The sequence below is a fragment of the Nicotiana tomentosiformis genome, chromosome 5 (genome assembly GCF_000390325.3).
Source record: "Nicotiana tomentosiformis chromosome 5, ASM39032v3, whole genome shotgun sequence".
NCBI classification, from domain to species: domain Eukaryota; kingdom Viridiplantae; phylum Streptophyta; class Magnoliopsida; order Solanales; family Solanaceae; genus Nicotiana; species Nicotiana tomentosiformis.
This window is the reverse complement of record NC_090816.1, coordinates 3,476,949-3,621,127: the sequence shown is the minus strand read 5'-3', so window position 1 is coordinate 3,621,127 and position 144,179 is coordinate 3,476,949. Positions and strand designations below refer to the sequence as shown.

The 144,179-nt window shown below is 39.4% G+C and overlaps 7 protein-coding genes, 1 long non-coding RNA gene and 1 pseudogene across 10 annotated transcripts; 5 read left to right on the top strand and 4 right to left on the bottom strand.

Annotated features, from left to right (window-relative positions):
- Positions 1 to 25,783: 25,783 nt before the first annotated feature.
- LOC138891751 (uncharacterized) lies at positions 25,784 to 38,128 on the top strand. The gene is made up of 3 exons (XR_011408073.1): positions 25,784 to 25,932; positions 26,032 to 26,113; positions 38,027 to 38,128. It is a non-coding gene; the product is annotated as an uncharacterized lncRNA (long non-coding RNA).
- A 1,327-nt stretch (positions 38,129 to 39,455) lies between these two features.
- LOC104113160 (putative casein kinase II subunit beta-4) lies at positions 39,456 to 46,110 on the top strand. 2 transcript variants are annotated; one of them, XM_009623267.4, is made up of 5 exons: positions 39,456 to 39,970; positions 41,422 to 41,640; positions 44,771 to 44,865; positions 45,016 to 45,181; positions 45,525 to 46,110. In XM_009623267.4, exons 1-5 carry the CDS (start codon positions 39,754 to 39,756, stop codon positions 45,653 to 45,655), a joined length of 828 nt encoding a protein of 275 aa, XP_009621562.1. In that variant the 5' UTR covers positions 39,456 to 39,753; the 3' UTR covers positions 45,656 to 46,110. The 2 variants fall into 2 exon arrangements, with proteins under 2 accessions (XP_009621562.1, XP_009621561.1); XM_009623266.4 differs by having other exon boundaries at positions 44,756 to 44,865.
- A 48-nt stretch (positions 46,111 to 46,158) lies between these two features.
- LOC104113161 (amino acid transporter AVT1I-like) lies at positions 46,159 to 49,578 on the bottom strand. Its single transcript, XM_033660518.2, has 3 exons — positions 49,301 to 49,578; positions 48,117 to 48,724; positions 46,159 to 47,176 (listed from the first exon to the last, which is right to left on the bottom strand). The coding sequence occupies exons 1-3, from the start codon at positions 49,416 to 49,418 to the stop codon at positions 46,652 to 46,654; spliced, it is 1,251 nt and encodes a 416-aa protein (XP_033516409.1). The 5' UTR covers positions 49,419 to 49,578; the 3' UTR covers positions 46,159 to 46,651.
- Positions 49,579 to 57,099: 7,521 nt separating this feature from the next.
- Positions 57,100 to 58,043, top strand: LOC138891740 (uncharacterized). Its single transcript, XM_070175491.1, has 3 exons — positions 57,100 to 57,246; positions 57,327 to 57,763; positions 57,857 to 58,043. The coding sequence occupies exons 1-3, from the start codon at positions 57,100 to 57,102 to the stop codon at positions 58,041 to 58,043; spliced, it is 771 nt and encodes a 256-aa protein (XP_070031592.1).
- A 6,553-nt stretch (positions 58,044 to 64,596) lies between these two features.
- LOC138891738 (uncharacterized) lies at positions 64,597 to 65,211 on the bottom strand. The gene is made up of 2 exons (XM_070175490.1): positions 65,020 to 65,211; positions 64,597 to 64,899 (listed from the first exon to the last, which is right to left on the bottom strand). The coding sequence occupies exons 1-2, from the start codon at positions 65,209 to 65,211 to the stop codon at positions 64,597 to 64,599; spliced, it is 495 nt and encodes a 164-aa protein (XP_070031591.1).
- A 192-nt stretch (positions 65,212 to 65,403) lies between these two features.
- LOC138891737 (uncharacterized) lies at positions 65,404 to 65,721 on the bottom strand. Its single transcript, XM_070175489.1, has one exon. It carries the CDS (start codon positions 65,719 to 65,721, stop codon positions 65,404 to 65,406), a length of 318 nt encoding a protein of 105 aa, XP_070031590.1.
- Positions 65,722 to 72,410: 6,689 nt separating this feature from the next.
- Positions 72,411 to 75,971, top strand: LOC104113159 (cytochrome P450 714B1-like). Its single transcript, XM_009623264.4, has 3 exons — positions 72,411 to 73,314; positions 74,198 to 74,421; positions 74,862 to 75,971. The coding sequence occupies exons 1-3, from the start codon at positions 73,227 to 73,229 to the stop codon at positions 74,919 to 74,921; spliced, it is 372 nt and encodes a 123-aa protein (XP_009621559.1). The 5' UTR covers positions 72,411 to 73,226; the 3' UTR covers positions 74,922 to 75,971.
- On the top strand, positions 75,685 to 137,370 carry LOC138891736 (cytochrome P450 714A1-like; annotated as a pseudogene).
- Positions 137,371 to 138,887: 1,517 nt separating this feature from the next.
- Positions 138,888 to 143,194, bottom strand: LOC104103442 (uncharacterized). Of its 2 annotated transcripts, none has more exons than XM_009611346.4 (6): positions 143,088 to 143,194; positions 141,983 to 142,095; positions 141,773 to 141,885; positions 141,565 to 141,704; positions 140,948 to 141,029; positions 138,888 to 139,400 (listed from the first exon to the last, which is right to left on the bottom strand). In XM_009611346.4, exons 2-6 carry the CDS (start codon positions 142,020 to 142,022, stop codon positions 139,287 to 139,289), a joined length of 489 nt encoding a protein of 162 aa, XP_009609641.1. In that variant the 5' UTR covers positions 142,023 to 142,095; positions 143,088 to 143,194; the 3' UTR covers positions 138,888 to 139,286. The 2 variants fall into 2 exon arrangements, with proteins under 2 accessions (XP_009609641.1, XP_033513916.1); XM_033658025.2 differs by lacking the exon at positions 143,088 to 143,194 and adding an exon at positions 142,292 to 143,066.
- Positions 143,195 to 144,179: the final 985 nt, after the last annotated feature.

Genomic DNA, 144,179 nt, shown 5'->3' with positions numbered 1-144,179 from the left:
GATCCAGAGTGTTATGTACACTGCCGAGAGACGTGCGGCGCGGTCCATAGATGCATCTATATTGCCGAGACGTTCGGCCCGCTCTACAAGAAAGGAGGACATTCTATTATGTACCTCCGGAATGAGAGTATATTTATTATAAGATTAATTCGAGAGGATGAACAATTTTTTTAATAATTAATTAATTTAAACAGAAAATTAAGTATATATGAGATTTTCATCTTTTACTAACTTTTCCTAAAATTTCACAATATAGTTCAAATAATTTAATTAAATAAAGGATACAATTTACGCACATAATCCATGCTTTGAGTCCTAAACTATCCAAACTTTAGCATAGATAGTAGCTACGTATGGACTCTCGTCACCTCGTGCGTATGTAGCCCCCACAATTAGCAACAATTATTAATTCAATCACCTATGGGTTAATTTCCCCCTCACGAGATTAGACAAGAGACTTACCTCAACTTGCTCCAATTTAATCTACTAGTAGGACTTTTCCTCGATTATCCAACTCTGTATGGCTCGAATCTAGCCAAAATAATTCGATACAATCACTAAAAATTATAGGAATCAATTTCATAAGAAAATACTATATTTTTCAATAAAAATCTAAAATTAACTAAAAAATCGTCCGTGGGGACCACGTCTCGGAATCCGGTGAAAGTTACGAAATATGAACGCCCACTCAACCACGAGTCTACCCATACCAAAATTACTAAATTTCGATAACAATTCGGCCCTCAAATCCTCAAATCTATCCAAGAGGGGTTTTCAAACTTTTCCAACTTAATTCACCAATTAAATGATAAAAACAGTGATGGACTCGAGTAATTTAACCAATATTTGAGTTAAGAACACTTACCCCATTGTTTTCTCTGAAAATCTCTCAAAAATCGCCTCAATCCGAGCTCTAAATCAGTAAAAATGGAATTTTCAGAACTCAAACTCTCTGCCTAGTGATTTCTTCTACGCGATCGCGAACTTCCTCACGCGATTGCGTAGCACAAATTTTTACTGCCCAAAATTAACTCTACGTGATTGCAAAAAATGCCACGCGATCGCATAGAGCAAATGCGTGGCACAACTTCCTCTCAAGTTTTCCCTACGCGATCGCAAACAATGCCACGCGATCGCTATGCACAGACTGGCCCAACCTATGCGATCGCGAAGAACAAAATCAACTCTGCCCAAATTATACTACGCAATCGCAGACGAACTTACGCATCACGTATAAGGAAATCAGAAGAAAAATACTAGCAGCTATCAGCAATTTCCCAAAGGCCAAAAATAATTTGTTAGCCGTCTGAAACTCACTCGAGCCCCTCGGGACCTCAACCAAATATACCAATAAGTCCTAAAATATCATACGAACTTAGTCGAAACCTCAAATCACATCAAACGACGTTAAAACCACGAATCATACTCCAATTCAAGCTTAATGAAACTTAAAATTTCCAACTTCTACATTCGATGTCGAAACCTATCAAATCAATTCCGATTGACCTCAAATTTTGCACACAAGTCATAAATGACATAACGGAGCTATAAAAAATTTTGGAATTGGATTCCGGCCCCGGTATCAAAAAGTCAACTCCCCGGTCAAACTTTCAAACTTAAATTCTTGTTTTAGCCATTTCAAGCCTAATTTAACTACGGACTTCCAAATAAAATTTCGAACACGTTCCTAAGTCCAAAATCACCATACGGAGCTATTGGAATCATCAAATCCCGGTTCCGGGGTCATTTTCTTAAAATGTTGACCGAAGTCAAACTTATCATTTTAAGGCCAACTTAAGGAACCAAGTGTTCCGATTTCAACCCGAACACTTTCAAATCCCGAACCAATCATCCCCGCAAGTCATAAATTAATAAAATTATATACAGGGAGTTTTATTTAGGAAACATGGTTATAAAAGTCAAAATGATCGGTTGGGTCATTACACATAGCCACCTTATGCCAAGAGTGGTCCAGGGCATACCCTTCGCCGAAATCTTGTATTGCGTATATAAGTAAAATACTACTTTATATGGTTATTTACTATATTTTGAACACCCTTAACACTGTTGAGTGAGGTAGTCCAGCAGTTCAGGGAATTCAAAGTGTTGTTCCGGTTCAAAGTTCTACCCATTTTATTTGTCAAAACTAAAAAGAGATCGCCATGTGTGATCTATTTTTTTTTTTGGTAACTAAAGATTTTATTAATTACCAGAATATTTACAATAAGGAACCATAGCTAGACTATATCAGAGTCTGCTATCTAGTCTAAGAACATAAAGAACTATTTAACTACTAAAGCTAAACTAAATACTAAGCTGCTGAACCAGTTTTTTAATTCTAGTAGATGCCCGAAAATTACAAACATTTGCAATCTCCCTCACCAATTGACTATGACTCTTTGCTATTCTTTCAAATCTTCTCTGATTTCTCTCCATCCACATTGTATCTAGTCTAAGAATACAAAGAACTACTTAACTACTAGAGCTAAACTAAATACTAAGCTGCTGAACCAGTTTTTTATTTCTAGTAGATATCCGGATATTACAAACATATGCAATCTCCCTCACCAATTGACTATGACTCTTTGCTACTCTTTCAAATCTTCTCTGAATTCTCTCCATCCACGTTGTATGCACCCATTAAGTATAATCCAACTTAAAGATTTGAGCTCTTTGTGTAATGAACCAACCGGTTATTTTAACTTTTAGAAACCCGTTCCCTAAAATAAAACTCCCCGAATATGCTTTTATTAATTTATAACTCGCGGGGATGGTTGGTTCGGGATTTGAAAGTGTGTGGGTTGAAATCGGAATACTTGGTTTCTTAAGTTAGCTTTAAATGGACAAGTTCGACTTCGGTCAATATTTTAAAAAAAGACCCCAGAATAGGGATTTGACGGTTCCAATAGGTTCGTATGATAATTTTGGACTTGGGCGTATGTCTGAATCGGGTTTTGGATAACCCAGGAGCGTTTTGACGCTTGATAATAAAAATCAACTATTTGAAGGTTTAAAAATTTTTAAATTTGGTTTGGGTTAGGTTTTTGAGTAATTGAAGTCCGTTTGGAATTTCGAGTTTGGGAATAGTTCCATATAGTAATTTAGACTTGCACGCAAAATTTTGTGTCATTCCGAGTAGTCTAAGTATATTTCGGCGCATTGGAAGTAAATTGAACAACTTGAAATTCTTAAGTTTGAATCAATTTGGTTTAGGTATGATTCTTAGATTTGATGTTGTTTTACGCGTTTCGAGAGTTCGAGCAAGTCCGTTTTATGACTTCAAACCTGTTGATATGTTCGGACGGGGTCCGGGGGCTCCGAGTGTTAACCGGACGAGACTCGGATCAATTTTAGAATTTTGAAGAAGAGCTGAAGCCTTCTGCTTCTGGTACGTTCGCACCTACACTTGGACAGCCGCAGGTGCGACTCTCGCAGATGCGAGGTTTATGCGCAGAAGCGAAAAATGGAAGGGGAGGTCTGCCATCGCAGGTACGGAATCTCGGGCGCACCTGCAAACGCGCAGGTGCGAGCATTTTTTCGTAGATGCGAGGCTTGACAGGCGAGGGAAAACTCGCACCTGCGAGGCTTTTCCGCAGGTGCGGTACCTCTTCCGCAGGTGAGAAAATCACTGTTGGGCAGAATGGTTAAAAGTCGGGGCTCAGATATTTTGAGCCTATTTTTCCTCCATTTCCGGGTGATTTCAAAGCTTTTGAGAAGGGGTTTCAACTAGCAATTGAAAGGTAAGTTAATTCCATACCCCTTGAGTTAAATACATAGATTATAGGTAGATTATAACTAGTAAATCTTAGAAATCAAAGATTTAGATGAAAAACCTAGATTTTAATAAAAGTGAAATTTTAACCACGAAAATAGTTATGGAATTGGGTAGAAATTATATATTTAAGTTCTTGAGATTATGGGTAACGTTTTTATCCGAAATTTCCAGAATCCGAGCACGTGGGGCCGGGATAAATTTTAAAAAATTTATCATTTTGGATAAGGTAATTTATTTAATTGAAAAATTTTGAATCATTTAGCATATATTAATTATTTTGTATAATATTCGGATAGTTTTGGATTTTCGACGTCGAATCGAGAATTCAACGCGACGTGATAATCGAAAAATAGACTTTGAGACGAGGTAAGTCTCTTGTCTAATCTTGTGAGGGGAAAATTACCACATGAGAATTAAATTGAATAATTGTTGCTAATTGCGGGGGCTACGTACGCACGACGTGACGAGAGTCCGTGCGTAGCTATTATTAATGCTAAAGTCCGGGTAGTTTAGAACTCAAAGCATTAATTACTTGTGTAAATTGTATTCTTTGTTTAATTAATATTAATTGATATATATGAATATATTGTGAATTGTTAGATAAAGATATTAAGGAATAGAAATCTCATATGCTTGATTTTCTGTTTAATTTAATTAATTATTAAAAAAATTATTCTTCCTCCCGAATTTATCTTATAATAAATATACTTTCCTTCCGGAGGTACATAAGAAAATGTCCTCCTTTCTTGTGGAGCGGGCCGAACACCTCGGCAGGATAGATGCATCTATGGATCATGCCGCACGTCCCTCGGCAGTGTACACGACACTCTGGATCTTGCCGTAAGTCCTCAGCAGCAATCGTACTTAATAATAATAATTACACGATACTTTAATAGTTATTTCAGCTTGCGAAGCTAATTGATAAATTGGAGAATCCTTAAAATTTAATGAATTATTATTCCTGCTTGTTAAGAAATTAATTGTTATTCCTGTAAATGAGATTAATTGATAAATTAGAAATTATTTGAATTGAAGGAATTTAATTAATATATTGAGAATTGTTGCATTTGAAGGAATTTGATTATTTTCGCTGGTTAAATAAATTATTGTAAATTCTGTGAATCATGCTGATTTAGATATTCTAGTTGTATTTCAGTTATTATTATTGACCCATAGTGAGTGTCAAAGTCGGCCATCTCGTCTCTACCACTTCGAGATTAGGCTTGATACTTACTGGGTACACGTTGTTTACGTACTCATACTACACTTGCTGTACTTTTTTTTGTGCAGGACCTAAGGCAAGTACTAGTGGGGGACCTATCATTTTACACCCATATTATCCAGGGGCATAGTGGTGAGCTACCTTTCTGAGCCGTTCTGTAGCTACTAGTGTCTCTCCTTGTATTTTTCATTCTGTCTATTTTTATTTCAGACAGTATTTGAGGTTTTGTATAATCTACTAGATGCTCATACACTTGTGACACCAGGTTTTGGCACACACATTGGTAGAATTTGGTGTTTTATTATTTTTTTTTGGTTTTAAATTTTGTCAATATATGCTTAATTTATTAAGTTGGCTTGTCTAGCTGTAGTGTTGGGCACCATCACGACCTATAGGTGAAATTGGGTCATGACACTTTGTGATTTACCCTTTGATGTTTTAATGATCCATTAGTTCCCATTGTGATGTTCTGAAGAGAGGAACCTGCATCCATTTCAACACTCATTTCCAGACTTTGTTAGAGAAAGGACACTCCATGAATACATGATTTATTGTTTCGTTGTGACTGTTATATAGATTGCATATAGGATCAACATTTATCCCCATGAGGCAAGTCTATCAACAGTCATTAGTTTCCCATGCATCTGCAGCCACACTGTTAATTGAGCTTTTGGTCTAGCATCATTTCCAAATCTCAATGTCTTCTAAGTTATTCTCTCATTATCACCAATAAGCTTAAGGTAAATCTGCTTGATTAAGCTACCTGTTTTGATATTTTCAATCAGTGCCAATGTGTCTCTTGCTTCAAATATTTTCATCACCATCCATCCTGCCTGTTGAGGTATATGTATTTGACTAAATTGATGGTTCTTGATGTAGTAGGCATGTAACCACCTAATCCACAATCTATCTGTCTTATGCTCAATATCCCAACTTGTCTTAGCTACTGCAGCTTTATTTCGTAGTCTTATATTTAGCAAGCCTAGGCCACCCATTGACTTTGGAGTACAAACCTTATCCCAAGCAATTAGAGTTTTCCTTGTGATTGTGTTTGTGCCAGACCATAAGTAGCTTCAACAATAGGCCTCAATTGTACTTGGTACTTTTGAAGGAATAACAAACAGTTGAGACCAATATGCTTGAATACCAAAGAGGACTGTTTGGATTAACTGAGATCTCCCTGCATATGAGAGTTTATTTGCAGTCCAAGATGAGATTTTGTCTACCATTTTGTTTATCAATGGTTGCCATTGAAGTAAAGAGATCTTTTTAGTGGACAGGGGGATTCCCAGATATTTGAAGGGGAGCTCTCCTTTTGGAAATCCTAACAGTTGTAGGATTTGATCTTGAATGATCTGAGTGACTCCTCCAAAATAAATGGAGCTCTTCTCTTTGTTATCTTGAAGTTCTGAAGCAGAAGAGAAGCCCAAAAAACACATATTCATTATGGAAACAGACTCAACATCTCCTCTAAAGAATAGCTCTATTTATCTTGCCACTCTCAAAGAATCTTCTTACTGCCCTTGTAATCTCTAGCCCCACTATACTCCATGCCTTTTTAAAGAAGTAGGCATTATACCCATCCACCCCTGGAGATTTATCATTTCCAATTGAACTCGGTCCATCAGCTATTTCTTGGTCAGTAACTGGAGCACACAAGAGGATTTACTTTTCATGACTTAGCTTGGGTCACTTGATCATTGTAACTTTGTTGACTGCCTTTAGTGAGGGACTAGAGGTCCCCATTAACCCTTTGTAGAATGATACAATTTCATCTCTGAGCTCCTTAGGATAGGTCAGCAACTTAGCACCTGACATGGAATTGAGTTCCATGATTTGCTTCCTTTGGATTCTTTCCTTCATGACTGCAGCAAAATACTTAGAATTTGAATCCCCTAAATGTATCCATTGGGCTCTAGACTTTTGCCTTAGAATACTCTCCTCAAGCGGGTTCTATTTTTCAAGATTCATCAAAACTTCTTTCTCTTTAATCACAAGACTGTCATCATATCTGGCAACTATTGCAGCTTGAATACATTGTAGTTCTTCTCTTGCCTTTTCAATCTTCACTGATGTTGCTTTAAACTCTTTTTGATTTAGCTGTCTGAAGACTGGCCTCAGTGTCTTTAGTTTGTTCCATACATTCTGCATAGGATCTCTATCAAGCTGCTTCTTCCAGTGGACATCAATTAGCTCCAAGAATTGTGCATGCTCACTCCATATGTTGAAGAATTTGAATGAAGCTCTGATGTGATGTTTCACACTCTACGATGTCAATAGCATCGGGGCATGGTCTGAAATGTTAGGGGGTCATATTCTAAGACAATATGGCCCCACAACATCATCCAGTCATAGTTACTAAATGCTCTATCAATTTTGCTACTAACTCTCTCTGATCCTTGTTGCTTATTTGACCATGTGAAATATTCACCTTTCCATTGTAATTCATTTAGTAGAGTGGCATTGATACAGTCTGAAAAATCCTTCACTTCACTGAAATTCACAAGATGGCAGCTCTTTCTATCAGTAGTCGACAATATTGTATTAAAGTCCCCACACACTAGCCATGGGCAGTTAGTATTACACGAGATGTTTTGAAGAGTATTCCATAGAGATCTCCTTTCCTCCACAGTATTGAATCCATAGACAATAGTCAGAACACATTGAAAGTTAGAAGAGAAATCTCTAACTTCACAATGTACTAATTGATCTTCCACTTTCAGTATAGTTATATTGTAGTCTCCTTGATCCCACATTAGCCATATTCTTCCATTGATAGAAGAGAAATAGTTATTAATAATACCCCAATTGGGAGCAATAGTCTTAGATATTTTTGGACATCTATGTTGCTTAACTCTGGTTTCTAGCAGCCCCAGTATTTTGATATTTCTTGACCTTATATATTTCTTTAACTCTCTTTGTTTACACACTTTATTTACACCTCTAATATTCCATATAAGCCAAGTTATTGAGAAGTTGTATTACCTCCCAAATCAGGAGGTTTTTCTTGTCTAGTTCTCTGGTCTTCTATTTGCAAAGGCAATGCTTTTCCAGTCTTAGATTTGCTAGCCATAGTAGCACTCAACTGTGGAAAGTTAATCAAGTTCAATTTCGGGCTTGGCACTTGCTCCTTTCCTTTAGAGGCATTCCTTACTGTTCCATCTGGAGTTGCTACTTGATTTTGTGAGACAGCTTCTTGTTGTTGATATTTTTTTTAATTAATAGATACTCTAGGCTGAGCTACCTCAAGATGATCTGGCTGCTGTTTGTCCACATTTTGGCTAGTTGATGGTGCCTCTTTTGGACTTCCATTCCTGAACCACCTTCTTATGTTCACCTCTTCTCCTGTTCTGTATTTGCCTCTCCATCAAGTGTTGTTCAGGTATCTTCTTAGAGCATATGTGTCCTATAGTTAAGCATTGAGGACAGAATTGGGGCTTCCATTCAAATACCACCTCCTGCTGAAATTTTTGTCCATTTGGCTCCATAACTGTAATTGTGTCGGGTAGTGGTTTAGACACATTCACTTCAATTAGCATTCTGGCATATGAGATCCTTGTTTTCTTAGATGTATATTTATCCGCAAACAAAGGTTTCCCTAATGCGCTAGCAATTCTTCCCAAGGAAACACATCCCCAGCAACTCATAAGTAATTTGGGGAACTTAAATTACAGTGGTATCTCAGTCATGCACTCTTGGCTAAAATCAAAAAGCAAGGGTCCATGGTTTCAGAATAATTGGTCGATTTCGAATAGTATAAGGGCCAGAGAATAGAATCTCATTCATATATTTAACATCATGAAATCGAGCCACATAATAACCTTCCTCATGAAGAAATAGATCCGGTGTAGCTATGGTATTCCACATCTGGGATATATACCTATGCATGAGGGAGTACCCTGGTGTTTCTCCCATCACATAGACAATAAGGGCATTCTTCCACTTTTCCATTTCCTTCTCTACTTTAATTTTTTCTAGTTGGACTATAGTTTCTCCATTAACAATTTGAGAGGGAAAATAGGTTAAGGTCATACAATTTTTCGCAGCTCTATTTCCAACAAACAACGAGTTCCACTTAGGTTTATTCACAACTGCCTCTTGCTCTGTAGGAATCTCCTTATTTGCCTCTTTAATTTCTTGGTCGCTCTGTGTTGGGACTTTCACACCCTGTGTTTGAGTAGGTGACTTAGCCACTGGATCCTCAGCTATCTTCAGTTGCGTTCCACCCTCCGCCTGAGATCTCACTTGTAGTGGTGTTTTGTCCTCCTCTACCGGCTCCACTTCCTGCCGCTTCTCAGCTGTTGAGCTCGATGAAGGTTCTAATGCGGGTAACTGTTCCATTGGAATTTTGGTAGCTGATTGTTTGGATGTTGAAGCATTCACTTTGGATTGAACATGCACTGCACTCCCAAAAGCAATTTGTATCTCTTTCTTAGGTCTTCCTCTTCCCCGGCCTCGTCCCCTTCCCATGGACCTCCAGGGCGCACGTTAGACTAACCAGCGCCTAGAGAGAAGCAGGAGCGAAGAGAGAGAATGGCTAGGTAAAGTATTTTATCATTATTATTATTTTAGCTAAATATTGCATAGTTTGATCTAAAACTTTTGGTACACCATTCATCGACAAAAAAAATTATTATTAACTTGTTTAAAGTTTGAACACCTTTGATGAAATTCCTGGTTATGCCTCTACCAATAAGGACGACGCAAATCAGAATTTAATTAGGCCTCAATATGAATACCGAACTCCGAGCGAAAAACCAAAAACAATTAAAAAAGGAATTTTTACCGTCCTATATACTATTTGAAACTTTATTACCCTCCCTACTCAAGTTTTAATTTAATTATATAGGCATATACAATTTACCAATTATATACATTTTAGGAATTAAATGAGTATCCCTTTATATTATGAATTGAATAAGGAATCAATTATTTCTCATCCTTATTCTCTCTCTCCCTCCTGCGCTCTCTCTCTCTCTCTTCATCTCTCTCTCTCTCTCCTGCGCTCTCTCTCTCTCTCTCTCAATCTCTCATTCTCTATTCTTTCTCCAATTTGTCTTCCTTTGATGTTCTCTATTTTTTATCCTTTCATATTGTATATATTTTTAATGGAATTCATCAATAGATTTCAATCGTTTTACTATAGAGTTTTAACTTAACAATTTTTTTTTATGTTGCACAATTGGTGTTTAAATTTAAATTGTCAATCAATAAATTTTGAAGGTGTTTGACTCTCTACCATTGATAGCCATTAAAAAGCTTTGAAGCTTTGAATTCGAATTTGGGTTTTTAAAAACCATTATTTGTTTGGATTGGGTATTGTTGTAAATAATTAAAAATATTATTTGGAGTTTATATCTCAATTTTGAGGGTGATTGGTGAAGATTAGACTTGATTTTGGCTGAATTTCATATTGAAACTCGAAAAAGAAGAAGAAGAACACATGACATACAATATACTTACGAAATTGTAGTAAAGTTGTAGTATAATTGTATGTAAATTATATTCTGTTGTAGTTATATATTTTTTTATTTGAATGTTATATGAAAGTTAAAAAAATAGTTGTATGGAGTTATATATTAATTTGAATGTTGTATAAAAGTTAAAAAATAGTTGCATAATGTATGAATTGTTATATAAAATTTGTATTTAAGTTATCAATACTATCTTTTTACATAAAGTTGTTGATATGTATCAAAATTGTATTAAGAGAGAAGGTTTTGATTGGAATTTTAGAGAGGAAGAAGCAAACCACATACAAAATATATACAAATCAGATACAAAATATACAAAAGACATATTGTATGAAATTTGTATTTAAGTTGTATGATGTTGTAGGTGTATTTTAACTGGTAAAAATAATGTATGAAAGTTGTAGATAAGTTGTAGATAAGCTATAAATAAGTGTATACTATATAATTAGTTATATGAAATTTAGTTTTAGTATGTATGAAAGTAGTAGATAAGTTATAAATAAGTTGTATAAATTTTATTTTTATTTTATATGCTTTTGTAGATGTATCAAATTTGTACGAAATTTATTTTTAATTTATATGTTATTGTACCATACATTACGATCATCATGTTATTGAAGGTAAAATAAAAGATTTTAAGTTACTATAAATTCAAAAATAAAAAGGCATCACTCTTTGAAGTACTGAAAATAGTGTCAGATAAAAAGAAAGATATTGATAATACAATTCTCTTTAGAATTTGGATTAATAGTATTTGGCTACTGACAGAATGAATGTCAATGCTAGAGAGACTGAAAGAAAGGGAAAAGTCCAAACGAAATTATATGAGGGCGACAGACAGAGAGTGTAGTAAAACATGTGAATAGCGCGCACTTTTGTGACCGGAGCAAGTTTCATATGTTTTTGGACGAGTTTCTGTTTAGCTTAAAATAGGTAATCAACAATTGGAAGGAATCCTATTGAAAGAGAAGTGGAGAGAAAAAAAAAGGAAAAGGGTATAACTTAATCCCCTAATTTAAGACACTAATAATGAACTATATATAAATTGTAAGCAAGCTTTATTTAGGGTGGGTAATTTTCAAAACTAGAACAATTTTGATAATAAAATTTCATATAGTGTATAGGAAAGAAAAAATCCCTTAAAAAGATACATACTACTGGCGCAACGAGTCCGGTACCAAAATAATGAGTTTTTGGACTCAAGACACAAAAATAGGCGGGAAAAAAAAAGTTAGTGATCAAAATACATATAGCGCCCTTTAAAAGGGCCTCAAATCCAGGATATCTTGGTACTACTGGGCCTCAAATATCGAGCCCGGAACCCATATGTGAATATTTAATAATTAAATCTTGTATAATTATAAAAATTAATTATTTAATTTACAAACAAACATATAAAATAATAAAACTAATATGTAAAATAATAAACTAACATATTAAAGTAAAATAATGTAATTAATCTTGTTTAATTTACAGTAGATGACATGGAGGTTCCGCCTTTTCATCCCGAACCTGCCAGCCTGGAGCTACTGTTGTTACAGGGCGATCATAGGCCGTCCCACATATGGGAGGGACAGTTACTGGCCCAGACTTTCCGCGCCAGGAGAGTAGACGATATGTGGGGCTTTCTCAGGGACCGCGCTCTCCATCCACGTATAGTCAGACGCCTCCAGGATACGGGCTTTTATAGGATTGTGGAGATCGGCCGGCTGCAGCTCGATTAGTCGTTGATCACGGCCCTGATAGAGCGGTGGCGACCGGAGATGCACACATTCTATTTGCCCATTGGCGAAGCCACCATCACGTTGCAGGACGTGGAGGTCATGTATGGGCTGCCCGTTGATGGACACCCCGTTGCTATGCCGCATGCCATGAGAGAGCAGACAGGTTTGCAGTACCTGGACATACTGCAACGGCTCACCGGTTTACAGCCACCGGAGGAGACTGCACTGGTTGGGGCCAGTCGTCTGCAGTTGACGACTGTCCGACAACATTTGGAGGCATTGCACCCTGACATCACAGACGATACACCGGAGCTTCATATTCACCGGTACACGAGGTTGCTGCTACTCCTTATGTTTGGAGGGGTTTTGTTCCCGAACTCTTCGGGGAACCTAGTAAGCTTGAGATTTCTTCATCATCTTGAGCGGCTAAATGATTTACCCCAGTACAACTGGGGTGTTGCTGTTCTCGGCTACTTGTACATACAGATGTGCCGGGCGAGCATGGGCACCCAGCGTGACGTTGCTAGATTGTTGCCGCTGCTACAGGTGAAAACATATTCGAATCTCTATTCATTATAACATACCCAGTAAAAATATACCTTAAATTTTACGTCCACTTTGTATGTTAGCGTGACGTTGCTGGATTGTTGTCGCTACTACAGGTGAAAACATATTCGAATCTCTATTCATTATAACATACCCAGTAAAAATATACCTTAAATTTTATGTTCACTTTGTATGTTAGGTTTGGGCCTGGGAGCGGTTCCTGCAGTTGCAACCACCTCTACCACCATTAGCTCCGGGTGCTCCACCTCAGTTTCTCCTTCTAGCTAGGAGGTGGGTTGATAGGCGGGGATATGGCTGAGAGTAGGAGGCTCGACATAATCTCCCCTTGTGCAGGGATTTATTAGATTTGCTGGAGGACGCACAGGTAAATGTATACCTAAGTTTACTTGGCCTGGCTTCATATGTATTACGTATACTCACGTTTTTTGTTGTTACTTAATAGTTCATTTGGAGGCCATACAACGATGAGCTAATAGCTGGTTTGCCCGATTATTGCTCGGTCAACCAAATTATGTGGAGCTCTTCCGTCCCGTTAATGTTCCTTGATATTGTGGAGCATCATGCCACCGAGCGAGTACTTCGCCAGTTTGGCCGCCCGCAGCTTGTACTGCCACCGCCCGCCTGGTATATCACACATTACCAGCGGGATAATCGTTCCATGATGGACAAGACATATATGGCATGGCTAGAGGCGCAGATCGATACTTGGGACCAGCGACATAACCTGATTCCGCCCCCCTCCACCTGACCTGACCGAACGGAGACTGAGCATGATTATATGGGCTGGTATCGTAGCGTTACCCGACTTTTCGTCGGGAATCCCATTTATCGCGCTGGCGGTCGGTACGTTCCATACGCTGGGAGGCACGAGGCACTGGTATGTTATTTGGTATACTTACTTATAACGTTAACCTAGCGTTCCGTAATTTATATTTTATATCTTGTGCAGGCTATTGGTGTCACGACCCGAAATGTCCACCTTCGGGCCGTGATGGCGCCTAACATTTCACTTGCTAGGCAAGCCAACGTTAGATTAATATTAACTAATTTTTAAATAATTTTTAAATTTTTAATAATTAAAAAAAATGCGGAAGCAAAGTTTGAAATATAGTAAAATAATTCATAAATGCAACGGTGTCTAAATACTATCCCAGAATTGGTGTCACAAGTACACGAGCTTCTAGAATAAATATAAATAAAGGTCTGAATAAAATAAAGTTGTCTCGAAATAAACACACAGCTAAAGTAAAAATAGACGAGGACTTCAGAACTGCGGACGTCATGCAGTTACACCTCAAGTCTCCTTTGGTAGCTGAAATCCGAGCAAGTCTACGGTACGCCGCTAGGACCAACTCCAAAATATGCACAAAAAGTACAGAATGTAGTATCAGTACAACCGACCCCATGTACTGGTAAGTGCTGAGCCTAACATTGACGAAGTAGTGACGAGGCTAAGGCGGGTCACTTACATTAACCTGTATGCAATATTAGTAACAACAACAATAATAGAAATAATTCAGGTAACTCATTTATAATAATTGAAGCCAACTTAGCAGTCATAACCAATTATCATTTCCATCAATTATGTTGTAGCGTGCAACCCGCTCTCACCATATATTCACATTCAATTATATTGCAGCGTGCAACTCGCTCTCAAAATATATTCACATTCAATTCTGTTGCAGCGTGCAACCCGCTCTCATAATATATTCACATTCAATTCTATTGCAGCGTGCAACCCGCTCTCACAATATATTCACATTCAATTCTGTTGCAGCATGCAACCCGCTCTCACACTATATTTATTTTAATTAAGTCTGTTGCGGCGTGCAACCCGATCCTCCAATATATATATGTGTGTATGTCGACTTTTAAATAAGTGTGTTGTGGCGTGCAACCCGATCCTCCAATATGGACTTTTAATAAGTCTGTTGCGGCGTGCAACCCGATCCTCCAATATGGACTTTTAATAAGTCTGTTGCGGTGTGCAACCCGCTCTCACAGTATATTCACATTTAATTCTGTTGCAGCGTGCAACCCACTCCTCCAACATATTCATTTACCAATTCTTATAGAAGAAATTTTTCCAATAAATGTAACAATTAATATAAAATTATAAGACAACAAGCATACAATAATTATGATTTAATCATGAAACAAACAATGACAAATAGCAAATTATTATGGGAATCAGGGAGAAAATAGGCAGTTTAATATTTAATATGCTAAATGTCAAATAACAATTAAAACACGTAATTCAAATAGCATGTAACAATTAATGCAGGAATTCAAGAATTAATATTTGACAAAGAATAGGAGAGAAATAATTATTATAATAATTAATTTATGATTTACAATAATTTATGATTTTTCAAGTAAGTAGGCAAACAATTAATTTGACGACGTATGGACACTCGTCACCTCGCCTATACGTCATTCACATGCAATTCACATAACAAATAATTTAAGGGTTCTATTCCCTCAAGTCAAGGTTAACCACGCCACTTACCTCGCTTTGCAAATTCCAATCAATTACTCGACCACAACTTTTCCTTTTAAATTTGTCTCCAAAAGCTTCAAATCTATTCACAAACAATTCAATATATTCAATACGAATCATAGGAATTAATTCCATATGAATTTACTAAATTTCAGGATAAAGTCCGAAATTCATTAAAATATTCGGCAGTGGGACCCACGTCTCAAATCCCGGAAAAACTCACGAAATCCGATTAGGTTTTGAAGACTTGGAAAATGAATCAAAAATCCCGTCCAAAAGTTATTTTGTTCAGCTGCAGGTGTCGCAATTGCGACCTGAGCTTCGCAAATGCGAAGAAACACTCGCAATTGCGATGCCCTTCACAATCCCGCTGCCTTCGCAAATGCGAAGATTATGTCACATTTGCGACAATTGGCCCGTCGCAATTGCGAAGATAAACTCGCAATTGCAAGAACTGCTGGCCTAGGCTTTCTTCGCAATTGCGATAAAAATCTCGCAATTGCCATACCTTCTTGGTTCGCATTTGCGATGCCTGATCTTGCAATTGCGAGATCATAGGCCTGCAACAGGTTCAGTTATACCAGCAAAATTTTCTAAGTTCAAAACATCCCATGGCCTATCCGAAACTCACCTGATCCCCTCGGGACCTTATCCAAATATCGCAACAAGTCCCGTAATATCATACGGACTTACTCGGAGTCTCAAATCCCATCAAATAATATCGAAATTGCAATTCACACCTCGATTCGGACTTTGAATTTTTAAACTTTTCAATTTGTAAACCTCGTGCCAAAACATATTAAATGAATCCGGAATGACTTCAAATTTGGCACACAAGGCATAAATGAAATAACGGAGCTGTTCAAATTTCCAGAATCGAATTCCGGCTCCGATATTAAAAAGTCAACCCCGTGGTCAAACTTGAAATCTTTAGCCTTTAAATTGCTAGTTCCGTTAAATGGTCATAATTTGAGCTAGGGACCTCCAAATTAAATTTCGGGCATACGCCCAAGTCCCAAATCACGATACTGAGCTACCAGAACTATCAAAACACTGATCCGGGTCCATTTGCTAAAAATATTGTCCAAAGTCAACTCAGTTGAGTTTTAAAGCTCTATTTCACATTTTAATCTATTTTTTACATAAAAACTTTTCGGAAAATTGTACGGACTGCGCACGCAAGTCGGTGAATTATAAGTTGTGCTTTTCGAGGTCTTAGAACACAGAATTACTTATTAAATTTAAAGATGATATTTTGGGTCATCACAATTGGCCTACATCTATTCCACCAGTTGGGACTGCAGATGCAGCAGCATACCAGCGAGGGAGCATCCGCTTTGCAGGAGTATGGCCGGCAGGTTACTGATCTGGCTTCCCGGACGTTAAGGCGATCCCTGGATGATGAGTGATTAGGATACGAGGCTGAGTATGTGGCGCCAGAGCAGTACCATCGTGGGCCACCAGTGGGACCAGAACGTGGTCGACGTGGCAGGCGTGCCCCACGAGGTAGGGGTATCCCACGAGGTCGTGGGGGTCGGCGAGGAGGTGGTCCCTAGTGAGAGGGCGTTTAGGCACCTGTTGAGGATGTTGGAGTTGATCAGTCGGATGACTTCCATGAGCCAGACCACTCTCACAGCAGCATGCCGCCATTCAGCCTTCAACTTCAACTCACTCCAGGGACTTCGCAGGTGACCCAGTCATCTCCATTGTTGATCACGGGCACGGGCATTACGTGAGAGGATTGGGATCAGTATTTTACTGATCTTCCAGGCCCATCGACCGTTGCTGATGATCGGCCGACACGAGATATGGATAATAGGCATTGGCTGAGTTATGGCTCATCATCAAGGGATGCTGGGGATCTTTCACAGGCGTAGGTATGTATTACTATTACATTTAAATTTGTTTTTATCTCATTGATTAGCCATAAATATCTTTATATTTTTTTTATTAAGGCTTCATCCTCGCCCGTCACAGATGCCGCTTTGTGCGATATTGACCTAGCTGCGCCGGATGATTATATTCAGGAGCCCGACGAGACCATGGTAAGACAATTTAAATTTTTGTGACTTAACACGTACATTACAAATATATATTTTCATATACTGAAATATCTTATTATTCTGTCGAGCCTGCCAACCCTACTGACGATCATGCTGCAGCGCATCCTCCGATAAAGAGGCTACGTGATGAGGATGATCCTGATAGCGTAGACGGTCAGGATGGGATGCGCCTCAGGCCAACGGCTGCATTAAAGCATACAGGATGTGGGATGCATTGATTCTTTTTGTATTTTATGTACATATGATATTCAGTAAATAATTGCAATAATTTTTATTGTTTATATTATATGCGTATTATATTTTTATTTCTCCAGTTCTTCGTTATTTTAATACTACAACACAAACACAAACATAGCAACTTAACATAATTTAAATTCAGTACAACTAATAAAAATACATGACACGGAAAACATGAAGATAAAATACTACACTCAACGCATACATGTGTTTGTTGAGTCACTACCGCCTATTATTCTCTGCTCTTACCACTTAAATTTCTCTTCCATTTTATTTTTTTCTTCTTCCGCCTCTTTTAGTTTCTCCTGTAATGCCGCAATTTCTCGTTGCATTTCAGAGATCTGGCGTTGGTATTAATTGTTCATATTCCAAATATATTGCAAACATGATTTATAGTATTCCTGGTTAATGGGTTCATCATACCATTCCTCAAACATACAATGATTTTCGTCATTGCGTTCAAACCTGTATAGACACATCCAGTATCTGTGCCCAACATTACCATCGGACCAACATGCCTTCATAATCGCACGTTTGCCACAATAGCACCTTGGTTTGTCATTGCGTCCAGTCATTTGTTAATGCAAGAAAAATAAAAAATGTATGGAAAGTTTTGCTATTTGTTTTGGTTAAGCGTAGATAATAACTAAAGTACGCTAGTTATTTATAGGCAAGACAACCCACATAACGTAGTGTTTAACCGCGCTATGCTTCGCGTGTTAAAGATTCTTTCGGGTACAATACAGCTTTTCCAGAAGATAGCTTTTGCAGGCGAGCAGCTTTTTCAGGTCAACAAGACAACACACATAACGTAGTATTTAACTGCGCTATGCTTCATGTGTTAAAGATTTATTCGGGTACAATACAACTTTTCCAGAATATAGCTTTTACAGGTGAGCAACTTTTTCAGGTCAACAAGACAACACATATAACGTAGTATTTAACCGCGCTATGCTTCGCGTGTTAAAGATTCTTTCGAGTACAATACACCTTTTCCAGAAGATAGCTTTTGCAAGCGAACAGCTTTTTCAGGTCGACAAGATAATTATTTTTAAAAACAAAATGGGTTTATGTTAGATTGTTGTACTGAAGTATTAATGTTAAATATTAATAAGATTTAACAGCAATGGAAACATAATTTTATTTCATACATTCTGCAAGATAACCAAGTACATATACTTATTACAGCCATATTACGGAAACAAAACACTACGTGTATCCTTGATAGTTGGGCACATTAGATGAACTTCCACCAGGAGCTGGATTACCACCGCCACCCAAACCAGCTGAAGGACATTTACGATGGTCGTGTCATGTTTGCGAGCATATGCCACATTTGCGCGCATAAACGGTATCACCAACATCTATTTGGTTCCGTATACACGTTCTTTTTTGCACTTGTCACTGACGAAAAAACTCATTGTTACACACCATTTTAAATGTTTCCGACGGCTAATAATGCTCAGCACCCACTGGCTGCAACTGCACACTATAGGTGTTTAAGTATGAAGCAACACTATATTCTTTATCAACGCAGTTGGTTAGCCCTAAACCTGTATGTTGAAAGCACTTGATGGCATGTGAGCACGACATGTGGTAGATGGACCATTTCTCACAAGAGCATAACCTTATGGATTTATTTACGGTATGTGTATTATTCCCCCGATTGTGATGGATAGCAGTGCGAACTTCAAAAATATTTTGCTCGTTGCAATACTGCAAAAATGAATGCCAATGTGCTCGCTTCCTGTATTTCTCAAATCTTTTCATTGGTATTGGCATATATTCAACACCCCTTTCCATCAATGACGATGCACATGTAGCCCTTTCGACAAACCTCTCCGCCATCAGCTTGAATGACATCCGCACCATGGCAGTGACAGGCAATCCTCGTGCAGACTTCAATAACCCGTTGAAAGACTCTGACACATTTGTAGTCAGAATTCCCCATCTTATACCACCATCCACATGCAAAGTTCACTTGTCAAGCTCATGTCGCATCAACCAACGATAGGCTCCCTCGTTTTTCTGCTTGATAGATTCCATGCGCCTCCTGAATTTACACTCTTGGTGATCTGTTGCAGTCATCCATATTAAATCATGCAAATCCTTGTCCGGATATGCCTTTTGGAAATTGTCCTTCAGATGCCTTACAAAGTAACAGTGGTAGGCATACAGTTCCTGCCATGCACGCAAATTCTGTGCAGAACTTAAAATACCACCATGCCAATCAAATATTAGACAAATACATGAACGCTGTTTGATAACGTGCTCTTTCAGGTGGTTCAAAAATAGTGTCCACGTCTCTTGGCTTTCATTGGCACAAATAGCAAATGCTAAGGGAAATATACTTCCATTAGCATCTACTGCAATGACGATCAATAACTTAATATCATACTTTCCATAGACATAAGTGTCGTCTATGGATATTACCAGTCGGCAATGCACAAAACCATCAATCGCTGGTTTAAATGCCAGAACACGTATCTGAATATATATTCTGGTATTCCCGAACTCTGCTCAAGCTTCCATTCAACAACAGTCCCGGGGTTAAAGTGTTGCAATGCGGCCATGTACCTAGTAGAGATGCAAATGACTTATCCGAGTTACCATAAATAATTTCAAATGCATGTTTGCGCCCGAGAAATGCCTTTCTTTTGGTAATGGTGCACCCATATTCCTGGTGGACGGATGTAGTACACTCTTTGATCTTGTACCTTATGGACGCTTCAATGTGTGGAATCAAGATAAGAGAAATCAAGTGAACATCCAAGTTGAAGTGATTCCCACTGAATGTGTCTATTTCACAATTGTGGTTGCCAATGTATTTACCCACAACCTACATATTTGTTTTCTTCTTCTTCGCATGCAGCATCCAATTACAACCCGTAAACCATCTACGGCAAACAACTTTGTATACATCCGGAGTTGACTCTCATACCGTCATCTCATGATACTCTTTTACGCTATACATTTTCACCGCCCTGCTTAGGCGCGCTTTATCAGGAAAAAACATGCCTTTTGACAGCACCGTTGGTCTAGACTCATCACATATTGCTGTCTGAATTTCATTAGTATCCCTTGTGAGGTCATCCACATCCGATATACTTGGCAAATGATCAAGGTAGGGAATCTCCCTTGAATGAAACAACACGTGGGACTCGTACACTCTTGGTCTAACGGGGGGGAGGGGGTATAGCATGCTCCCTCGTCAAATCAGATCCAGCATTCTCTTCCTCCTCATCATCACCCCTCATCAGGGAAGGGTGTATCATCTCCGGACTCATCTACATTGTTGTCATAATCGATGTTCTCTTCCTGACTCTGTGCATCTGCCATATCCCGATTAAATATGTCATCTTCGGGCAATTGAGTCAGGACAAGATGTTCAAGTTGCTCGTTTTCACTGCACAACCAACAAAATAATGAGTTACTCAAATTGATAAATACCTTACATATAGCTATATCACTTCACTTGCAAATCGTAATGTGTTGACAGATGTCATCCTGTTGGTGATGACTCCCGGATGGACCACCATGATCCAACACACCAGAACTATGCATATTTCAATTGGACATTTGTTCATAACTTGTAAAATTCATATCTGGCCGGTACCCCCAGTGGAATATATGAGTGTTAATACAAATTCAATACAGCAAAAATAAACATCATAACACAAAGGAAAATTGAAGTTTACCACTCGTCTTATGGATCTTGTAAAGTATGAGAGAAATTATTTCCTCACTCCTCATTCGCCAGTGGAGATAAGTTTAGATCAGGCCAAACTCTTTCAGCCGGAACCTACTCGACTAAAACTACTCCAAAATAACCACCCTATGACTGAGGGATATCCCTGCTTTGCGCAACCTCATTATTGCGAACGTCTTCAGACTTGACGTACATTTTCAACATTTTTATCAAAAGAAACTCCCGGTATTCATCCGGAGTCCTCAAAAAATCACTCAGAGTTTCATTATCTTCGATGTTAAACTCAGCATAACACGTAACCCCTTGTGGAGTGACAGAATACGGATATCTTCTGGTTACTTTAAGGTTCACTGAACGTTTGCTCACACTCTTATTTTTTTTACATAACAACGATACAAATCTATCGTACTCCATTGTAAATGGCAACTTAACATGACACTGTGAAGAAAAACTATAGCGTACTGAGTTATTCTCCGCCACAACCTCACCCCCTATTATAATGAAACCCTAATTCTTCGCTCTTCAGACATTATGACAAAATGCAAAACAACTTAACGAAGAAAAATTTAACAAGACTTGATAATTTTTCTGAATGGATTTTTACAAAATCCTTAACGTCTTTAAATAAGGTAATGCCCAATCCGGGGGGTCCAATATTTTGAGGTATAGCGCCTTAATAAGGGCGCTATACCCATTTGAATTATTGTTATGTCAGTTAAGCGCAGAATAATTATTGGTGGGCCCACAAAATATGTATAGCGCCTTAATAACGGCGCTATACTTTCCGTCTTTTCATATTCAATTATAGCGCCCTTTTAAAGGGCGCTATACCTTAACAGGCAAACGGCTGTTAAGGTATAGCGGCCTGTAAAAGGACTATATGTATTTTGGTCACTAACTTTTTTTTCCACCTATTTCTGTGTCTTGAGTCCAAAAACTCATTATTTTGGTTCCGGACTCCTGGCCCAACTGGACATTGGAACAAACTCAATTATTATTTCTCAACAAAAGTCATCTAGGTGACTCTTTTTATTAGTTACACAAAATATGAAAGATGAAATAAGAAAAGACAAAGAAAACATTGGAACAACATGATACACTAAAACATAATAGGAATTTGTTGCAGAGTTGGCTGTCATTGGACATTAACTAGCAACACACGTCATAGCGAAGATAAAACGAGAACCTACAATAACAACAATCCCAACATCATGCAAAGAAGCGCATGCACATTTATGCATCCTAATGAAATATGTAGAAAGCAAATATATATATATATATATATATATATATATATATATATATATATATATATATATATATATATAAACAAATACAATAATATAAAAGTATAATATTGTAAAGTTAAACAGAGATAAATACTAACTTGAAGCTGCGATTATAAGAATAGGACTGACGAAACTAAGTTTAAGTAATGCCATGCTTTGAATTGATATTTGACGCTTTATGTATGAGCATTTTATTGCTCTTCGAATGTAGATATTTATAGACCCCGATAATTAGTTACCCCTCTAATATATAATATAGTTCTTATTTATTTATTAATAATATCTTTTGACTTGTTATACTATGTTAAGTCTTGCTCATAGTCTTCCTTTTAATAATAAAAAAATAATCTATAACTTAAAGTCCCATTTACTCTCCACAACTCCCAAAAAAGAATAATGCATTAATTATTTAGAATCAGATCTATACTTTGGCCAAGAGGTATTCTTTGTGAAATATGCTTCCTAATTTTCCCTATTAGAAGTAATGTATCGACTTAATTTCAGATCCATTTTTTTCGTAAGATGCATATGATCAGAAAGAGGAAAAAATTGTATTTTTTTTGAAATATTAAGATTTAAATTTGAAATTTCAAATTGTAGTTTTCGAAATATTCGTCGTTAATATTCATAGTTTAATCGATTGAGAATTGAGATGTGCGTTATTGCGCATTAGTGGTTTTATCTGCATATATAATACTAATGGGCGAGGCTAACTATTTTAAAAAAAGCATCTACTGAAAATAATATGAAAATTGATTTTAAGAAATCACATTGTCATTATAGCTTTTCTGAGCCTAGAAAACCAAAAATATTAATTAGCCCATCCATTTTGACTGAATTCCTAATTTATCTTTTCTCATTACAAAAAAAATAGTTGAAAATTTGAAATGTACATAAGTTATCGTTTCAGATATAAGTAAAGAAAAAATTATCTATAGAGTATGGATAAGCCCAATTTAATACTTTTACGATAGTATATATTTGAAAGTTACATTTAAAAAAAAATAATTGTAACATTACCCCAATTCATTAGGAAATGTACAGTTCTTCTTTCATAATTGTACTCATTTTGGTGATAGGGATTTAATTTGCCCATTAAGATTTACCGCTGAAAATTCAAATCTTTTTTATTCATGTTAGGAACTTTAGAAATGATTTTTTTAAAAAAAAAGTGGAACACAACTTAATTTCTTCTTGGAATATGACTAGTTCATCTTTAAAAAGTAATCTTTTAAAGAAATTTTTCTTACCTTTTTCTTATTTATCTTAGAAATTGAATGAACACAATTAATTTTCTTCTAAAAAGGGTACTACTTTCCTCTGAATTTTAGGGATATTTTCTTACCTTTTCTTTTACGACAAAAATTTATGTTTTCCCCCTCTTTTTCTCTGATTTTTATCACCAGCCAGGGAAGGGAAAGCAAATCAGCATGTAGTTGGAGAAATATCCAGAATCTCTCTATTGTTTTATTACGGCCGGAGTTAAAGGAGAAAGCTAACTAACTTGCATAAGTAGCCATTATCTCTCTCTCAATTGCAGATAGAGACAATCTAATATCAATCTCACTAAACAGTCAAAGGTATTATTTTAGTAGATTAAATATAAGTAAAAACTTAGTATGTATGTTCTAGGTCGATAGTACTAAATTAGGTTAAACTAGTAGCTAATAAGTTATATCCTGCGGCGGAGTCATCTAGGTTCAAGACTTCAAGGGACACCCATTTGCTAGACAATTACACTGTTTAGATATGTAACATTATTTTTTATGTGTATATACTATGTATTGAATCCCCTTCGCTTATTTATGTATTTAATTCTTTAAATTTTGATATCCCTTAATAAAAATTATGGCTCTGCTACTGGCAATATTTGCTACTAGTTTGATGGCCTCAAGGGCGGCTCAATAAAATTAGTGGCCTAAAGCCAAATTTTAATAAAAAGCCTTATATTTTGTATATTAAAAGTTATATATGTATACAAATACACATTAAAAAAAAAGTTAGAGTTGCCAATTTTTTTGTAGTTGTTGTTTATAATATAATATTTTTAATGACATAAAGACTTTAACTATATATAGTAATATTATAATTTATATTAGTAAGGGGTAATTTAAATAAATAAGATGTTATGCTTGTTTTACAATATAATTTCTTTGATATTATTGTAAAAAATTGTATTACTAATATGAAGATTTAGACAGTTTAATTCAAAGTTTTAAAATATTTTTACTCTTAAGTAATATACAGTCTATTTTTCTTTCTTTCTTTTTTTACAGAATTTTTACACTTTTTTATTTCTCTGCAAATTTTAATATTATCTAAACAAAAATAAAATCATAAAATCCACATTTAAAACTTTGTTGGGTCTCAAAATGTCGAGGGCCTAAATCAAGGCTCTACTAGCTTTCCTTTTCGGCCATCCGTCCACCTCTGGCATTTCAATCAAATTTGATAGTATCTTAATTAAAATAAGACAGCAATGATAAGAATAATAAAGGCAATTAATGTGTCATAAGGTCACCAAATGTAAATGAAGCTAGTCGAATAACATGTGTAATAATCTCATTGTAACCGGTGGCTTAAAATCAAATATATTAAAGACCCGTAAACTTCTCTCATAAAATGATATAATTGAACTCTTCCCTATAGAAAAATATAGTATTAAATGAAAATCATAAAAGGATGAATCCACTATTCATCGAGTTTTGAACCTTGCGACACTTGCCTCGGGGATTTCTTAGTTAAAAAAAGAAGAGACACAAATAAACTTGCTTTCTGATGTATGGATTAATCAAATGTGACAAAAGAAAAAGAAGCTAATTTAGAGAATTTGAGTTGAAAGTAAAAAGTAAAATCGTGAGAAACATGAAAAAAAGACTACACATAGAGGAAGAAAAATAGAATTGATGAGAGCTAAATATATTAGTATTTAATTTAGTGAGAGAAATAAAATTTACCATAGTAACTCACTCAATCCTAACTCTACCAAAATTTAAAAAATTTTAAACTGTAAAATCTTCTATTAATTATTACACATATTATATAATAATATAAGTAGTACTTTATATTTTTAGGGCCTTGAATATTTGGACGCCTAAGGCTTACCTTAGGGCCGCCCTTATATGGCCCTTAAACTTGGAACGAAGTTGGTTAGTTGAACACAAAATTATGTCGATCAAATATTACTTTTTAATTATATATAACATATGTTGACACATTTAGCAAAATTCCTAACGTCAACGCTGGGTCCAAGAGTCAACTTTCAACAATTTCAAGATTGTGTTTTCTTCGAATTGATTCAGTTTTTTCAAGAATGGTTTATTGCGATTATTGCATAAAATTCAGTCGACCAGACTATTGGGATGACAAAGTGTAAGCTTTAATTTCTCATGCAAAGTTTTTATTTATTTATTTCTGCATTCTAGTCCTTATGATTCATTCTAAATGCTTTTTTTCTTCTTCTTTTCATAGATGTTGTAGGAACTGTGGGAAAATCCTATATGAAGATAATTTTACAACTGAACCAACTTTTGTCAAAATTATGGCACGACAGGTTTGTCTAATTTGATGCAAATTGGTTCAATATATTTTATTTGTTAGAAGATGTTTTTAATTAACCTTGAATCTTATTGTTATTATTTGTTACAATAGTTTGTTCACAGAGATTATTGCTTTAGCTAAATTCACAGAAGTTTAAGGTCCGAGAAAACCTCTGATGATTTTGGAGTTATGATTCATTCGAAACACAGGAATTACGAACCACATATTCAACATATCCTTACCAAAGGCGCAACCATGATTTGAAGCTTATGACTTTGAGGTTCTAGTCCAGTTACTAGGTTCAAAATTAATAATTTGTAGTTAGAGACTTACGGATTTCTTCTTAGCAGAAGCGGATCTGCAGTACTCACAACTTGTGTCACCGGTCATTGGGAAACCTCACGAAGCGTATGAATTCCCTTTGTCCACAACCTACTACCCCTCTCTAGGATGCAGAGAATCTAAACCTAGCCATTGTTTGTTTCAATATTAGGACAAAAACCTATTTTCTCTGCATCCATAATGTTATAAGTATGGTTTTGAAGGAAGATTTATTAATGGGCTTATGGTTCATCTGGTACCCCTTGTAGGTATACCCGGCTCAATAATATTACATATTCAATGGATTTTTAAAGATAAATATGAGATTTTGACCAAAACTATTTGGTTCGGCCGAAACCGTAATCGAAACGCTAGCTCCGCCCTTGAGCCTAACTATATATAAAAAAAGATTAGAAATAATTATGGCCGGAGAAGCATAGCCTAATTTTGCAGCCGCAGAATAATCTCTTTTAAGAATAAGTGATGGTTGGAAAATTTTAAAAGGCCAATTCTTTGTGCTTTCCAATTAGCTTTTGGATGAAGGGAGGAAGGAAATTTCTGGTTCGTCAGTAAGTTGTAGATCTAAATAATGGCTGATTTTATTCTGTTTTTGACTCTTCGTTTTATCAAGGGAAAATGTCCAAATTTGGGCTTGAATTATGCGAAATCGTGTAACTTTTCACTCCATTAATAGTTAAGGTCAAAGGCACTCAGTTGTTATAAAATGAGCTCAAATATCCCTTATTCATAGACGGTTGACACCTGTTCATCGGAAAGTTATACTGTGAAGCGTGGTAAAAAAAATAATTACATATATATACTATATATTGATTCCCCTGAACTTCTTCATAGGTTTACTTTATATTTTTTTAGAACTCGAATCTGAGCTCTTAAGCCTTACAAATCTTATTTTTACCCTCCTCGATTTGCGTGCGCAGTCCGAGCAGGTTTCCGAAAAGCTTTTATGTTGAAAACTAATAAAAATAAGAATTTTTGTCTTAAATGTTGATATTTGTTGACTTCGGTCAATATTTTTGGTAAACGGGCCCGGATCCGTACTTTGACGGGCCCGGATCCGTACTTTGACAGTCCAGGTAGGTCCGTATCGAATTATGGGACCTGGGCGTATGCCCGTAATTGAATTCAGAGATCCCTAGCTTGAGTTATGAATTTTTGATGAAAATTAAAAGTCTGGAAATTATTTGTTTTTAAGAATTGATTGATATTTGGCATTGTTAGTATCGGGTCCGTATTTTAGTTCTGGAGCTCGGTACAGGTTCATTATGATATTTAAGACTTGTCTGTGAAATTTGGTGAGAAACAGAGCTGATTTGACGTGATTTGGACTTCCATTTGAGAAGATATGAATTTTAAAGTGTTCTTGAGAATTTCATTTGATTTGGTGCTAAAGTCATAGTTCTAGGTGTTATTTTGGCGATTTGATCGCGCGAGCAAGTTTGTATGATATTTTTAGACTTGTGTGCATGTTTGGTTTGGAGCCCCGAAGGTTCGGGTGAGGTTCGGATAGGCCACAGGATGTTTTGAACTTAGAAACTTTTGCTGGTATAACTGAACCTGTTGCAGGCCTCTGATCTCGCCATAAATGCGAACATAACAGGGTCCGCAATTGCGAGGCTTTCATCGCAATTGCGATCAGAAGCCTAGGCCAGCAGTTCTCGCTTTTGCGAGGTTACCTTCGCAATTGCGAAGGGAGTCTCGGAAGGGCAGGTTCGCATATGCAAACATCTACTCGCATTTGCGAGGTCTAGGGGTCGTAAATGCGACACTTTCCTCGCATTTGCGAAGGCAGCGGGATTGTGAAGGGCATCGCAATTATGATTGTTCCTTCGCATTTGTGAAGCTCTGGTCGCAATTGCGACACCTGCAACTGAGTAAAAAGGGACTTAGACGGGATTTTTCATTCATTCTTCAAATTTTCAAAACCTAAACTTCAAGGGGCAATTTTCCAAAGACCAATTCTACCCCAAATCATAGGTAAGTGATTCCTAACTCTTTTCTTTCAATCTTTTACATTTTATAACAAGATTTCAACCTAGAATCTAGAATTTTTATGGTGGAATTAGGATTTTTGGGTAGAACTTAGGAATTTCGAAATTTGAATATTTAGACCTCAATTTAAGGTCGGATTCCAAAATTAATTATATATTCGGGCTCGGGGGTAAATGGGTAAAAGAATTTTGGTCCGAACCTTGGATTTTGACCAAGCGGGCCCGGGGTTGATTTTTCAATTTTTTAGAGAAAAATTTGGGGAATTTAATTTATGCAATATAATTAATTTCTTAAGCAATATTTGATATTATTGAGTCATTTTTTAATAGATAAGAGTGGTTTGGAGGTGAATTACAAAGAAAAAGCTGTGATTGAGAATTAAGTGGCCTTCGAAGCGAGGTAAGTGTTGTGTCTAACCCTGACTTGAGGGAATCAAGAACCTTAGATTACTTGCTAAGTAAAATTCATGTGAGCGGCGTATATGTGAGGTGACGAGTACTTATGCGCCGCCAATTTACCTGTTTTCCATGTTTCTCAGTTTTTCTTATATTGTCTCATTCCTATGCCTAATTGCTATGTGTTATACTAGTGTTGTTCAATTTATCGTTCTTATCATGTATACGGATTTTTTGGTGATAATTGAGTTTTTATTTCAAAGTTGAGATTGATGTTACGGAACCAAATGTTGAAGTAAGGTTTGTACTTGTTATTCTATCTCCCTGTTGTTATTTATGCATTGTATTATGGTAAGGGAGAGTGTTAATGCACGAAGGGTGATGCCGTGTATTTTTTCTTACTGTATTCACTATTCCTGTTGATTCCTAGTATATTAACTGCTCCGATGATCATTTTGTTGTAGTTCTTTATCTTGCATTCCCCTCATTATGTTCCCCTCCCGGCATTTTCTGTTTAGTTCTTCATTTCTGTGATTTGTATATACACTGTTAAATTGTACAGATTGATTTGTAGGTGCCTTGCCTTAGCCTCGTCACTACTTCGTCGAGGTTAGGCTCGACACTTACCATTACATGGGGTCGGTTATACTGATACTGCATTCGCACTTTCTGTGCAGATTTTGATATCGGCTCGGGTTGATCGAGATTTTTGCTATTGGTCCACTGTCCGTAGACTCAAGGTAGATCTGTCGGCGTTCACAGACCTTGAAGTCCCCGTCTGTCTTTTCTGTTCTACTGTTTCTTTCATTCATACAGTTGTATTTCTTTTAGACTATTACTTGTAGTAAATTCTAGAATGCTCGTGAATTGTGACTCCAGATCCGGGTGGTAGTAATTAATGCAGTTTTATGATATTCCGCACTTATTATATTTTATCTTAGTTAATTATTATTTATTACTGAATGGAAATAAGGAATTGGTTTAATGATTCTCTAACGTTGGCTTGCCTAGTAAGTGAAATGTTAGGCACCATCACGGTCCCGTTGGTGGAAAATTTCGGGCCATGACAGTTGATATCAGAGCACTAGGTTGCCTAGGTCTCACGATTCACGAGCAAACTTAGTAGAGTCTGGAGGATCGGTACGGAGACGTATGTGCTTATCTTCAAGAGGCTATAAAGTTTAGGAACAAGTTTCACTTCTATTCTTCTCTGTCGTGCGATTTTGCTCTCTCAATACTTATTGAACTCTTCTACTCTTATTCTCTCGCAGATGGCGAGAACACGTACCGCTTCCTCAGCTGAGCAGCAGCCAGAGCCTCCAGTGGCAGCTCTTACGCGGGGCAGAGGTTGAGGCCGAGGCAGGGCTCAGCCTAGGGCCCGAGCAGCATCCCCAGCAGTGGAGCCTCAGATAGAGCTTGACGAGGAGGTTCCAGCCCAGACTATTCCTGCCAGACCAGCTCAGGTTCCGGAGGGGTTCATTGCCACCCTAGTACTTCAGGATGCTTTGGTCCGTTTGGTGGGCCTTATGGAGGGTGTGGGCCAGACTTGCGTATTTCCCATGGCACCAGCAGTCTCTCAGGTTGGAGGAGGAGCCTAGACTCCCACCACTCCCGTTCCGGAGCATATAGCTCCCCAGTATCAGGCTCCAGCAGCTCAGCCGGTCGGATTAGTTCAGCCGGTTATTGCGGCACAAGTCGGAGATGGGCCATCTATGTCTTCTGAGGCTTTATGGAGATTGGACAAGTTTACCAAGCTCTTTCCTGTTCACTTCAGTGGTGCTCCTTCAGAGGATCCCCAGGAGTATCTTGACAGTTGTCACGAAGTTCTACGAAACATGGGTAGAGTGGAGACCAATGGGGTCAATTTTGCTGCATTTCCGATGACTGGTTCCGCCAAAAAATGGTGGAGAGATTACTTGTTGACCAGATCAACTCGGTCGCCTGCTCTTACTTGGGACTAGTTCTCTCAGCTCTTCATAGAGAAGTTTCTGCCTATCACATTGAGTGAGGAGCTTCGCCATCAGTTTGAGCGTCTCCAGCAGGGCAGTATGACTGTTACTCAGTATGAGACCCGTTTTGTGGATTTGGCACGTCATGCCATTCTTCTGCTTCCCACCGAGAGAGAGAGAGAGGGTGAGGATGTTTATTGATGGACTTTCTCAACCTATCAGATTGCAGATGGCTAAGGAGACTGGGAGTGAGATTTCTTTTCAGGCGGCTGCTAATGTCGCCAGATGAGTCAAAATGGTTCTTACTCAGGGAGGTCAGGGGTCTGAAAAGAGACCTCATCATTCCGGTGAGTTTAGCGGTGCCTCATCTAGAGGCAGGAGTACTTTTGGTAGAGGCCATCCTCCCAGGCCGTTTCATTCAGCGCTTCAGACATCCCACGGTGCCTCAGGTGGTCGTGGCCCTCAGATGCATTATTCCGACCAGCTAGCCTACATTGCACCACCAGCTCCTATTAGTGCACCTCCACTCCAGAGTTATCAGGGTGGTTATTCGGGTCGACATGGTTAGTTTCAAGGTCAGCAGTCACAGCAACCAAGGTTATGTTATACTTGTGGTGATCCGAGGCACATTGCTAGAGTTTGCCCTCGAGCAACGGGCAGCTCACAGCATCAGAGTTCTCGTGCCATGGTTCTGGCACCAGTTACTACACCACCTGCTCAGCCAGCCAGAGGCAGGGGTCAGACAGCCAGAGGTAGAGGCCAGACTGTTAGAGGTGGAGGCCAGACTGTTAGAGGTGGAGACTAGCCAGTTAGAGGACGTCCCAGGGACGTAGTTCAGGGTGATGGGGCCCAACCCCGGTGTTATGCTTTCCCAACCAGGCCTGAGACTAAGTCATCTGACGCTGTTATCATAGGTACTGTTTCAGTTTGCAGTAGAGATACTTCAGTTCTATTTGATCCGGGATCTACTTACTCTTATGTGTCATCCTATTTTGCTTCCTATTTGGTTGTTCCCCATGATTCTTTGAGTACTCGTGTGTATGTGTCCACACCAGTGTGAGATGCTATTATTGTAGATCGTGTTTATCGTTCGTGTGTGGTCAACATTGGGAGTCTTGAGACTCGTGTAGATCCTCTACTTCTTGACATGGTTGATTTTGATGTCATATTGGGTATGGATTGGCCGTCACCTTATCATGCTATATTAGATTGTCACGCCAAGACGGTGACCTTAGCCTTGCAGGGGTTGAATCGAGAGGGAATCTTGGCCATTCTGCCAGCAGGGTTATCTCTTATGTGAAGGCTCAACATATGGTCGAGAAGGGGTGCCTAGCTTATTTGGCTTATGTCCGCGATTCTAGTGTGGAGGTTCCTTCCATAGATTCGGTACCGGTTGTTCGTGAGTTTCTAAAGGTGTTTCCTGCAGACCTCTCGGGGATGCCACCCGACAAGGATATTGATTTCTTCATTGATTTGGCTCCGGGCACTCAGCCTATTTTCATTCCGCCATATCGCATGGCCCCGCCAGAGTTGAAAGAATTGAAGGAGCAATTGCAAGATTTGCTTGATAAGGGCTTCATTAGACCTAGTGTCTCGCCCTGGGGTGTACCTGTGTTGTTTGTGAAGAAGAAAGATAGATCGATGAGGATGTGTATAGATTATCGGTAGTTGAACAAAGTCACCATCAAGAACATGTATCCATTGCCGAGGATTGATGATTTATTTGATTAGCTTCATAGTGCCAAGGTGTTTTCAAAGATTGGTTTGAGATCTGGCTACCATCAGTTAAGGATTAGGGCATCCGATGTTCCTAAGATAGCTTTTCAGACTCGGTATGGGCATTATGAGTTTCTAGTGATGTCATTTGGGCTGACAAATGCCCCAGCAGTATTCATGGATTTGATGAACCGGGTGTTCAAACCCTACTTGGATTCCTTTGTGGTTGTGTTTATTGATGATATCTTGATCTACTCCCACAGTCGAGAGGAGCATGAGCAGCACCTTCGGATCATTCTTCAGACTCTGAAAGACAGCCAGTTATATGTTAAATTCTCAAAATGCGAGTTTTGGTTGAATTCAGTTGCTTTCTTGGGTCACGTTGTATCAGCAGAGGGTATTCAGGTGGATCCTAAGAAGATTGAGGCAGTTCAAAACTGGCCTAGACCCACATCTGCTACAGAGATTCATAATTTCCTAGGTTTGGCGGGCTATTACCGTCGATTTATGGAGGGATTTTCATCCATAGCAGCCCCGTTGACCAGATTGACCCAGAAGGGTGCCCCGTTCAGGTGGTCAGATGAGTGTGAAGCGAGCTTTCAGAAGCTCAAAACAGCTTTGACTACGACATCGGTATTGGTGTTACCCATAGGTTCAGGATCTTATACATTATATTGTGACGCATCTCGTATTGGTCTGGGTGCGGTATTGATACAGGGTGGTAAGGTTATTGCATATGCTTCGCCACAGCTGAAGGTTCACGAAAAGAATTACCCTCTTCATGATCTAGAGCTGGCAGCCATTGTTCACACGCTGAAGATTTGGAGGCACTATCTTTACGGCGTGCTATGTGAGGTATTCATTGATCATCGGAGCTTGCAGTATTTGTTCAAGCAGAAGGAACTCAATTTGAGGCAGAGGAGGTGGCTGGAGCTATTGAAAGACTATAGTATCACCATATTGTATCATCTCGGGAAGGCCAATGTGGTGGCCGATGCTTTGAGTAGAAAGTCAGTTAGTATGGGTAGCTTTGCATATATTCCAGTTGGTGAGAGACCGCTTGCATTGGATGTTCAGGCCTTGGCCAACCAGTTCGTGAGGTTAGATGTTTCCGAGCCCAACCGTGTTCTAGCTTGTATAATTGCCTGGTCTTCTTTGTTTGAGCGCATCAGAGATCGGCAGGATGACGATCCTCATTTACTTGTCCTTAGAGACACAGTGCGACACGGTGGTGCCAAGCAGATTACTATTGGAAATGACGGAGTTTTGAGGATGCAGGATCGTATTTGTGTGCCTAATGTGGATGGACTTCGTGAGTTGATCCTTGAGGAGTCCCACAGTTCCCGGTATTCTATTCATCCGGGCACCGCCAAGATGTATCAGGACTTGAGGCAACATTATTGGTGGAGGCAAATGAAGAAGGACATAGTTGCCTATGTAGCTCGGTGCCTAAATTGCCAGCAGGTAAAGTGTGAGCATCAGAGACCTAGTGGTTTACTTCAGAGGTTAGATATTCCTGAGTGGAAGTGGGAGCGTATCACTATGGATTTTGTTGTTGGACTCCCACGGACTCAGAGGAAGTTCGATGCAGTTTGGGTTATTGTGGACAGGTTGACTAAGTCAGCGTATTTCATTCATGTGGCAGTTACCTATTCCTCGGAGCGGTTGGCAGAGATTTACATTTGTGAGATCGTCCGTCTTCACGGTGTGCCCGTGTCTATCATTTCTGATCGAGGTACACAGTTTACCTCACACTTTTGGAGGGCAGTACATCATGAGTTAGGTACGCGGGTTGAGTTGAGCATATCATTCCATCCTCAGACGGACGGACAGTTCGAGCGTACTTTTCAGATCTTGGAGGATATGCTCCGCGCCTGTGTTATTGACTTTGGAGATTCTTGGGATGAGTTTTTGCCATTAGCGGAGTTTGCCTACAATAACAGCTACCAGTCGAGCATTCAGATAGCTCCCTATGAGGCATTATATGGTAGACGGTGTAGGTCGCCAGTTGGGTGGTTTGAGCCGGGGGAGGCTCGGTTACTGGGTACAGATTTAGTTCAGGAGGCCTTGGACAAGGTCAAGATTATACAGGATCGACTTCGCACAGCTCAGTCCAGGCAAAAGAGTTATGCAAACCGTAGAGTTCGTGATGTTGCATTCATGGTCGGAGAGAGAGTGTTACTTCGGGTATCACCCATGAAGGGTGTAATGAGGTCCAGAAAGAAGGGCAAGTTGAGCCCTAGGTATATCGGACCTTTTGAGATTCTGGAGAGAGTGGGAGGGGTGGCTTACAGGCTTGCGTTGCCACCTAGTTTAGCAGCTGTTCATCCGATATTCCATGTGTCCATGTTTCGAAAATATCACGGCGATCCGTCCCATGTGTTAGATTTCAGCTCTGTCCAGTTGGACATGGATTTGACTTACGAGGAGGAGCCGGTGGCAATTTTAGCTCGGCAAGTTCGCCAGTTGAGATCAAAGAGTTACCCTTCAGTTCGAGTGCAGTGGAGAGGTCAGCCTATTTGAGGCAGCTACTTGGGAGTCCGAGTCCGACGGAGTAGATATCCCCACATTTTCACCAGCCTAGGTACTTTTCTATGTCCGTTCGAGGACGAACGATTATTTTAGAAGTGGAGAATGTGATGACCCAAAAGGTCATCTTATGTTTTAGAACTCGAATTAGAGCTCTTAAGCCTTACAAATCTCATTTTTACCCTCCTCAATTTACGTGCACAGTCCGGGCAGGTTTCCGGAAAGCTTTTATGTTGAAAATTAATGAAAATAAGAATTTTTGCCTTAAAAGTTGATTTTTGTTGACTTCGATCAATATTTTTGGTAAACGGGTCCGGATCCATGCTTTAACGGTCTCTAGGTCCGTATCGAATTATGGGACCTGGGCGTATGCCCAGAATTAAATTCGGAGGTCCATAGCTTGAGTTATGAATTTTTGATGAGAATTAAAAGTCTGAAAATTATTTATTTTTAAGAATTGATTGATATTTGGCATTATTAGTATCGGGTCCGTATTTTAGTTCCGGAGCCCGGTACAGGTTCATTATGATATTTAAGACTTGTCTATGAAATTTGGTGAGAAACGGAGTTGATTTGACGTGATTTAGACGTTCAGTTGAGAAGATATAAATTTTAAAGTGTTCTTGAGAATTTCATTTGATTTGGTGCTAAAGTCATAGTTCTAGGTATTATTTTGGCGATTTGATCGCGCGAGCAAGTTTGTATGATGTTTTTAAACTTGTGTGTATGTTTGGTTTGGAGCCCCGAGGGCTCGGGTGAGTTTCGAATAGGCCACATGATGTTTTGAACTTAGAAAATTTTATTGGTATAACTGAACCTGTTGCAGGCCTCTGATCTCACAATTGCGAGATCAGGCATCGCAAATGCGAACATAACAGGGTCCGCAATTGCGAGGCTTTCATCGCAATTGCGATCAGAAGCCTGGGCCAGCAGTTCTCGCATTTGCGAGGTTACCTTCGCAATTGCGAAGAGAGTCTCGGAAGGGCAGGTTCGCAAATACGAATATCTACTCGCATTTGCGAGGTCCAGTGGTCGCAAATACGACACTTTTCTCGCATTTGCGAAGGCAGCGGGATTGTAAAGGGTATCGCAATTGCGATTGTTCCTTCGCATTTGTGAAGCTCAGGTCGCAATTGCGACACCTGCAGCTGAGTAAAAAGGGACTTAGACGGAATTTTTCATTCATTCTTCAAATTTTCAAGACCTAAACCTCAAGGGGCAATTTTCCAAAGACCAATTCTTCCCCAAATTATTGGTAAGTGATTCCTAACTCATTTCTTTCAATCTTTTACATCTTATAACAAGATTTCAACCTAGAATCTAGAATTTTTATGGTGGAATTAGGATTTTTGGGCAGAACTTAGGAATTTCAAAATTTGAGTATTTAGACCTTAATTTGAGGCCGGATTCCAAAACTAATTATATATTCGGGCTCGGGGGTGAATGGGTAAACATATTTTGGTCCGAACCTCGAATTTTGACTAAGCGGGCTCGGGGTTGATTTTTTAACTTTTTGGAGGAAAATTTGGGGAATTTAATTTATGCAATATAATTGATTTCTTAAGCAATATTTGATATTATTGAGTCATTTTTGAATAGATAAGAGTGGTTTGGAGGTGAATTACAAAGGAAAAGATGTGATTGAGAATTAAGTGGCCTTCGAAGCGAGGTAAATGTTGTGTCTAACCCTGACTTAAGGGAATTAGGAACCTTAGATTACTTGCTAAGTGAAATTCATGTGAGCGGCGTATATGTGAGGTGACGAGTACTTATGCGCCGCCAATTTACCTGTTTTCCATGTTTGTCAGTTTTTCTTATATTGTCTCATTCCTATGCCTAATTGCTATGTGTTATACTAGTGTTGTTCAATTGATCGTTCTTATCATGTTTACAGATTTTCTGGTGATAATTGAGTTTTTATTTCAAAGTTGAGATTGATGTTACGGAACCAAATGTTGAAGTAAGGTTTGTACTTGTTATTCTATCTCCCTGTTGTTATTTATGCATTGCATTATGGTAAGGGAGAGTATTAATGCACGAAGGGTGATGCCATGCAATATTGTGAGTGTTAATGCACGAAGAGTGATGCCGTGCCATATTGTGAGTGTTAATGCACGAAGGGTGATGCCGTGTCATGATATGAGAGTTAATGCACGAAGGGTGATGTCATACCGTTTCTATTAATTTTATGGTGAGATTGAGAGTAAAAGCACGAAGGGTGATGCCGTGCATTTTTCCTTATTGTATTCACTATTCATGTTGATTCCTAGTATATTGACTGCTCCGGTGATCATTCTGTTGTAGTTCTTTATCTTGCATTCCCCTCAGTATGTTCCCCTCCCAACATTTCCTGTTTAGTTCTTCTTTTTTGTGATTTGTATATACACTATTAAATTGTACAAGTTGATTTGTAGAAGCCTTTCCTTAGCTTCATCACTATTTCGTCGAGGTTAGGCTCGACACTTACCAGTACATGGGGTCGGTTGTACTGATACTGCACTCTGCACTTTTTGTGCAGATTTTAATACCGGCTCGGGTTGATCGAGATTTTTGCTATTGATCCACTGTCCGGAGACTCAAGGTAGATCTGTCGGCGTTCACAGACCTTGAAGTCCCCGTCTATCTTTTCTGTTCTACTGTTTTTTTCATTCAGACAGTTGTATTTCTTTCAAACTATTACTTGTAGTAAATTCTAGAATGCTCGTGAATTGTGACTCCAGATCCGGGTGGTAGTAATTAATACAGTTTTATGATATTCCGCACTTATTATATTTTATCTTAGTTAATTATTGTTAATTACTGAATGGAAATAAGGAATCGGTTTAATGATTCTCTAACGTTGGCTTGCCTAGCAAGTGAAATGTTAGGCGCCATCACGGTCCCGTCGGTGAGAAATTTCGGATCGTGACACCTTACTTGGCTCCGCCACTGTTTGCAGACGTGTCATATTTCGGAAAAATAGCCGAGGCACATAACTAACTCATGGCATTTGTGCTATTATTTCAGAAGAAACAACTGGAAAGGGCGCTAAAATTGCTCCATCCTGTGCAGAAGAAACAACTAAAATGGCCTGCAGAATTGAAAATATCGGCTCCTAAGGTATGGAAATTAAAACATTTTGCTCAACTGAGTATGATTACTTAGCAGTTAAGGAATAAATATACAGAGATAATAAATTCATGAAAATACTCTAGCTTCTTCTTATTGATATTATCCTTTGTTCTTTCTAGTTTTGCATGTTATTTTGCATGATATTTCATCCTTCTTTGCATTGATTATTATATTTAGGCCAAAAGGTTACCATATGCATCGGGGCGTTCGCAAGATTTCTTATAAGCGGTATCGATATTACATAAGAGTGTATAACAAAAAAACATCAATTATCACATTTCTAAATGAGTAATAGTGTTAGTGCATTATTTTTGTGGAGTCCTAAGTTAAAAGCGATCATGAGTTCAACTCTACTTAAGTAACAACACCCCTTTCCCTTTCCCCTGCATAAGTACCAATGCCCCTTCCCCTTTCACCTCTAGTAATTCCGGCACTTTTTGTTGTAGCCTCCCTTCTTATTTGGTTCAAAATGTACGAAGACATGTGACTCGTAATGTTATCCTAAGATACTAATAAAATGAAAGTATAAAATGTTCACTGCTAATATAGTAATATTGAGAAAAAAATGCAGATCATTTTGGAGTTTTGATTTTTTTTTTTCTCTTTTTTGTTTTTGGCCAAAAGACGGTGAATAAGTATACGAGAGTCTTGAAGCAACGGTAAAGTTGTATTACTGTGACTTATAGGTCACGAGTTCGAGCCGTGGAATCGGTCACTGATACTTGCATCAAGGTAGACTGCCTACATCAAGGGTGTGGTCCTTTCCCGAATCCTACGTAAACGTGGAATACTTTGTATATCGGGATGTCCTTTAAAGAACGTGGAAAAGTGTTTGGAGCAAATATTTTTAGAACAAGTAGTTATTCTCTTTTTTTTTGGTTTTTCACCCGGTGTTCGGTACCCGCATTGAAGCTCGACTATATTCGGATTCGCGCCGTGTAAGCCTCATTCGGGGAGAAGCGCTCCCTACCAAGTATTTTTCCGTACCTAGGGCTCGAACTCGATACCTCTGGTTAAGGGAAGAGCTGTGACATCCAGTGCACCACATCCTTTGGTGCTAACAAGCAGTTGTTTTCAATTCAAAGTCTTTTGTGTTTTTTTAAACTAAAACCTTTTAAGTAGTTTAATTTCATCTAGTTTTGGGTCGTGACAATTTATAATCCCCTCTTCTTTTCATTCTATTTAGTATCAGAACTGCATGCAACCAATATTAAAAAATATTAATCATATCAAATTGTAATTTATTTTTACTCTAGTAAATAATTAAAGAGGTAAATAATGGAGTATAATTAAATGTCAAAGGAAAATAATTAACTTTTAAGAAAAACAAGAACAAGGATGACAAAAGAAAAGATCTAACAATAACAAAACCAACTTCTCTGTGTCCTCTCACATTTCCCCCTTTCTCTATTGTAGCCGAAACCCTAATTATCTTCGTTTACCCGATTCTCTCTCTTTACACACACACACACACACACACACACACACACAGTTCCTTGCTCTTCTCTCAAAATCGAGGATTTCTCAGCTTCAAAATCTCTCCAATTTTCATTTTCAGGCTACTATATGCACATATAAATATAGTAGCAATAAATTGATATATACGTATAGTTGTAGAAGAAATGTATAGAGATCGAGGAGGAGGAGGACCGTTGGATCGGAAACGAATCAATGATGCGTTGGATAAGCACTTAGAGAAGTTATCACCGTCTACATCTAGGTCTTTGAAGGATAAAGCTGTTCCGTCTACCTCCGCCGCCGCCGGTGGTGGTGGTGGTGGTGGTGGTGGAAAATCGCATTTTGATCATCGCAACACCAGCAAAAACAAGTGCTCTGATGGTTAGTATCTTTTATTAATCATCTTCCATTTTAGAAAGTATTGGATTTTGCCTTTATTAGGGTAAAAATGTAGTCTTTAGTGGTTAATTAGAAGATCCACAAGCTGTTTTGCTTTAACATGTTTTAATTAATAGATACGTGATTGTGGAAGTAATTGCTGGATATGAACTTTTAAGGCTTTAGGTGTGATATTATAATACTATGGTTTTTAACCACATTCTCCGTCCCATTTTATGTGACAATATTTGAGGGGGCATGGGTTTAAGACATATAGAAGACTTTTGAAATTAGTCGTTAAGGCCATAGACATTTGAGTGGGTATAAATCATGTCACGAAAGGTAGAATTGGAAGTTTAAAGCTAAAGTCTCCGATAAGAGATAGGTGTTATTCTTTTCAGGACAAGCGAAAAAGGAGTCACATAAAATGGGACAAAAGTTTTTCTTTTTTAGTTGGGAATAATGGTTTCCAACTGTTTTTTGTCATGTTCAGAAGCTTGAAAGATATACTGTTGCCATTTTTGGTGTTTGCTGTAAATTGTTTTTTTAATCCATTTTCTTTTGTATTTATGGGGGAAATTAGTTTAACAACTGATCAACACACACTATATATGTTGAGGGGCGTCTTTGGCTCGTTTTTGTTGTTCTTGTACTAAAGTTGCTTTCATTTTCGTTTCTCTGTAATGATGCACCCGTTTGGAAGTAGTGGAAATATTCCTTTAATCCAAAAAGCAGCATGGAATGAATTCAGATATAGTTTTATCTAGTCACATAGCATGAACATTGAAAAAATTAGTGTGTTCCGAATATATATTTATTTTGCTTGTGGTTCTCTCTGGATGTTTCCAAACTGTATTTCAGATATTCCTAGATTCTCAGCACGGCGATAGAAAGATTATCCCTGTGGTTTCATATGTAATTTTTCTGGTTGTCACAGTCAATTCTTGCTAGGGGTTTGCAAAGTTGATTTTTTTTTAATTAAAAAAATCGTCTGTTGTGTGATGTGCAACCATAAGTGCAGGCTAGACTTTTGTGGTCTTTTTATTCTAGTACTGGTGAATACAACTTCTATGTCATGCCATTGTAATCTAGTATGGAATGAGTTTTGAGGTTAAGATTGAATATTCCTATGGTATATTGCCATAACTTATTAACAGTATTTGCCATTTTTTCTGAATTATTTATCTGTAACTCAGCCTTTTATGTTTTAATTTAAAAGAAAAACTTCAGCTGTTTAAGTAGAGTTGTTTGTCTTTTACTTATGGTTGGTTCTTGATGTTGAGTTGTGGAAAGCTTGTAGCAACATCTTTCTGAATAAAATAGCTGTTTATGTCTTCTCGAGGTGCGTTACCTTTTTGGGTATAGCTTGGCATACTATGCTGGCCTACCTAACTCACTATTTTCCTTGCATTTCAAATGACGCGAGTACATTCTCATGTTTATGTATTTTGTAGAGGAATCTGAAACGGACAGTGAAGAGTCTGATGTTAGTGGTTCTGATGGGGATGATACTTCATGGATTTCTTGGTTTTGTAACCTGCGTGGTAATGAGTTCTTCTGTGAAGTTGATGATGATTACATTCAAGATGATTTTAACCTCTGTGGATTGAGCAGTCAAGTTCCCTACTATGACTATGCGCTTGACCTCATCCTTGATGTTGAATCCTCCCATGGTATGTATTCTTTCTCTTGTTTAGATTACTTCATATTTTATGATGAATTTCTGAAGATTGATTTTGGACTTACTTTTCAGTTGAAGGATGCAATTTTCTTGTCTTCTGAAACTATAGGGTTCGCTGTTTTATTTCCTATGGACTATTTTGACAAATTGGTATCTTTAGTGAAGTAAACATGTGGAGAACTGGTCAACTTTACTTGATATATTTTAGGTTGTTTGGAATAACTTCTTATAAAGGCTGGGAGAAACTAGTGAAAGTTTCCTTATAAAAAAAAAGAAAAAAGAAAAAAGAAAAAAGAAACTACTGAAAGTTAATTTTGAGTCGCATTCTACCAGGTTATCCAACTGGTCTAGGCTTATCCATCTTATAATGACATGTATAAATGCCCATTTGTAGATATTTGGGTGAATTTTATTGTTAGGATCATCTTATATCCGTTTGTCCAATAGTAAGTTTTTGGAGGAATGTATCCTGTCATTGTCCGTGTTTGATGTGACATTCATGCCGAATAGCAGCAATTCTAAATGAAGCCATTGAATCATCTAATCGATAGATATAAATAACGGTGCCCCTATGGCTCATTCTGTCTTGTATTCTATTGGCCATCTCATTGAAAATTATAAAAATCAACCACCCATGCTTGCCCAGGAAGAAAAGATGGAAGGGGGGAATGTTCTGTTTACGTTGTTTAACTACCGGTAGAAGCAACAACAACCCAGTAGAATCCCACTAGTGGGGTCTGGGAGGGTAGAGTGTACGCAGACCTTACCCCTACCCCGAAGGGAAGTGCTGGTAGAAGCAGTTTCTTTAAAAACAAAAATCTCAAAATAATGACAAGGTTCATGGGGCTTGAAGCAAAAAACTTGAAGTTGAGCGCATGCTTCTTTGGAATGAAGCGCACAGTTCACGGCATTAAAAGAATACCAAACATATGCGGAATTTACTCAATTTAGTACTACAGTGATCAAACTGCAATTGAAATAACTATTTTCCGTATTCAGTGTACAATAAATATCGATATTAATCCAACTCCTCAAAATTGAGATTCAACAAACCCATCGCTTTTGGTTAGGATCACCTTGCACGTCTTTGTTTGAAGCGTTCACTTATATGAAATACATGACTTCACCCATAAAGTGATAACCCTTCGTGTCACATTGACGAAACGATGGTTTTTAATAACACGGGATAAAAAGAGCTCTTTCTTTTCAATCAAGGAATAGGGCACACCTTTATGAAGCACATGATTTCACCCATTAAGTGATAACCCTCGCTTCACATCACTTAATTGCTTTAAGAGACAAAATTATGGCTTTTGATGACATTGGGTAAAACGAGCTGCTTCTTTTCATTCAAGAAATCAATTTTTTCTGGTATTATGGTAGTTTTGCATTGAGATAACGTCATATACTTTTTTCGTGCCCCCCCCCCCCCCCCCCCGCCACACACACAACACACACACCAAAAAAAAATGGCTTTTTGCTGGTACAAAAATATGAAGAGGATCCCTCTTCTTTCTCGATTTAGTCTCTTCTGATAGGAAATTTTTATTTTTCTAAGCCAGTTTATATCTTATCGATTCCAATTCTTAATGACTCGCAACAACAACAATAACATACCCAGTGTGATCCCGCAAGTGGGATCTGGGGCGGGTAGAGTGTATGCGGACCTTACCCCTACCTTCTTAATGACTTGCACTAGAGAAAAAATACATACCATGGGAGGATTTATGTTTGTATCACCAATATATAATTTAAATCAAATTAATATCTTAAAATATGTGTCCAGTCAAATACCATTACATAAAACAAGAGGGTATAACTAAAACCACGAATTGATTATGATACCCCCCTTTTTTGTGTAATTCATATGATGCAATTGGAGCTATCAGCAGTAACAATCAATTTAGATATCCAAAACAAAATAGTGGTATTTGCTAGCAACAACTTGCTCCACCGAAAAATAACACGGGGCCCAACGTTGAGAAATACAATAACAATGGCTCTGATACCATGTGAACAAATGAGGGGAGGATTGCCAAGACCATGTAAGGAGATCACAACCCATTATGCATCTTTATGTAGATTCCTTTTTAGGAACTCTTGGAGTTCGATGCTATCAATATTTCTTTTTGTTCTTGAGAAATTTAAATAATCGAAGTGCTTTTCTTAATTATTAAATGTGAAGTGCTATTTTCTTTTGCAGTTCCTTCTTTTGTATAAAACATTACAAGTTATCCTTCTCTTTTCTTTGAGGGGGGTTGGGGTGGGTTATTGGAGTTTTGATCTGTTTCAATGAGCTCTTAACTAATTCTGATGCTTTGAAAATTTGGTATATGTGATGCTTTGAATAGTCTGTTGCATGATCTAACAAGTTCTCTGTTCCAAGTCTTGGATCTGTTTTAAGATAATAATGCCTGAGCTGAAACTATAAGTTGCTCCGACATGGCAGTTTAGGTGCCGCACCCGTGTCGACACGACACTAGTATGGGTGTGGGTATGGGATCCGTACCTGATCTGATCAAACAATTTTGGGTACTTTGACCACGACGGACGGAAATATTCGAGATGAGATACAATTTGATTCCCTAAATCAAAACCAAAACTAGGGCAAATTTGAAAAAAAGTATACCTTATCTAGGAAATTAATCATTTACTTATCTACAACTTGAGAATAAAAAAGAAATCCACACTTGACAAGCTATACGTAAGTATTCCACAAAATTTCTCATAATTTAGAAATATTTTTATATTTTTGAATTATTTTTAGCCGAATCCCCGCACCCGTATCCGTACTAGGATCCGTATCCCCGAATCTTAGAATTTACATCTTGAAGGATTCGACCTCTAGATCCGTACCCGTGTCCGAGCAACTCAAAATATCTCTGCTACCAGTACATCCTTGGAGTAATGGTGGCAAATCAGGCTATTTGATCATTTATTTATAGTTTATGTTTTCACGCTAGAAAAACAACCTACATGATAATCTAAGTAAACTTCTGTCTCTATGTAATGGCAACCAAGAATGTTGTCTGATATCCAAGATGCAGCAGTATCATCTTTCATATTAAGACAATTGCAGTTTGTCAAAATTTTCCTGCATTGAATAGGTGATATGTTCACAGAGGAGCAGAATGAATTAGTTGAATCGGCAGCAGAGATGTTATATGGTTTGATTCATGTTCGGTACATTTTGACTACCAAGGGAATGGCCGCAATGGTAATTTCTTATCACCATTCTCTTGTATACTTTCACATTTTCCTCCTCTTGATCTTCATTACTGTTTAACCTATCCTTGAAATGATGGTTCCTTATATCTGTGCCAAACCTTGAAATGATGGTTTCTTATATATGTGCCAAACCTTGAAGTTGGAGAAGTACAAAAACTACGACTTTGGAAGATGCCCGCGAGTTTATTGCAGTGGACAGCCTTGCCTTCCTGTTGGTCAATCAGATATTCCACGCTCAAGTACTGTAAAAATATACTGTCCCAAGTGTGAGGACATTTATTACCCCCGATCAAAGTACCAAGGCAGTATCCTTTTCTGCTACCACTTCTTGATATGCCCCCCCCCCCCTTCTCTCTCTCCCTCCACACACACACACACACATATACATTTATGTGTGTGTTTATTAGATGTATTATTAGTTTTTTTCATCCATATATTTCCTCTAATAGCAATTATGTTTTCTCAAAATCTCTAATGCAGTTCACGCTTATGTTTGGTTGAGCTGCATCCAATTTACATAAGGATTCTGTCCTTGTAAGTTGCATATAAATTTTGACATTAGGTCTGCTCATAAGTTGCATATTGGTCCTTGTTCGCTTGCCGTGAGTAGCCTATTTCTATCCTTATAGATTTCTTTAACTGCTAAAGATATTGATGGGGCTTACTTTGGGACAACATTTCCTCACCTCTTCTTGATGACTTATGGACACCTCAAGCCGCAAAAACCAACGCAAAATTACACTCCTAGGGTGTTTGGTTTCAAGATCCACAAGATTTGACAGTGAAGCCGTTGTGATGTTGTGAAGAGATCATATTTTCTGCCAGTAATGATTCTTACCTGGCTTTTGATGTACAATTCGTCATGGTAGAGGCAGTTGAAGCAGAGGAGCTCTTGATAATGATGAAAGATTGTTCTTCGTCAATGAAAGGCAGCTTGGGCCAATCTGTCAAGTGAAATTTGTTCCCAAAATATCGTCGTAAATTTACAAGAGCTTTTGTAAGCTTAATTCTTTATCAGTTTGAGAATTGATTTATGTTTCCCCATCAACCACTTTTCGTGGCTGTCCGTTGATCCTTTCATTTTGCTTCAGAACTTACCACTACCATTTTCCAACAGAGGTACTTATCAGGATTCTAGACTAGTGTACGTTGGGGTTTCGCCCTTCTTTGTAGGACAATTTCCAGTTGTAATGATGTGATTGTATTGAAATCTTGAGGCAGGCGCCCTTCTTTATGTTTGCATTTTCTTTTTCTGAATTAACGTATATTTGAAATATAACAACTCTGGCTTGTATGCAAACGAATGGATTAGGTGCCAAACGTGTTTAGGGAACAAAAATTGAAGGCCAAATACCCATTAATAAATTAACCAAAATCCAATTCAAATTAACCAAATATAGAGAAGATGAAAGAAAATGAAGCTAATCTAATAAGAGATTAGAGAAGAACAAGCTAAGATAACAAAATGAACACAAAAAGAGGGATGTGTGATGGAAGAGAAAAATGAGGAAGAAGACAAGTAAGATGGTGTTAGAGAAAAAGGAGATGGTGGTAATTTTGTTTAGCTATGTCAGCGTAACACAGACTATTCACGTGCTCAAATACAAGTAAGAATCACTTTTTTTACAATGTCAGCGTTCCTGTTTAATAGACACATATGAAATAAGGTTGAGTGTACAATAAGTATTTACATTAGTTGAGATGTCAAACTGAAAATTGGTGCCTAAGTTAAGTAGCTGTCTACGTATTTGGCCAAAAGTAAAAAATTTTGTACATCATTTTTGCTGGACATGGCTTATGATGTTTTTCAACGAAACATAAGTTCCATATATGGCAACAAAAGAACCTAAAACTATAATCACCCCAATAAATATGACTTCTATCCCAACACTTCTTGAGAAAGGCTTCCTGATTTTGAGATAGCAGATACATGGAAACAATATTGACAGACTAATGCCCGTAAATGCGCCTATAAATGTCATGACATATTCGAAAAATGGAACGACTAATGCAACAACGACTGTGCTGATGACCAAAACTGTTCTGATGAAGTAGCTCATAGGTTTATTCTTGCGACAAGGAAATGTATCTTCAATGGCCGTTACAATAGGTGAGACAATAAGAGCGTACTTGGTTATTGGATTAATTATCGCCGTGTATATTGCAATCTTCGAACTAACTTTTCCAGTGGGGAGATTTAAGGTTACTTGCGACAATAAATTTTGTCCGTACATTAAGTACCCAATTATTGCCATTGATCCATAAGTGATGGTGCTTAGTATGAAACACAAGAGTAGAACCTGTTGACAAAAAAAAGAAAAGTAGATTAGGGCAAGCTGCTAAATAAAGCTAGATGAATTATCTCTACGTGTAGTACATAAGAAAATATAGTAAATATAGTAATTAAGGGTTTAAACTTTAAAGTTTCCTTTTTTCAGTTTCATTATGGACCTTTATAAGTTGAAAATTTTCCAAAATATCTGGTATAAACAGAGGTAAAATTGTTGGACAGTTATGAAAGTTCATGTTGGAACTAAAAATAGCAAATTTGACCTTAAAAACTTTTCCTATAATCTTAAAACTCCAAGAAATTTTTGTCCTATTTATAATTTATAATTCTTATCACATAATAATCGATGTAATCGAAATTTTAAGGTATAAGACACCATTAATAAGGTTTTCGGCACAGTTTGTGGCTGGCTATAGTTCATAAAATCAACTTAATAAGTAAAAGTTTTAGTGAAATATTTAAACTAGTTGCATTTGTTTAATGGGTGGATCTGTCTCTGCCCTCTTTTTAAGTAAAAAAAATTGCTTAATTGAAGGAATCCTCTCTAGTCAAAATATTAAAAGAAGTTTTAAACATTTTGAAGCAAACGCATTGCAAACTCAACTTATTTTAAGTTTTTGCTAAAAATGTTTGTTCTTCACTACTTTTGCAAGAAAGAGTTAAACTCAAAATTTTAAATCTTAAAAAAGGAAAATACTAAGTGTGGAAACAGATTAAACAATCTTTTTAAAAAGTGAATGATACTTTTTCTATTCCATTTTATACACCAATCTTTCTTCTTCCCTTTTTTTTAAAAGACAGATGTCACCTTTCTATATTAAAAAGTGATCTTTAACATGAAACTTTATATTTTAACTTTAATGGCATAATCTTATAACCTTAGAAATGTGATAGCATGTTTATGTCTTTAATATTTTACTTTGAAAATTACATGTTATCAAAAAAATTACCTTGAGAAATTGACTCTTGTCCTTCATGGAATTGCAAAGTGTAGGAAAAACTGCATGACCACAATAACAAAAGGTGAACATACTTATTGCAGTTGCCAATCCACTCCATTTCCAAAGTATACCTTTCTCTTGAAAACCAACACCATCTACTGCACCAATCCAAAAAACTACACAAACTAAAAGAATAAAGGCCAAAACTCCTCCAAGAGAAACATAAGCCAATAACCCTAAGCTTCTTAGCCATGTTGTTGGCAATATTATAAGAGCAGCTAACATGACAAATGTTTCTTTTCCTCCAATTTTAAGGTCACCAATATGAATATTTGCATTTGGGAATAGCTTTTGCAAATTGTCACCTTCTAATATGAGAAACTCAATTGCAACTAAGTATAGTTCAAGATACATAAAAGTTGATATTATTATTCTTCCTTTTTTTCCAAAAGCAAATTGACCAATGTCAGCATAAGTATTTATTGCTTGAGAGGCACTCATGCATTTTTGTAAAAGTAATCCAGTATAGCAACATAGAATTGCTACCAAGAAAAGTATTATCAAACTTAACCATCCTCCTTCTGAAAGTGCATAGGGTACCGATAGTATTCCAACACCTATATAAAGAAAGAATATATGAAAAAGAAGAGTATAAGTCTGATGCACTGACGATGGTGTCAAAATACAACATGGCTAAGCTCCCGCTATGCACGAGGTTCGGGGAAGGGTCAGACCACAAGAGAGTCTATTATACGCAGCCTTACCTTGCATTTCTGCAAGATGCTGTTTTCACGGCTTGAACCCGTGACTTCCTGGTCAAATGGCAACAACTTTACTAGTAACGCCAAGGCTCCCCTTCAAAAATTGTAATGCAATTAGGTCAATTACAAGCTAATTAGAAGAAAACATATTTAATAAATATTAGTTGATAATATGATAAAAGTGATATTTATTATTATTAAATTGATGGTGTAAAAACTATTTACTTGTTATTAACATGCAATATATACACATATATAGTTAACTTAAATCCAGAGAGAAATAATGTAGACGTTAATGATATATTTTGAGCCAATAGTAAATCAAGAAAGCAAAAATAAAAATAAAAAATCATAGTAAGCGAAATTCCAAATATAATAACAAGAAATTAAGTGATTATTACTTCTTTCTTCTGAAAAATAATGAGCATTAACCTGATAGCGCATTAACACCATTCAAGCATGTCCTAAAGAAAGAGGTTCCTTTGCTAGGCTCCTCAGATTGTGGGATCTGATTTTGACTCTCAATTCTCTCCACATTATGGGATTCCATATTCTCTAACTGCCCAAAGTGTTTGTACACTGAGTTTTTGTAGATTAATAGAGAAAGAAAGATATATTTTGCACACTGTGTTTTTGTAGATTAATGGAGAAAGAAAGATATATACTTTAAATGTTAAAAAGTTACTTTTCACATGCAAAGAGGATCTTGCAAAAATATATTGGAGGAGATATGGTCAGTTACATTAGAAGCATTCAAATATATACCAAAAAAGAGAGGAGGAAACGTTCAATTTTGACTAAGTTTTACATTGTGGGTTTTTGCCCTTCTTTGTAAGAAAATTGCCAACTGTAATTATGTGATAGTATTAAAATCGTTTTCAATTAACTAATGATGTATGCCGATACATAAATCTACGAGGCAGACAACCCTTCTTCATGTTTCTATTATCTTGTTCGAATTATGTTTTATTCGAAATATAACAAGGGGTGTTCATCGGTTGGATTAATAATTCTTTTAAGATATTTTGGTTCGATATTTTAGTATTCGATTTCTAAAAGTGTTATAAAACTACCGTATTTAAATTAATTTAATTTAGTATGACTCGATTTTTCTCCTTTCGATTTTAATATATTCTGTTTGGTAACTTTGGTTAGATCGTCTAGGATAGAGAATTGTAACTTTCAGTTTTTTGTTGTTAAAAGGTAAAAAAGAAAAGTTCTAGAGACGTCCGCTAGTCCGAGCTTCGAAATGGAAAGGTTATCCAAGCTAAAGATGTTTGCATTTTCTTTTTTGAATTATGTTATATTTGAAATATAACAACTCTTGCTTGTATGCAGACGAGTGGATTAGGTGCAAACAATTTTTAGGGGACAAAAAATAAAAGCCAAGTACCCATTAATAGATTAACCAAAACCCAATCCAAATACCAAATCTAGACAAGCAGATGAAAGAAATTTAAGCTAATTTGGTAAGAGGAGTAAGATGGTGTTAGAGAGAAAGGAGATGCTGGTAAGTTTGTTTAGCCATGTCAGCATAACATAGACTATTCACGCGCTCCAATACAAGTAAGAATCACTTTAAGTACCCCATTGTTGCCATTAATTCAAAAGTGATGGTGCTTTGTATAAAGCACACGAGTAGAACCTGTTGAAAAGAAAAAGAAACGGGGATTGGGGCAAGCTGTTAATTAAAGATAGAATGAATTATCTTTATGTGTAGTGAGACATGAGCGGCTAACAGAACTTGTAGCCTAAATAAACCTTAATAAGAGGTCTTAAATAAATTTAATAAAATTAACTTTTGTGTGCACCGCACGTGCATCACACGTGCATCTCGTGCGGCACTCGTGCATCCCGTGTTAATAAATAAATAAATACTTTTTAAACATCAAATATATTTGTTAAAATACATGTATGAAGTATAAAGCAAAACTAAGAGGAAAAAACTACAAGTTTCAAAATAATTATATATATATATATATATATATATATATATATATATATATATATATATATATATATACATACACTTCCATAAAAAATAAAATAGACAGAGTAATATATGTTATCCAGAAATTATCTTGGGAAATTGTCTATTGGTGGAATGACAAAATGTTAGGAAAAACTGCATGAGAGCTATTTCTTTTCAAAAACCTTATTTTTAACCATAAGCACGTAGTTAAGTGTGTTGGTACCAAGTGAAGCATGTTTGACTCTTCGAGCCTGACTCAATTAGGTCTTTTTATTCATTATTACTACTATTCTTACCTAAACACCAAAAACGGACTTAATTACCTTTGGAAAGAACCGTGGCATTAAGAAATCTAAATGCTTATTGTTCACTAAAATATAAAAAGAAGCTACAAAATTAAAAAAAAATACTACATTAAACATAGACTAATAAAAAAACAGAATAAAGAAGCTAAAAGCAAACTACTGAAAGCATAATGAATATACATAATGAGAGAGGAAAAGAGAGAACAAAGAGAATATATATACAGAATAAAGAGAAAGAAGAAAATATTATCAGTTATTACAAACCAGATGTCTAAAAGTCATCCAAATAGAAAATAACTCCCCCTCCCCCCCCCCCCGAGCCAGGTCTGGCTCCTCAGACTGGCCAGCTGGTGCCACTGGAGCTGATGGTGGTGCTGGATCTGCTGGTACTGGTGGGTCTGACCCTATGAGCATATCAAATGAAAGACCACTGGCTGCTGCTATCTTGATCACCTATCTCCTCAGCTTGTCAACTGATTTCCTGGATGCCTGGGATTTCTTCGTTTTCTTTACCTGCTTCCCCAGTTCCTCAATCATTGCTCCATGTGCTACCAAGGTGTCCATGATGGTGGTCTAGTTCTCCAAGATCTTCTTCAATGTATCCTCCACTATCGGAGGAATCTGGGGTGCCAGAGTGGATGACTGTGCTACAACAGCACTGGATATGTCAGGCAGCTTTGCAGTGGCTGTCTGCATCCAGGTATTGAGGCTCGCCAGTGTTTGGGAGACTCGCAATGCAGATAGTGGATGAGCGGGCATGGGCACCGGCTTCAAAGCCGATGTGGAAGGCACTGATGCTGAAGGGCCTGAAGAAGGAGGTGGAGGCATAGCTGCTGCACCATTAGAAGGCTCTGCTGAAGTAGATGGCATATTAACTGTCTTAGCAGCTACCCCGACGGGCTCATCAGACTGGCCTGCAGTAGTAGAGAGCTGACCCTTTTTCTTTGGGTTTTCACCACCCATCAAAGAATACCATTAGAAGGCCTTCTTCGCCCGTACCTTGGTACCAAAATCCCTCGGTTCCACCCCCGCATCTGTAAGGTACTCAGTGATAGTGTTGGGATATAGGTAGGAGGTGTCACCTTGCCTGGCGACCACAGACATATTGGCAGATATCACGACACCCACATTGATTGGGTACCCGGCTATGATAGAAGCAACTAGCACTGCCCGCTGAATTGGAAGATTTGTTTCATTTTGGCACGGGTCTAGTCTGCTACACACGAATGTTTGCCATCTTTTTTCATCAAAATTTAGGGTGTTCCGCTGAATGGGAACCCCTGCTGTGATCCATGCTGGAGGCGGCCCTGGATCTGCAAGAATCTCAGCTAGCCATGGTCGAACTGCACCTCTCAGTGCTAATTTTTCCAAGTATTGCACAGGCTCCACATCCTCAAACCTTAAATACGTGTTCAGGGTGCTCTGATCGAATCTCACCTTCAGATTTCTCACTTTTGTTACCTTGGTCCCTTTCTTTGTTTGCACCACATTGGCATAAAATTCCCGGACCAGGTATTCCTTGGCATCTACCACACTTTTGGTGAACCACATCCACCCCTTCCGCTCCCCGAACCGTCTCAACACTGCCGGATTGTATTTGTCAAGGTCTTTAATCATGAACTGATGCTCAAGAGTGAGCGATCTCACTGGCCACCACTATCAGAAGCTTATGAAAGTAGCCAGACTAATAAACCTATCTTCCCAAATCTCTTTCTTCTTCGACCTCTCAAGGCCGGCAACTCTGATATCACCCCCTCGGCCATCATCTGGAATATCATCAACATCCACTATAGTAGCAGCTGCATCGGGGGCATGTATGGATGAGGGCTCTGAAGCCTGACTGTCACCTTCCGAACCCTCGGAAGTGCTCTCATAGGAGGAAGGCTAGTCTCTAAGTTGGTATTTGCCCAATGGCCATTGTGGCTGTGATTGAACAACGGGCTGCTCTTGCAATGAATCACCTTCTGACGCTTCCCGAGATGGGACATATGAACTATACTCGGATGGCTTGGGCTGTCGTCCTCGGCCTGCTATGGCTTTCTTACTAATTACCCTTTGCAGGGCGAGGGGTAAATTGCTTTTGCCTCTGCCTCTGGAAGGTTCACCCCTCCCTTTTGATGTATCACCACGACCTCGTGATCTAATCATTTTCTGTAATAAACAGTAGCAGGAGTCAGTTTTAATTCAAATGCAGATAAACAGACATTCACAGAACAAAACATATTTGCAGGGTGAGGAAGTGCGGTCCATACAATTGCAAGTGCGGTCGCAGCCTGGGTTGTGTGGACCACACAATTTGGACTTGAGGCCGCAGAGATGAAACTGCGGTCCGTACAATTTTGAGTGCGACCGCACATCTGAAGTGTGGTCCGTACAATTGTCAGTGCGGCCGCACTATGAGTACCTCAAAATGGAAACTCTCTGAAGACTGAGATTGGCCTGATCTGTGGCCGCACATACTTTTCTACGGCTGCAATGAGATTATTGCGATCCACACAATTGCAAGTGTGGTCCGCACATTATTGCCTTACCAACTACCCTAGTCAACACTTCTGCGGACTGCACAATTTCTTGTGCGGTCGCAGATTTCAAAATTAGGTTGGGCAAATTCCTTAAGGGGTCGTTTGGTATGAGGTATAAGAAGGTATAATGCTGGTATAAAAATTTAATACCACCTTAATACTTTGTTTGGTTAGCAAACCTGGCATAAGTTATTCCGGGATTACAATTAGTAATAGGATAACTTATACCTAGTAGAGGGTGGGGTAATTAGTGCGGGGATAACTTATACATTCTTCTTAGAAATTATGCAATTGTCATTTTTAATACAACATACTAAACAATGGATAAAAAATAATACCAGGATAACTAATCCCAACATAACTAATTCCAGCATAACTTATCCCGGCATAAGCCATATTCAAACCAAACGACCCCTAAGGGTTTTGATTTATGCACAAATTGGACATGGTAATAGAAATTAAACATAATAATCAGGATACCCATTCTCCAAATAGCAATTATGAGTTGACCCACACAATTTAAACCCCACATGGATAGAAAATTGACTTCTAATGAAACCCAAAACCCAAAACCATTGAGAAATAGAGCTCCGGCGACAGGCGATTTGCGACGACTTACGCACGAAGCTCTCGCGAGCCATTAATGGCTTTTCCAGCCACTGGCCAGTCTCCGCCTAAGACTGGTCAGTCATCCCTACAATCCCCTCAACCCCAAACAACAACTACTAACCCTAATCCAATCCAGAACTACGTGAAATTATTACAACCAGCGATAATAAATGCCCCCATGCAGTCGCAACCCATCGTAACCCTAAAACCAAATGAGTATCTTCATGGGGAGCCAGTTGTGAGATGGAAGAAACAGGAGGTTCGTCAATCTATTGCTCAACAAGGATTGCACTTTGCAGTACTGGGAAAATTCTCGTATGGTAAGCTTGTTATTCAAGAGCTACATAAAGCCATCCCTATACAATGAGAATTAAAAGGACAGTGTTCAGTTGGTTTAATAGAGGACATTCATGTATTGATTAAGCTTTCATTGATAGAGGATTATATATACTTGCTCTCAAAGCCAGCTTTTTACTTGAAGATACAAGGTGATATGTGGCAGATGAGGTGTACCAAATGAAATCCATGGTGGAAACCTGATGAAGAGATGCCTGTAGCTATAGCCTGGATTTCGTTTCAAAATTTACCTCCAAACTTCTTTGGTAAGGAGTTTGTGTTCTCATTGGCAAGAGCAGTAGGCAGGCCATTACATGTGGATTTAGCTACTCAGAATGGTACTTGACCAAGTTGTGGCAAGGTGAAGGTGGAGGTGAACTTGCTTTCAAATTTTGCACAAAGAATTAAGATAGTAGAGGAGAAGGATGAGACTGGGCCAGAAGAATTCAAGTGGATCAAGATTAGGTATGACTATATGCCTAAATATTACAAAAGTTGTAAGACGCAAGGCCATAACGAAGCTGAGTGTTGGGTCATTAATCTTGAGCTTAGAAAATTTGAAGAACAAGGCAAAGACAAAGTGAAGGAGAATGATTTTGTTGGTACTACAACTGCTTCAACTAAGGTACTTTCCAGTGGTAAAGTATTGGGTAAACTAATGGCAATTCATGTTAGGCAGGAGTGGATGCAAGCAAGGAGGAATAAATATCAACGTGATACAAGAGGATATATTATTGATAACACAAAAGAAAAAGAGATTGACAATGGAAAGGGGAAGAACAAAGTTGAGGCAGTAGTAACAAATAACAAATTTGATGCACTGGAAGTCGAGGAAATTGATCAACCAACGCTGAGGATAACTGATGGCAAGGGTGATAAAAATAGCAATGCACAACAGAAGAAGCAACAAGAAGTTGAAGCACATAAGGTTCAGGAGAATGAGCAGGTGAAGAATAAGGGAAATCAGAAGGCTATCTCTAATGTTTCTGGGAATCCATTAGCGGCTAAGGTAGGAATTACTAATACTAGTAATACAAGGATTAGGGTTGAGGAACAAAATTTAGTACAAAAGAATAAAAAAGTTTCAATTGTGGAACAAGGTGAAATTAAAGAGCAAAAATGTGTGTCAAATACAGATAAGAATGTGAATCCTACACCTACTGGGATTGCCATACCAATGGGGAGTGGGATTCAAAGTGAGGCAAAAGACAATGTTCCTAATCCTACTGATCCCGGGATTGAAGAGACTAATATGAGAGAGTCTACATTGGAGTGGGTACATAGACGTTTTGGGTCTAACAAAGAAGAAATTAGACAGCTTAATGTTACTTTGAACCATTCCTGTCAAGAATTCCATCTCAAACGTATGAAGAATCGGGACAACATGAGGATAATAATGAGGTTAATTCAGGGAAATCTCTATGGAGTGAAGAAGTTGATAATATGTAGGTTCAAATAGACACAACAATTACTACAGGAGGCAAAGGAAAGAAGACCAACAAGCAGGAACAAACACTAAACAACATAGAACCAACGGCTACAGTAAACCCTAGAATTCAAAACACTAGGGTTGACGATAGTTTGAGCTCTAAATTGCAGTAATCAATTCCACCAGCTGGAGGTGATAGATGATCATTAGTTGAAGCTAGAACTCATGAAGGAGCAGCTGTTGTAATAGTATCCAAGAATCAGGCCAATGTAACAGTAAACCCTAGCAATGCTAGAGAGTTTGTGGGCACTGTTGATGGTGTTCCGGTGTATCTTTTGGGGAATGATCAAGTTGGGGATGCTAGTGTGAAGGTCTTGGAGGATAGAGTGGGGTCAAATCACCAAACATTAGACAGGAAGGGTAGTGATCTCAATGGAATAGTAATTCCTAAGAATTCTGCTATAGTGAATCCTAATTTAGGTTATGTATATGAACTTTAATTTAAAGTGATGCAGGAGAATATGGTGCTAAGGGAGAAGAATTCAGATATGTTAAAGGAGGCAACAATGAGGGCACATGATGAAATTGAGAATGCTTTAGTACCCAGGGATCTAGGTGCAATTGAGTCAATGCATATGTCCTGTGTTTCAGCCACTGATCAGATTATGCAGTTGCAGCTCAATTTGCCCTCGAAGTCACCATTGCAGACACTACATGATAAAGTTACACACAATGTGGAACCTGTTGATAAATCTTTCATGGAACAGCAACAACTGGAGGAGGAAGAGGATGATGAATCAACTGCTGGCAATTTTAGACAAGTCGTAAGGGAGGCTGATCTATCACCTAGAACCAGTGGAACGAGAGAAGAAGGCTAAGAAGCAGACACAGAATAAGGAACCTGTTCAACCTACAAGAATCTTGCCCAGGAGGGCAGCCTCACAAACTAAATGATGATGAAGACACTTATTTGGAAAATCAGGTCTGTGAATACTGATCAGGCCTTTCCTTGGGTGATCAACATGCATAGGGAGCATAATTTTTGTGTCATTGCATTAATGGAACCATTCCAGAAGGCAGGTCACATACAAAGGTATATGAGGAGATTGAATATTGAGACTGCTTATTCAAATTTGAATAGGAAGATATGGCTATTTTTTGATGTTGTGGTAGAATGGCAGTTAGTGACAGAAACTGAACAACAGGTAACTGTAAAAGTGTTTCATCTTGATCATTGCAACATATTATGATGACATTTGTATATTCAAAATGCTCTGCATTAAAGAGACTAGAACTATGGGATAACCTATACTACATGGCAAGTGATATAGAGCTACCTTGGCTAGTAGGAGGGGACTTTAATGTGGTGTTACATAAAGATGAAAAGATAGGTGGATTGCCAGTGCACCCTCTGGAATATGAGGATTTTGCATTTTGTGTAAATTCTTGTGGACTATTTGATCAAGTCTACAAAGGCAGTCCATTTACATGGTGGAATGGGAGGCTTAATGCTGAGTGTATATTCAAAAGTCTGGATAGGATATTTGTCAATTTGCCATTTCAGAACATGATGCCAATAATTGAAGTGGAACACTTAATCAGAACTAGATCAGATCATATACCATTACTCATGACATGTGGTGAGCAGGCTACAAACTTTGTCAAGCTATTCAGATTCTTAAATTTCTTGACAAAACATGCTACATTTATGGATGTGGTGAGGTAGAATTGGAATGCTGATTTTATTGGAGACTCTTTCCTAATGTTCAAGCACAAACTCAAGAAGGTGAATGTAGCATTATCTTAATGGAGTAGGGATACATTTAGAGACATCTTCAAACAGTTAGCAATACTGGAGGATATTGTTAAGGTGAAGGAGATGTTGTTTGAGGAGAAGCCTACAATTGAGAATATGATTGTTCTTCAGAAAGCTCAAGCAGAATTGAAGAAGTACCTGAGTATAGATGAGCAATATTGGAAGCAAAAAGCTGAAATGACATAGTTTGCTGAGGGTGATAGGAACACTAGTTTCTTTCATAACCATGTTAATGGCAAGAGAAATAAGTTACAATTGAAAAGGATTCATAATGGAGATGGGGCATGGCTTGAAGATCAAGAGCAGATGGCTAATGCTGTAGTTAAATTCTATCAAAGACAATTCACAAAGAAGGGAGATCCTACAGATTTTTCTATGTTGGACAATGTCCCAGCTATGGTGACCATGGAGCAGAACTTGGAACTATGCAGGTTTCCAACTTTAGAAGAGGTCAAGGCTGCAGTATTTTAAGTGGTAATAGTGCCAGCGATCCTGATGGATTCACTGGGCTCTTTTATCAATCATGCTAGGAGGTGATATGCTATGATGTTCACAATATGGTGCTTCATTTTTATGGAGGTGCCAAAGTCCATTACTCATACTAATTTGGTATTGCTGCCAAAGAAGCTAAGGGTACAAACATTCTCAGATTTAAGACCTATAAGTCTGAGTAATTTCATCAACAAAGTGATGTCTAGAGTTCTTCATGACAGATTGGAAAAGTTCTTGCCTAGCTACATTTCTCCTAACCAATCTAGATTTGTGAAAGGAAGGAGTATCTTTGAAAACATCCTACTTACATAGAAAATTGTCACTGGCATAAGGATGAGAGTCAAACCTGCTAATGTGGTGATTAAACTTGACATGGCAAAGGCATATGATCGGGTGTCATGGAAGTATTTGATGCATGTACTAAGAAGAATGAGGTTTGCTGAACACTTTATCACTATGGTTTGGAACCTACTCTCTAATAATTGGTATTCAGTGTTGGTTAATGGACAATCATCAGGTTTTTTCAAGTCTACAAGAGGAGTGAAGCAAGGAGATTCACTATCTCCTGCCTTGTTCATTTTATCAGCTGAAGTTCTATCTAGATCTTTGAACAAACTGTTTAAAGATAAGTCATTTGTTAGATTTGGCATGCCTAAATGGTCTGATCCTTTGAACCATTTGGCATATGTTGATGATACAATTATCTTTGCATCAGCTCATCCCCCCCTCATTGAGTAAGATTATGGCAGTACTAGGAGGTTATGAGCAGATATCGGGATAATTGATCAACAAAACCAAGAGTTCCTATTACATGCATAACAATGTTTCATATGCCTTATTTTAAGCAGTTGGTGATATTACTTGCTTTACTAGTGGGCATTTTCCATTCACATACTTAGGGTGCCCTATGTTTTACACTAGAAGAAGGAAGGAGTATTATGAAGATCTTATCAAAAAGGTGAAGGCTAAGTTACACGCTTGGAAAGGTAAACTGTTATCATTTGGAGGAAAGGCAACTCTCATTACTAGTGTTCTTCAAAGTATGCCAGCACACTTATTGTCAGTCTTGGATCCTCCTGATAATATACTGGAGGATTTGCATAAAATCTTTTCAAGATTCTTTTGGAGCACCAAGTAAGAAGGTAGGAGTAGGCATTGGTCATCCTGGATAAATCTATGTCTGCCTAAAGAAGAATGGGGGCTAGGTTTTAGGTCTTTACATGATGTTTCAAAAACTTTGTTTGCTAAACTTTGGTGAAGATTTAGGACTACTAAATCGTTGTGGTGCAACTTCATGTGGAACAAGTATTGTAAGAAGGAGCTGCTTACTGCTGTGCAATTTAGAGAGGGGTCTCATGTGTGGAGGCAAATGTTGAATACTATGGAGGAAGTAGAACATGAGATCATGTGGGAGATGAAGAGTGGAACAACCAACATATGGCATGAAAACTGGACTGGGCTAGGTGCTCTCTATCATGTCCTGCCTCCAGAGTTTCCAATAAATGAGGATTTGCAAGAGGTGGCTGAATTGAGGCAAGGAGGATCATGGAATGACCATCTGGTTGATCAAAGCTTCCCTGAAGAGATTGCTGATCATATAAAACACAATGTCCATTATGATGGTAGTGAGGAATAATGGGACAAACCATATTGGATGCCAACATCATCAGGCAAGTTCACTATTAGTAGTGCTTGAAAAATTCTGAGGCATAGAGCTAATCCTAATCAGGAGTTCAAACAAATATGGACACAAGGTTTTCCATTTAATATATCTTTCTTCTTATGGAGGTTATGGAGGCAAAAAATGGCTACTGATGATCTATGGAGGAGACAAGGGCAGATAGTTATGTCTAGATATTGGTGTTGTCAGCAACCTCAAGAGGAAACATTAGAGCACATCTTCTTAACTAGCCCTACTACATCAAAGGTATGGAAGCTGTTTATGGGAGATGCAGGGATTAATGTGCCCTTGATACAAGTGAAACAAGTGATAAGGAACTGGTGGAATGCAAAATGTTGTCCAAAGTTAAAACCATTGTTTGAGGCAGCTCCAACTATCATTACATGGGAAATATGGAAGAAGAGGAATGTAGGCAAGCATGGGGGAACTGTCTCTACTAATAGAGTTATTCATAAAGTCAACAAGATATTGTATCAATTGGCAAGGGTTAGGTATCCATGGTTGTCCTATATACCTATGTTATGGCCAGATATGATCCAGTTCTTTAAATCTTACAAACTAGTATTGATCTACTTGGCAGCTCCCTCATCATGGGTGGTATAAGTGTAACACTGATGGAGTATCAAAAGGAAACTCTGGCCCTAGTTCACTTGGCTTTTGTGTGAGAGATGATGCAGGTGATTTAGTGTATGCAAGGGCAGTGGACTTAGGAGTGACCACCAATGTTGTTGCTGAGGTAAAAGCAATTCCGCAAGGTTTGGAGTATTGTGTGGAGTATGATCTTCATCCTCTCATATGGGAAACTGACTCTTTGGTGCTAAATTAGGTTATTAAAGGGTAATGGGATCCACCTTGGTCTATAGGACTAGATGTGCAAAAGATTAAGGGGTTGAGAGATCTCTTTAATGTGATCTTTCAACATGTGTTCAGAGAAGGCAACTCAGTTGTAGATATTTTAGCTAACATTGTTTTTTCTTTTGCAGGTTCAATTGAATTTCAATGCTTTGCTAAACTACCTAGTGCAGGGAGGATACTGATTAATCTTAAGAAATATCAAACTCCTAATCTTAGGGTTAGGATTGCCAAATGAAGAGCTCCAGATTGATGATCATGCTAGGTTTGGTATTACAATTGCCTACTTGTCACTTTGCTATGGTTAGATTCTGTATACTGTTGGAGTATCTTCCAGTGGTATTAGCATGTTATCATGCTCATTTTGGAAGTACTATAATAGTGTATGGAGGTGTAAATACAAGTAGGTTGTGGACAGTTCTTTTTATAATGTTGCTGGATTTTCTAATGCTTAGTCATAAGGTTTTTGGATTCTGGTTATGTGTTAATGACCATGTACTTGAATGTATACTTGATCAATGGTTCATGATATGCAAATGCTGGGATCCAAGGGTCTTACCAGAATTTGAAAGTGGTCGTGTGTCTATGTGTATTGCTAGGACATTAGCCAGTGGTATTGACATGCTTTCATGCCCAATCTGGCAATGTAATGGCAGTATGCATAACCTCTCTGAAATGTTCTTTTGTATAGGTTACTACTGGCAAATTTCATCTCCTCATGCAATCACATTTAGGGAGACAGTAAGTAGGTTATTGTTTTATTATAGGAGACTCATGTTTACTGCTCATTATAGCTTAGTTTCACAGGATTTTCTTAACTTCGATCAAGAAGGCAGATGTTCTTCGACATATATGCTTTGTACTATCATGGTACTATTCAGTGGTATTGACATGTATACATGTCCAATCTGGAGGTGTCATGGCAGTGCAGGCATATGCCTTATTTTGTATATTATGGCCTCTATCATTGCGTATCCTTGGACAGTTTCATATTACATAGTTGCTTCTTGGAATATATTTCTTTCATCTTATGTAGGGGTGTTCAAAACCGAACCGAAACCGAAAACCGAACCGAAACCGAAGCTTAATGGCTTATTGGTATCAGGTTAACGGCTTATCGGTTTGGGGGCGGATTATTCAATTTTCTTAACGGATAATCCGTTAACCCATTAAGAATATATATATATATATATATATATATATATACGTTATATATATATATATATATATATTAAATATCAAAAACCCTTCCACTTCTTCCACTTCTTCCAGCTATTAGCTTAGCTTATTCTCCCACCCTATAACAAGATTGTTTAAGCTGCTATCTATGGTTCACCTCTGTTTTTGTTTTTTTAAACTAATGCATGTTATCTATGTTTAATAGAAGAACAGTAGTGTTGTGCCACAACTTTTATCCCACAATATTGACGATAGTACTGTCTTGAATTATGTTCTGGGGAAAGAGCGCATTTGCGTTTTCTGTAAATTGTTTACTGCTTATAATCGATCCCTATTTCTATACATAACTGCCTTTTGCTCGGTGCTATTTGTATGGTTAATGATATAGCGTGAAATGCCTGGTTGAGAGTTTAGGTTAGAAATTTGAAGCTGTTGTTTGAACTTTGAAGCTGCAGAAATTCAAGCACTGTTAGGCGTTAGCTACAGGCCAAACATTTCTGTGTAGACTGCTCACTCATGGAATAATTCATTTTGAAATATGTATTCTGGACTCACTTTGAATGTAGACTGGAATTTCCTATTCTGAATTAATATGCTAGGCGTTAACAGACATATGTATGTCTGGACTCATGTAATGTAGTCTACTTTGGGATTTAATGGTAGGCGTTAACAGACATGTATGTCTGGACTCATATGTAGTCTGCTTTGGGATGTAATGTAGCCTACAATGTGTTCTGCTTTTTTCACTCTACAACACATGACATACTACATCATTCTTATGTAGGCATTAACAGACATGTATGTCTGAACTCAATGTGTAATTTCCTATTCTGAATTTGTATGCTAGTCGGTCAGCAAACAATTAATGCACGTAATATAGATTGCATTAGGCCGATAAACCGCCCCATAACCGCCCGATAAGAGCTAAACCGATACCAATTCGCCCGATATCTTAACGGGTGGCTAGCGGATTAATACATTTAAAAGCCGATAACCGTTAAGCCAAACCATTAAGAGTAATTAACTGCCCAATCCGTCCGATAAGCAGCCTTAATCTTATGCAAGAAAAACAGAAGTGCTGCGTACATTACTCATGGAGTTGGTACTCTACTTGGATTCTTGGTCATCTCCAGTTGATGGTGTTGCTTGGAGATTTACATTTGCCTTGTCCTTTGGAACGCAAAACTTGGCGCCTGGTGAGAGCGTAAGAGGTGCTACATTGAGGTTTTGCACTTGGCTTGTGGATACACACACCTTCATATGTGGGGAGTTGGCTTTGACATTACTTGTAATAGCTAGTAGTTCATATTTCATTAGATTTAGCCTTAGTTTAGCATTTTTGAGGTTCTTTTGGACAAATTGTAAACATTGGATCCTGGTTTTTCTGTTTTATATATATTAGCCACTAGGCAGCCTGCCTAGTGGTATTTTTACTAAAAGAATTGACTTCTAATGGCAAATGATCTAAAATAACTAAAATATTATAAACTAAACTAAGAAAATTATAGAATCCTAGAAATGATTTGAACATACCAGTGATGAAACAGTGCTAAGGAATGATCACAAATGCGTATCTAGGTGGTAGATGAGTGAACAGATGTGTGCAAAGTTTTAGCCCGTTTTTGAGTGCTTAGAGAATGAAAAGTTTGTACAGTAGCCTTAGCATTACTATTTATTCAAAAAGGATCTGGCTAAGGAACAACGAGACGAGTGCGGCCGCAAAATCCCTTCTGTGGTCCGCACTCTGCTACCTGGAGGTTCACTTTCCTTTGATGATCTGTGGTCCGCAGATTTAGCTATGCGGCCGCAGATTTTGGTGCGGACCGCAGAATTCACTGTGCGGCCGCACTTTGGTTGTTTCTCTGACAAACAAATTTCAGAGAGTTTGCATTTTTCCATCTCAATTTGTGCGGTCCGCACAGGAATTGTGCGTCCGCAATTTCCTTCTACTGTAGCATTCAAAATTGTGCGGTCCGCACTTTTTCCTTACTTAGCTAATTTTTCTGAGCACAGTTCCTGTAAAGCACATTCATTCCTACAACACACTTTAAATCTTGTTAGCACAAAATAAGACCTATCTAAAGAAGAAGAGAAGAAAAAAAAAGAGAAACATGGGTTGCTTCCCAAGAAGTACCTGATTTAACACCGCGACACAACGCAGATTACCATCACTTCAAATGAATCACTGCCACCATGTGGCCATCATTAGATTGTCCCAAATAATGCTTCACCCGGTGACCATTGAATCGGAATACCTCATAATTTTTGTTCTTCAAGTCCAATGCACCTAAAGGTGTCACGCCCACAATTTCAAAGGGACCATTCCATTTGGATTTCAGTTTTCCAGGAAACATCTTCAATCATGAGTTGAACAACAAAACAAGATCGCACACCTTGAACTTCTTGTTTCTGATGTATTTGTCATAAAAGTACTTCATTTTCTCTTTGTACAAGGACGAACTTGCATATGCATGGTACTGGAACTCATATAATTCATTCAATTGTGCAACTCGCAAGTTAGCAGTTGCATCCCAATCAAGATTTAACTTCTTTTAAATCCCACATGGATTTGTGCTCGAGTTCCACCGGAAGATGACAAGCTTTGCCAAACACCAACCGGTATGGAGACATCCCAATAGGAGTTTTAAAAGCAGTCTGATAAGCCCATAGTGCATCATCAAGCTTCTTTGACCAATCCGCCCGGTTAGCATTCACTGTTTTGGACAAAATACTCTTTATCTCCCGGTTAGATACTTCCACTTGATCGCTTGCTTGTGGATGATAGGGAGTCTTGACTTTATGAGTGACACTGTACTTGGTGAGTAAAGTGTCAAAAGCCTTATTGCAAAAATACAACCCCTCGTCGCTTATGATAGCCCGTAGACTACCAAATCTTGTGAAAATATTCTTCTTCAAGAATGCCACCACACTTCTCGCTTCATTGTTGGGTAGATCAACAGCCTCAACCCATTTAGATACATAATCAACCGCGACCAAGATGTAGGTGTTTCCACAAGCACCCACGAAAGGACCCATGAAGTCAATACCCCACACATCAAAGATATCAATCTCTAAAATGGTAGTGAGAGACATTTCATTCTTCTTTAAGATTCCACCGGCCCATTGGCATTCATCACATCTTTTCACCATATCACTTGCATCTTTGTAGATAGTGGGTCAATAGAAATCGCAACTTAGCACTTTAACCGCCGTTCTTGCTTCGCCATGGTGACCACCATAAGGCGAAGAGTGACAAGCCTCAAAAATAACATTTTTATCTTCTTCCGGTACACATCTTCTAATTACCCCATCCGTGCAAATCTGAAAAAGGTACCGTTCATCTCAATAATAGTCTTGACAATCCCATTTGAGCTTCTTCCTTTGGTTTGAAGAGAACTCATCTAGGATGAAACCACTTACAAGAAAATTTGCTAGATCTGCGAACCATGGAACCTCTTTCATTGAAATAGCCAAGAGTTGCTTATCGGGGAAAGAGTCATTGATTTCAAGGCATTCATGCGGCCTCCCCTCCTCCTCCAAACGAGACAAGTGGTCCGCCACCTGATTTTCACTCTCTTTCTGATCTTGAATGTCAGTATCAAACTCTTGCAACAATAGCACCCATCTTATCAACCTAGCTTTTGAATCTTTCTTGCTCATAAGATAACGAAGTGCCGCATGATCCGTGTGGACAATCACTTTTGCACCCATCAAGTACGGGCGAAACTTCTCAATAGCAAACACAATGGGAAAGAGTCATTGAAATAGCCAAGAGTTGCTTATCAGGAAAAGAATCATTGATTTCAAGGCCATCATGCGGCCTCCCCTCCTCCTCCAAACGAGACAAGTGGTCCGCCACTTGATTTTCACTCTCTTTCCGATCTTGAATGTCAGTATCAAACTCTTGCAACAATAGCACCCATCTCATCAACCTAGCTTCTGAATCTTTCTTGCTCATAAGATAACGAAGGGCCGCATGATCAGTGTGGACAATCACTTTTGCACCCATCAAGTACGAGCGAAACTTCTCAATAGCAAACACAATGGTGAGGAGCTCTTTTTCGGTAACAGTGTAATTGACTTGGGCATCATTCATGGTCTTACTAGCATAGTAGACTGGATGAAAAATCTTATTGATATGTTGCCCCAAAACTGCTCCAACCGCTACATCAATAGCATCACACATGAGCTCAAAAGGAATGCTCCAATTAGGAGCGGTGATAGTGGGAGTAGTTGTCAACTTGAACTTGAGCAACTCAAATGCTCTCATGCAATCATCATTGAAGTGAAATTTAGCATCTTTATCCAAAATCTTGCACAAGGGGTTCACCATTTTGGAAAAATCCTTTATGAAGCGCTGGTAAAACCTCGCGTGACCCAAGAAACTTCTCACGCCCTTCACGGATGTTGGAGGTGGAAGTTTGGAGATCACCTCTATTTTCGCCTTGACGACCTATATTCCCTTCTTTGAAATCTTATGGCCAAGGACAATACCCTCCTCGACCATGAAATGACATTTCTCCCAATTCAACACCAAGTTCGTTTCTTCACACCTTGCCAATACCTTATCCAAATTTGCCAAGCAATTATCAAAGGAATCCCGGACTACTAAAAATTAATCCATGAAGAATTCAAGGTAGTCCTCTACCATATCCATAAAGATCGCCATCATATATCGTTGAAAAGTTGATGGTGCATTGCATAAGCTAAATGGCATCCGCTTGAAAGCGAAAGTGCCACAGGGACAAGTGAAAGTTGTTTTCTCTTGATCTTCCAGGGCAATAAGGATTTGATTGTAGCCCGAATATCCATCTAGAAAGCAATAGAACGCCCGGCCGACCAACCTGTCAAGCATTTGGTCAAGAAAGGGTAGTGGGAAATGGTCTTTCCTTGTGACTTTATTTAGCTTCCGATAGTCCATACACACTCTCCACCCGTTCACCGTTCTTGTTGGAATCGACTCGTTCTTATCATTGGTGACTACAGTTATGCCCCCTTCTTCAGAACACATTGCACCGGAGAAGTCAACGAACTGTCAGAAATAGGGTAGACCACCCCGGTATCTAACCACTTTATGATCTCCTTTTTGACCACATCTTGCATGGCTTCATTGAGTCTCCTTTGATATCCAATGGAGGGTTTGGCATCTTCCTCCAAGTTAATCTTGTGCATGTAAAATGCGGGGCTTATTCCCCGAATATCCGCCAAAGTCCACCCAATAGCTTTCTTCCTCTTGTGGAGCACCGCCAATGTTGAGTCAACCTGTACGTTAGTCAAAAAGAGAAAAGAATAACCGGTAACATAGAGAAAGGGACAAGGAATTCATACCTGAGATGTTGAGGTAATGGCTTCAACTCCAAGATAGGAGGCTCTTCAATTAAAGGCTTTGTATGAGGAGTTTTCCTATTCTTAAGATCCAAGGGAAGTTTTCGGGGTGCATAATTGTACAACCCCATCCCTTGCAAAGAATTAACACATTCCATGAAGCAATCCATATCATCATCATCAAAATTGAGCAAAACGGCCTCCAACATGTCACCCACATTAATCGTACGGCTTGAAGTTGAAGGATCTGGTTTCCTATATAGACAAGTTCGGAACATGGTATGTTACTTGCTTATTCTTACCTTGGTAATTGAAATTAAGTGATAGTCGATATAACTTTGGCGACAGAGTTTCATAAAACTTCCTCTGCTTTTTTAATGATTTATCTATGTAAAATAGGATTTTTGAGTGATAGGCAAATGCTTATAAAACTTCAGTTACTTGTCATGGTTTCATGATTCTTGTATCATCAATAATCACATTGGTCACCAAGTCCACGAACGAACACACTTCATTGCTATTCGGCTACCCCATAGATTTGTACACGTGGAATACCACCTTTTCATCATCCATCCGAAAATTGAGTTCACCGGCTTTCACATCAGCAAGAGCCTTCCCCGTTGTAAGAAAAGGTCTACCAAGAATAATCGGTACCTCATAGTCCACTTCACAATCAAGAATAACATAATCCACCGGGAGAATGAACTTGTCAACTCGAACCAATACATCCTCAATCACCCCCAATGGTCTCTTCATTGTACGATCGGCCATTTATAATCTCATAGATGTGGGTCTTGGTTGCCCAATTCCCAATGTCTTAAAAATCGAATAGGGCATCAAGTTGATACTTTCCCCAAGATCACAAAGATCTTTTGCAAACTCGGCACTTCCAATGGTACAAGAAATTGTAAAAGCACCAGGATCTTCCAACTTAGGAGCCATCGAATGTACAATTACACTCACTTGGTGAGTGACTTTGATAGTTTCAAAATTCACCGATCTCTTCTTTGTCACCAAGTCCTTCATAAACTTTGCATATCCGGGCATTTTCTCCAAGGCTTCAACTAATGGCATATTTATAGAGAGACTCTTCATCATATCAATGAACTTCTTGAATTCATTCTCGCCATTTTTCTTGGATAGCCTTTGAGGATAGGGAGGAGGTGGCTTAGCCAATGGTGCCTTAGCTTTTTGCACTACTGGTTTCGGTATGTCAATAACATGATCCCTAAACGGGTTCACATCCTCTTGAGTCACTTTCGCCGTGTCATTAATATCAATCCACACTTCATCATTTGGTTGCACAACATTGTTCGGGATCTCCTCTTCTTCTACCACTTGCTCATCTTCTACAAGTTGCTTTTGACTTGAGGTAGGTGCATTCCCACCTCTTTCACTTCTTGTAGTAACGACCATGGCATGCCCCATATTGTTCCCACCCTTCGGGTTCACCACCGTATCACATGGTAGTGACCCCTTAGTACGAGAATTTAAAGCATGAGAGATTTGACCCATTTGCACTTCTAAGTTTCGTATTGATGTGTTGTGTGAAGCAAGTTGAGCATCAGAATCGGCATTCTTCTCCATCATTTGATTGAACATGTTCTCAATATGACCCATTTCATTGTTGGAGGAACTAGGACCATGAGAAGTATAAGGAGATGGGTTGCTCGGTTGTTGATACATCGGGGGTATTTGAAAACCCGACCCCCGATTTTCTTGGTTGTTGTTCTACCCGCCTTGGTTGTTGCCTCCCCAATTGACTTGGTTATTATTGTATTGCCAATTCCCTTGGTTATTGCTTCCACTCCAATTACCTTGATTGTTGTTATTCCAATTGCCTTGATTGTTTCCACTATTCCAATTACCTTGGTTGTTAGAATTCCAATTGCCTTGATTATTCGAAGGTTTCCATTGTTGTTGACTAGGGCCTTAGAAGTTGTTTCTTTGCCCTTGAAAGTTGTTCACATATTGGACCTCTTCTTCTTGATCGTTGTAAGAATCACCTTGATCAAATCTACTATCTTCTTGCACAAAATTGTCCACTCTTTGTTGCACTTGTGGACTTCTTGTTCTACTCTTATTTACCATCATATTGACTCCCCCTATAGCATTGACTTTCCTCGGGTTTTGCACTTGTTGAAGTTGAGCTTTTGCCAATTGATTCATGGTGGTTGTCAACTCGGCTATGGCTTGTCCATAGTCATGTAACTCTTTATGAAGAAGAATCACATTTGGATCACCTTATGGAACATTGGCTCTTGATTGTCATGCCGATGAAGTATCCGCCATCTCATCCAAAATATCACACACCTCCGCATAAGGCGTAGTCATGAAGTTTCCACCGGCAAGTTGATCCACTACACATTGGTTGGTGGTATTGATCCCCTGATAGAAAGTTTGTTGAATCATGTTCTCCGTCATTTCATTGTTGGGGCACTCTTTCACTATTGTCCTATATCTTTCCCATATCTCGTGTAGTGGTTCATTGGGCTCTTGCTTGAATGCTAGAATTTCATCCAGAAGGATGGCCATGTGCCCGGGAGAGAAGTACTTTGAAATATATTTCTCTACTAGTTCATCCCAAGTACGAATGGAATGATATGGCAAACGTTCCAACCAATCTAAAGCTTTCCCCCATAGAGAGTAGGGAAAGAGCCTTAGCCTCAAAGCATCCTCGGAGACATTTGTTTGTTTGCTCCCTCAACACGTATCAACGAACCCCTTCAAGTGTTTATATACATTTTGACCCGGTGCACCGGTGAAGAACCCTCATTGCTGGAGAAAAGTGAGCATCACGTTGGTTATTTGAAAGTTTCCCGCCCTAATACGGGGTGGGACTATAGCACTTGCATACCCTTCATCCGGCAACACCCGGTGTGGAGCCGCTCGTGGTGGAGGTGGGGATAGAACGGGTACATTGTCTTGAGGCGGTCGGCCTCGTCTATTGGCTTGACGTTCAAGAGGGACCTCATCCATTGCATTATCATTAACGTCCACATCCCCCACGTCTATGTTTTCGAGCTTGTGGTTTGCCATGATTGCACCTACAATACTCACACATTAGTAACAAGGAAGGAAAAGAAGATATTTCCAAAACACACCTAAATATATAGCTAACACTGTTTTTTAGTTCCCCGACAACGGTGCCAAAAATTGATCTCGTCCAATTTCACTCCTCTATTTGAGGATATGAAAACGGTCGATGCAATAGTAGTACCCAACAAGAGTCGGGGTCGAATTCTGCAGGGAGCTATGTGAATGGGTGTTAGTAGTATATATCTTAGCGTATGAGTTTGTATATCTAAATTTGCACTTCTGCAATAATTGGTTTTGTTTGAAAATCTAAATTAAACTACGATTGTGATTTAAAAAATGAACCTAGAAAATTGTTTTTGGTTATTTTTCAAATGATATAAAAGGCCTAGGGCTATGACCTTCACCTAGGTGTTTGCCTAATGGGTTATAAACTTTAAAGCTTGTTTTATTGGTCGGGGTATATTATAGCTGTCAACACTCAAGTACCCACTCACTACCTCTTGGTCAGAGAGTGGTTTTGTCCAATTTGGCTTTCTCAAGTCCAAATGGGTATTGAACAAAACAGTTGATAATAAGCTCAAGTCGAGTTTTACTATCTCTAGGTTCAACCCTTTAATTGGGCTTATCAATCTCTCGATTGACCCAATTTCTTGATAGCCAAGTTTTTCTAGACTAAGCCTCTCTTTCTCAAGTAGAGACTAAGTCAAATAGGCATGAAATAATATTTGCAACCAGTAATTCTTCACATAAAAGCAAGAACTAGGCTAGGTAATTAACACCCAACCATAAACAAGCAATAAATCAAACACCCATTAAGTTTACACACTAGGGTTGGGTTACAACCCTAGTGAAAATATAGCTACTCATGCTTAAATTGGAAGAAAAAGAAGAAGAAGTGATAATTAAACCCATATTGATAATTAAAATGATGAAATCGATATTCAAAAAGCTCAAAATAGCAAAATCTACTAAAAAGAGCAAAAAAAACCGTCTAGTGTGGCTGCTGATGTCAAAAAATTAACCTAAAAAAAGTGATACTCTTCTATTTATACAGTGCTGGAATTTCGGACAAAACTGCCCTTTCGGAGGTTCTACGGCCATACAATTCCATGTGCGGTCTGCACTTTGCTTCAGCCTGAAATGATTTGAAACATGCGGCCGCACTTCTCTCTTTTTGCGAACAACACAAATATGTCTAAGGCCGCACCATGCTGTTCTGCTGTCCGCACAAATATGGTTGCGGTCGTAGCATGCTCTTCTGCGGCCGCACAATAATTGTGCGGTCTGCACTCTTGTTGAATTTGAGTTTCTGCGGACGCATAATTTCATGTGCGGTCTGCATCTTGCAATCTTCTCTGATGGAATTGCTTCATGACCTGCGACCGCAGATGGTATTCTGCGGACCGCACTTGGAGCTTTTGTGTTGTTTTTGTCCTTAAGTTCATATTACTCTTTCTTGAAGTAGATTTCATCTTTAGAGCTCATCTTCCAATATTCTTGCAATTAAGCATATTTTATCAGTTTTCGGGAATACAATTAAACAATTTTGGACTAAAATAAAAGTAAAAAGGCGCTAATAAGTAGTCAAAATCCTCACTTATCAGTATGCAACCCATATACTACAGTCATATTAAAGCTCATATTTTGACTAGAATCATTCATCGAGCAGTGCATGAGTTGTGGTGTATGCTGTTTATGTTGACATCAACCTTGTTGTCATTCCACAACAACCATATTCTCCCTTTGCTATTTGTCATGCAATTAGTACTCCACTGCCAGCCACTTGCAATATTCCTTACTATTTGACCAACATGTTGGGCATGTACTCTATGTTCTAGTATAGATATTAATCCTACATTATTCTGACTAATAAACTTCTTCAACTCCGCCTGCTTATAGGATTTATTTATACCCCTAACATTCCATACAACTAGCTTTATTGAATTATATTTGGATTTGGTGGCCTATCTTCTCTTCCTCCTTGACTACTCTGCCCTTTTTCATGAGATGTTGTCAAGTGTTCAGTCATTTGCATATCAAGACATTCAACCAAAATGTTGAATCCATTTAAGGCATTCATGTTCACATCCTTTTTGCCCCCTTGAGAGTTCTTTGCAGCTGATTTACCTCTCACTTCCTACCACCCATCCCTCTGATCTTGGCCTTTGTTTGCCTCCGCCTGCTTTTGGATTTCAGTGATTTGTTATGGCATTGTTGTTATGGCTTGGTTGCTTGTCGTTAATTCTTTCTTTTGCCAAATTTCTTTCTGTACAACTGGCTTTATTTTTGGCATTGGAATCGCCCGTTTAATCTGTGCTTGTCAATTATGACCAATTTGAAGACATGTTTGACAAAATTTAGGCTTCTAATCATATATGATCTCTTGTGTAAAGATCTTTCCCTGAGGGTCCCTGAGTTTGACTGTATTTGGTAGCTCATCGGTAATATCCATTTCTATTAGCATGCGAGCATATGTGATCCGGTCCACCCTAGAAGTACAGTCATCAGCATACACATGTTTCCCCAAGAGACTCCCAATTCTACTGAGTGACTCCAAACTCCAACATTGTAGTGGAAGATTAGGCAATTTGATCCATAATGGTATCATTCTGAGCACTTTCTTTTTGAAGTCAAAACCAGGATCCCATACTTTTGATATCACAGGCTTATTGACGAACAAAAAAGTAGCCCTCGTTGTGGTAGTATACCTTAGGTTTGGTGACGTAGCTCTAATTTCCAGCAGCGAATCTCTCTATTGCTCCAATGGATATCGAACTTCCAACAACATACATAATTAGAGCATGCTTCCAATTTGCAGTCTCCCTGTCCAGTTCCTCTTGTTGTACTTGGGCCATCATCTCCCCATCAACAATCACCGGTGGGATATAGGTCAGTCCCATTCCCTTCTCAACTAGTTTGTTTTCTGTAAACAAATTAACCCATGCTTTCTGTCCGTCCTGCGCCTTTTGCGTGTTCGGTATTTGCTCTGACTATACCCATTTTTGTTTTTGGGTAATTGATTCCCCTTTGTTCTCGTCTTGGTTGTCGTCGTAAGTTGATTCAAACGTTTCTGCACAAATTGGCTATTGCTTGAGCTCTCCTGGTCCAATGTCTTCAAATTGGAGGTTCCAATTGGAGTCTTCATTTCCTCACTCACTACTGCAATTGATTTAGGGCTAGGTGAAATTGAGGTGCTTGCTTTAACTGTAGACTCTACCGTCGCCCATCTTTCACAGCGTCAATTGAATTTTGATTACCCACATTTTGTTGTTCCTCACCCCTCTGCATTTGCATTGGTGTTTTCCTTTCTCCATCAATCATTACTACTAAGGGCGATTTATTTGGCCCTTTTCCTGGTAGTCGTCCATCAATTCTTAGGTCCATGTTATGGCTCTTATTTGCGTTTCTCTTAGGTCGTCCTCTTCCCCCCATTTTCCGGCCAGCATCGCACGTTAGATAGTCATCCTAAACATGCGCCGAGAGCGTTTCTAGAGAGAGAAACACTTATGTATTATTATTATTATGATTATTAATCTTTTACTACATATTTGTTTCGAACGATACTTTTTATACACCAATCAAATGCTGAAAAATATTTTCAAGGGATATGTTTCCAACATAGTGTTTATTGTAATTAGTGAATTTGAAAATTGAAGAGCACAAAATATGACCTGACATTAATTATGTCTCATTTTGTTTGACCTATAGTTGACTACTTAGATAAGCAATTATAATAAGTTATTTTCTAATTTTGTGGTATTAAAATGGACAGGGAATTTGCTCATATTTTCAATTGGGAATGCCCAAAACCTGCATGCAAGTAGAAGTGATGTAGTGAAAGAGATCACAACTTGCACATCCTTAGACTTGGGCAGATCTTCTGATGGGAAACATCTCAAGCCTTTGGTTGGTGAGGGTATCAATGGTACATCTGGGACACTTAGGGCTTCCCAAAGAAAGATTCTTGCACCTGAATTTCACTTTGACAAAGTTAAGGTATGTAATCCTATTTTCACTTTAAGTTATATACACTGATCAGAAGCGGATCCGAGATTTTAATTTTATGAGTTCAGGATTCAGGTTCCAACCACTGAACCAAAAGCTACTGGGTTCAGCTAAACTTGTAGCTTGTATGCTACTTCCACCCCAGTCCTATATATGTACACTCATGAGGCAGATTCGGGATTCTAACTTTAAATCTTCAGGACTCAGGTTCCAACCACTGAACCAAAAACTCATGAGTTCGGCCAAACCAATAGCTTGTATGCTACCTCCGCTCCTATATATATATATATATATATATATATATATATATATATATATATATACTATGTTGGATCCTTTGACTTATTTGTGTATTTACTCTTTAATATTTTGGCTCTTTTTAGTAAAAGTCCTGGCTTTACCGCTATATGTAATGCATGTGCTTTCATCAGGGGATGATTGTGCACATTCAAGAATCTGCAAAAAATACTCAAAGACTCATGGAAAGCTGAGACTGAGGCTCAGATGAGTGGAATTGCAGACATAAATATTGATCCATAAATAAGAAGTTTTTCTGGGAATGTAATATCTAAGGCTTGTTTTGGAAGCAGCTACTCTGAGGGTGAAGAGAGCTTCTCCAAGATTGGAGCTCTCTTTCAGAATATCTCAAAATCTCTTCTATTTAATAGGATTCCAGGAATGAGTAGTTTTGCTTACTAATTATTATTTTTTTCATAATAAATTAACAGAAAATGTCCAAATATGCCCTTGTATTATACGAAATTGAGCTCATTTGCCCTTTGTTAATACTTTAGCTCAAGAATGCCCTTACCATCACATAGTTGGTCCATATATGCCCTTACAGTCACAATTGGTCTATATATGCCCTTTTCGAAACGGAATCCACCCAAACTAATTAGCTCTTTCGTTAATTATATTAAAGTGTATTACAAACACTATTTTCTTTTTATTAGTACTATTTTTTCTTTACATTTCTTTTTTCTTTCTTCTTTTTTCTTTTCTTCTCTTTTTTTTTTCCTTTTTTCTTTCTCCCATATCCGATTTCCTCCATTGCTGATGCTTTCTCCATTTTCATCGCCAATTTCACTTGACAAAACTCATGAATTCCTGCCTTCACCTAATTAACACCACCGAAAAAAATTCTCCGACAATTTTCATCTCCTTTTTAGAAGAACCAGAGCCTTCTCGCTGGGAAGCTTTTAGTGGTGTAGGTTTGATTTTTAGGAATAAAATCACGTGAAATTTGTGACGGAAATGGAGGTTCTGGTCTTGCTGAATATGATGGCAATTATGAGAATAGGGAAAGAACGTGGTGGGGTTTGTGATAGTAAAATTAGCAGGAATACATGAGTTTTGTCAAGTGAAATTTGTGACGAAAATGGAGAAGACATCAGCAATGGAGGAAATCGGATATGGAAAAAAGAAAAAGGGAAAAAAAGAGAAGAAAAGAAAAAAAGAAGAAAGAGAAGAGAAAGGTAAAGAAAAAAGTACTAATAAAAAGAAAATAGTATTTTTAATACACTTTAATACAATTAACGAAAGAGCTAATTAGTTTGGGTGGATTCTGTTTCGAAAATGGCATATATGGACCAACTATGTGACTGTAAGGGCATATATGGACCAACTATGTGACGGTAAGGGCATTCTTGAGCTAAAGTATTAACGAAGGGCAAATGTGCTCAATTTCGTATAGTACAAGGACATATTTGAACCTTTTTCGTTAAATTAAATAGACTTTATCCAATTATTTGGGACTGAGTTATTATTGTTGTTGTTGTAAAGTAATTAAACTTTACCACGTTACAACAATAAAGTCACAAAATTTTGCCTTTATGAGAGTAAACTTGCCTTGATAGGTAGATCTATCGTTATAGTAGATAAAGCTTTGCGATTACACTGTCATAGTAACAAGAAAGTTTTGTCATTTTTACCGTTACAGAGGTAAATTTCAGTTACCTTAATGTTATAAAAATAGCCTCGTGATTTTACTATTATAGTAGTAAAGTCTAGTGCATTCATTGTTATAATGATAAAGTTTAGCCAAAAAATAGTTTTATGGCTTTACTGTTATTATAGATAAAATTCTTTGACTAGCTACATGTGAAATTAACTCTATGTTTTGACAAAGTCAAAATTATATACATTAAATCGTTTGTAGAATAATTTTCATTTATTCAAACTGTAGTTGGTCATACGAGATGATTTCCTTGTATTTTATTGATATGCAACTAAATATTTGCACTTGGTGCAACAGGTTTATTCCTATAATAGGGATTCTTGGGCACTAGAGAAAAGATTAAATCTTTGATATTAAAATTAGTTAAAGAAAGGAAGGAAGCAGGATACGAGAACGATTTGCTACAAACAATAGTGTTTATCCATAAAATGGTACAGTTGAATTTATACGTGATTTCTAGATAAGTTAACTAATATGATCCTGAAATAATGCAATAATTGAAGAAATGTACAATACTTAACCTTAAAATGTAGATGAAACAGCAGAGATGGCAGTTTCGGGAACAAGATTTTCGGACACAACAATGATGAGATCAAAAAGTAAGAAAGTAAGATTATATTAAGCTTTGTATTGAATGTAGTATAAGTTTAGCTAGACAATATGTGTCTTTTACAATGATAATTGAGCTCACTATTTATAACTCTGTCTAGGGAAGTAGCTTCTAGGATTGTGCCCTCCTTTAATATCAATTATGAGGTTCATTGATGAAGATGTAACGGTGAATATAAATGTCATATTCTCTGTAACTGGCCATCACTATTAATATTGTAAAATATTTCTTATTAAATGTTACCGGGCGTAGAGCATTTAATACACCTTTATTAACGTTATCCCTTCCGGTGACAAGCGAAATGGCTGTGTTCGTTCTTCGGTCATCCCCGTCTAGGGTTCCACGTATCTTTCCTTTAGATGACCACGTGTCATATCATATTTCACCCTATACAAATAGTCCACCTGCTTTCCGGTGACATAACTTTGTGTTGCCAGAAAGTTGGTAGAAACACTCTTTTTGCGGAAATTACTATAACTCCCTCTGAAGACTTCTGACGGTTGATTAGACGCACGTCTCTCCGTATTTAATGCCCCAAACACGTATCATCCCATGATTCAGCACAACTTTTGCCGATTATCGAGGTAATCATTGCCATGAATTTAGTCGCCAAAATGTTACTTATACGCATCATTCTTTTCCTTTACACTTCATATTTTCTAGAACTTCTGATTTGCATCTTTGTTCTCCATCCTTTCTCTAATTCTCTTCAAACAAAAACCTTTTCCTTCTTCTTATTCAATGACTTCTTCCTCCAAGCATGCTGGTTCTTCAAAGAACAAGAACAAAGCCGATGACTCTCCTCCTCCAACGGTGGGTTCCATCATCCCAAGGAGACTCAGTACCATAAAGGGCTTAGAATTGAAATTCTCTACTGCTAACCATCGTACATGGGCTGTTAGTAGGTAACCTTCTTCCATTCGTCCTTCCAGTATTCCTATTGTAAAGGAAGACTATCACTACCATGAGTTGGATATCTTTTTTTTTTTAATTCCCTCCCTCCAAGAGCTCCCCACTTTGCTCTTGGGGTGACTCAAACTCACAACCTATTGGTTGGAAGTCGAGGGTGCTAACCACTAGAGCAACCCACTCTTGTCTCCATGAGTTGGATATCATTGCTCCTAATCTATCGGAGCGAGTGACCCTTCCTAAGGAAAGTTTTACATACTTTTACATGTATCCTTTTACTTTTGGGTGTGTTTTCTTTGAGTGGAGAGCTTGATTCCGTGATTACGGAGTTTTGCCTTCACTTCCGTATGGAGGACGGTTTCCTGCCTTCGACGCTTGTGCCAGGAGACTGGAGAGGAGCTAACCTTAGCTCATATGATGAATCTCTATTCTCTCAAAATCTTTCGCCGGGGAATGATAAACCTTTGCAAGCGTGTCCACCATGCTTTGTTGTCTAGCATGGATGATGACAACGACCGTGGGTGGATGGAACGGTTCATTGCAGTCGCCACCAACGATATCATTCTGGCAAGGGCTTCATCCTTTCCGGCCGCTCGGAACCGCACTCATAAGCTCTTTGTTTAGTATTTCCTTTTACTAAATATTTATTTATAGTCGTATTGATCCTCCATCCTTTATTTGTTTCAGCAACTCGATGGATCCCACCGGTGATGGATGGTTTGAACCAGTGGGTTCAAAATATCTTGGATATCACGACGCCCAAAAATTGTTTGTAGAAAGAACTGGCCCTTAAATACGGGTGGAAGGCCAAAAATCATGGTAATTTTAACTTACCTTGAATTCATCAGTTTTTGTATATGGAGAACTTGGTTGAACCCTTCTGACTTGTTCACGAAAGTAGGTCTACCTGCGAGCTCTGTTATTGTCCCCGAGGAGGACGTCTTGGCTAATCCTGCTGATGCAACAAGACTACTTCATGAGGCACTGACTCGAACAGGTATCTCCAGGCCTGTTTCGGGCGCAAACACTTCTTTATGGAGTCCTCGACCGGAGGATAGACAACCGAAGAGAAGACGTTCCTCTGCGGCTGGGGAAAAGAATAAGATGGCAATGATTGATGCCCCTGAGTCATCTTTGGTGGCTATGGTAACTGGTCCTCCTTCCAGGCCGGTCATAGACACCGTTATGATTGATGATGATGAAAAAGCTAGTGATGAAGGAGCTTCTCTACATAGAAGACAACGATCCTCATCATCTCAATAGGATGCTCGACCTATTAAGAGAGTTACACCAATCGAGGACGATGCCATGGCACTTTGAGGAGAGTTTGATTTGGTAGATAATGTCAACTCCCATTTTCGAGCCCCAATTATTGTGCCCGGTATTGCGGGGCTGAGTACCGGGTCTTTGCCGTCTTTGGTTGGCGAGCATCCAACAACCAGCACTGTATTTGATGCAGCTGCTTCTCACTCTTCAACTCCACCAGCTTCATCTCCATCTTCACCAATACCAGCAACTGCTACATCACTTCCATCTTCATCCACTCTTCCACCAGCAGTTGCTACATCACCTCCACCGGCCGTACCTGACCATGAAGAGGGCGTTTCTATTCCACAATACCCCGTTCATGGGAATTTGGGAAAATATTATGCTGCCCCTTCTGAAGATCCACAAAGGAGGAGGAACATTACTTTTTCGGTCTCTACCGGATGCAACTTGCTATCCCGGCCGGTGGAGCTTGCTAATTATCTGAAGCCTCTGGCTTCACAGAAAGACTGGAAAAAGATTCAGGCACTCTCGGAAGAGTGTTTGTTGAATAATTCCATGCACAACGCCACAGCGGTACGTTCATCTCTTCCTTTGTTATTTCTTCTACTTTTGTATGAATGTATTCTAAGTTTTACTTCTTGTTTTGTAGGCCAAATTTCTTGCTTCTGAGGGACTTCAGAGATTGATTCATGAGAAGGAAGAACTTACTTTTGAACGGAATCAGCTTTTGGTGGAACGGGATCGAACTATTCTCCGTCTCTCGGAACTGGAAACTAAAGATACTGAGATCGTTGTTTTGGAGGTTCGTTTGCAGCAAAGCGAGCAAGAAGTGGTAACCCTTAGCCAAGAAATTGGCCCGCTGAGGGTTAGATTTGATGAAGACAAGGCCAAATAGGCTAAAGTCCAGGACGCCGTTCTTGCTGCAACTGAGAGCGAGGCTGCCTCTCCTGAAAGAGTGATTAACTTAGAGGCAACCTTGAACTCCAAAATGGAAGAGCTTGTTGTTGTTCGGGAGAAACACGCCCAGTTAGAAGAGAAGTACAGGAAAAAACTATCGAGCATAATAGGTTCTTTGGTTCAACTGTCCGCAACCTTGATATCAGCCTCAAATTTGCTAGGTCCGCTCGGGAAAGCCTTTCTGCCTAGCTAACCCAGTCAAAGAAGAACTCAAGTGCTGAGAGGCTTTCCTCGTTGTTGAAAAAACTTACGCCATGTACAACATGAGGAGAAAAACCTTAGAAGAGGCCAAAGATGGTGTCATTGACTTTGATGCCGAAACTGCTAAGGCACGCGAGCTTGAGTTAGCTGCTAAAAGTGGACTCCTATCGAGGTCTGATGTACCTGGCCCTTCTGGTTCTGGTTCCGAGTTTTCAGGAACTGAAGAATAATCGAAATATGATGATGCCAAAGGCCAAACCGATGAAAGTGTTGAGCCACCGATGGACCCACCTAATTCTCCCGGGGAAGCGGACACTTCTCTTCCTCCTAGTTCCGGAGGCACTGTAGTTTAGCTTTGTCTTTTCTTTTTCCCATTTTGTACTTTTACCATTTTGGTACGTTCTTGTAAATAAAGACATATTTTTTCTCAAGTATTATTTGAGTCTTACTTTTGTTTGAATATCCATGCAAGTCTTTAACCTTTGCATTTGCTTAAGAATTCTACGCATGTTTTTCTGTTCGCGCTTTACTATGTGTAGTCTCGGATGCATTTTCCTCGAAGTACTTTGGTTCCTAGAGTTATCCCTTTTACGTGAGGCTTTCTACAAGTATTTGTGCAATTTTACTTTTTGCTTCCTTTCGTGTATGTCTTCGGGTGCATTTTTCCTCGAAGGCATTTTTATTTCGGGCATAAATTCTTCCGAAATCAACCCTTTAACGTGAGGCTTTTCATAAGTATTTGTGCAAGTTTACTTTTTGCATATTTTCGTGTATGACTTCGGGTGCAATTTTTCCTCGAAGGCATTTTGATTTCGGGCATAAATTCTTCCAAAACTAACCCTTTAACGTGAGGGTTTTCATAAGAGATGACACTTTTATGTTTATGGACGTCTCTTATTCATTATGGCACTAACATTTGAAGTACTTGTTTAACTTTCAAATGACAAAGTTAGTTCATCGTTCAAACAAGAAAAAAGATAAAAATAAAAGGGTTTCTTGTCATATAATTCCTTCTATTTTCAAAAGTACACAAGCATTTATTATGCTAAGAAATCTCCATTACTTGTGGCTAGCATTTATTATGCTAAAAAGAAATTGCCATTACTTGTGGCTATCTTGTGCAACTTATTTCTACGGGGCTGGCTGTGCAGTCCCCGGTCTCAATGATGAATTTGGTTTTCGGATTTTCGTTTCTTAGTTGACGTGGCAGTCAATGTTACCGTATCCTCATATCATTCGCCCCAGTGTTCGAATGCGAAGAATGCAAATTGGAACGCAGGAAGTCTTATGTCTTCAAAGATCCCACCAATGAATTGCTAGATAGTCCTTAACGCGGCAACATATCTTACTTCCCCTTAGGAATCCATGCTATCGAGTGAAAGAATATCTAACAATCCTCTAGGGGTTTTTGCTTGTGAATGGTCGAGTAACCTTTGTTCGGTAGCAAACTTAACTTCCCAGTGGGAATTTGCTATCGAACCAAAGATTATCTAACCGTCTTTGCTTAGAAGCTTGTTTGTTTGCCTTGCTATCAAAGGTCTTACCGCTATTGTCTTTGTAGTATGCTTTCTATCGCTTCCTCATAAAACCTTCTCAGAAAAACCCAATTGGGACAAAAAGTGAACGAAGGGAAAAAGAGTGCAGCACATACTTTTCGCTTGAGTAATGTTCATCAGCAATAATATCTTTTGAGGTGTGCCACGTTCCAGTTTCTAAGCAACTTGTCTCCATTCTGGTTCTCCAACTCGTATGAACCTTTTCCAGTGATAGCTAAAATCCAGTAGGGACCTTCCCATGTTGGACCTAGCTTCCCTGCATTGAGCTCCGGAGTATTTTTGGTTACTTTTCTCAGAACCAAATCTCCTACTTTGAAATAACGGAGGTTGGCTCTTCGATTATAATATGGCTCCATTCTCTCCTTTTGAGCTGCCATTCTTACATGCACCAAGTCCCTGCGTTCCTCGAGCAGTTCCAAGTAGATTAACATTGCTTCGTTGTTCGATTCTTTATCTGCCCAAAAATATCTCAAAGTGGGTTCGCCCACTTCCACCGGGATTAGGGCTTCAGCACCGTACACAAGGGAAAAAGGAGTTTCTCCTGTGCTCGATTTGGTCGTTGTTCGGTAGGCCCATAGAACTCCGGGCAATTCTTCGGGCCATTATCCTTTTGCTACTTCCAACCTTTTCTTGAGGTTTTGAATAATCACTTTATTTTGTTTACTCCGCTTGACCATTTGCGCTCGGATGATAAGGAGAAGATGTGATCCTCTTTATCTTCAAATCTTCGAGGAACTTTGTAACTTTTGCACCGATAAACTGTGGCCCATTGTCGCGTGCTATCTATTTTGGTATTCCTAACCTGCAAATTATATTTTCTTACAAGAAATCCACCACTTCGCATTCTCCGATCTTCTGATAAGGACCTGCTTCCACCCATTTAGAAAAATAGTCAGTCGAAATTAAAAGAAAACTTACCTTTCTGGGAGCCGGTGGCAGCAGTCCAACGATGTCCATCCCCCATTTCATGAATGGCCATGGGGACAAAACCGAATGTAAAGGTTCTTCCGGTTGGTGTACTAGTGGTGCGTAGCGTTGGCACTTATCATATTTTCGTATGAAGTCTTTGGTGTCTTGTTCCATGCGAGGCCAATAATATCCTCCCCATACCAACTTCAGCACCAAAGAATCTGCGCCCGAGTGATTGTCGTATATCTCTTCATGGACTTTTCTCATGACATAATTAGCTTCTGATGCTCCTAAGCACCGGGCCAGCAGGCCTTGGAAGGATTTTCTATACAATTGGCCTCTCTTGAAGCTATAATATGCATCTTTGGCGTGTAACGCCCGTGATGATTTGGGGTCTTCGGGAAACTTCCCGTGCTCGAGATAGTCGACTATTTCAATTCTCCAGTCCCAAACCAGACTAGTAGAATTTACCTCATAGTAACCATCCGTATCCATGACTGAGTTCATCAGTTGTACTACCGTCCAGCACTCTGATCCATTTATTTTCGTCAATGATCCTAAGTTTGATAATGCATCCGCTTCTGCGTTATCCTCCATTGGGATATGAGTAATTGACCACTCCCGAAATCGTGCCAAAAGAGCCTGGACCTTTACCATGTATTATTGTATACGTTCTTCTTTGGTATCAAAGAGCCCGTAGACCTGATTCACCATCAGCTACGAGTCACATTTGATTTCGACAACCTCGGAGTCAAGTCCCCGGGCCAATTCGAGCCCTACAATAAAAGCTTCATACTCTGCTTCATTGTTAGTTAAATGGATCGTTTTGATGGCTTGCCTTAAGGTTTCCCCCGAAGGCGTGATTAAGACTATTCCGAGTCCGGACCCTTTTACGTTGGAAGCTCTATCCGTAAATAAGTTCCAAACCCCCGATGTCGATTCCGACTCAATTACTGCCTCCTTGGTTGCCAAAGGCAGTATTACTGGACTAAAATCGGCCACGAAGTCAGCCAAGACTTGTGACTTAATTGCAGTCCTTGGTTTATATTCTATGTCAAACTCACTTATTTCGATGACCCATTTGGCCAATCTGCCCCAAAGCTCGGATTTATGGAGGATGTTTCGCAAAGAGAAATTAGTCACTACAACTATCGGGTGGCATTAGAAGTAGGGCCTCAGCTTTCGAGCGGCGACTACGAGAGCTAAGGCCAGTTTTGCCAAATGTGGGTAGCGCGTTTATGCTCCCGTTAGAATATTGCTAATGTAATAAATGGGAAATTACGTACCTTCATCCTCCTGGACTAAAACTGCACTTACCGAAACTTTTGAAACCGCGAGGTAGACTAGCAATGTTTCACCTTCTTTTGGTTTTTAGAACAATTGAGGGCTTGATAAGTACTTCTTCAGGTTCCTCGGAGCATGCTGGCACTCCGGTGTCCATTCAAAATTATTTTTCTTTTTGAGCAGTGTGAAGAAGTGATGACAATTTTTCGACGACAGGGAAATGAAACTGCTCAAAGATGCTAATCTTCCTGTGAGCCTTTGGACTTACTTTACTTTCAACAATTGATCCGGGATATTCTCTATGGCCTTGATTTTGTCGGGGTTTACCTCAATTCCCCTTTGTGAGACCAGAAATCCCAGAAACTTACCAGAACTGACCCTGAACATGCACTTCTCAGGATTAAGTTTCACGTTATGCTTTCTTAGGATGTCGAATGTTTCTTACAAATACTTAAGGTGGTCACATGTATTCAACGACTTAACGAGCATACCGTCTGTATAAACTTCCATAGTCTTTCCTATTTGCTTTTCAAACATCTTATTTACGAGCCGTTGATAAGTGGCTCCAGTATTTTTCAACACGAAGGGCATCACATTTTAACAATATGTACCGAAATTTGTTATAATCGAAGTCTTTTCCTGATCTTTCAGGTTCATCTTGATTTGGTTGTACCTGGAAAAATCATCGAGGAAACTCATTCACTCATACCCGGTCGTGGCATCAATCATTTGATCGATATTTGGTAGTGGGAATGAGTCTTTCGGGCACGCCTTATTAAGGTCTTTATAGTCTGCACGCATGCGAAATTTATTGTTGTTCTTCATAACTACTACTACATTGGCATGCCGGTCCAAATATCTTACCTCTCGGATCGAACCGATATTAAGCAAGCGGGTTACCTCTTCTTTGAAGAATTTATTCTTGGCCTCGGCAATAGGGCGTTTCTTTTGTCTTACCAGAGGTACGTTGGGATCCAAACTCAGCTTGTGCACGACTACTTCCGTCGGGATACCTGTCATATCCTTGTGTGACCATGCAAAACAATCGGCATTAAATTTAAGGAATTCAATAAAACCAGGCACTTGATAATGTTCTGACAACTCTGCTCCCAGGCTAACTTCTTCTAGCTCGGGAATAGGTGTCGGTTCTTGTAATTGCTATGTCGTGTGCTCCTTCCCTTTGCTACTGGAAACCGAAATTACATTCATCTCTCTTGCTGCCAGTTGACCAACTCTTATCTGCTTGACTCCTTCGGGAATTGCAAACTTCAGCAATTGGTGATATGTTGAGGGTACAACTTTCATCTCGTGTAACCATGGCATTCCCAGGATGATAATGTATCACATGTAACCATATACTACTTCGAAGAGAGTTGTTTTTCATTACTCCTTCGGCATTGGTGAGCAAATAAATCTCTCCCCGGGTCGTCACGCTCACAAGGTTAAATCCATCGAGGATCTTTGCTACGGAATAATGCTTCTGGTGAGTTTAGCTTGCTCCAATACTCTCAATTGTATGATATTAGCCAAACTTCCTAGATCCACTAGAACATGCTTAATTTTAAAATCCAACACATTTAATGAAATTACCAATGCATCATTGTGTGGTAACAACAATCCATCTGCGTTCTCCTCTGTGAAAGTGATATCGTCTTCCCAGAGTCTTTTACTGTGAGTTATTGATACTTTCGTCTTCTTCGCTGTCAAAAAGGTGACCCCGTTAATCTCATTCCCTCCGAACATCATATTGATCATTTGATGTGGAGGTTCTTCTCCCTCTTTTGAAAGTTCCGTGGTGTCTCTGTTATGACCATAATTATTCCTAGCTCGGTCACTCAAGAATTTTCTGAGGTAACCATTCTTCAATAGTGTTGCCACCTCTTCCCGGAGGTATTGGCGGTCCCCTGTTCGGTGGTCGTTCATCCCATGGTATTCACACAATAAGTTGGGATCCCTCTGGCTAGAATCAGATCTCATAGGTCTCGGGAATCGTGCTTCTTTAATGTTTCTCATTGCTGACACCAACTCCACTATACTGACGTTGAAATTATATTCCGATAACTTGGGTAAGAAGGATCCCGAGACCCCGACGTCTCTTTATCCTGAAGTGATTTATTGTTTCGACCACGATCGGTCCCTCTGTCAACAGTGAACTTGTTTGCTACCCAGAAGTTTTTGCCACAGCCTTCGGTCCGCTCGCAAGGCAAAAACCGGCCCCTCTAAGTCTGTCTGTCCGCGTCGTAGTCATCCTTTGATTTTGCTCTGCTCTTCTCCCGTCCCTTGGCCGATGATGTATGATAAGTGGGGATTTTGACTACTTATTAGCGCCTTTTTTGCTTTCGTTTTAGTCCAGAAGTTCTTAATTGTGTTCCCGAAAACTATTAAAATATGCTTAATTGCAGGTATATTGGAAGATGAGATCCCAAGATGAATTCCACTTCAAGAAGGAGTAATATTAACTTAAGGACAATAAAACACCATAAAATCTCAAAGTGCGGACCGCAGAATACCATCTGCGACCACAGGTCATGAAGAAATTCCATCAGAGAAGGTTGCAAGGTGCGGACCGCACATGAAATTGTGCGGCCGCAGAAACTATGTAAGAGCAAAAGTTCAGAGAACATGCATCTCAAGTCAACAAAAGTGCGGACCGCACAATTATTGTGCGGCCGCAGAAGAACAACTACACGGCCGCAACCACATTTGTGCGGACCGCAGAAGAGCAAGGTGCGTCTGCAGGCACATTTGTGCTGACTGCAGAAAGAGATGAGTGCGGCCGCAGGTTTCCAATCCTGTCAAGCTGAAGCAAAGTGCGGACCGCACATGGAATTGTGTGGCCGCAGAACATCCGAAAGGGTATTTTTGTCCGAAAATTCCAGCACTATATAAATAGAAGAGTTTCACTTTTTTAGATCAACTTTTGATATCAGCAGCCACACTAGACAGTTTCTTTTGCTCTTTTTAGTAGTTTTTACTATTTTGAGCTTTTTGAATATTGATTTCATCATTTTAATTATCAATATGGATTTAATTATCACTTCTTCTTCTTTTCTTCCAATTTAAGCATGAGTAGCTATCAGAAATAAGATGGGGACCCTCCGCTATTGGAGACAAGAGTGGGTTTCTCTAGTGGTGAGCACCCTCCACTTCCAACCAAGAGGTTGTGAGTTCGAGTCCCCCCAAGAGAAAGGTGGGGAGTTCTTGGAGGGAGGGGGCCGAGGGTCTATCGGAAATAGCCTCTTTATCCCAAGTTAGGGGTAAGGTCTGCGTACAAACTACCCTCCCCAGACCCCACTAGTGGGATTATACTGGGTTGTTGTTGTTGTAGCTAGATTTTCACTAGGGTTGTGACCCAGCCCTAGTGTGTAAACTTAATGGGTGTTTGATTTATTGATTGTTTATGGTTGGGTGTTGATTATCTAGCCTAGTTCTTGCTTTTATGTGAAGAATTAATGGTTGCAAACATTATTTCATGCTTATTTGACTTGGTCTCTGCTTGAGAAAGAGAGACTTAGTATGAGAAAACCTGGCTAGCAAGAAATTGGGTCAATCGAGAGATTGATAAGCCCAATTAAAGGGTTGAACCTAGAGATAGTAAAACCCGACTTGAACTAATTATCAACTGTTTTGTTCAATACCCATTTGGACTTGAGATAGCCAAATTAGGCAAAACCACTCTCTGACCGAGAGGTAGTGAGTGTGTACTTTAGTATTGATAGCTATAATAAACCCCGACCAATAAAACAAGATTTAAAGTTTACAACCCATTAGGAAAACACCTAAGTGAAGGTCATAGCCCTAGGCCTTTTATATCATTTGAAAAAAAACTAAAAACAATTTCCTAGTTTCATTTTTTAAATCGCAATCGTAGTTTAATTTAGATTTTCAAACAAAACCAATTATTGCAGAAGTGCAAATTTTAGATATACAAATTCACACATTAAGATATATACTACTAACACCCATTCACATAGCTACCTGCGGAATTTGACCCCGACTCTTGTGGGTATTACTATTGTATCGACCGTTTTCATATCCTCAAATTGAGGAGTGAAATTGGATGCGATCAAATTTTGGCTCCGTTGCCGGGGAGCTAAGAAACAGTGTTAGCTATATATTTAGGTGTGTTTTTGGAATATCTTCTTTTCCTTCCTTGTTACTAACATGTGAGTATTGTAGGTGCAATCATGGCAAACAACGAGCTCGGAAACATAGCCTTGGGGGATGTGGATATTGATGATGATGAAATGGATGAGGTCCTTCTTGAACCTCAAGCCAATAGATGAGGCCGACCGCCTCAAGACAATGTACCCGTTCCACCCCTATCTCCACCACGAGCGGCTCCACACCGGGTGTTGCCAAATGAAGGGTATGCAAGTGCTATAGTCCCACCCCATATTAGGGCGGGCAACTTTCAAATAACCAACGTGATGCTCACTTTGCTCGAGCAACAAGGGTTCTTCACTAGTGCACTGGGTCAAAATGGATATAAACACTTGAAGGGGTTCGTTGATATGTGTTGGGGGAGCAAACAAACAAATATCTCCGAGGATGCTTTGAGGCTAAGGCTTTTTCCCTTCTCTCTATGGGGGAAAGCTTTAGATTGGTTGGAATGTTTTCAAATCATTCCATTTGTACTTGGGATGAACTAGCGGAGAAATTTATTTCAAAGTACTTCTCTCCTGGGCACATGGCCATTCTCCGGGATGAAATTCTAGCATTCAAGCAAGAGCCCAATGAACCACTACAAGAGATATAGGAAAGATATAGGACAATGGTGAAAGAGTTCCCCAACAATGATATGACGAAGAACATGATTCAACAAACTTTCTATCGGGGGATCAATACCACTAACCAATGTGTAGCGAATCAACTTGCCAGTGGGAACTTCATGACTACGCCTTATGCGGAGGCGTGTGATATTTTGGATGAGATGGCGGATACTTCATCGGCATGGCAATCAAGAGTCAATGTTCCACAAGGTGATCTAAATATGATTCTTCTTCATAAAGAGTTACATGACTATGGGCAAGCCATAGCCGAGTTGACGACCACCATGAAGCGATTGGCAAAAGCTAAACTTCAACAAGCACAAAACCCGAGTCAAGTCAATGCTATGGAGGGAGTCAATATGATGGTAAAAAAGAGGAGAACAAGAAGTCCACAAGTGCAACAAAGAGTGGAAAATTTTGTGCAAGAAGATAGTGGATTTGATCAAGGTGATTACAATGATCAAGAAGAAGAGGTCCAATATGTGAACAATTTTCAAGGGAAAAGAAACAACTTCCAAGGCCCTAGTCAACAACAATGGAGACCTTGGAATAATCAAGGCAATTAGAATTCTAACAACCAATGTAATTGGAATAGTGGAAACAATCAAGGAAATTGGAACAACTACAATCAAGGTAATTGGAGTGGAAGCAATAACCAAGGGAATTGGCAAAACAATAATAATCAAGGCAATTGGGGAGGCAACAATCAAGGCGTGTGGAACAACAACCAAGGAAATCAGGGGTCGGATTTTCAAAGGCCCCCGATGTATCAACAACCGAGCAACCCACCTCATTATCTTTCTCATGGTCCTAGTTCCTCCAACAATGAAATAGGTTGTATTGAGAACATGTTCAAGCAAATGATGGTAAAGAATGCCGATGTCGATGCTCAACTTGCTTCACACAACACATCAATCCGAAACTTAGAAGTGCAAATGGGTAAAATCACTCAAGCTTTAAATTCTCATCCTAAGGGGGCACTACCAAGTGATACGGTGGTGAAATCGAAGGGTGGAAACAATATGGGGCATGCCATGGCCATTACTACAAGAAGTGGAAGAGGTGGGAATGCACCTACCTCAAGTCAAAAGTAACGTGTATAAGATGAGCAAGTGGTAGAATAAGAAGAGATCCCGAACAATGTTGTGCAAGCAAATGATGAAGTACGGATTGATATTCATGACACAGCAAAAGAGACTCAAGAGGATGTGAACCCATCTAGGGATCATATGATTGACATACCGGAACCGGTAGTGCAAAAAGCTAAGGCACCATTGCCTAAGCCACCTCCTCCCAATCCTCAAAGGCTAGCCAAGAAAAATGGCGAGAATAAATTCAAGAAGTTCATTGATATGATGAAGAGTCTCTCTATAAATGTGCCATTAATTGAAGCCTTGGAGAAAATGCCCGGATATGTAAAGCTTATGAAGGACTTGGTGACAAAGAAGAGATCGATGAATTTTGAAACAATCAAAGTCACTCACCAAGTGAAGGCAATTGTGCATTCGATGGCTCCTAAGTTGGAAGATCCCAGTGCTTTTACAATTCCTTGTACCATTAGAAGTGCCGAGTTTGTAAAGGCTCTTTATGATCCTGGGGCGAGTAACAACTTGATGCCCTATTCGGTTTTCAAGACATCAGGAATTGGGAAACCAAGTCCCACATCTATGAAATTATAAATGGTCGATCGTACAATGAAGAGACCGTTGGGAGTGATTGAGGATGTATTAGTTCGAGTTGACAAGTGCATTCTCCTGGCAGATTTTATTATTCTTGATTGAAGTGGACTATGAGGTGTTGATTATTCTTGGGAGACCTTTACTTGCTCTTGTTGATGTGGAAGGCGGTGAACTCACTTTCCGGGTGGGTGATGAAAAGGTAGTGTTCCACGTGTGCAAATCTATGGGGCAGCCGAATAGCAATGAAGTGTGTTCATCAGTGGACTTGGTGACCGATGTGATTATTGATGATACAAGTGCCATGATTAATGTGGGTGACATGTTTGAGGCCGTTTTGCTCCATTTTGATGATGATGAGTTGGATGGCTTCATGGAATGTGTTAATTCTTTGCAAGGGATGGAGTTGAATTGAAGCCTTTAATCTTGAGAATAGGAAAACTCCTCCTACAAAGCCATTAATTGAAGACCCTCCTATATTGGAGTTGAAGCCATTACCTCCACATCTCAGGTATGAATTCCTTGGCCCTTGCTCAACTTTACCGGTTATTCTTTCTTCTTGTTTGACTAACGTGCAGGTTGACTCTACATTGGTGGTACTCCACAAGAGGAAGAAAGCTATTGGGTGGACTTTGGTGGATATTCAAGGAATAAGCCTCGCATTTTGCATGCACAAGATTAACTTGGAGGAAGATGCTAAACCCTCTATTGAACATCAAAGGAGACTCGATGAAGCCATGCAAGACGTGGTAAAAAAGGAGATCATAAAGTGGTTAGATGCCGGGGTGGCCTACCCCATTTCTGACAGTTCGTGGACTTCTCCGGTGCAATGTGTTCCGAAAAATGGGGCATAACTGTGGTCACCAATGATAAGAACGAGTTGATTCAAACAAGAATGGTGACCGGGTGGAGATTGCGTATGGACTATCGAAAGCTAAACAAAGTCACAAGGAAAGGCCATTTCCCACTACCCTTTCTTGACCAAATGCTTGATATGTTGGCCGGACTGGCATTCTATTGCTTTCTAGATGGATATTAGGGCTACAATCAAATCCTTATTGCCTTGGAAGATCAAGAGAAAACAACTTTCACTTGTACCTATGGCACTTTCGCTTTCAAGCGTATGCCATTTGGCTTATGCAATGCACCGACAACTTTTCAACGTTGTATGATGACGATCTTTACGGGTATGGTAGAGGACTACCTTGAAGTCTTCATGGATGACTTTTCGGTAGTCGGGGATTCCTTTGATAATTGTTTGGCAAATTTAGATAAGGTATTGGAAAGGTGTGAAGAAACGAACTTGGTGTTGAATTGAGAGAAATGCCATTTCATGGTCGAGGAGGGTATTTTCCTTGGCCATAAGATTTCAAAGAAGGGAATAGAGGTCGACAAGGTGAAAATAGAGGTGATTTCCAAACTTCCACCTCCAACATCTGTGAAGGGCGTGAGAAGTTTCTTGGGTCACGCGGGGTTCTACCAGCGTTTCATAAAGGTTTTTTCCAAAAGTGGTGAACCCCTTGTGCAAGCTTTTCGATAAAGATGCTAAATTTTACTTCAATGATGATTGCATGAGAGTATTTGAATTGCTCAAGTTCAAGTTGACAACTACTCTCATTATCACCGCTCCTAATTGGAGCATTCCTTTTCAGCTCATGTGTGATGCTAGTGATATAGCGGTTGGAGTAGTTTTGGGGCAACGTATCAACAAGATTTTTCATCCGGTCTACTATGCTAGTAAGACCATGAATGATGCCTAAGCCAATTATACCGTTACCGAAAAATAGCTCCTCGCCATTGTGTTTGCTATTAAGAAGTTCCGCCCATACATGATGGGTGCAAAAGTAATTGTCCATAGGGATCATGCAACACTTCGTTATCTTATGAGCAAGAAAGATTCAAAATCTAGGTTGATGAGATGGGTGCTATTGTGGCAAGAGTTTGATATTGACATTTAAGATCGGAAAGGGAGTGAAAATCAAGTGCCGGACCACTTGTCTCGTTTGGAGGAGGAGGGGAGGCCGCATGATGGCCTTGAAATCAATGACTCTTTTCTCGATGAGCAACTCTTGTCTATTTCAATGAAAGAGGTGCCATGATTCGCAGATCTAGAAAATTTTCTTGTAAGTGGCATCAACCCGGGTGAGTTCTCTTCAAACCAAATGAAGAAGCTCAAATGGGATTGTCAAGACTATTATTGGGATGAACCATAACTTTTTTGGATTTTCACGGATGGGGTAATTAGAAGATGTGTACCGGAAGAAGAGCAAAATGTTATTCTTGAGGCTTGTCACTCTTCGCCTTATGGTGGTCACCATGGCGGAGCAAGAACAACGGCTAAAGTGCTAAGTTGCGATTTTCTTGGCCCACTCTCTACAAAGATGCAAGTGATATGGTGAAAATATGTGATGAATGCCAACGCGCTAGCGAAATCTCGAAGAAGAATGAAATGCCTCTCACTACCATTTGGAGATTGATATCTTTGATGTGTGGGATATTGACTTCATGAGTCCCTTCGTGAGTTCTTATGAAAACACCTACATCTTGGTCGCGGTTGATTATGTGTCTAAATGGGTTGAGGCCGTTGCTCTACCCAACAATGAAGCGAGAAGTGTGGTGGCATTCTTGAAGAAGAATATTTTTACAAAATTTGGTACTCCGCGGGCTATCATAAGCGATGGGGGGTCGCATTTTTGCAACAAGGCTTTTGACACTTTACTCACCAAGTATGGTGTCACTCATAAAGTCACGACTCCCTATCATCTACAAGCAAGCGATCAAGTGGGAGTCTCCAACCGGGAGATAAAGAGTATTTTGTACAAAATAGTGAATGCTAACCGGATGGATTGGTCAAAGAAGGTTGATGATGCATTATGGGCTTATCGGACTACTTTCAAAACTCCTATCGGGATGTCTCCATACCGGTTGGTGTTTGGCAAAGCTTGTCATCTTCCGGTGGAACTCAAGCACAAAGCTATGTGGGCTTTAATGAATTTAAATCTTGATTGGGATGCATCCGCTAACTTGCGGGTTGCATAATTGAATGAATTAGATGAGTTCTGGTACCATGCATATGCAAGTTCGTCCTTGTACAAAGAGAGAATGAGGTACCTTCATGACAAATACATCAGAAACAAGGAGTTCAAGGTGGGTGATCTTGTTTTGTTGTTCAACTCACGATTGAATATGTTTCCCGGAAAACTAAAATCCAAATGGAGTGGTCCCTTTGAAATTGTGGGTGTGACACCTTTTGGTGCATTGGACTTGAAGAACAAAAATGATGAGGTATTCTGAGTCAATTATCACCGGGTGAAGTATTATTTGGGACAAGATAATGATGGCCACGTGGTGGCAAAGATTCATTTGAGGTGATGGTAATCTGCGTCATGCCACGACATTAAATCAGGCGCTTCTTGGGAGGCAACCCATGTTTCATTTTCTTTTTCTTTTCTTCTTCTTTAGATAGGTCTTATTTTGTGCTAACTGGATTTGAAATGTGTTGCAGGAATGAGTGTGCTTTACAGGAACTAGGCTAAAAAAAACTGGCTAAGTATGGAAAAAATGCGGACCGCACAATTTTGAATGCTACAGCAGAAGGCAATTGCGGCCGCACAATTCTTGTGTGGACCGCACAAATTGAGATGGAAAAATGCAAACTCTCTGAAGTTTGTTTGTCAGAGAAATAGACAAAGTATGGCAGCACAGCAAATTTTGCGGTCCACACCAAAATCTGCGGCCGCACAGCTAAATCTGTAGACCGCAGATCATCAAAGAAAAGTGAACCTCCAGGTAACAGAGTGCCACCGCAGAAGGAATTTTGCGGCCGCACTAGTCTCATCGTTCCTTATCCAGATATGTTTTGTATAAATAGTAATGCTAAGGCTACTGTACAAACTTTTCACTCTGAGCAATCTAAAATTATGCACATATCTGTTCAATCATCTACCCCCTAGAGACGCATTTGTTATCATTCCTTAACACTTATTCATCACTGGTATGTTCAAATCACTTCTAAAATTCTTTAATTTTCTTAGTTTAATTTACAATTCGTTAATTATTTTAGACCATTTGTCATTAAAAGTCAATTTTCTATCTATGTGCGGTTTAAATTATGTTGGGTCAACTCCTAAATGCTATTTGGGGAATGGGTATCTTGATTATCATTTTTAATTGCTATTACCATGTCCAATTTGTGCATAAATCGAAACCCTTAAGGAATCTGCCCGATCTAATTTTGAAATTTGCGACCGCACAAGAAATTGTGCGGTCCGTAGAATTGTTGACTAGGGAAGTTGGTAAGGTAATAATGTGTGGACCGCACTTGCAATTGTGCGGACCGCAGTAATCTCATCACGGCTGCAGAAAAGTGTGTGCGGCCGCAGATCAGGCCAATCTTTGTCTTCAGAGAGTTGCCATTTTGAGGTACTAATAGTATGGCTGCAGTGACAATTGTGCGGACCTCACTTCAAATGTGCAGTTGCACTCAAAATTGTATGGACCACAGTTTCATATCTGCGGCCGCAAGTCCAAATTGTGCGGTCCGCGCAACCCAGGCTGCGACCGCACTTGCAATTGTGCGGACCTCATTTCCCCACCCTGCAAACATGTTTTGTTCTGTGAATGTTTGTTTATCTTCACTTGAACTAGAACTGACTCTTGCTGCTGTTTGTTACAGAAAATGGTTAGATCACGAGGTCGTGGTGATACATCAAAGGGGAGGGGTGAACCTTCCAGATACAGAGGCAAAAGCAATTTACCCCTCGCCCTCCAAAGGGTAATCAGTAAGAAAGCCACAGCATACTGAGGAAGGCAGCCCGAGCCTTCCGAGTCTAGTTCATATGTTCCATCTCGGGAATCATCGGAGGGTGACTCATTGCAAGAGCAGCCTGCTGTTCAATCACAGCCACAATAGCCACATGCTAGATACTAACTTAGAGTTGAGTCTTCCTCCTCTGAAAGCACTTCCAGGGGTTCGGAAGGTGCCAATCAGGCTTTACAGCCCTCATCCACACATGCCCCCGATGCAGATGCTACTACGGTGGATGTTGATGATATTCTGAATGATGGCCGAGGGGGTGATACCAGAGTTGCCGGTCATGAGAAGTCGAAGAAGAAAGAGATTTGGGAAGATAGGTTTGTTAGTCTGGATGCTTTCACAAGCTTCCGAGAGTGGTGGCCAGTGAGATCGCTCACTCTTGAGCATCAGTTCCTGATAAAAGACCTTGACAAATACAACCCGGCAGTGTTGAGACAGTTCCGGGAGTAGAAGGGGTGGATGTGGTTCACCAAAAGTGTGGTAGATGCCAAGGAATACCTGGTCCGGGAATTTTACGCCAATGTGGCGCATATAAAGAAAGTGAGCAAGGTAACAAAATGGAGAAATCTAAAGGTGAGATTAGATCAGATCACCCTGAACACATATTTAAGGTTTGAGGATATGGAGCCTGTGCAATACCTGGAAATGTTAGCACCGGGAGATGCAGTTTGACCATGGCTAGCTGAGATTATTGCAGCTCTGGGGCCGTCTCCAGTATGGATCACAGCAAGGGTTCCCATTCAGCAGAACACCCTAAATTTTGAGGCAAAGGGATGGCAAACATTCGTGTGTAGCAGACTAGACCCATGCCAAAATGAAACAAATCTTCCAATTCAGTGGGCAGTGCAGTCGCTTCTATCATGGTCGAGTACCCAATCAATGTGGGTGTTGTGATATTGGCTAACATATCCGTGGTCGCCAGGCAAGGTGACACCTCCTACCCGTATCCCAACACTATCACTGAGTACCTTACGGATGCGGGGATGGAGCTGAGGGATTTTGATACCAAGGTGTGGGTGAAGAAACCCTTCTCATGGTATTATTTGATGGGTGGTGGAAACCCAAAGAAAAAGGGTCAACCCTCTACTACTGCAGGCCAGTCTGATGGTGCAGCAGCTATGCCTTCACCTCCTTCTTCAGGCCCTTCAGCATCAGTACCTTCCACATCGGTTTTGAAGCCGGTGCCCATGCCCGCTCATCCACTATCTGCATTGCGAGTCTCCCAAATATTGGCGAGCCTTAACAACTGGATGCAGACGGCCACTGCAAATCTGTCTGACATATCCAGTGTTGTTGCAGCACAGTCATCCATTCCAGCACCCCAGATTCCTCCGACAGTGGAGGATACATTGAAGAAGATCTTGGAGAACCAGACCACCATCATGGACACCTTGGTAGCACATGGAGTAGTGATTGAGGAGCTGGGGAAGCAGGTAAGGAAAATGAAGAAATCTTATGCGTCTAAGAAATCAGTTGACATTCTGAGGAGAGAGGTGACCAAGATAGCAGCAGTTGGTGATCTTCCATTTGATATGCTCATGGGGTTAGACCCACCAGCACCAGCAGATTCAGCAGCAGCATCAGCTCCAGTGGCACCAGCTGGCTAGTTTGAGGAGCCAGACCTGGTTGCCGACACTACTGAGGCAGTGCGCCAGATGTTCACCAACCCAGTTATTCCCAGAACCGATGATGATGAGATCCAGTTAGAGGAGACTGAGGGCGGTGACGCTGCTATAGACACGGAGATATCCAAAGCCACATAGGGAGTCTTTTTCACTCTTACCCTTCTTTATTCTTGTTTTGATTAAGCATTGGGGACAATGCTTATTTTTATTCGGGGGGTGGAGTTATTTGCTATTTGGATGACTTTGAGACATTTGGTTTGTAATAACTGATAATATTTTCTTCTTTCTCTTTATTTTGTATATATATTCTCTCCGTTCTTTTTTTTCCTCTCTCATTATGTATATTCATTATACTTTCAGTAGTATGCTTTTTAGCTTCTTTATTCTGTTTTCTTATTAGTCTATGTTTAATTTAGTAGCTTCTTTTTTAATTTTGTAGCTTCTTTTTATCTTTTAGTTAACAATAAGCCTTTGATTTTCTTAATGCCACGGTTCTTTCTAAAGGTAATTTTTGTGTGAACCGGGTAACTCTTTCCAATAATGGATGGCGTGACAACCTTCTTATGGGATTGAGTCCGTTTTTGGTATTTAGGTAAGAATAGAAGTAATAATGAATAAAAAACCTAATTGAGTCAGGCTAGAAGAGTCAAACATGCTTCACTTGGTACCAACACACTTAACTATGTGCTTATGGTTAAAAAATAAGGTTTTTTTAAAGAAATAGCTCTAGTTAGTGACCATGTGACTCTTATGTTGACTTAGGCAATCATTGAGTGGTTTAGTCAAACCATCGTGATTTTCAATCTTGAATATGGTCATTGTGGGCCCTCGACTCTATCCGCTTTAACAATCCAGCTGTGTGAGAGGTGAGATGCAGTTGGTGCAAGTCCAAGTACCCGTACAAATGGTCTAGAACTTGCCCTGAATGTGTTTCTAGGCAAAATTTTAAGTTTTGCTTAGCTAAAGAAGTGATTGTAGGCGCTCCTTGACCCGTTTGAAATTTTTCATGGCCCACCAAATTTGTTATCCCTAGTCAACCCAATTGAGCCTAAAACCTTTCTCATTTGATCACCACGTTACAAGCCTTTACCCGTTTTGTTGTGACCTCTCTTAGTATTCGAGCTTTCCTTAATACTCTTGTGAAATAATTGGCTAAAATGTAAGTTTGGGGGAGAGACGAGGATTTTGAAAAAGGTATCAAGGCAAAAGAGAAAAGAAATGAAGAGAAGGAAAGGCAAAAAAAAAGAAAAAAGAAAAAAATGCAAAAAGAAAGTGAATAAGTTAAAAAGTTGAAGGGATTCAAAAAAAGGTAATGATGCAAAGCATGAAAAAAGCAAAGAAAGAGAAAATGAATAACATGGACTAGAAAGAGTTATGTTAAGTCTCTCTAGTTCCCTTAAGGAAAAGAAAATGCCTCAAAGAGTTGGCAAAAGCATCAGCCGATAAAAGAAAATGGAGTGCTTAAGGAAAGATGAACATGTTCTATCATAGTTTATCCAACCATATTCCAAAAGCCTTCATTGCATCCCAAAAAATCCCTACGTAATTTCAAGCCGAGTAAGCTTACATTAATGGTGATTTACATGAGGAGCAAGCCTATGGTACTTAAAGTCGTACTTGCGACATTCTTTTGAGAGAGATGAGTGAGCCCTTCACAAATCTTTGAATTGAGTGCTATATTCTTAAGTGAGATAGGCAAAAGAAGAGTAGAGGAGGAGGAGTTTGGGATCCACAATGACCTACATGAAAGAGCGAGCTTCTTTGATGAATAAAGTCAACTCTTGATGCTCAACTGTCACATTAGAACTATTCGTTCTTAAAAGTTTAACTTGTTGCCTTGTTGATAATTCATAAGTATCGTGGGTAATTATTGGTCCCAATTGATGTGTGATTGATTCACCTTTGATTAGCTGAAATGGCTCTTAACTTGTGAAGGTGGGAATTACCTTATTTGCTTAAGGACAAGCAAAAGCTTAAGTTTGGGGGAGTTGATAAGTGGGGATTTTGACTACTTAATAGCGCCTTTTTTACTTTCGTTTTAGTCCAAAAGTACTTAATTGTGTTCCTGAAAACTAATAAAATATTCATAATTGCAAGAGTATTGGAAGATGAGCTTCCAAGATAAAATCCACTTCAAGAAGAAGTAATATGAACTTAATGACAAAACAAACAGCACAAAATCTCAAAGTGCGGACCGCAGAATACCATATGCGACCGCAGGTCATGAAGCAATTCCATTAGAGAAGGTTGCAAGATGCGGACTGCATATGAAATTGTGCGATCACAGAAACTGTGTAAGAGCAAAAGTTCAGAGAACATGCATCTCAAATCAACAAAAGTGCAGACCAAACAATTATCGAGCGGCAGCAACCACATTTGTGCGGACCGAAGAAGAGCAAGGCAAGGCCGCAAGCACATTTGTGCTGACCGCAGAAGGAGATAAGTGCGGTCGCAATTCAGAATTATGCGGCACAGGTTTCGAATCCTGTCAGGCTGAAGCAAAGTGCGGACCGCACATGGAATTGTGCGGCCGCAGAACATCCGAAAGGGCATTTTTGTCCGAAAATTCCAACACTGTATAAATAGAAGAGTTTTACCTTTTTAGGTCAACTTTTGACATCAGCAGCCACACTAGACGGTTTCTTTTGCTCTTTTTAGTCGTTTTTGCTATTTTGAGCTTTTTGAATACTGATTTCGTCATTTTAATTATCAATATTGTTTTAATTATCTCTTCTTCTTTTTCTTCCAATTTAAGTATGAGTAGCTAAATTTTTACTAGGGTTGTAACCCAACCCTAGTGTGTAAACTTAATGGGCATTTAATTTATTGCTTGTTTATGGTTGGGTGTTGATTATCTAGCCTAGTTCCTGCTTTTATGTGAAGAATTAAAGGTTGCTGTCACACCTCTTTTTTCCCACGCAACCCTTATTATGAGGTTGGGTTAGAAGGGTTTTTCCAATTAAAGTGACGATTTGAAAAGGGATTATTTATTATTTGGAGTCGCCACTTGGAATTGAGTTTTGGTATTCCAAATCACCTTTTATTTGAATCCCTCATCAAACGGAAGATTTGACTCCTTATTTATTGTTTACGAAAATAGAAGACTGAGTAAGGAATTCTGTTGATCGAGGGGAAGGTGTGAGGCACCCCTCGAGTCCCGTGGTTCTAGCACGGTCGCTTTTATTAACTTATGTCCGGCTTAAATCAATTTTTGACTATTCTTGTATTGTACTGGTTATGGTTTGCCTATTATCACTTAATTAATATATTTTATTAATTGTGTTCACCAAGATGCGGTACGCACACAAGGTACTTCTTTGAAATTAAATGTTAAACCAAGGTACGGAATGTACACATGGTCAAAACATAATTATTTTGAATTTAAAGGTATCAAGATACGGGAATACGCAAAAGATCCTTTTATTACTTAAGTATATCAATCCAAGGTTCGGGTATGAACACATAGGCTAATATTTAAAGTACATGTAAAGTTTTTCTAGCATTTTAGAATATCTCAATTATTTATCTATTTTACTATTATTATTATTATTATTATTTTTATATATATATATATATATATATATATTACCTATTCTAACGAATCTTAAGATTTTAAAGTAAAATATAACTAAGAGATGACCATTGGCCTAGAAGATAGAACCAAATCAACGAAGTTTTCTACTGATGCGTTACAATTTAAACAAACCTACAACACATTAGATTTATTATTATCTAGAAATATTTATACAAGAAAATATATGCAAATTCCAGCCATATTTATCAGTGGAACTTAATATAAAACAATAATCTTAATTAGTTATCATATTGTTCTGTGTGAGTAGCTTGTCCTAATTTGATATAGACATCTATATGAACATGAATCTGATTTAACTATTAAAGAACCAAGATTTCAGCAGCTCAAATAATAAACTAAGACATGCTCCAACAAAATTTTGTCAATCACGTTACTTCATACCAAAAATATAAATGAAACTTCTAAGAAAAATAAACAAAACTATAACAAAGTAAAAAAAAATCTTTAGGCACCCATCCTACTTAAAACTGAAATAAAGAGCAAACAAAAAAAAAAGAACAAAGAACTCGTCTTAGTTATTATTTTACTAAAGTCGCAAACAATCCAGCGATGTACATTAGATCAAACAAAAATTTCGATTGTCATGGGAATCAAAAATTAAAGATTAAAATAAATTCATCCAAGAATCTAGTAATTACTTATGAACACCATAAAAGTCGTCCTCTTTTAAAGGATTCTCTTTCAAAGTTTTACTCATACTAAATAATATTGAGAATGCAGAAACCGAACAAGACTAAAACTTCTCAAATTCTTATGCCATAAAAATGATTCAAAAGATATCAACAAACATATCTAACCATGTATGTGACAGATATTAAAGAGACGGAAATGAACCTTTTTGTGGAGATTCCAACAAAATCACAGCTACAATCTACTGATTTTCAAAGCTAGCAATACTAACTTTTCTAGAACCACGAACTTGGAACCGTAAACGAAATTTCGAACTCCGACTTCGAACTCAATAACGTAACTAAACAGTTTTTCCAAGTGAATTTTTTTACTCTAAAAGAACAGTCCTCTTTTCTCTTAGTTGCTGAAATTTCTTTATCATCCCTTCCTTTTTACTAAAGTGTGTGTGTGCTATAAATAGAATGTGCATGTGTGACGGATATATGGGTTAAGAAGATGAATGGGGGAAGTGGAGAATAGGACGTGAGGGAGTTAGGATTAATGTGAGCAGTATGAGAGAATTAGGGAAATGGGGGATTGGAAGGAGAAATTCGTGGTGTTAGCGTTAGGATAGGAAGAAATCATTTTTTTTTCTTATCCTCATCTTTTTTTTTGAAAGCAAAAGCCAATTAACAAGACTAAAAAATCAAATGTTAAAAAAAAACTACTTATACTAATATCTTATATCTCTAAAAAAAATTACTGGAAACAAAAGTACTACATACCAAGGCATAGAATACTAAAAGAAGCTTACTTATTTTTTTATAAGATAAAACAAAATAACTAAGTAAGAATACTAATTAAGTATATATTACAAAGATATAAGAAAATTAAATATTTAAATTATAATTTAAATGACACTAAAAAAAATACCATAACTTACATATTAAAAATTCTAATTAAAAGAAACCAAATATATTTTGTAAATCTTCTTTTTCTCTTTACAGATAGAAATAAAATTTGTATTCTAAAAGTGTGAATATTTTTGTAGTTTTTATAAGCTCTACTAAAAGTGAGATAAAGGTTTGAAATATCAAAAGTAGACATAAAATACATATTTACACTAAAATAGTATAGAATTTGGGTGTGGTCAAAAATTAATTGTTCACAGTTGCAAACATTATTTCATGCCTATTTGACTTGGTCTCTACTTGAGAAAGAGAGACTTAGTCTAGGAATACTTGGCTAGCAAGAAATTGGGTCAATCAAGAGATTGATAAGCCCAATTAAAAGGTTAAAACTAGAGATAGTAAAACCCGACTTGAACTTATTATCAACTATTTTGTTCAATATCCATTTGGATTTGAGAAAGCCAAAAGCCAAATTGGGCAAAACAACTCTCTGACCGAGAGGTAATGAATGGGTACTTGAGTGTTGATAGTTATAATACACCCCGACCAATAAAATAAGCTTTAAAATTTACAACTCATTAGGCAAACACCTAGGTGAAGATCATAGCCCTAGGCCTTTTATATCATTTGAAAAACAACGATAAACAATTTCCTAGTTTCAATTTTTTAATCGCAATCGTAGTTTAATTTAGATTTTCAAACAAAACAAATTATTGTGGAAGTGTAAATTTAGATATACAAACTCACGCGCTAAGATATATACTACTAGCACCCATTCACATAGCTCCCTATGGGATTCGACCCCGACTCTTGTTGGGTATTACTATTGCATCGGTCGTTCTCATATCCTCAAATAGATGAGTGAAATTGGACGAGATCAATGTAGAACCGACCAGGTCATCTTCGATCCTTATCTTTGACTTATACTGGTTGTGGACATCTGCCTAAGTTGTTGCTTGAAACTCAAGAAGGCTCTCCTAAAACTTTCAGGAAGTGTCTGAGCTTCTCGGATTCAATTTTTTGGTGAATGCTTCAGGTTCCCATTCATCCGGGATAATCGGGAGAAACATTCTTTCTTTTTGAAATCGGGTAACGAACTCTCGTAATAATTAGGATTCTCTATGTGCGATCCTGAATATGTCGACCTTTCGGGCTTGTAATTTTCTGGCCCCGGCATGAGCCTTGCTGAAAGAATCCACGAGAATCTCAAAGGAATCTATGGAATGCTCGGGTAATAATGAATACCACGTTAGAGCTCTCCTCGTGAGAGTTTCTCCTAATTTCTTTAACAACACAGATTCAATTTTGTGAGGAGCTAAATTATTTCCTTTTACCGCCGTTGTGTAGGTCGTAATATGCTCTTGTGGGTCTGAAGTCCCATCATACTTTGGCATTTCAGGCATTTTGAACCGCTTTGGGATTAGTTCTGGTGCCGCTCTCGGCTTGTACGGCAATTGAGTATACTTTTTCGAGTCCGGGCCTTTCAATATTGGTGGCGCGCCCAGGATCTGGTCCATGCGGGCATTTACTTCCCTCATAAACCATAAAAGTTCATTCTTGAACTGGTCGCTCTCGTTGTTGAGACCGTGTCTGTTCCCCCCAACCCCGTCAGAGCCAACTTCACCCCTGAGAATGTTGTTGTCGTCTCTCTGCTTTGTTTGGTTTGTGGGAACACTGGGAAGAATTGGATCTCGTGTGTTTGCATCATTCAAAGCCCCTGATAGAGCCTGCTTTAGCTTCGTCATAACCTTATCTTGCCGCATGAGATGGCCTAGAATGATCTCATGTTGCTCTTGCAGGACCCTCACCGCATCCACGACATGCTCCTCATCAGTATCATCGGGAGTTGTCTCCCAATCCTATCGAGGGCTCTGCCTGTCATGGACCGGCCTGGCGTCATTTCCCTCATTATGGGTGTCACTAATTGAATTCTCGAAATGAGGTTGATCCCCTCGAATTTCAAGGTTGTACATGTTGTTAACAGTGTTATCTGCCATTTTTGTGATTTTTTCTAAGACAAAATAATCAAATAATATTAGTAAAAAAAGGCAAGGATCGATTTAATTGCACGCTTGTCTAGGCCCCACGGAGGGTGCCAAACTATTTACTCATAAAATAGTACTGTTGAATTTATACGTGGATATTAGACAAGTAAACTAATTTGATCCTGAAATAATGCAATAATTGAAGAAATGTACAATATTTAGCCTTAAAATGCAGATGAAACAACAGAGATGACAGTTCCGGGAACAAAGTTTCCAGGCACAGCAATGATGAGATCACAAAGCAGAAAAGTAAGAATATATTAAGCTTTGTATAGAATGTGGTGTAAGTTTTGACAAAAGTTTTGTGTCCTTTATAACGAAAACTGGGCTCACTATTTATAGTTGTGTCTAGGGAAGTAGGTCCTAGGATCGTGTCCTCCTTTAATGTCAATTATGAAAGTCATTGATGAATACGTAACGGTGGACATAAATGTCATATTCTCTATAACGGGCCATCACTCTTAATGTTGCAGAATATTCCTTATTATATGCTACCGGGCGTAGAACATTTAATACACCTTTATGAACGTTATCCCTTCTGATGACAAGCGGAATGGATACGTTCGGTCATCGGCCATCCCCTTCTAGGGTTCCACGTGTCTTTTCTTTAGATGACCATGTGTCATATCATATTTCACCCTATACAATTGTTACAATGTGATGTCCTACGGGTTGAAAAACGTCGGAGCCACTTATCAACGGCTCGTAAATAAGATGTTTGAAAAACAAATAGGGAAGATTATGGAGTTTTATATAGACTATATGCTCCTTAAGTCTTTGAATGCAGGTGACCACCTTAAGCATTTGCAAGAAACATTCGACATCCTGAGGAAGCATAACATGAAACTTAATCCCGAGAAGTGCATAAGTTTTAGTGATTTCTGGTCTCACAAAGGGAAATTGAGGTAAGCCCTGACAAAATAAAGGCTGTAGAGGATATCCCGGATCTATTGTTGAACGTAAAGGAAGTTCAAAGACTTGCAGGAAGATTAGCAGCTTTGAGAAGGTTCATTTCTCGGTCGTCGAAAAAATGTCATCGCTTTTTCACACTGCTCAAAAAGAAAAATAATTTCGAATGGACACCTGAGTGCCAGCATGCTCTGAGGGACCTGAAGAAGTACTTATCAAGCCCTCTATTTCTCTAAAAACCAAAAGAAGGTGAAACATTGCTAGTCTACCTCGCGATTTCAGAAGTTTCGGTAAGTGCAGTTTCAGTCCGGGAGGACGAAGGTACGTAATTTCCCATTTATTACATTGGAAATATTCTAATGGGACCAGAAAATCGCTATCCACATTTGGAAAAACTGGCCTTAGGTCTCATAGTCGCCGCTCCGAAGCTGAGGCCCTAGTTCCAATGCCACCCGATAGTTGTGGTGACTACTTTCCCTTTGCGGAACATCCTCCATAATCCGAGATTTTGGGCAGATTGGCCAAATAGGCCGTCGAAATGAGTGAGTTCGACATAAAATATAAACCAAGTACTGCAATTAAGTCACAAGTCTTGGCTGACTTCATGGCCGATTTCAGTCCGGCACTACTGCCTCTGGAAACCAAGGAGGCAGTAATGGTGTCGGAATCAACATCGGGGGATTAGACCTTATTTACGAATGGAGCTTCCAACGTAAAAGGGTCCGGACTTGGAATAGTCTTAATCACGCCTTCGGGGGAAACCTTAAGGCAAGCCATCAGAATGATCCATTTAACTAACAATGAAGCAGAGTATGAAGCTTTGATTGCAGGGCTCGAATTGGCCCGGGGACTTGACTCCGAGCTTGTTGAAATCAAATGTGACTCGCAGCTGGTGGTGAATCAGGTCTACGGCCTCTTTGATACCAAATAAGAACGTATACAACAATACGTGGTAAAGGTCCAGGCTCTTTTGGCATGATTCTGGCAGTGGTCAATTACTCATATCCCAAGGGAGGATAACGCAGAAGCGGATGCATTATCAAACTTAGGATCATTGACGGAAATAAATAGATCGGAGTGCGGGATGGTAGTACAATTGATGAACTCAGTCCTGGATACGGATGGTTACTATGAGGTAAATTCGACTAGTCTGGTTTGGGACTAGAGAAATGAAATAGTCGACTATCTCGAGCACGAGAAGTTTCCCGAAGACCCCAAAGCATCACGGGCGTTACGCGCCAAAGCTACACGTTATAGCTTCAAGAGAGGCCAATTGTATAGAAACTCCTTCCAAGACCCGTTGGCCCGGTGCTTAGGAGCGTCAGAAGCTAATTATGTCATGAGATAATTCCACGAAGGGATATGCGGCAATCACTCGGGCGCAGATTCTTTGGTGCTGAAGTTGGTACGGGCATGTCACGACCTGGAATTTCCCACCGACGGACCGTGATGGCGCCTGACATTTCACTTGCTAGGCAAGCCAACGTTAGAGAATCTTTAAACCAATTCCTTATTTCCATTCAGTAAATAACAATAATCAACTAAGATAAAATATAATAAGTGCGGTATATTATAAAACTGTATTAATTACTATCACTCGGATCTGGAGTCACAATTCACGAACATTCTAGAATTTACTACAAGTAATAGTCTGAAAGAAATACAACTGTTTGAATGAAAGAAAACAGTAGGACATAAAAGATAGATGTGGACTTCAAGGTCTGTGTACGCCGACAGATCTACCTTGAGTCTCCGGACAGTGGATCAAAAGAAAAATCTCGATCAACCTAAGCCAGTACCAAAATTTGCACAGAAAGTACAGAGTGCAGCATCAGTACAACCGACCCCATGTACTGGTAAGTGTCGATCCTAACCTCGGCGAAGTAGTGACGAGACTAGGACAAGACACCCACATATAACCTGAACAGAATAATCATGCTAGTGGCAACAACAGTAAATAAAGAAATAACGTAGAAATAATGGGAAGGGGACATACAGTGGGGAATACAATATAAAGAGTGAGCACAATGAAAAGACAGAATTAAACCAAAAATCCTTAAACAAATTGAGCAAATAAAACAGCAAAGGAAAACTGCACGGCATCACCCTTCGTGTTTTTACTCTCAACCTCACTAAATAAATAAATAGAACGGCATGGCATCACCCTTCGTGCTTTTACTCTCAACCTCGACAAATAAATAAATAGATCAGCATGGCATCACCCTTCGTGCTTTTACTCTCATAATATAAACGGCATCACCATTCGTGCTTTACACTCTTCCTCACAATATAAATAATGCATGCACGGCATCACCCTTCGTGATTTACACTCCTCCTCATAAATCACAGAATCAATAACTACGTATAGATAGGAGTATCACAAAGAAACCAGTATTTTACCCATAATCAATAGCACAATGTAACCTCAACCTTGAATCAATATTCGAAAGTTACCAAATCTCAGTGAAACCAGATATAAGTCACCCAACATTTCAAATAACCCGCTAAGTATGGATAGTAGAATTTAAGGCTACAAAATAGACAAGAATAGAATTTTACTCGCATCCTATGACTCGATAACGACGTATAGATACTCGTCACCTCACCTATACATCGTATTTAACAACCAAACACGTAGCAAATGAACACATAATACCTATTCCCTCAAGCCAAAGTTAGACACAACACTTACCTTGCTCCGAAGACCACTTAATTCTCAATCACAGCTTTTCCTTTGGAATTCACCTCCAAACCACTCGTATCTATTCAAAAGTGACTCAATAACATCAAATATTGCTAAAGGAATCAATTATATTTCATAAATTAAATTTCCTAAATTTTCCTCCAAAAAGTCGAAAAATCGACCCCAAGCACACTTGGTCAAAACCCGAGGTTCGGACCAAAATCCTTTTACCCATTCTCTCCCGAGCCCGGATATACAATTGGTTTTGGAATCCGACCTCAATTCGAGGTCTAAATCCCCAAATTTTGAAATTCCTAAATTCTACCCAAAAATCCTAATTTCACCATAAAAATTCTAGATTCTAGGTTGAAATCTTGTTATAAGATTAAAAGATTGAAAGAAAAGAGTTAGGAATCACTTACCTATGATTTCGAAAAGATTTGGTCTTTGGAAAATTGCCTCTTAAGGTTTAGGTTTTGAAAATTTGAAGAATGAATGAAAAATCTCGTCTAAGTCCCTTTTACTCAGCTACAGGTGTCGCAATTGCGACCTGATCTTCGCAAATGTGAAGGAACAATCGCAATTGCGATGCCCTTCAAAATCCTGCTGTCTTCGTAAATGCGAGGAAAGTGTCGCATTTGCGACCACTGAACCTCGCAAATGCGAGTGGATGTTCGCATTTGCAAACCAGTCCTTCCCAGACTCCCTTCGCAATTGCGAAGGTAACCTTGTTATGAAAACCTCGCAATTGCGGACCCTGTTATGTTTGCATTTGCGATGCTTGATCTCACAATTGCAAGATCAGAGGCCTGCAACAGGTTCAGTTATACCAGCAAAATTTTCCAAGTTCAAAATATCCCGTGGCCTATCCGAAACTCACCCGAGCCCTTGAGGCTCCAAACCGAACATGCCCATAAGTCTAAAAATATCATACGGACTTGCTTGTGCGATCAAATCGCCAAAATAACACCTAGAACTACGAATTTAGCACCAAATCAAATGAAATTCTCAAGAACACTTTAAAATTCATATCTTCTCAACTGGACATCCGAATCACATCAAATCAACTCCGTTTCTCATCAAATTTCACAGACAAGTCTTAAATATCATAATGAACCTGTACCGGGCTCCGAAACCAGAATACGGACCCGGCACTAACAATGTCAAACATCAATCAATTCTTAACAACAATTAATTTTCAGACTTTTAGTTTTATCAAAAATTCATAACTTGAGCTAGGGACCTCCGAATTTGATTCCGGGTATACGCCAAGTCCCATAATTCGATAAGGACCCACCGGAACCGTCAAAACATGAATCTGGGCCCGTTTACCAAAAATATTGACCGAAGTCAACTAAAATCAACTTTTAAGGCATAAATTCTTATTTTCATAAATTTTCAACATAAAAGCTTTCCGAAAACCTGCCAGGACTGTGCACGCAAATCGAGGAAGGTAAAAATGAGATTTTTAAGGCTTAAGAGCGCAGATTCGAGTTCTAAAATATAAGATGACCTTTTGGGTCATCACATTCTCTACCTCTAAAACAACCGTTCGTCCTCGAACGGACATAGAAAAGTACCTGGGCTGGTAAAAAAGTGGGGATATCTACTCCGTATATCGGACTCGGACTCCCAAGTAGCTGCCTCAATAGGCTGACCTCTCCACTGCACTCGAACTGAAGGGTAACTCTTTGATCTCTACTGGCGAACTTGCCGGGCTAGAATTGCCACCGGTTCCTCCTCATAAGTCAAATCCTTGTCCAACTGGACAGAACTGAAATCTAACACATGGGACGGATCGTCGTGATACTTTCGAAGCATGGACACATGAAATACCAGATGAACAGCTGCTAAACTAGGTGGCAACGCAAGCCTGTAAGCCACATCTCCCACTCTCTCCAGAATCTCAAAAGGTCCGATATACCTAGGGATCAACTTGCCCTTCTTTCCGAACCTCATTACACCCTTCATGGGTGATACCCGAAGTAACACTCTCTCTCTGACCAGGAATGCAACATCACAAACTCTACGGTCGGTATAACTCTTTTGCCTGGACTGAGCTGTACGAAGTCGATCCTGTATAATCTTGACCTTGTCCAAGGCCTCCTAAACTAAATTTGTACCTAATAACCGAGACTCTCCCGGCTCATACCACCCAACTGGCGACCTACACCGTCTAGCATATATTGCCTCATAGGGAGCTATCTGAATGCTCAACTGGTAGCTGTTGTTGTAGACAAACTCCGCTAACGGTAAAAACTGATCCCAAGAACCTTCAAAGTCAATAACACAGGCGCGAAGAATATCCTCTAAGATCTGAATAGTACGCCCGGACTGTCCGTCCATCTGAGGATGGAATGTTGTGCTCAACTCAACCCGCGTACCTAACTCACGTTGTACTGCCCTCTAAAAATGTAAGGTAAACTGCGTATCTCGATCAGAAATGATAGACACGGGCACACCGTGAAGACGGACGATCTCCCGAATATAAATATCTGCTAACCGCTCTGAGGAATAAGTAACTGCCACATGAATGAAGTGCGCTGGCTTAGTCAGCCTATCCACAATAACCCACACGGCGTCAAACTTCCTCTGAGTCTGTGGGAGTCCAACAACAAAGTCCATAGTGATACGCTCTGTCTTCCACTCAGGAATCTCCATTTGCTGAAGCAAACCACCGGGTCTCTGATGCTCATATTTCACCTGTTGACAATTCAAGCACCGAGCCACGTAAGCAACTATATCTTTCTTCATCCTCCTCCACCAATAATGTTGTCGCAAGTCCTGATACATCTTGGCGGTGCCCGGATGAATAGAATACCAGGAACTATGGGCCTCCTCAAGAATCAACTCACGAAGTCCATCCACATTAGGCACACAAATACTGCCCTGCATCCTCAAAACTCCGTCATCTCTAGCAGTAACCTGCTTGGCACCATTGTGCCGCACTGTGTCTCTAAGGACAAGTAAATGAGGATCGTCATCCTGCCGATCTCTGATGCACTCAAACAAAGAAGACAGAGCAATTGTATAAGCTAGAACATGGCTGGGCTCAGAAACATCTAACCTCACGAACTGCTTGGCCAAGGCCTGAATATCCATTGAAAGCGGTCTCTCACCAACTGGAATATATGCAAGGCTACCCATACTAGCTGATTTTCTACTCAAAGCATCGGCCACCATATTGGCCTTCCCGGGATGATACAATATGGTGATATCATAGTCTTTCAATAGCTCCAACCACCTTCTCTGCCTCAAATTGAGTTCCTTCTGCTTGAACAAATACTACAAGCTCCGATGATCAGTGAATACCTCACATGGCACGCCGTAAAGATAGTGCCTCCAAATCTTAAGCATGTGAACAATGGCTGCCAGCTCTAGATCATGAACAGGGTAATTCTTCTCGTGAACCTTCAGCTGCCGCGAAGCATATGCAATAACCTTGCCACCCTGCATCAATACCGCACCCAAACAATACGAGATGCGTCACAATATACTGTATAAGATCCTGAACATGTGGGTAACACCAATACTGGTGTCATAGTCAAAGCAGTCTTGAGCTTCTGAAAGCTCGCTTCACACTCGTCTGACCACCTGAACGGGGCACCCTTCTGGGTCAATCTGGTCAATGGGGCTACTATGGATGAAAACCACTCCATAAATCGACGGTAATAGCCCGCCAAACTCAGGAAGCTACGAATCTCTGTAGTTGATGTGGGTCTAGGCTAGTTCTGAACTGCCTCAATTTTCTTAGGATCCATCTGAATACCCTCTGCTGATATAACGTGACACAAGAAAGCAATTGAATTCAAACAAAACTCGCATTTGGAGAACTTAGCATATAATTGGCTGTCTTTCAGAGTCTGAAGAACCATCCAAAGGTGCTGCTCATGCTCCTCTCGACTGTGGGAGTAGATCAATATATCATCAATAAACACAACCACAAAGGAATCCAAGTAGGGTTTGAACACCCGGTTCATCAAATCCATGAATGCTGCTGGGACATTTGTCAGCCCAAATGACATCACTAGGAACTCATAATGCCCATACCGAGTCTGAAAAGCTGTCTTAGGAACATCGGATGCCCTAATCCTCAACTGATGGTAGCCAGATCTCGGATCAATCTTTGAAAACACCTTGGCACCCTGAAGCTGATCAAATAAATCATCAATCCTCGGCAATGGATACTTGTTCTTGATGGTGACTTTGTTCAACGGCCGATAATCTATACACATCCTCATCGATCCATCTTTCTTCTTCACAAACAACACAGGTGCACCCTAGGGCGAGACACTAGGTCTAATGAAGCCCTTATCAAGCAAATCTTGCAACTGCTCCTTCAATTATTTCAACTCTGGTGGGGCCATGCGGTATGGCGGAATGGAAATAGGCTGAGTGCCCGGAGCCAAATCAATGCAGAAATCAATATCCCTGTCGGGTGACATCCCCGGCAGGTCTGCAGGAAACACCTCTAGAAACTCACGAACAACCGGTACCGAATCTATGGAAGGAACCTCCGCACTAGAATCGCGGACATAATCCAAATAAGCTAGACACCTCTTATTGACCATATGCCGGGCCTTCACATAAGAGATAACCCTGCTGGCAGAATGGCCAAGATTCCCTCTCCACTCTAATCGAGGCAGCCCCTGCAAGGCTAAGGTCATCGTCTTGGCGTGACAATCTAATATGGCATGATAAGGTGACAGCCAATCCATACCCAGTATGACATCAAAATCAACCATGTCAAGAAGTAAAAGATCTACACGAGGCTCAAGACTCCCAATGGTGACCACACACGAACGATAAACACGATCTACAACAATAGCATCTCCCACTGGTGTGGACACATACACAGAAGCACTCAAAGAATCACGGGTCATAACCAAATAGGAGGCAAAATAGGATGACACATAAGAGTAAGTAGATCCCGAATCAAATAGAACTGAAGCATCTCTACTACAAACAGAAACAGTACCTGTGATAACAGCGTCAGATGACTCAGCCTTAGGCCTGGCTGGGAAAGCATAACACCGGGGCTGGGCCCCACCACCCTGAACTATGTCCCCGGGACGGCCTCTAAATCGCTGGTCTCCACCTCTAACGGCCTGACCTCCACCTCTAACAGTATGGCCTCTACCTCTGGCTGCCTGACCCCTGCCTCTGGCTGGCTCAGCAGGTGGTGCAGCAATTGGTGCTGGAACCATGGCATGAGAACCCTGATACTGTGAGCTGCCCGTTACCCGAGGGAAAAATCTTGCAACGTGCCTCGGGTCACTACAAGTATAACATAACCTCGGTTGTTGTGACTGTTGACCCTGAAACTGACCCTGTCGACCTGAATAACCACCCTGATAACTCTGGAGTGGAGGTGCACTAATAGGAGCTGGTGGTGCACTGTAGGCTAGCTGGTCAGAATAATGCATCTGAGGGCCACGACCACCTGAGGCACCGTGGGATGCCTGAAGCGCTGAATGAAACGGCCTAGGAGGATGGCCTCTACCAAAGGTACTCCTGCCTCTAGATGAGGCACCGCTGAACTCACCAAAATGATGAGGTCTCTTGTCAGACCCCTAACCTCCCTGAGTAAGAACCATTTTGACCCGTCTGGCGACATTAGCAGCTGCCTGAAAAGAAATCTCACTCCCACTCTCCTTAGCCATCTGCAATCTGATAGGCTGAGCAAGTCCATCAATAAACCTCCTCATCCTCTCTCTCTCTCTCTCGGTGGGAAGCAGAAGAATGGCACGACGGGCCAAATCCACAAAACAGGTCTCATACTGAGTAACAGTCATACTGCCCTGCTGGAGACGCTCAAACTGACAGCGACGCTCCTCTCTCAATATGATAGGCAGAAACTTCTCTATGAAGATCAGAGAGAACTGGTCCCAAGTAAGAGCATGCAACCCAGCTGGTCTGGTCAACAAGTAATCTCTCCACCATTTTTTGGCGGAACTAGTTATCTGAAATGCAGCAAAATCGACCCCATTGGTCTCCACTATACTCATGTTCCGTAAAACCTCATGACAGCTGTCAAGACACTCTGGGGATCCTCTGAATGAGCACTACTGAAGTGAATAGGAAAGAGCTTGATAAACCTGTCCAATCTCCATAAAGCCTCAGAAGACATAGCTGGCCCGTCTCCAACCTGTGCCGCAATAACCGGCTGAACTAATCCGACTGGCTGAGCTGCTGGATCTTGATACTGGGGAGCTATCTACTCCGGAGCGGGAGTGGTGGGAGTCTGGGCTCCTCCTCTAGCCAGAGAGACTGCTGGTGCCATGGAAAATGCACCAGTTTGGGCCACACTCTCCATAAGGCCCACCAAACGGACCAAAGCGTCCTGAAGTACTGGGGTGGCAATGAACCCCTCCGGAACCTGAGCTGGTCCGGTAGGAACAATTTGGGCTGGAACCTCCTCGTCAAGCTCTACCTGAGGCTGCACTGCTGGGGCTACTGCTCGGGCTCTAGGCTGAGCCCTGCCCCTGCCTCGGCCTCTGGCACGGCCTTGGCCTCGACCTCTGCCCCGCGTAGGAGCTGCCATTGGAAGCTCTGGCTATTGCTCAGCTAAGGAAGCAGAATGTGTTCTCGCCATCTGCGAGAGAATAAGAGTATAAGAGTTCAATAAGTATTGAGAAAGCAAAATCGCACTACAGAGAAGAATAGAAGTGAAACTTGTTCCTAAACTTCATAGCCTCTGGAAGATAAGTACAGACGTTTCCGTACCGATCCTCCAGACTCTACTAATCTTGCTCGTGAATCGTGAGACCTAGGCAACCTAGAGCTCTGATACAAACTGTCATGACCCGAAATTTCCCACCGACGGACAGTGATGGCACCTAACATTTCACCTGCTAGGCAAGCCAACGTTAGAGAATCTTTAAACAAATTCCTTATTTCCATTCAGTAAATAACAATAATTAACTAAGATAAAATATAATAATTTTGGAATATTATAAAACTGTATTAATTAAAACTACCCAGATCTGGAGTCACAATTCACGAGCATTCTAGAATTTACTACAAGTAATAGTCTGAAAGAAATACAACTGTTTGAATGAAAGAAAATAGTAGGACATAAAAGATGGAAGGGGACTTCAAGGTCTGTGAACGCCGACAGATCTACTTTGAGTCTCCGGACAGCGGACCAATAGAAAAATCTCGATCAACCTGAGCCGGTACCAAAATCTGCACAGAAAGTGCAGAGTGCAGCATCAGTACAACCGACCCCATGTACTGGTAAGTGTCGAGCCTAACCTCGGCGAAGTAGTGACGAGGCTAGGACAAGACACCTATATATAACCTGAACAGTATAATCATGCTAGTGGCAACAACAGTAAATAAAGAAATAGCGTAGAAATAATGGGAAGGGGACATAAAGTGGGGGAATACAATATAAAGAGTGAGAATAATGAAAAGACAGAATTAAACCGAAAATCCTTAAACAAATTGAGACAAAAAATAGCAAAGGAAAACTGCACGGCATCACCCTTCGTGCTTTTACTCTCAACCTCACCAAATAAATAAATAGAACGGCACGGCATCACCCTTCGTGCTTTTACTCTCATAATATATATGGCATCACCCTTCGTGCTTTACACTCTTCCTCACAATATAAATAATGCATGCACGGCATCACCCTTCGTGCTTTACACTCCTCCTCACACATCACAGAATCAATAACAACGGATAGATAGGAGTATCACAAAGAAACCAGTATTTTACCCATAATCAATAACACAATATAACCTCAACCTTGAATCAATATTCGAAAGTTACCAAATCTCGGTGAAACCAGATATAAGTGACCCAACATTTCAAATAACCCGCTAAGTATGGATAGTAGAATTTAAGGATACAAAATAGACAAGAATAGAATTTCAATTGCATGCTATGACTCGATAACGGCGCATAAATTCTCGTCACCTCACCTATACATCGTATTTAACAACAAAACATGTAGCAAATGAACACATAATACCTATTCCCTCAAGCCAAAGTTAGACACGATACTTACCTTGCTCCGAAGATCACTTAATTCTCAATCAGAGCTTTTCCTTTAGAATTCACCTCCAAATCACTCGTATCTATTCAAAAGTGACTCAATAACGTCAAATATTGCTAAAGGAATCAATTATATTTCATAAATTAAATTTCCCAAATTTTCCTCCAAAAAGTCAAAAACTCGAACCCAAGCCTGCTTGGTCAAAACCCGAGGTTCGGACCAAAATCCTTTTACCCATTCTTCCTCGAGCCCGGATATACAATTGGTTTTGGAATCCGACCTCAATTCGAGGTTTAAATCCCAAAATTTCGAAATTCATAAGTTCTACCCAAAAATCCTAATTTCACCATAAAAATTCTAGATTCTAGGTTGAAATCTTGTTATAAGATTAAAAGATTGAAAGAAAAGAGTTAGGAATCACTTACCTATGATTTGGGGAAGATTTGGTCTTTGGAAAATCCCCTCTTAAGGTTTAGGTTTTGAAAATTTGAAGAATAAATGAAAATTTCCGTCCAAGTCCCTTTTACTTAGCTGCAGGTGTCGCAATTGCGACCTGATCTTCGCAAATGCGAAGGAACAATCCCAATTGCGATGCCCTTCACAATCCTGCTGCCTTCGCAAATGCGAGAAAAGTGTCGCATTTGCGACCACTGAACCTCGCAAATGCGAATGGATGTTCGCATTTGCGAACCTGCCCTTCCCAGACTCCCTTCGCAATTGCGAAGGTAACCTCGCAAATGCGAGAACTGCTGGCCCAGGCTTCTAGTTGCAATTGCGATGAAAGCCTCGCAATTGCGGACGCTGTTATATTCGCATTTGCGATGCCTGATCTCGCAATTGCGAGATCAGAGGCCTGCAACAGGTTCAGTTATACCAGCAAAATTTTCTAAGTTCAAAACATCCTGTGGCCTATCCGAAACTCACCCGAGCCCTTGGGGCTCCAAACAGAACATGCACACAAGTCTAAAAATATTATACGGACTTGCTCGCACGATCAAATCGTCAAAATAACATCTAGAACTACGAATTTAGCACCAAATCAAATGAAATTCTCAAGAACACTTTAAAATTCATATCTTCTCAACTGGATGTCCGAATCACGTCAAATCAACTCCGTTTCTCACCAAATTTCACAGACAAGTCTTAAATATCATAATGAAACTGTACAGAGCTCCAAAACCAGAATACGGACCCGAAACTAACAATGTCAAACATCAATCAATTCTTAACAACAATTAATTTTCAGACTTTTAGTTTTCATCAAAAATTCATAACTTGAGCTAGGGACCTCCGAATTTGATTCCGGGTATACGCTCAGGTCCCTTAATTTGATACGGACCCATCGGGACCGTCAAAACATGGATTCGGGTCCGTTTACCAAAAATATTGATCGAAGTCGACTAAAATCAACTTTTAAAGCATAAATTCTTATTTTTATAAATTTTCAACATAAAAGCTTTCCGAAAACCTGCTCGGACTGCGCACACAAATCGAGGAGGGTAAAAATAAGATTTTTAAGGTTTAAGAGCATAGATTGGAGTTCTAAAACATAAGATGACCTTTTGGGTCATCACAGGGCAGGATATTTGTCACGACCCAATTTCACCTATAGGTCATGATGGCGTCCAACACTACAACTAGGCAAGCCAACTAGTAATTTAAACCCATATTCAGTTCTTTTAAAAATTAACCGAGTAATTAAACTCATCTTAATTTTAGGAATTTAAAACAATATGAAAAGATTCTAGCAAATTAAAAATAATCAAGTCAAAAAAAAAAATCTACTAGTGTGTGTGCCAAGACCTGGTGTCACAAGTGTATGAACATCTAGTAGATTATATAAAAAAATTATAAATACTGTCAGAGGCACTAGTTGCTGCAGAATGGCTCAGAAGGGCAGCTCACCACTAAGCCTCTGGATATCGAGGGTGTGCGCCGATAGGCCCAACAATAGCACCTATCTCAGGTCCTGCACAAAAAGTGCAGCAAGTGTAGCATAAGTACGTAAACAACGTGTACCCAGTAAGTATCAAGCCTAATCTCGAAGAGGTAGAGACGGGATGGCCGACTTTGACACTCACTAAGGGTCAATAATAATAATAGAAGTAAAACTAGAATATCTAAATCAACATGATTCACAGAGTTAACAATGATTTTATTTAACCAGCAGAAATAATTAAATTCCTTCAAATGCAATAATTTACAATCTATTAATTAAATTCACAATCTGCAATTAAAATAAAAGGTATCGTATAATTATTATTATTATTACGGACGATTTCTGCCGAGGTCGTACGAACCTATCCAGAGTGTCGTGTACACTGCCGAAGGACGTGCATCACGATCCATAGATGCATCTATACCGCCGAGGCATTCGGCCCGCTCCACAAGAAAGGAAGACATTTTCTTATGTACCTCCGGAAGGAGAGTATATTTATTATAGATTAATTCGAGAGGATGAACAATTTCTTTTAACAAATAAATTAATTTAAGCAGAAAATTAAGTATATAAGATTTCCATATTTTACTATCTTTCCCTAACAATTCACAATATATTTCAATTAATTTAATTAAATAAAGGATACAATTTACACACACAATTCATGCTTTAAGTCCTAAACTACACGGACTTTAGCATAAATAGTAGCTACGTACAGACTCTCGTCACCTCGTGTGTACGTAGCCCCCATGATTATCAGCAATTGTTAATTTAATCACATATGGGGTAAATTTCCCCTCACAAGATTAGACAAGAGACTTACTTTGTCTCAGAGTCCATTTCCCGATCAAAATATCGCGTAAAAACCTCAATTCTATGCCGAAAAATCCGAAACTATCCAAAAGTTATATAAAATAATTAATACATGTTCAATAATTCGAAATTCATCTACTAAATAAATTACTCTATCCAAAATGGTAAAATTCCTAAAATTTACCCAAGGCCCACGTGCCCGGATTCCGAAAATTTTGGATGAAAATTTTACGCATAATATCAAGAACTCAAATATATAATTTCTATCCAATTCCATAACCATTTTCGTGGTTAAAATCTCATTTTTATACAAATTTAAGTTTTTCATCTAAACCCTTGATTTCTAATATTTGCCGGTTATAATCTACCCATAATCTATGTATTTAACTCAAAGTGTGTAGAATTAACTTACCTCCAAGTTGTTAGTTGAAATCCCTTCTCAAAAAGCTCTAAAATCGCCCAAACATGGAAGTTTCAGCTCTTCTTCAAAATTCCAGAAGCTGGTGCGATCATACCAGAAGCTGGAAGTTTCAGCACTTCTTCAAAATTCCAAAATTGGTCTGAGCCTTGTCCGGTTAACACTCGGGGCCCCCGGGACCCCGCCCTAACATACCAACAGGTTTAAAATCATAAAACGGACTCGCTCGAACTCTCGGAACGTGTAAAACAACATCAAAACTAAGAATCATACCCCAAACCAAATTGATTCAACTTAGAATTTTCAAATTCTTCAAACTTACTCCGAACGTGCCAAAATATACTTATACTACTCGGAATGATACCAAATTTTGCATGCAAGTCTTAAATCACCATACGGAACTATTCCCAAACTCAGAATTTCAAACAGACCTCGATTACTCTAAAACCTATTCCAAACCAAAATTAAAGAACTTTAAACCTTCAAATAGTTGATTTTCACTATTAAGCGCTAAAACGCTCTCGGGTTATCCAAAACCCGATTCGAACATATGCCCAAGTCCGAAATCATCATACGAACCTATTGGAACTGTCAAATCCTAATTCTGGGGTCGTTTTCTCAAAGTGTTGACGGAAGTCAAACTTGGCATTTTAAAGCCTAACTAAGGAACTAATTGTTCCGATTTCAACTCGAACACTTCCAAATCCTGACCCAACCATCCCCGAAAGTCATAAATTAATAAGAGTACATATAGAGAGTTTTATTTAGGGGAACGGGGTTCTAAAAGTCATAATGACCGGTTGGGTCATTATATTCTCCACCTCTTAAACAAACGTTCGTCCTTGAACGGGTTTAGAATTGTACCTGGAGTGTTGAATAAGTGTGGATATCTGTTCCGCATATTTTCCTCGGCCTCCCAAGTCGCTTCCTCAACTGGTTGACCCCTCCACTGGACCTTTACTGCAGAAATCCCCTTGGTCCTCAACTGGCGAACCTGTTTATCAACAATGGCAACTGGCTCCTTTTCATAACCCAAGCTATTATCTAGCTGAACTGTGTTGAAGTCTAACACATGTGACAGGTCGGCATGATACTTCCGGAGCATAGATACATGAAAACCCGGATGAATTCCTGATAGACTGGGAGGCAAAGCAAGCTCGTATGCAACCTCCCCAACTCATCTCAACACCTCAAATGGGCTTATAAACCTTGGGCTCAACTTGCCCTTCTTCCCGAATTTCATGATTCCCTTCATCGGCGAAACCTTCAAGAGAACTTTTTCACCCATCATAAATGATAAATCATGCGCTTTCTGATCTGCGTAACTCTTCTGTCTAGACTGCACTGTACGAAGTCGCTCCTGAATCAGCTTTACCTTTTCCAAGGCATCCTTCACCAAATCAGTACCATATAACATAGCCTCACCGGGATCAAATCATCCGATGGGCAAACGACATCGCCGACCATATAAAGCCTCAAATGGAGCCATCTCGATGCTGGATTGGTAACTATTATTATAAGCAAACTCGGCAAAAGGCAAGAAACTATCCCACTGACCTCCAAAGTCAATCACACATGCCCTGAGCATATCCTCCAAAATCTGAATTGCCCGCTCTGACTGCCCGTCGATTTGCGGATGAAAGGCTGTGCTGAGCTCTACACAGGTCCCCAATTCACTCTGTACTGCTCTCCAAAAATGTGAAGTAAACTGAGGGCCTCTATCTGATATGATAGAAATTGGCACACCTTGCAACCGAACTATCTCCTGAATATATATATCTAGGCTAACCTCTCTAAAGTATATGTAGTCACTACAGGAATAAAGTGTGCCAACTTGGTCAACCTGTCAACAGTCACCCAAACTGCATCAAATTTCCGCAAGGTCCGCGGCAACCCGACTACAAAGTACATAGTAATGCGTTCCCATTTCCACTTCGGTATAGTCATCTGCTGAAGTAGGCCATCTGGCCTCTGGTGCTCATATTTAACTTGCTAGCAATTTAGACACCTAGCTACATGCTCAACAATGTCCTTTTTCATTCGTCGCCACCAATTAAGCTACCTCAGGTCACGACATTTTCGTAGCACCTGGATGAATAGAATACCGAGAACTGTGTGCTTTCTCTAGGATCTTTTTCCTTAATCCATCCACATTAGGAACACATAGACGATCCTAGAGTCGCAGAACACCATCTGCGCCAATAGTAACTTCCTTGGCACCACCCTGTAGTACCGTTTTTTGAAGAACCATTAAGTGTGGATCATCATACTGGCAAGCCTTGATCTGTTCAAATAGTGAAGATTGAGCTACAACACATGAAAGAACTCGGCTGGGCTCTGTAATATCCAGCCGCACAAGTTTGTAGGCCAAGGACTGAATATCCAAAGCTAATGGCTTCTCCTCTGCTGGAATAAAAGCCAAACTACCCATACTCTCCGCCTTTCTACTCAAGGCGTCTGCAACCACATTTGCTTTGCCCGGATGACATAGGATAGTAATATCATAATCTTTCAGTAACTCCAACCATCTACGCTGCCTCAAATTTAGGTCCCTCTGCTTGAACAAATGCTGCAAACTGCAATGGTCAGTGTAAACCTCGCAAGACACCCCATAAAGATAATGCCTCCAAATCTTAAGAGCGTGAACAATCGCAGCTAACTCCAAATCATGTACCGGATAATTCTTCTTGTGGGGCTTTAGTTGACGTGAAGCATATGCAATAACTCGCCTTCCTGCATTAATACACAACCCAAGCCAACATGTGAAGCGTCATAATACACTGTATACATCCCCGAACCAGAAGGCAACACTAATATTGGTGCTGTAGTCAATGCTGTCTGGAGATTCTGAAAGCTCGCCTCACAATCATCGGACCATCAAAACGGAGCACCCTTCTGGGTTAATTTGGTCAAAGGTGCTGCAATAGATGAGAAGCCCTCCACGAACCGACGATAATAACCTGCTAAACCTAGGAAACTCCTGATCTCAGTCGCCGAAGTGGGACGATGCCAATTCTAAATTGTCTCAATCTTTTTGGGATCAACTTTAATACCCTCATCCGATACAATATGCCCCCAAAATGCTACAAACTCTAGCCAGAATTCACATTTGGAGAACTTAGCATATAATATTTGTTCCCGCAACGTCTGAAGCACAACTCTCATATGCTGCTCGTGCTCTTCCTTGTTGTGCGAGTAAATCAAAATATCATCAATGAAGACAATGACAAACGAATCAATATATGGTCTGAATACCATGTTCGTCAAATCCATAAACGTTGTCGGGGCGTTAGTTAAACTGAAAGACATCACCAGAAACTCATAATGACCATATCTAGTCCTGAAAGCAGTCTTCGGAACATCCGAATCCCGAATCTTCAACTGATGGTAACCCGACCTCAAGTCGATCTTAGAGAACACCCTAGCACCCTGCAACTGGTCAAATAGATCATCAATACGCAGCAGCAGGTACTTGTTCTTAATAGTGACTTTGTTCAATTGGCGATAATCAATACACATTCGCATAATACCATCCTTCTTCTTCACAAATAATACCGGTGCACCCCAAGGCGATACACTCGGTCTGACGAACCCTTTGGTCAATAACTCCTCAAGTTGTTCTTTCAATTCTTTCGGAGCCTTGCGATACGGTGGGATAGATATAGGCTGGGTATTTGGAGCCAAATCAATACAGAAATCAATATCATGATCATGTGGCATGCCTGGAAGATCTGAAGGAAATATATCGGAGAACTCCCAAACTACAGGCACTGAATCAATAGTCGGAGTCTCTGCAGTAGTATCCCGAACATAGGCTAGATAAGCTAAACAACCCTTCTCAACCATGTGTTGACAACCATGTGTTGAGCCTTCATAAAAGAAATAACCCGATTAGATGCACTAACAGACGAACCATTCCATTCCAACCTAGGAAATTCTGGAATAGCCAAGGTTACAGTCTTGGCATGGCAATCTAGGATGGCATGATATGTAGATAACCAGTCCATGGCCAGGATAATTTCAATATCGGTCATCTCAAACAGTAGAAGATCTGCTCTACTTTCATAATCACAGAATGTAATAACACAGGACCGGTATATCCGATTCACAACAATAGAATCGTCCATAGGAGTGGACACATAAACAAGAGTACTCAAGGACTCACGAGAAACACCCAGGAAATGAGCAAAAAGATATGACACGTAGGAATATGTAGATCCTGGATCAAATAATACTGAGGCATCTTTGCCGCAAATAGAAATAATACATGTAATCACGGCATTTGAAGCCTCTGCATCTGGTCTGGCCGGAAAAGCATAGATTTGAATTGGAGCGCCAACTGGCTGGCCTCCACCTGGCTGACCTCCACCTCTAGGACGACCCCTACCCACCTGTCCTCCACCTCTTGGTGGTCGGACGACAGGTGGAGCAACTGGTGCAGTAATCGTAGGTTGCTGACCCTTCTGCACTGGTCTACCCCGAAGTCTGGGGCAGAATCTCCGTATATGATTAGGATCCCCACACTCGTAACAACTCTTAGGTACAATGGGATGCTGACTAAGAATCTGGACCTGGTGACCTGAATACCCACTAGAAAACCTCTGAATAGCTGGTGGACGATAAGAACTCTCTAGTATAGCACTGAAATAAGGTCGTACTGGAGCACCCCAAGGAGTCGGTGGTGCTGGATATGGGGGCCTGCTGGACTGCCCTCTTCCGAACTGACCTCTACCCCCAGACGGAGCACCTCTAAACTCTCCAGAATATCTAAACCGCATATCTATCATAACCTGCTCTCGGCTCTGCTGACGCACACCCTCGATCCTCCGGGCTATCTCCACGACTAGCTCATAAGAAGTACCCATCTCAACCTCTTGAGCCATAATGGCCTAAATGCCAGTATGTAAACCTACAACAAACCTCCGCACTCTCTCCGCCTCAGTAGGGAGTATCATAAGTGCATGGCGAGATAACTCAGAGAACCTCGCCTCATAATCGGTCACTGACATCTGACCCTATTGGAGCTGCTCAAACTGAAACCGCAACGCTTCCCTCTGGGAGGGTGGAATATACTTGTCAAGGAAAATACGGGTGAACCTATCCCAAATCATGGGAGGAGAATCTGCTAGTCTGCCAAGAAGATAAGACTTCCATCATCTACGGGCTCTGCCCTCTAGTTGAAAATTAGCAAAGTCAACCCCATGAGACTCCAATATCCTCATGTTATACAGTCTATCCTTGCACCGATCAATGAAATCCTGGGGATCCTCATGTCGCTCACCCCCAAAGACAGGAGGATGTAGTCTAGTCCATCTGTCCAATAGTTTCTGTGGATCAGCAGCTGCAGCTGGCCTAGGCTCAAGTGTAACTGCTGCCACTGGTTGGTCTCCACCCATGGGTAGTGCACCCTGGGTCTGATATACAGCAGCTGCCTGCCTATAAGCCTGCATGGTAGAGGTCTGTGCTCCCCCGCCCGCCTGAGATGTGGCTGGGTCTATCGAAAATAAATCAGCCTAAGTCATAGTGTTCATGAATCACAGCATACGACCCATGACATCCTAAATTCCCGGTACAGATGTGAAATCCACTGGAGCTGGCTCTACCACAGGCACCTCACCATGTTCCTCAATAGTGGGATTCTCTGCTGGACCCACTGGCGGCATAACTGGAACAGTCCTGGGATGTCCTCGCCCCCTACCACGAGCTGGAGTCCTCCCTCGGCCTCTACCTCGGCCACTGGCAACTGGGGGAGTAGCTCTTCCCTGGTTTGAAACCTCATTAGAGTGCATTCTCACCATCTGTGAGAGAATAAGAGAAAGATATTTAGTACTACATCAATTGCACGATGGAAGATGAAGAAAGGTAGTTTCCTAACACCCTATAGCCTCTCGAAGATAAGTACAGATGTCTCCGTACCGATCGGCAAGACTCTATTAGGTCTACTCATAACTTGTGAGACCTACATGAACCTAATGCTTTGATACCATGTTGTCACGACCCAATTTCACCTATAGGTCGTGATGGCGTCCAACACTACAACTAGGCAAGCCAACTAGTAATTTAAACCCATATTCAATTCTTTTAAAAATTAACCGAGTAATTAAACTCTTCTTAATTTCAGGAATTTAAAACAATATGAAAAGATTCTAGCAAATTAAAAATAATCAAGTCAAAAAACAAATTCTACTAGTGTGTGTGCCAAGACCTGGTGTCACAAGTGTATGAGCATCTAGTAGATTATACAATAAAATTATAAATATTGTCTGGAATGAAATAGACAGAATAAAAATTCAGGAAGAGGCACTAGTTGCTGAAGAATAGCTCAGAAGGGCAGCTCACCACTAAGCCTCTGGATATCGAGGATGCGCGCCGACAGGCCCAACAATAGCACCTGACTCAGGTCCTGCATAAAAAGTGCAGCAAGTGTAGTATGAGTATGTAAACAACGTGTACCCAGTAAGTATCAAGCCTAATCTCAAAGAGATAGAGACGAGATGGCCGACTTTGACACTCACTAAGGGTCAATAATAATAATGGAAGTAAAACTAGAATATCTAAATCAACATGATTCACAGAGTTAATAATAATTTTATTTAACCAACAGAAATAATTAAATTCCTTCACATGCAACAATTTCCAATCCATTAATTAAATTCACAAACTGCAATTAAAATAAAATGTATCATATTATTATTATTATTATTATTAGGCACGATTTCTGCCGAGGCGTTCGGCCCTCTCCACAAGAAAGGAGGACATTTTCTTATGTACCTCCGGAAGGAGAGTATATTTATTATAGATTAATTCAAGAGGATGAACAATTTCTTTTAACAAATAAATTAATTTAAGCATAAAGTTAAGTATAAAAGATTTCCATCTTTTACTATCTTTCCCTAGCAATTCACAATATATTTCAATTAATTTAATTAAATAAAGGATACAACTTACACACACAATTTATGCTTTGAATCCTAAACTACCTGGACTTTAGCATAGATAGTAGCTACATACGGACTCTCATCACCTCGTGTATACGTAGCCCCCACGATTATCAACAATTATCAATTTAATCACATGTGGGGTAAATTTTCCCTCACAAGATTAGACAAGAGACTTACCTTGTCTCAAAGTCCACTTTCCGATCAAAGTATCGCGTAAAAACCTCAATTCGATGCCGAAAAATCCAAAACTATCCAAACATTATATAAAATAATTAATACATGTTTAATAATTCAAAATTCATCTACTAAATAAATTACCCTATTCGAAATAGTAAAATTCCTAAAATTCACCTCGGGCCCACGTGCCCGGATTTCGAAAATATTCAGATGAAAACATTATGCATAATCTCAAGAACTCAAATATATAATTTCTATCCAATTTCATAACCATTTTCGTGGTTAAAATCTCATTTTTATACAAATCTAGGTTTTTCATCTAAACCCTTGATTTCTAAGATCTACCGATTATAATCTACCCATAATCTATGTATTTAACTCAAAGTGTGTAGAATTAACTTACCTCCAAGTTATTAGTTGAAATTTCCTCTCAAAAAGCTCTGAAATCACCCAAACATGGAAGAAAAACGGAAAAAATGGACTGAGCTTCATCCATTTTAAGGTTCTGTACAAGCAGGTTTTTCGCAGCTGCGAAGAAGTGACCGCACCTGCGGCTTCGCACCTGCGGAAGTTCCTCGCAGGTGCGAGTTTCACTCGCCAGGACCAGCTTCGCATCTGCGCACCCTGCCATGCACCTGCGCGTTCGCAGGTGTGCCCAAAGTTCCACACCTGGTTGGCAGACCTACTCCTCCTCTTCGCACCTACGGCTGGTGGCTCGCACATGCGGTGTCCATGCGCCGGTGCATTCATACCAGATGTTGGAAGCTTCAGATCTTCTTCAAAATTCTAAAATTGGTCCGAGCCTCGTCCGGTTAACACTCGGGTCCCCTGGGGCCCTCCCGAACATACCAACAAGTTTGAAATCATAAAACGGACTCGCTCGAACTCTCGGAACGTGTAAAACAACATCAAAACTAAGAATCATACCCCTAACCAAATTGATTCAACTTAGAATTTTCAAATTCTTCAAACTTACTCTGAACCCGCCAAAATATACTTATACTACTCGGAATGACACCAACTTTTGCGTGCCAGTCTTAAATCACCATACGGAGCTATTCCCAAACTCAGAATTTCAAACGGACCTTGATTACTCTAAAACCTATTCCAAACCAAATTTAAAGAACTTTAAACCTTCAAATAGTAGATTTTTACTATTAAGTGCTAAAATACTCCCGGGTTATCCAAAACCCGATTCGAACATACGCCCAAGTCCGAAATCATCATACGAAACTATTGGAACCGTCAAATCCCGATTCCGGGGTCGTTTTCTTAAAATGTTGACCGAAGTCAAACTTGGCCTTTTAAAGCCAAACTAAGGAACCAATTATTCCGATTTCAACCCGAACACTTCCAAATCCCGAACCAACTGGCCTCGCATGGAACAAGAAGCCAAAGACTTCGTACAAAAATGTGATAAGTGTCAACGCTACGCACCACTAGTACACCAACTGGCAGAACCCTTATATTCGGTTCTGTCCCCATGTACATTCATAAAATGGGGGATGGACATCGTCGAACCACTGCTACCGGCTCCCGGAAAGGTAAGGTTTCTTTTAATTCCGGCTGACTATTTAACTAAATGGGTGGAAGCAAGTCCTTATCAGAAGATCGGAGAGCGCGAAGTAATGGATTTCTTGTAGGAGAATATAATTTGCAGGTTCAGACTACCAAAAGAGATAGCATGCGACAATGGGCCACAGTTTATCGGTGCAAAAGTTATAAAGTTCCTCGAAGATTTGAAGATAAAGAGGATCACATATTCTCCTTATCATCCGAGCGCAAACAGTCAAGCGGAGTCAAAAAACAAAGTGATTATTCAAAACCTCAAGAAAATGCTGGAAGTAGCAAAAGGCAAATAGCCCGAAGAATTTCCCGGCGTTTTATGGGCCTACCGATCAACGGCCAAATCGAGCACAGGAGAAACTCCTTTTTTTCCCTTGTGTATGGTGTTGAAGCCCTAATCCCGGTGGAAGTGGGCGAACTCACTTTGAGATATTTTCGGGCAGATGAAGAATCGAACAACGAAACAATGTTAATCAACTTAGAACTGTTCGAGGAACGCAGGGACTTAGCGCATGTAAGAATGGCAGCTCAAAAGCAGAGAATTGATCCATATTATAATCGAAGAGCCAACCTCTGTTATTTCAAAGTAGGAGATTTGGTTATGAGGAAAGTAACCCAAAATACTTGGGAGCTCAACGCGGGGAAGCTAGGTCCAACATGGGAAGGTCCCTACCGGATTTCAGCTATCACTGGGAAAGGTTCATACGAGTTGGAGAACCAGAATGGAGACAAGTTGCCTAGCAACTGGAACGTGGCACACCTCAAAAGATATTATTGCTGATGAACATTACTCAAGCAGAAAGTATATGTTGCACTCTTTTTCCCTTCGTTCACTTTTTGTCCCAATTAGGTTTATCTGGCAAGGTTTTTAATGATGCAGCGATAGAAAGCATACTACAAAGACAACAATGATAAGACCTTTGATAGCAAGGCAAACAAACAAGCTTCTACTCAAGGACGGTTAGATAATTTTTAGTTCGATAACAAATTCCCACTAGGAAGTTAAGTTTGCTACCAAACAAAGGTTACCCGACCATTCACGAGCACAAACCGCTAGAGGATTATTAGATATTCTTTCACTGGATAGCATGGATTCCTAAGGGGAAGTAAGGTATGTTGCCGAGTTAAGGACTATCTAGCAATTCATTGGTGGGATATTTGAAGACACAAGACTTCTAGTGTTCCAATTCACATTCTTCTCATTCGAACACTGGGGGAATGATATGAGGATATGGCAACATTGACTACCACATCAACCGAGAAACAAAAATCCGAAAACCAAATGCATCATCGAGACCGAGGACTGCACAGCCAGCCCCATAGAAATAAGTTGTACAAGATAGCCACAAGTAATGGAAATTTCTTTTTAGCATATTAAATGCTAGATACAAGTAATGGCAATTTCTTAGCATAATAAATGCTTGTGTAGTTTTGAAAATAGAAGGAATTATATGACAAGAAACTCTTTTATTTTTATCTTGTTTCTTGTCTGAACGATGAACTAACTTTGTCATTTAAAAGTTAAATAAGTACCTCAAATGTTAGCGCCATAATGAATAGGAGACGTCCTCTTCAAGAGCACCATAAACATAATAGGGCCCTCTCTTATGAAAACCCTCACGTTAAAGGGTTGGTTTCGGAAGAATTTATTCCCGAAATCAAAATGTCTTCGAGGAAAAATGCACCTAAAGACATACACGAAAAGACGCAAAAAGTAAACTTGCATAAATATTTATGAAAACCTAAAACCCTTACGTTAAAGGATTGATTTTGGAAGAATTTATGCCCGAAATCAAAATGCCTTCAAGGAAAAGTGCACCCGAAGACATACACGAAAAGACGCAAAAAGTAAACTTGCACAAATACTTGTAAAAACCCTCACGTAAAAGGGATAACGCTCGGAACCAAAGTATTTCGAGGAAAATGCATCCGAGACTATACATAGTAAAGCGCAAATAGAAAAATGTGCGCAGAATTCTTAAGCAAATGCAAAGGTTAAAAACTTGCATGGATATTCAAATGAAAGTAAGACTCAAATAATACTTGAGAAAAAATATATCTTTATTTACAAGAACGTGCCAAAACGGTAAAAGTACAAAATGGGAAGAAAAAAAAAAGAAGCTAAACTACAATGCCTCCGTAACCAGGGGGAAGAGAAGTGTCCGCATCCCCGGGAGAAGTAGGTGGGTCCATTGGTGGCTCAACATTTTCATCGGTTTGGCCTTCGGTATCATCATCTTCCGATTCTTATTCAGTTCACGAAAACTCAGAACCAGAACCATAAGGGCCAGGTACATCAGACCTCGATGGGAGTTCACTTTTAGCAGCTAACTCAAGCTCGCATGCCTTAGCAATATCGGCATCAAAGTCAATGGCACCAGCTTTGGCCTCTTCTAAGGTTTTTCTCCTCATGTTGTACATGGCATAAGTTCTTTCAACAACGAGGGAAGCCTCTCGGTGCTTGAGTTCTTCTTTGAGTTGGGTTACCTCGGTAGAAAGGCTTTCTCGGGCGGACCTAGCAGATTTGAGGCTGACACCAAGGTCGCGGACAGTTGAACTAAATAACCTATTATGCTCTATAGTTTTCCTGTACTTCTCTTCTAACTGGGCGTGTTTCGCCCCCACAGCAGCAAGCTCTTCAATTTTGGAGTTCAAGGCTATCTCTATGTTAATCACTCTTTCAGCGGAGGCAGCCTCGCGCTCGGTTTCTTGGCTTCATCAAATCTAAACCTCAGCGGGCCAATTTCTTGGCTAAGGGTTACCATTTCTTGCTCGCTTTGCTGCAAACGAGCCTCCAAAATAACGATCTCAGTAGCTTTGGTTTCCACTTCTGAGAGGCAGAGAACAGTTCGATCCCGTTCCACCAAAAGCTAATTTCGTTCAGAAGTAAGTTTCTTCTTCTCACGAATCAACCTCTGAATGCCCTCAGAAGCAAGAAAGTTGGCCTACAAAACAAGAAGTAAAACATAGAATACATTTATACAAAAGTAAAAGAAATGACAAAGGAAGATAGGAATGTACCGCTGCGGCGTTATGCATGGCATTGTTCAAAAAAACTCTCATGAGAGTGCCTGAATCTTTTCCCAGTCTTTCTGTGAAGCCAGAGGCTCCAGATAATTAGCAATCTCCACCGGCCGGGATAGTAAGTTGCATCCAAAAGAGACCAAAAGAGTAAACGTTCCTACCTTCCTTCACCGGTGGGATCCATCTAGTTGCTAAAACAAATGAAGGATAGAGGATCAATACGGCTATATAAAAATATTTACTAAACGGAAATACTAAACAAAGAGCTTACGAGTGCGGTTCCAAGTGACCGGAAAGGATGAAGTCGTTGCTAGAATGATGTCGTTGGTGGAGACTGCAACGAATCGTTCCATCCATCCACGGTCATTGTCGTCATCCATGCTAGACAGCAAAGCATGGTGGACACGCTTGCAGAGGTTTATCAGTCCCCCTCTGAAGATTTTGGGAGAATAGAGATTCATCATATGAGCTAAGGTTAGCTCCTCTCCAGTCTCCTGGCACAAGCATCGAAGGCAGGCGAACTTCCTCCATATTGAAGGACTTACTTGTGCCAAACACACATGAAAGCGAAGACAAAACCCCGCAATCACAGAATCAAGCTCTCCACTCAAATAAAACGCACCCAAAAGTAAAGGGATACATGTAAAAGTATGTAAAACCTTCCTTGGGAAGGGTCACTCGCTCTGATAGATCAGAAGCAATGATATCCAACTCATGGCTGCAGTAGTCTTCCTTTACAGTAGGAATACTGGAAGGACGAATAGAAGAAGGGTACCTACTAATAGCCCATGTACGAGGGTTAGCAGTAGGGAATTTCTCTTCTAAGTCCTTTGTGGTACTGAGTCTTCTTGGGATGATGGAACCCACCGTTGGAAGAGCAGAGTCCTCGGCTTTGTTCTTGTTTTTTGAAGAACCGGCGTGCTTAGAGGAAGAAGCCATCGAATAAGAAGAAGAAAAAGGTTTTTGTTTGAAGAGAATTAGAGAAAGGATGGAGAACAAAGATGTAAATCAGAAGTTCGAGAAAATATGAAGTGCAAAGGAAAAGAATGATACGTATAAGTAAAATTTTGGCGGCTAAATTCATGGCCATGATTACCTCAATAATCGGCAAAAGTTGTGCTGAATCGTGGGATGACACGTGTTCGGGGCATTAAATGCGGAGAGACGTACGTCTAATCAAGCGTCAGAAGCCTTCAGAGGGAGTTATAGTAATTCCCGCCAAAAGTGTGTTTCTACCAACTTCCCGGTAACACAAAATTATGTCACCGAAAAGTAAGGGGACTATCAGTATAGGATAAAATATGATATAACACATGGTCATCTAAAGGAAAGACACGTGGAACCCTAAACGGGGATGGCTGAAGACCGAATACAGCCATTCCGCTTGTCACTGGAAGGGATAACGTTCATAAATGTGTATTAAATGCTCTACGCCCGATAGCATTTAATAAGGAATATTATGAAGCATTAAGAGCGACGGCTCGTTAAAGAGAATATGACATTTATATTCACTGTTACATCTTCATCAATGACTCTCATAATTGACATTAAAGAAGGGCACGATCCTAGGATCTACTTCTCTAGACACAACTATAAATAGTGAGCCCATTTATCATTGTAAAGGACACGAATTTTCTGGCTAAACTTACACTACATTCTATATAAAACTTAATATAATCTTACTTTCTAGCTTTTTGATCTCATCATTGTTGTGTCCAGAAACCTTGTTCCTGGAACTGCTATTTCTGTTGTTTCATCTTCATTTTAAGGCTATGTATTGTACATTTCTTCAAGTATTGCATTATTTCAGGATCAAATTAGTTCACTTGTCTAGAAACCACGTATAAATTTAAATGTACCATTTTACGGGTAAACAACAATATGTACCGAAATTCGTTATAAATGAAGTCTTTTCCTGATCTTCTAGGTTCATCTTGATTTGGTTGTACCCAGAATAAGCATCGAGGAAACTCATTAACTCGTGCCCGGCCGTGGCATCAATTATTTGATCGATATTTAGCAGTGGGAACGAGTCTTTTGGGCACGCCTTATTAAGGTCTTTATAGTCTACACACATACAAAATTTATTGTTCTTCTTAGGAACTACTACTACATTGGCTAGCTAGTCCGGATACCTTACCTCTCGGATCGAACCGATATTAAGCAAGAGGGTTACCTCTTCTTTGATAAATTTATTCATGGCCTTTGCAATAGGGCATTTCATTCGTCTTATCGGAGGTACGCTGGGATCCAAACTCAGATTGTACACGACTACTTCCGTAGGGATACCTGTCATATCCTCGTGAGATCATGCAAAACAATCGGCATTAAATTAAAGGAATTCAATAAAACCAAACCTTAGTTCTGGGTGCAGTCCTGTCCCCAAATAGAATTTTCTTTCTAGGAATTCTTCGAACAATGCAACTTGCTCCAGTTCCTCCACCGTGGACTTCATTGCGTCCGTCTCTTCTGGAACTTGGAAATATCTCGGCACCTGATAATGTTCTGACGACGCTGCTCCCAGGCTAACTTCTTCTAGCTTGGGAGTAGGTGCTGGTTCCTATAATTGCTATGTCGTGTTCTCCTTCCCTTTTCTACTGGAAACCAAGATTGCATTCATCTCCGTTGCTGCCGGTTGATTACCTCTTATCTGCTTGATTCCTTCGGGTGTTGGAAACTTCAGCAATTGGTGATACGTTGAGGGTACAACTTTCATCTCGTGTAACCATGGCCTTCCCAAGATGATATTGTATCCCATGTCAACATCTACTACTTCGAATAGAGTTATTTTCATTACTCCTTCAGCGTTCGTGAGCAGCAAAATCCCTCTCCGGGTCGTCACACTCGCAAGGTTGAATCTAGCGAGGAGCTTTGTTGCCGGAATAATTCTTCTAGTGAGTTTACCTTGCTCTAATACTCTCAATTATATGATATTAGCCGAACTTCCAGGATCCACTAGAACACGTTTAATCTTAAAATTCAACACATTTAAAGAAATTACCAGTGCATCATTGTGCAGTACATTTGCATCCTCCTCCGTGAAAGTGATATCGTCATCCCGGAGTCTTTTACTATGAGTTATTGATACTTTCGTCTTCTTCATTGCCGAAAAGGTGATCTCGTTAATCTCATTCCCTCCGAATATCATATTGACCGTTTGGCGTGGGGGTTCTTCTCCTACTTTCGAAGGTTCCGCGTTGTCTCTATTACGACCATAATTATTCTTAGCTCGGTCACTCAAGAATTATCTGAGGTTAACATTATTCAATAGTGTTGCCACATCTTCCCGGAGGTGTCGGAAGTCGCCTGTTCGGTGGCTGTTCGTCCCATGGTATTCACACTATAAGTTGGATCCCTTTGGCTGGAATCGGATCTCAGAGGTCTCGGGAATCGTGCCTTTCTAATGTTTCTCATGGCTGACACCAACTCCACTATACTAACGTTGAAGTTGTATTCCGATAACTTGGGGTAAGAAGGATCCCGAGACCCCGACGTCTCTTTACCCTGAAGTGATCTATTGTTTCGACCACGATCGGTCTCTCTGTCAATGGTGAACTTGTTTTCTGCCCGGAAGTTTATGCCACGTCCTTCAGTCCGTCTGTAAGGCAAAAACCGTCCCCTCGAAGTCCGTCTGTTCGCATCGTATTCATCCTTTGATTTTTCTCTGCTCTTTCCCGTCCCTTGGCCGGTGATATAGAACTGACCATGTCATCTTCGATCCTTATCTTTGACTCGTACCGGTTGTGGACATCTACCCAAGTTGTTGCTTGAAACTCAAGAAGGCTCTCCTTCAGCTTCCGGAAAGCGTCTGAGCTTCTCGGATTCAATCCTTTGGTGAATGCTTCAGCTGCCCATTCATCCGGGACAGCCGGGAGCAACATTATTTCTTTCTGGAATCGGGTAACGAACTCTCGTAATAATTCAGATTCTCCTTGTGCGATCCTTAATATATCGGCCTTCCGGGCTTGTACTTTTCTGGCCCCGGCATGAGTCTTGATGAAAGAATCCGCGAGCATCTCAAATGAATCTATGAAATGCTCGGGTAATAATGAATACCACGCTAGAGCTCCCCTCGTGAGAGCTTCTCCAAATTTTTTTAACAATATAGATTCAATTTCGTGAGGAGCTAAATCATTTTCTTTTACCGTCGTTGTGTAGGTGGTAATATGCTCCTATGGGTCTGAAGTCCCGTCATACTTTGGCATTTCATGCATTTTGAATCGCTTTGGGATTAGTTCTTGTGCCGCACTCGGCTTGTACGGCAGGGATATGGTCCATGCGGGCGTTTACTTCCCTCATAAACCGTAAAAGTTTATTTTTGAACTGGTCGCTCTCGTTGTTGAGACCGGGTCCATTCCCCCCAGCCCCATCGGAGCCAACTTCATCCTGGGAGTGTTGTTGTCGACTCTCTACTTTATTTGGTTTGCGGGAACACCGGGAGGAATTGGATCTCGTCTGTTTGTATTATTTGAAGCCTCCGATAGCGCCTACTTCAGCTTCGTCATAACCTTATCCTGCCGCGTGAGATGGCTTAGAATGATCGCATGTTGCTCTTGCAAGACCCTCACCGCATCCACGACATGCTTCTCATCAGCATCATCGGGAGTTGTTTGCCGAACCTGTCGAGGGCACTGCCTGTCATGCACTGGCGTGGCGTCATTCCCCTCATTTTGGGTGCCACTGATTGAATCCTCAAAATGAGGTTGATCCCCTTGAATTTAAGGGTTGTGCGTATTGTTAACAGTGTTATCTGTCATTTTTTGTGATTTTTTCTAAGACAAAAATAATCAAATCACATTAGTAAAAAGGGCAAGGATCAATTTAATTGCACGGTTGTCTAGGCACCACGGTGGGCGCCAAACTCTTTACCCGTAAAATGGTACATTGAATTTATACGTGGTTTCTAGACAAGTGAACTAATTTGATCCTGAAATAATACAATACTTGAAGAAATGTACAATACTTAGCCTTAAAATGTAGATGAAACAACAGAGATGGCAGTTCCAAGAACAAGATTTTCGGACACAGCAATGATGAGATCAAAAAGTAAGAAAGTAAGATTATATTAAGTTTTATATAGAATGTAGTATAAGTTTAGCCAGAAAATTTGTGTCATTTACAATGATAACTGGGCTCACTATTTATAGTTGTGTCTAGAGAAGTAGGTCCTAGGATCGTGCCCTCCTTTAATGTTAATTATGAGGGTCACTGATGAAGATGTAACGGTGAATATAAATGTCATATTCTCTTTAACGAGTCGTTGCTGTTAATGCTACATAATATTCCTTATTAAATGCTACCGGGCGCAGAGCATTTAATACACCTTTATGAACGTTATCCCTTTCGGTGACAAGCGGAATGGCTATTTTCGGTCTTCGATCATCCCCGTCTAGGGTTCCACGTGTCTTTCCTTTATATAACCACGTATCTGAAGCTGCAAAAAATAGTGATTGGAATCAATATTTGATAGATTAATTTGTTGTGGATAATTGCAAGAATATATATATATATATATATTTAGCTGGATACGAGACAACTGCTGTTTCAGCAGAATGGTGTCTTATGTAATTAGCTCTAAATCAAGATTGGCAAATTCGAGTTCGAGAGGAGGTGTTAGAAATTTGTAAAGGACAAATTCCTGATGCTGATATGATTCTTAAAATGAAACAATTATTAATTAATTCTTGCAATTGAAGATTATCTAAAATTATTAATTTCATAGGAGTAATTCTTCTGAAACAGAAGTCCTTTTAAGTAAAAATATCATGATGATTACTTAGAGGGCGTTCGAAAATTATAAGTTGGTCAAATTAGGTTTGGAAAATATCAAAATATTTATAACCTAAAATCAATAAAAACTCATATCTTTTTCGCTTTCGACTTATGATTTTTCAGCTTATAAACAGTTTTAGTTTGACGAAGATATTCTCCTACTACGTTAATGTTCATATATATATTTCTTAATCCCGAAATACCTTTCTAAAGAACATTCTTAATTCTATTTTCATCGTTTGTGAATAGCTTTTATGGCATTTTATTTATTTTAACGGAAAAAGTGAGGTGGGGTGGGGAACTGGGGATATAACAAAAAAAACACAAAAAAAACAAAAAGTACTTATCATCACTTTTATCGACCACATCCATTATTTATTATCAGTTTTAACACTTTTAGTCATATATATAATTGTTTATTCATGAAGTTAATTTCAACACTTAATACATATCAGCTACTTCGAATCAGCTAAGCCGAACGGGTTCTCATTCTAATTTTGCTTCGACGGTTGTCTATGGTTATTTCAGAAGCAATGCGATTGTATCCTCTTGTAGCAGTCATAGCAAGAGAGGCCTATAAAGATATGAAACTAGGGAATATTAATATTTCAAAAGGCCTATTAATTTGGTTAATTGTGTCAACTTTGCACACAGATCCAGAAGTATGGGGACCAAATTCATATGAATTCAAACCAGAAAGGTTTGAAAATGGAGTAACAATGGACCAAAAATGTGCATGTAAATATCCACATTTTAACATGCCATTTGGAGCTGTACAAAGAATATGTTTAGGACAAAACTTGGCTTTACTTGAACTCAAGATCCTAATTTCTCTTATTTTGTCCAATTTTTCTATCTCCATTTCTCCTAATTATGTACACTCACCTACTTTTAGTTTGGTTCTTGAACTAAACATGGGGTTAATCTTCTTGTTAAGAAGCTTTGCTCAAATGCTGCTTCATTTTGCTTTCAAGATATTGTTGAAATATTAAACTTCATCCATGTACTTTTATTTATTTATTTAGTCTTGAACTAATATATTAAATGCATTGATTTATTCCCGTCATTCAATTTGCATGTCTTACTTTTCTTTTTAATCTTTCCGAAGAACGCACTTTTCTATATTTAATAAGCTTACTTCCAATATTTTTCATTTTACCCTTAATCACACTCTCTATTAGCAATGACATGACACGTCCTAAAACCACAAGATTCAAATGGTACTTTTAGCTAGGGGTGACAATTTGAGCCCAAACTCATCCAACCCGTCCAGAGATTAATGGGTTGGGCTACAACATTTTAGCCCATGGGTCTATTTGGGCTGAGCCCAAGTTAACCCATTACTGACCCATGAAGTACTCAAATACAACCCATGAAGCTCACCCCAAAACAAAGGGATCTCAACCTAATTTATCTAGAAATTTACTTAGTTACCACCCACCCACCCACCACGCAAAAAAATTACTTTTTTTTTGTATGTTCTATTTTCTATTTTTTGTTTTTTCGTTTTTTCTGTACCACTCACCCACCCCAACCCCGTCCCACCAACCACCCACCCCACCCCACCCCACCCGCAAAAATTTTTTAAGCTTACACATTTTAAAATACTAATTTGTTATTTAAAAAAATATATTTTGATTCTCAAAATACTAATAGTATTTATTTACCTTTTATACATAGGTGTAAGGTAAAAGGCTTTGTTTATGCAAGATGAACATAGTTCTAAAACATGGGTCAAGTTGGGCGGGTTGGGCTATGACCGATTGTTTAGCCCATCTTGACCCAACCCATCTTAGCCCAAGTACACTTTGGGCTGGGTTGGACAATGATTCATTTATTGACCTAACCCATCTTGACTCGCCCAAATTCAGCCCAACTCACCCATTTGCCAACCCTGCTTTTAGCGCCCGTTTGGCCATGAAAAGTTTCACTTTTTTTCGAAAATTTTTTACTTTTTTTCGAAATCAATGTTTAGTCATAAAATTTTCAATTTTCACTTAAAGATGAATTTTGAAATTTTTCGAAAATTTGAAAAATTCCAAAAAGTTATTTTTCAAAATTCACTCAGATCACTCACAAAAATCCAAAAACAACCCAAAATTATATTCATGTCCAAACACAACTCTAATTTTTAAATATCATTTTTACTTTGAAAAAAAAATTACTTTTTTCGGAATTTTACAATTCTTATGTCCACAACACCCACTTAGTGTTTCTATTATACGAGACATAAGATCTTTACATTCTCATATGACCCATATAATGAACAAATTCGCAGATTGTTTTTACTTTCCATAGGCAAGATGATTCATATGGCTGCATATACAATTTGAACTAGCCACTACACAACAAATATATATATATATATATATATATAGTCACTACACTAGGAAAATCCACCTCCTATTTCTGAAGGAGCGAAGCTTAGAGCCTTCACTTTATGTAAACCACACTCATTCTAACAGTGTACCTTTTGCATGATGCGTCAAAACAGGGGCTTAAGCCTACCTTCAAGAAAAGAAGCCAATTCTTGCAAACGAAATGCAAAGAATAAGTCGAGAACCATTAACCAGTTCAATGTCTATCAACAAATTAAGAAAATGTATAAATAAGTAATCAACATCCACTATATATCTATGCAATAGACATAAACTTACAGACTTTTGTCACACTACCATAGCAGTAGTCCCAGAGGCAGTATAATGCTACTCTCTCATAATGATCTTCTCCGTGGTGACATATTCAGCGGACGCCTAAAAAGCTACAGGTTTGAAGGTCTCATGCTGCTCAAGTTTGGCCAATCTTGTATTGTCGTGCATAGCCTTATTGCCGGAAGTAAGAAATACATGGAGCACCATTCGACGAAGTTGGTTTTGACTGAGCCAGGAAATCAGGCTTATTTCCTGAATCATGCTGTTCTCCGCAAAAATAGAGCCAACATGTAAGACAAGGCAGAATCAACCGACGATAAAGCGATGATAAACAGCCCAACTAGAACAAGTGCCAGTGTTGCCGTCTTCAGCTGCAGCAAGTGGAGAAAAGATTAGTTTTATATCAAAAATAAAGAAACATTCTTTGAAACTATGCTTAATCTCTGAGTCAACCAAATCAGTGTAATTCAACATTGTATTAAGGCATAGAATAGACTCTCAATAACATAAAAGTTTTGGGTAAATAAATGTTTTCGTTTCAGACAAAAATGGAAGATACTGTTACAGCTACGACATAGACGATTTGTAACAATTAGCTTCAGTTAGAGCAGAACATTTACAATGGTGCAGATAAATATTTTAAAGGCGCCACAGTTAAGACAATGAGAGGCGTCTAACTGGTCACTAGGTTAGTTCAAGTGTCTAACTAGCAGTTCGTGCAAAATTCGAGTGTCTAGCTATCTATTAAGCCCTTTTTCTACCAGAAAAGGGACACCATATATCTCTACAGCAACCGACATAAAACCAAAAAATGCCAAATTTACTTCATAGGCAGTGTTATCAAAGGCGAAAGCGCAAAAAAGCTCTAAGTTTTGTTGGGGCTTTAAGCGCAGTGTGCAAATAAAGCGTGTGCTTTAACGAACAAAGGCGCAAATAGAGAAAAACTACAAATATGTATGTGTAGTCCAAGACAAATATCTATAAGTACGAATACCAAATATATTGACAAAGAAATTGAAGTAAATTTACGATAAAGTGAAATATCAATTGTTTAGTGTCACCTTTTTAGGATTACGCTCATTGGCAACGAAAAGTATGTCTTAGAGCCTTGATGACAACACTAAAGCGCCCACAAGCGAGGCGAAGCGCTCAACATGTTTTAAGCCTCGTTTCAGGGCTTAAGCGCGCTTTAAGCGCGCCTCTGATAACATTGTTCATAGGTAGAAATTTACCTTTTTGATTTGGAACTAAAGCGGAATACCGGGGAATCACTACCAAGATGAACTCTAAAGTTGGTTCCTTACCTTGAGGGAAGTTAAGTCACCCCAAGCGAGCCCAGCGACTCTTAGGCGACGTTAAAAGAAAAGTACTGAAAATTATCCAAACCGACCTATACGGAAGAGAAGTGAGATGATTAGGATGGTGTCGAAAAGTCCAAATTTGGTTATACACAATGGAGTAACCAAGAAATTGGTATGGTCTAAACTGACCGATACAACCAAGAGTTGAGCATGTTGAAGTAACAAGCCAAATATAATATAGAGCTGGTTGCTCCAACGCTTGACAAGAGTGGGTTGATCTAGTGGTGAGCACCCTCCACTTCCAACCAAGAGGTTGTGAGTTCTAGTCACCCCAAGAGCAAGATGGGGAGTTCTTTGAGGGAGGGAGCCGAGGGTCTATCGGAAACAGCCTCTCTACCCCAGGGTAGGGGTAAGGCATGCGTACACACTACCCTCCCCAGACCCCACTAATGGGATTATACTGGATTGTTGTTGTTGTTGTTGCTCCAACGCAACAAGTACAAAGAGTGATAACAACTTGGTGTAACACACATTATCAGCACCTTATATTGGCCACATACGACAATGGAAGGGAAATGATAATTACCAAATAGAAAGAAAAGGTTATACACACTAACCGTGCTTTGAAATCCAGGCCATTCTATGTATTTCAGCTGACTTGGCTGTTCAACCAGAAATAGTAGCATAGATTTTGCAGCCCTGAGCCATTAACAAATGGAATTTCGGAATATCATCAATACATCATCTAAAACCAGTTATCTAGTAAAACTTTTAAAATTCAAATTATTAAAGGATCTCAAAATATCCATGCATGTTATTTATTGAAAAATGGATCCAAGTCAAGGAGAAAATATTGGAGAAGCTAGTAAAAGTTCAAGCAAGTCATTAGATCCAGATGTGCAGTGTTGATTCACGAATTAACCAACGAGATGAAGTCATCAAAACCAATATAGACCTTCTTGAAAAGGAAATCTCATATAAACAAGATATCAATACCTATTTCTAGACGAAATTGAAGAAATAACTAATTTGATAAAGGGAGTTGAGGAGCTTGTAGCTCCAGAAAGTAAATATTGGGCGAAAGAAAAGGTCTTTAGGCTAGGTAAGTAGATATCTTCTCTCGCGCCTACCTCTACAGTTATGCACTTGCCGAAGATGTGTTATGCCGATGCTTTAGTTTTCACACACACACACACAAATATAATATGTATTGGATCCTCTGTAATTAACATACCTGATAGCTTGCTTCATAGTGTTTATCAGAAACAAATCCTCATCGTTATTGACACTAGATTGATAGTTTCTTTCGACAAATGAAGCACATTTGACAGAATGACCAGCTAGAGATAAATGCGTAATGCTTCTACCAGGCACCTGCAAATACCAAAAATACAAAGTTAAAGATGTATTTACCATTAGAAAAGAAGAAAAATGAAATAAACCTTTCTAGACACAAGCCGATTGCAACAATGAATTTTGAATGTGCTCCTCTTGCGACTCACGACATGAGATGGTAGTCTCGGACTGACTCCACCAAGTTTGGAGCAGATCACACCTAAAGTAAATTGAGTTTTTAGGAGATTCGCAAACTTATGTAAGATTAATTGACACCACAGAGAGCCAAATTACAAGAGTGTGATGGAGAATGGAACCTGGAACAAGATTCAAACACCAGCTAGATATACAGACCATCTCCTTAATCTATCACAATGTCAGGACAGCCGTTAACTTGACTGGCAAAAATCTCAGAACAAGTTTATGAAGACTGCAAAAAAGGGGTTGCAGCAATGAATAATCTGACATCGAAAGAGACCTACTAATGGTACTCATAGGGGTAAAAGGTGACAGTTAGTAATCAACAGTGATGAATAATGACATGGAAAATGTGTTATGACATAAAAGAACCCTTTTTGAACGCCTAACGACAGAAAAACAAAACAAAAAGAGCTCTTTTTGAACACCTTTCTTTTTTTCTTTTTTTGGTTGAACATTATTCGGAATCAGTATAACGCATACAACACATCCTCCATGATTCATGCAGTTACAAGTTATGCAACTGCACATTACCCAATACTTGTGTTGGTGAGAGGTATCAGGTACCCGGTGGAATAGTCAAGGTGCGCAACAGCTAGGCCGCCCACCACTGTTATTGAAAACAAGAAAAAGAAATTATGCAATTGCACAGCACCCAAGGGTGTGGCCTAGTGGTTAATTAGTGGGAGGAGGAGAACCATGAGATCTCAAGTTCATATGCCAGAAAAAAAGTACTAGGTGATTTCTTCACATGTGTCTAAGCCGTAGTTGGCAGAGTTACTCGATATATGTGTTGGTAGGAGGTAGCTGGTATCCAGTGGAATAGTCGAGAGGAGCGCAAGCTGGCACATACACCACCATAATTATAAAAAAAAAGGTTATGCAACTGCACATGATACACCAATAGGACTTATTTATTTAAGGACGAACAAACAAAAGTAGCCAAAGCCAGATATATGTTACTCACAAACATACATAACATGAACAACAAAGCAGAAAAATGACAAGTTATGAAAATATTTCCACTTTCATGACCTTATTTCTTTCGCTTTTTCAAGAGAAACATACTGAATTGCTACTGTGTGGGAAGCAAACAAGGCTACAAATTAACTAGTTAAAAATAACCAACTATTGGTAGCAAAAACAAATAATTACAACACAGTGCACAATTTGAAGTATACAACAATTCTACTGAAGAAGGGGTTGCAGTGTGGGGGAACTTACAGTGCCGGAGCAAGTTCGCAGCTGAGAGAGAGTGAAGTCAAGGGAGAGAAAATCGGGTTGTAATCTGAATTGGGTCGGATATTGGAATTTGGGTGCTTTGTCTATTGCCCGGGCCTATTAGTTTGAATTTGTAGAATTTGCACCAGTATCCGCTTTTACATGTGTTATTTAAAGTTTAGCCGCTCTTTTAGAAGTATTTAAACTTTAACTTGAATAGGGAACTTCAGACAAAATTAGTGTTGCTGTTGCTTTTCTTCTTCCTCTTCTTGTAGACATATAGCAGCAATAGAAATTTGATTCAAACCGTGGATCAGCTAGTTCAATATATTTACGTGTATTTTTGAATATCGGTTAAGCCTAAAAGAAGTATAATTGAACATTTTGTTTAAATTCAGAGTAGGACAACTCTATACAGATCGCGTTTAAAATTAGGGACTGTCCAACCTAACTTTAGAGCAAATATCTTAAGTTTGAACTGCTATTCAATTTCAGACTCAAAGGACTGAAGCTTGAAACTTCAGAGTTCAGACCCTTAATTTTCAACTTCAATCACGCAAGTTTAAATTTGATTATGAAATGGCTAAGTCTTAAAAACTGCGTACATTTTGGCTAATGTTTAAACAAAGGTCCTAAAAACGACTATCTGTGCCCTTCCCCCTTGAATTTCATATTGCCTAATCCGACTCAAATTCCTTTTTCATTTTTCTTTTATCTGCAATATAATTACTCGTTACTCCTACAATAAAAAAGCTAGCATATTTTTTGGGAAAAAAAGAAAAAAGTAAAACACAAGAATCTGTCGTGTTATTTGGAGTTTTGCCTTGATTACAAATTTTATTTGATTTCCTTTAAATAGTTTTTATTTCAAAAGTATCAGAGTTCTATATCAACACATTTTACAAATAATACTAGTTAAAATGTATATGCCATAGTACGTATAAGTTCGTATCAATTTTCCAATGTACCAAAAAAAAGGTAGTACGGGCTTTTCTTGTTTTTTGCACTTATAGTTGGGCGAATATCACTTTTATCCCGCGGTCCAAATTATTTATATTTGGTAGCCGCAAAGTGTATATTTTTTGTATAAAACAG

Bases quoted from the DNA above. Each gene is read 5' to 3' on its own strand.
- LOC104113160 (XM_009623266.4), top strand. From the start codon at position 39,754: ATGTATAGAGATCGAGGAGGAGGAGGACCGTTGGATCGGAAACGAATC. The intron at 39,971-41,421 runs GTTAGTATCTTT...TGTATTTTGTAG, and splicing joins CAAAAACAAGTGCTCTGATG to AGGAATCTGAAACGGACAGT. The intron at 44,866-45,015 runs GTAATTTCTTAT...CAAACCTTGAAG, and splicing joins CCAAGGGAATGGCCGCAATG to TTGGAGAAGTACAAAAACTA.
- LOC104113161 (XM_033660518.2), bottom strand. From the start codon at position 49,418: ATGGAATCCCATAATGTGGAGAGAATTGAGAGTCAAAATCAGATCCCA. The intron at 48,725-49,300 runs GTTAATGCTCAT...TTCTTTATATAG, and splicing joins TGGTGTTAATGCGCTATCAG to GTGTTGGAATACTATCGGTA. The intron at 47,177-48,116 runs GTAATTTTTTTG...TTTTGTCAACAG, and splicing joins ACAAGAGTCAATTTCTCAAG to GTTCTACTCTTGTGTTTCAT.
- LOC138891740 (XM_070175491.1), top strand. From the start codon at position 57,100: ATGGAACCATTCCAGAAGGCAGGTCACATACAAAGGTATATGAGGAGA. The intron at 57,247-57,326 runs GTAACTGTAAAA...TCTGCATTAAAG, and splicing joins TGACAGAAACTGAACAACAG to AGACTAGAACTATGGGATAA. The intron at 57,764-57,856 runs GTAGAATTGGAA...TTAATGGAGTAG, and splicing joins ACATTTATGGATGTGGTGAG to GGATACATTTAGAGACATCT.
- LOC138891738 (XM_070175490.1), bottom strand. From the start codon at position 65,211: ATGGTGAAAAGATGTGATGAATGCCAATGGGCCGGTGGAATCTTAAAG. The intron at 64,900-65,019 runs GTTGATCTACCC...TTTTGCAATAAG, and splicing joins TATCTAAATGGGTTGAGGCT to GCTTTTGACACTTTACTCAC.
- LOC138891737 (XM_070175489.1), bottom strand. From the start codon at position 65,721: ATGAGCAAGAAAGATTCAAAAGCTAGGTTGATAAGATGGGTGCTATTG.
- LOC104113159 (XM_009623264.4), top strand. From the start codon at position 73,227: ATGCTTCCAATTTGCAGTCTCCCTGTCCAGTTCCTCTTGTTGTACTTG. The intron at 73,315-74,197 runs GTCAGTCCCATT...TAAAATGGACAG, and splicing joins CAATCACCGGTGGGATATAG to GGAATTTGCTCATATTTTCA. The intron at 74,422-74,861 runs GTATGTAATCCT...TGCTTTCATCAG, and splicing joins TTCACTTTGACAAAGTTAAG to GGGATGATTGTGCACATTCA.
- LOC104103442 (XM_009611346.4), bottom strand. From the start codon at position 142,022: ATGGTCTGTATATCTAGCTGGTGTTTGAATCTTGTTCCAG. The intron at 141,886-141,982 runs GTTCCATTCTCC...AATTTACTTTAG, and splicing joins GTGTTTGAATCTTGTTCCAG to GTGTGATCTGCTCCAAACTT. The intron at 141,705-141,772 runs GTTTATTTCATT...TGGTATTTGCAG, and splicing joins ATCGGCTTGTGTCTAGAAAG to GTGCCTGGTAGAAGCATTAC.